Consider the following 121,921-nt stretch of genomic DNA (forward strand, 5'->3'; position numbering starts at 1 on the left):
AGGAGTGGGATGAGGGTACGGCTAAAGGCGATAAGAACTGGTCGTCTAGTGCTTTGGGAACAGAGAATAGCAGATTTCTGGGCGTGGTAGGATAGATTCAGGGCATAGTGTACAGACAAGGGTATGGTCGGGTGTGAGTACAGTGGGGGTAAACCTAGGCATTGAGTGACGATGAGAAAGATTGCATCTCTGGAGGCGCCAGTTGAGCTAGGTGAGGTCTTTGCATTTGTAGCGGGTGGGACAAGGGGGCTATCTGAGGCATGTTGAGCAGGACTAGCGGCTCTGCAGTAAAATAAAACAATGAGAGCTGCCCTAAACAACAGTATACAAGGCCTATTGACATTAGAGAGAGGCATAAAGCAATCAGGCGTTGATTGCGAGAGCTAAGACAACAATGGGTGAGACAACAACAGGTAAACAGCTAGGACAACAACAACAGGTAAATGGCTATAAATGGGCAGAGAGGGTCAGTTAGCTACACATAGGGCTTGAGTTCGAGGCTGGGGCCGACAGATAAACTAAATTTAGTATCGTGTTAATGAACAGTCCAGCAGGCATCAGCTGTGTAGCCGAGGGATCATAGGGTCCAATGAGCACCAACAGATGAAACGCAGCCGTTCGGTAGTCGATTACTACACTAGGTGAGCAGAAGACACATTGTTCAGGAAGCTAGCAGGCCGGGGCTAGCAAATGGATCTTCACCACATCCACGACGCAGAGGCCAGTTGAGAGCACATTGGCTGAATTACGTCAGTAGATCAGCAGACCAGTCGTGATGGATCTGCGGGGCTCCCTCTCGACAAAGGCTCCAGGCCAAATTGGCAAGAGAGGTAATGTAGTTGGTGTACTTCGTTTGCTAGCCGGGAGATGGGCCTAGCTTGAGGCTAGCTCGAGGCTAACTGGTGCATGCTTCTGGACAAGGGCATTAACCACAATAGCCACTCGCTAGCAGCTAGCTAACTGTGAAGAGCCAGTGTAATGGTCCAGAGCTTGCTGCAGGAATCCGGTGATGTAGTGGGGGGGGAAAGCAGTCCGATATGCTCAGGGCTGATATCGCGCTGTGCAGACTGGCAGGCATTATCTGGGCTAAAGCGGCTGGTGTCCGTGCTAAAGGTAAACACCGCTAACAATGACTAAATAGCTAGTAGCTATTTAGCTGCCAACATCTGATGACTAGCTTCTGATGGAGGTTCCAGTTATAAGGTCTAAAAAAAATTGCAGATCCGTACCAAATTAGGTGAGGCAGGTTGCAGGAAGGTATATTTAATTTGAAAATGGAAAAAAGAACTTGAAATATAATGAAATGTATACAAAAAAATAAGAGAAATACTGAATATTTACATGGAACAAAAACAAATATGTCTTACTGCTGCGCAATCTTGGAAAAAGAATTTCAACCTCTTGCTAGCTAGTTAACATAACAAATTACTAGTTAAACATTTTACGACTTCGAATTGAAGAACACACCCAATCTGGAGTGCCAGAGTGTACTCGTAGATTCTGTTGTCAGATTGTTTATAAATCACACACTGGACGCTCCGGCCATGGAGTAGGGTTGATTTGAGCATTCTGACCTTACAACAGCAGTCAAGTACTCAAGCTAACGTTGGCTAGCTTGCTATCTACTTCTCGGCACAAATGAGAGTGACCACTCTGACCATTTTTTCTCACCCTAGCAGAGCTGGTTTGGTGAATAAATGTGTTGCTGTCAACAATTGAATGACACTTTTCCCATTAACTGACGCCGTCCATATTCAACCATAAATTCATTATTCTGCGCTCTGGTACACTCAGACGAGAGTGCTTTGAAATCAGAGTAGATAGCCAGAGCGAATTTACGAAAGCACCCGAATGTCCATTGCACAACGACAATACCATTTAGCTAAGCTAAGAATGACGGGAATAATCAAGTCAAGAAACGTTGGGTAGTTAGTTAGTTAGTTAGTTAGCCTATAGTTAATATACTGGCAAGTTTGATGTATAAGTGGCCAGCTAACATTAGGTAGCTAGCTAACATACTGGTGCATACTGCTGTACTTATATGCTATGTGGTTTGTAAGGACAGTGTAGCTAACAAATTGTCAGCCAACGTGTAAGGTAACTTATTTGAAAAGTATTTACTTTATTACATTGCTCAACATTTTGTTAACATTTGTCATAATTAGTTAAAGCAATGAATTTGTATCCACTATCATTGCACTTCGGCTGCATATTTTCCAGCATTTTCTTTAAATCTGAAAATGATGTGAAGCCACGCACGTTTCCTGAAGAATTTCATTATGGGCCCTAAAGTACGGAAATAGTGTCCTCTGCGTGTATACTTAATATTTTGGAGAATTTAGTAAGACATCCGGGAACTTTTGGCATACTAACTATATCCATAATATGACCAAAAAGCATACTATATACTCAATTCACGTCACAAATAGTACGGTTAGTGTGGGTAGTATGATAAGAAGTTAAGAAGCTCTCACGCATAGAAAAAAAGTTCTCACAAACAGAAAAGAAGTGATATCTCTCCTATGTGCAAATCTTTATGGCAGTCATTTTACTTAAGGCCCTTGGAAATGACCTGCATATCTGCAGTTATTAAAAAAATTACAATGCAATATATCAATTTCCAAATACAAATCAAAAGATGTTTGTTTGTGGATAGTAAATTGCCTTTGTGGAATACCGATTTACATTTGTGGAAAGTGATTTACATTTGTGGGTTGGGGATTTACATTTGTGGAAAGTGATTTACATTTGTGGAAAGTGATTTACATTTGTGGGTTGGGGATTTACATTTGTGGAAAGTGATTTACATTTGTGGAAAGTGATTTACATTTGTGGGTTGGGGATTTACATTTGTGGAAAGTGATTTACATGTGTGGATTGGTGATTTACATTTGTGGAAAGTTATTTACATGTGTGTAGTCGTGATTTACATTTGTGGAAAGTGATTTACATTTGTGGATTGGTGATTTACATTTGCGAATACATTTGACATGATATTTATCCCGTACGTCAGGATGACTGACTGAAGTCAACCAAATCCATTCATCTCCACACTCGACTCTCAGCTGCGCCACATACATCATCAATTTAGGCACCAAGTGTGTCCATATACCTCTCCTGTCTCAGTAACCAGGTTTCCATCCAATCGTAATTCATGCGGCTGAATTACCTGATGCAGTGGCGGATTTAGGTATAGGCGATATAGGCAGCCGCCCATGGCTGCATCTGGTTGGGGGCGGCACGGGCCGCCTGCTCAAAAAAAAAAGTTTTTCTATCGCTCATTTGCACGTCACATCAATGATATTATGTTACCTTGTTGGACTGTGGGTCAATTAACCTTGTCGGAGTGGGCACCCTGATTCTAATCTGTGAGCTAGGCAGGCTACTGCCTGGGAAGGTCTCCCACTCAGAAGTACGAGATGGGGCGGGGGTAGGTTGACCTCAGGTCTCCCCACTGGAAGCCCGAGGTAGGGGGAGCAGGGGAATCTATCAAATAGCACACCTCTTACTATGTACAGTACTAATGCAATTAGTCAAATCAGTCACACTATGAAATGCTACCAAATAAACAATTCATTCATTCATAATACTGTGAATATATAGTTTCACAGCCATATTGTTGCATTTTTTCTGGTTTGTGCAAAATCCATCCATCAGTACTCAGACTGTCCGCAATAGCCTGAGAGAGGCTGGACTGAGGGCTTGTAGGCCTGTTGTAAGGCAGGGCCTCACCAGACATCACCGGCAACAACGTCGCCTATGGGCACAAACCCACCGTCGCTGGACCAGACAGGACTGGCAAAAAGTGCTCTTAACTGATGAATCGCGGTGTTGTCTCACCAGGGGTGATGGTCGGATTTGCGCTTGACGTCGAAGGAATGAGAGTTACACAAGGCCTGTACTCTAGAGCGGGATCGATTTGGAGGTGGAGGGTCCGTCATGGTCTGGGGCGGTGTGTCACAGCATCATCGGACTGAGCTTGTTGCCATTGCTGGCAATCTCAATGCTGCGCATTACAGGGAAGACATCCTCCTCCCTCATGTGGTACCCTTCCTGCAGGCTCATCCTGACATGACCCTCCAGCATGACAATGCCAGCAGCCATACTGCTCGTTCTGTGCGTGATTTCCTGCAAGACAGGAATGTCAGTGTTCTGCCATGGCCAGCGAAGAGCCCGGATCTCAATCCCATTGAGCACATCTGGGACCTGTTGGATCGGAGGGTGAGAGCTAGGGCCATTCCCCCCAGAAATGTCCGGGAACTTGCAGGTACCTTGGTGGAAGAGTGGGGTAACATCTCACAGCAAGAATGGGCAAATCTGGTGCAGTCCACGAGGAGGAGATGCACTGCAGTACTTAATGCAACTGGTGGCCACACCAGATACTGACTGTTATTTTTGATTTTGACCCCCTTTGTTTAGGAACACAATATTCCATTTATTATTCCATTTATGTTAGTCACATGTCTGTGAAACTTGTTCAGTTTGTTGAATCTTGTTATGTTCATACAAATATTTACACATGTTAAGTTTTCTGAAAATAAATGCAGTTGACAGTGAGAGGATGTTTCTTTTTTGGTGAGTTTAAAACCAGTCTGCACACCACCAAGGTGAATTGGTTTAGTCTTGACTCTTGGTTGACAGTGTTGGGGGATGGGTAATGTGCCAAATCAACACAAATTTGTTTCTATTTGTCTTTGTTATTCATTTTTGATATTTATTAGTCTTATTTTTGTATATATTTTTTTATATTTAGATAGTTTTAAATGTTATGATTATTTTTTTGTGTTGTTCCAAATGTCTGAATAAAAATTACAGTTAGGGCAGACTGGCGCTGAAGGGGGGGTTTGCCCAGGGAACCTTGCTAGAACCGCCACTGACCTGATGCATGAACAAAGTCACAGCCCGGGCTCATGGAAACAGGGAATGTCTGTACAATTTCCTACATTTCGACAAGCAATTTGTTCCTTTGACTTGGTGGGATCTTTTTGTGTCAGTAAAATTAATATTATGCGAGAAATGGCAGTGGAAATAGCTTTATGTGCAAATATTGATATAATAACCATCATATCAAAGTAAACTTGGAGCCACTCTGATACTGTATGTTGTGTTGTCCTCCCGGAGAGCATGCAGTTTATTAGGCTACAGATTAAATACATTCTGATGAACTTCACAGCGTCATTAAAGTGGACGTTGATGAGCTTGATGCTCCTTTACAATAAATATCAGGGGTCTTATTCTGGTGACATGGCGATCGATGCCTGGCTGCCCTTTGATAGATAGAAATAATCCTGCTCTTATCCATAATAATCTCATCATGTAGGCTAGCCTAGCTGCATTGTATTTGCAAGCTGTTGGCTAGAGTGCACGTGCCCAGACCAGAGTGGGCACATTTGCTATATAATGCAACAGTTTTTGTGACAAAACCGTCAGTAGAGTTGAAATGGCTTTTTATTCAGTATATGCCAATTTAACCTCAAATTCTTTCTATGTACTATGTCTTCAACCACAGCGTTTTATCCCCAACAAGTCAGTTTGATGGAAACGAAAATGCACATTGTTTTTATGCAGATTTTATAATAGTCACATAATAATCTGTCGCCAATTGGATGGAAATCTAGCTTCTGCAACCAACACATCTCGTCTTTGACGACTTTGTTTTACTTTGGCTGTGTAAGTGTCACTTTTCTTCCTTCTTAACGAGCATACTAAAATTGGGCACAAACAAACCAAATGCCCACTTTACACAACACCTCTGACTTTAAATTCAGCCGTAAATATTTGTTGTCGTCATTCTAGTGCTCGGCCAAACACCACTTCACAGCTCACACTCTGTGCTGCTGCATCCTCCACAGACAGGCCTTTTCTGCAATATTTAATAAAACTATAATTTATGATTTTTGGAAATAGCATAAGACACTGCTTTTAGTTTGTGCTATTTTAAGCAATAAGGCCCGAGGAGGTGTGGTACATGACCAATATACAACGGCTAAGGGCTGTTCTTAGGCACAACACAACGCCGTAGCCGCGGTTTATTGGCCATATATCACAAACCCCCGAAGAGCCTTATTGATATTAGAAACTGGTTACCAATGTAATTAGAGCAGTAAAATGAAATGTTTTGTCATGCCCGTGGTATACGTTCTGATATAGCATGTCTTTCAGCCAATCAGAATTCAGGGCTCAAACCACCCAGTTTATAATGGACAAAATGTACTTGACTGACATGTTTTTAAATTGCTGGATGTATTTATGATGGTTAAGTAACTTCTGGTAATAGATATAGTAAAAATGTTTACACAATTACAAAAATATAAAAAATATTTAAAATCATGACCATGTCCAGGCATTCTCATATGTGCCCTGTAATAAAAATGAACATGAAATAATTTCTCATATTGTTACCAGTTGAAACCACAGAGCCTAGATGGCATCAATCCAGAGCCAAGAGCAACCACTGACTGTTTGCAGTTATTCCATTGGTTTGGAGGAATGAGACTGTGGGAAGGCAAAGAAGCAGGGTGGAATCCACAAATCCAACCTTAACTGGTCCTTACCAAGATATTGTTGAGTTTTTGTACCATCTTGGGGTGTGTAGAGGTGAGCACTGGGCTTGGTGGGAAGCCAAGCGGGTGAGAGGTCTGTGTTGGGGGTTAAGAAGTCAAACATTAACTTTCCCTTGACCCCATAAGATGCGGATCTGGGCAGGCAGTGTGGAATGTAAGTTGAAGGTGAGATAACTTTCTTTTTGCGCCACTTTTTTTGGAAGCATACAAAGAGTCACTCATCCTCTGTCTGTGTGTGTGTATATAAGCTGAGATCATGGAAATTCTTTCACATGCGAAATGAGCTAAGAAAGCAGAGGACAGAGGAGTTAATCTAATTTCATATTGCTGTCATGTTGTATGATCTACCAATTTGTCACAAGTTGTCATTTCCTCCCTAGTAATCAATGAGATGCACAGCTCAGAAAAGTAATTAACGGAGTATCTCGAAGAATAGTCTGGACTGGATTATATAGTACCTGATGTGTACGACTTGGTATGCAACTCCAGTTCTATGAGTGGAGCGGAGCCCCATAGGGGGTTTCACTCCTATTGGTTTATCCAGCTGCCTAAGCAACACAGCCTGAAAATATAATTATGCACGCGCTTCAGCCAATGGGAACCCAGCTGGCCCTACACATCAGCCTCCCGAAAAGTCTTCAGCGAGACGCCAGGGGTCGGTCAGGGCCTGAAGCCCAATGGGGCTCCGCTCCACTCATCGAACTGGAGTTACTTACCCAGTAACCCAGTAGGGCTTCGCTCCTATTGGTTTAGGGCAGAGCAAGCACACTTCCCTGCCGGTCCCAACACTTCCCACATAATGAAAAGTTAGGCCCATGTTCAACAGAAATGTAACACAAAGTGCTACAGCTTACTGTGTCCTCATTCAGTCGGCCACACAAAAATGGTAATGAACTGGAACTGAACCTTGCAGACAGTAATCATGAACCCCCCCCACATGTCCCTCACAAAAAGGGGGGTGACCGGAAAAACACTTGACAGCCCACCACATAGCCCCAGCAGCAATGCCGAGTGCAGACTGTGTAAGAGAGCTCGAGGACATATCCAAAAGGGAAAGTGGCCGTCGAAGTGCCACAGCGCCATAGCACACAAACAGCCGAAGCGATGACCTAAACGTTGCCGTGCATTCCACATAACTGGCCTCTCTCTCCTCCCCATGTGAAGGAGGGGAGAAAGCCCATAGCTCAATGATCTGCGATCTGTACAAACTCTTGATAATGTTAGGCATATAGGCCGGATTAGGACACAACACCGCCCTGTTCAGATCGCCATTGAGACGAGACAGTCGGGTGGACAGAGTGCATAAGTCACTGACAAGCTTAACAGAGATCAGGGAAAGTAACAATGCCATCTTCAAAGACTGCATGTTTAGAGGAATCTCGGTACAGCCAACTGGTTTCTTTACGCATCGCGCGACAGAAACAAACATCTCTCTTGTAAGAAGAAGTGTGTATGCCTTATGATTAATGAGTCGTGGTGTGATCATAACAACATACAGGAACTCAAGTCCTTTTGTTCACCTGACCTAGAATTCCTTACAATCAAACCGCATTATCTACCAAGAGAATTATCTTCGATTATAATCACAGTCGTGTACATCCCCTCCCCCAAGCAGACACCTCGACGGCCCTGAAAGAACTTTACTAGACTCCAAGTAAACTGGAAACCACATATCCTGAGACTGCATTTATTGTAGCTGGGGATTTTAACAAGGATCCCTAAATTTTATCAGCATATCGAATGCGCGACCCGGACTGGAAAAATTCTGGATCATTGTTACCCTAACTTCTGCGACACATACAAAGCCCTCCCTCACCCTCCTTTCGGCAAATCTGACCACGACTCCATTTTGTTGTTCCCAGTGTAATGCGTCTGTGTGTAGCTGGTGTAGAAGAGTCAGGCGCACTACAGCAGATATGAGTAATGTCGCAATTTTACTCAATAATAAATACAATACACGTCAATAATACCAAGGCCACAAATACGGACCGCAATACAATAAACAATCACTCACAAACAAACATGAGGGTTAAATAATGAACAAGTAATTGGGGGATTGAAACCAGGTGTGTAAGACAAAGACAAAACAAATGAAAAGTGGATTGGCGATGGCTAGAAGGCGGGTGACGTTGACCGCCAAATGCCGCCCGAACAAGGAGAGGGACCGACTTCGGCGGAATTCGTGACACCCAGCCTATAGACAGGAACTAAAACGGGAAACGCCCGTGCTCAGGTCTGTTCAACGCTGGTCCGACCAATCTGATTCCATGCTTCAAGATTGCTTCGATCACGTGGACTGGGATATGTTCCGGATAGTGTCGAACAACAACATTGATGTTTACGCTGATTCAGTGAGCGAGTTTATTAGCAAGTGCATCGGTGATGTTGTACCCCCGGCAACAATAAAAACCTTCCCCAACCAGAAACCGAGGATTGATGGCAGCATTCGCGCAAAACTGAAAGTGCGAACCACTGCTTTTAATCAGGGCGAGGCGACCAGAAACATGACCGAATACAAACAGTGTAGCTATTCCCTCCGCAAGGCAATCAAACAAGCTAAGCATCAGTATAAAGACAAAGTAAAGTCGCAATTCAACGGCTCAACCACGAGAGGTATGTGGCAGGGTCTACAGTCAATCACGGACTACAAAAAGAATTACCATCCCCATCGCGGACGCTGATGTCTTGCTCCCAGACAAACTAAACAACTTCTTTGCTCGCTTTGAGGACAATACAGTGCCACCAACACGGCCCGCTACCAAAACCTGCGGACTCTCCTTCAACGCAGCCAACGTGAGTAAAACATTTAAATGTGTTAACCCTTGCAAGGCTGCTGGCCCAGATGGCATCCCTAGCCGCGTCCTCAGATCATGCTCAGACCAGCTGGCCGGTGTGTTTATGGACATATTCAATCAATCCCTATCCCAGTCTGCTGTTCCCACATGCTTCAAGAGGGCCACCATTGTTCCCATTCCCAAGAAAGTTAAGGTAACTGAGCTAAACGACTACTGCCCCTTAGTACTCACTTCCGTCATCATGAAGTGCTTTGAGAGACTAGTCAAGGATCATATAACCACCACCCTACCTCACTCAATGTTAGTGATGGCTGTTTAACAGTCTGATGGCCTTGAGATAGAAGCTGTTTTTCAGTCTCTCAGTCCCAGCTTTGATGCACCTGTACTGACCTCGCCGTCTGGATGATAGAGTGGTGAACAGGCAGTGGTGGTTGTTGTTCTTGATCATCTTTTTGGCCTTACTGTGACATAAGGTGGTATAAGTGTCCTGGAGGGCAGGTAGTTTGCGGTTGCGGGCGGTGCAGTTGCCATACAAGGCATGGATACAGCCCAACAGGATGCTCTCAATTGTGCATCTGTAAAAGTTTGTGAGGGTTTTTGGTGCCAAGACAAATGTCTGTTTTGCCTTCTTCTCCACACTGTCTGTGTGGGTGGACCATTTCAGTTTGTCAGTGATTTATACACCGAGGTACTTGAAGCTTTCCACCTTCGCCACTGCGGTCCTATCGATGTGGATAGGGGGTGCTTACTCTGCTGTTTCCTGAAATCCACGATCAGCTCCTTTGTTTTGTTGAGTGAGAGGTTGTTTTTCTGTCACCACACTCCCAGGGCCCTCACCTCCTCCCGGTAGGCTGTCTCGTCATTGTTGGTAATCGGGCCTACTACTGTTGTGTCGTATGCAAACTTGATGATTGAATTGGAGGTTATACTCCAGGTTGAGTTGTACTCCACTACCTGAAAGGCAAAGCGAAGAAACCTTGTGTGACGTGGCAGCACCTGCACATGGAAGTACGCATCCTTCAGGTCAGCCTCCAGTATCCAGAGGTGTGGACTCGAGTCACATGACTTGGACTCAAGTCAGACTCAAGTCACAAATATTATGACTTGCAACTCGACTTTGACTTTAGCACCAATGACTCGTGACTTAACTTGGACTTGAGCCTTTTGACTCGACCTGCCTTGATACCCTCCCCAAGCCCAAATATTAAAAATTATGCTATTAAAAAAGGTGTGCAAGAGCATCAACTCTTCATTTTATGGATTACAGTTTGAATCGGACAGCAACCAATTAAATTGTGCCAGGTGAGAAAAAGTTGTGCGTGGCAGTGCAGGGGAACGTCGGCGGGTGAATTCAGATGGAGCCCTTGGAAAGATGATACCCAAAATTATTATTTTAGGATATAAAGATGACGTTGTATCATCAAAAAATGGATTGCAACTTGCAAAACATGCGGGAAGAACTTTGTTCGACATTTTAAGCTACACAAAGAACAGTAAGTCGTGGCTAATATACTCGACAGCTATATCATTTATACCTTTGCTAGTGTAGCATGTAGGCTAACGTAACGTTAAATCAATGAGCCTCCACACAGTCAGTCAGTGCGGGAACGTGATCATTGCACCCATCTGTTTTTCCATTTATATTTTGAGGTTGCACATTAGCACGCGGGGCGCACCAATTGGTGTCACCTCGTTAGTCAGTATGTGTTACACCTGTGCAGACTTGTCATCTCGTTAGTCAGAAGGTGTTTCACCTGTGCTAGCCCAGGTGATATTTAAGAGCAGCTGGCCCAGTGCTCCAGTTGCCTTGAGAGATTTGGAGGGTTAACACCTTTAGTTGGTGATCCCTATTTGATTTTTAGAAAACAATCCATTATCTGATCTTCCCTGTTTTTGTTTTGCTCCACTTTTTGGTTTTCTTCCTGTCTTTAAGTTTGGTGTGGGTTTTTCTTTTGTTTGCCTGTTTTTGGGCAAATTTAGTGGGTACTCAAGGTGGGTGTCTTTTAGGTCCCAGTTGTTGTTGCTAGTTAGCTTTCAGTGGACACCACCTAAAACCCCACCTGTTTTATTTTGGTTGTTGCCAGTGAGTCTTTATTAGTCCCCCCCCCTTCTGCTTGAGTGACAATTTTTGGTTCTCTTGCTGGGGAATGTTACATTTGGCACAAAGAAACAAGCCGAGTAAAGACCCTTGTTTCTCTCCTCTGGGGGAACTACTGTGACCGACTCTTTCGCCAGGAGTTCTGCAATATCTGTGTTTAAAGCAGCGACCTTCTCTGGTGATGTCATCTCCACGACCCCCAAAAAAGTGGTCCAGTGAAATTGTGTAGTTTAACCCTTCCTAAGCGTCTGGTCTAGCCAGGCGGAAAGAGTACAGCTTCCCATGAAAGGGAGAGGCAAGTGTGTCAGGTTTTTACAGTTCTTCGGTAATTTGATAGTTGTCTTTCCATGTTTTTTTTTCTCCCGCCATGCGTCTTATATGAAATGTATTATCATGCTATCAGATGCTGTCTCTTTCAAGTCCTCAATAGGCGATTCTGCCTGTGTACTAATAATAATAACAATTTCATATTTGTGTTTTCCTAAAATGTGGGTGCAGTTTTCTGAGTCATTGATGCGTGTTATTTGCTTATATTTACCTTGTCTGTGACTTATGCCTTCATAGTTGATTGATTTACCTGACTGTGTTTATACTATATTTTAAGATGTATATTTTATTTACTTGAGCGTAAGTCTTGTCTTGTCTGAATGTTTTTTTTAGTCGATTTGAAATTATTTAAAGTGTAAACTGTTTGGAAGTTTGTCTTTCACTGGGTTACGTTAAGAGGTGAAAATAATGTCTTCACCTTAGGTTCCTACCTGTAGACGAGAGTCTAGACTGATCCATGTTGAAAATATTTTTTTTAAAGTGGTGTATAGTCAACCCTTTGTCTGTGAATAATGAATTACTAAACTTTGTTGTAGAGTGTGTAGTTATTGCTCCTTATTGTAAAAAAGTTATATTCCCTGTAGTTGTACTGAAGGGATGCAAGTCTTTCATTGGTGCAAGGCTGCATATCATTTTTAGAAAGGTACAGTTGACCAATTTAGCTTGCATGTCTTGTCCAATTGTAAACATTGTTAAGACAAGCTTACTAAGGCTGATTGCCCACAAGTCAGTGCTAAGCAACTGCTTTGGTTTAAGTGCACTCTGTTGGCTTCTTTTTCCCATGTATCCAACCTTGGTGATGCACCATGTGGAGCCCATCAGTCACTGTCCTATTTGGTGAACCCCCTTATCTTAGTCTAAGTGTTAATGTACTTTAACTGTCCAAGTGTGTGTACACCATGGCCAAGGAATTGGGTTGTGGGGCTGTCGTGTTTCCTAGAAAAGGGAGGAGCATCTCCAAAATGGGAACGTCCAAAGCCAGAGAGCTGGTGAGAGGAGGGGCACCTGAAACAAGAGTGTATATGAAGCCTTCACATGCACAGAATATGCCAACAGTAGAGCAGCTGCATTCCCTTTTCTGCTGGTGTCTCTCTCTTTTGGCTTTTTTATTCTGTTGTGTCTCCACCATGTTGGGATGGCTACTTCTACAGACTTTGCTGGTCCTTTGGCTGGCGCATAGTGCGCACCTGAAGAACAATGGTAAGTGGAAGAGTTGTGGAAAGAGAGAAAGGCTCTGTCACATATTTCTCAGAAGTATCAGTGGTTTTGATGGCTAAGTAGATTGGAGTATAGTGCTGGTAACACCAGGGTTGTGGGTTCAATTCCTGGAGGGGCCACATACAGTATGTGACACTCTTAATGTTGCCAGTTCTGTAAGTTGCTTTGGATAAAAGTATCTACATGATGCCAACCTACTGGCAGCAGGGTAGGTTAGAGCGTTGGACTAGTAACCAGAAGGTTGCAAGTTCAAACCCCCAAGCTGACAAGGTACAAATCTGTCATTCTGCCCCTGAACAGGCAGTTAACCCACTAGGCCATCATTGAAAATAAGAATTTGTTCTTAACTGACTTGCCTAGTTAAATAAAGGTAAAATAAATAAAAAACTGACAATCCTCAGAGAGATACTCACAGATGGCAATCTGACCTTAAGGAAATGCAATTGGTTACAAATCCTTCTACAACCTTTTTCATTCTTAGACATTCCTTTTTATTTATTTATTAAACACAGAGGCTTTTCTTTGAGTCTTGAATTGCACCTTCATTTGCAAATATTGTATTGGGCTTAATATTGATTTATTACCTTGGATGTCAGTATGCACGGAAAATGGTGTAGTTAGTTTACACTAGTCTTACATTTTTATGGTGGCATTTTGATCATTTAGATTAGTATACAATTGCTGATAGATTTTATTACAGTAAATGTGTACAATTTAACTTTCTTTGAAGAATTTCATGAAGTCAGTAGTTTGTCACGGGCATGTCTGTTATGAGAAGGTGCAACGCTCCATGACCCACAGCTTTTGAGTTATGAGCGTCGAGACGTGGCCAGCAGGTTATGATGCTGTGGCTCAGTAGCAGTTGGCGCTGAGGTGATTGTCTCTGTTTTATGTTTGTGTAAGTCAAACATAACTACCTTTTGGCTATTTGCAGTGTGGGTATACTTGTGTCACTCAATTACAATTCTTAAGATGTGGACATGTTGGTTTCTGTGGTTCAGTTCAAGTAAACAGCTGTAAAGTAAATGACCTGTTGCTACACATGGTTCATTCAAAAGGCATTATACTGTGCATGTTTATGCAACATTACACTTGGCATACAGTACCACTTGTATAAAACCTCACACATCAACTTTTAAAAAGCACATTTAAAAAAAAAAAACGTCTTTCTATGAGGCAGTTTTCCAGCAGACTCTAAATGGTTGATAAAACTCAGGATCATTAGAGGATCAAGATGATGATAACACAAGGAGTTTATAGATACTTGACAAGTCTTTTTATGTGTTGTGACCATATTATAAGGCATTACACGTGTTATCTAGGTCGAAATACGACCTTCAACCGAGCCTGTTGTAAAGGTCTTTTCCATTTGTTTGAAGGCAAACATGTCAGTTTCACTTGGAGCAGTTAATTACCATTTGTACCATTTACATTTTTAAAAAAAAACCTGGATTGGTTTTTAAGGAGCCAGACACCTACAGTACATGTATAAAACATTCTGGTTTTGTGCCCTCTAAGATCTGATGTGAGATGCACCGCTATTTAGATTATCATACAAAAGGGGTGTGGTAACATGGGTATTGAAACACTTGGAGATGGGTGGTAATGCTGCATGACGATTCAAATACGGCTTGAGTCTGCAAACAATATCAAATCAAATCACATGCGCCGAATACAACAGATGTAGACCTTACAGTGAAATGCTTACTTACGAGCCCCTAATCAAAAATGCAGTTTTAAAAAATACGGATAAGAATAAGAAATAAAAGTAACAAGTAATTAAAGAGCAGCCGTAAAATAACAATAGCGAGACTATATATAGGGGGGTACCAGTACAGAGTCAATGTACGTGGGCACCGGTTAGCTGAGATAATATGTACATGTAGGTAGAGTTATTAAAGTGACTATGCATAGATGATAACAGAGTAGCAGTGGTGTAAAAGAGGGGGGCATTGCAAATAGTCTGGGTAGCCATTTGATTAGGTGTTCAGGAGACTTATGGCTTGGGGTTAGAAGCTGTTTAGAAGCCTCTTGGACCTAGACTTGGTGCTCCGGTACCACTTGCCGTGCGGTAGCAGAGAGAATGACTAGGGTGGCTAGAGTCTTTGACAATTTTAAAGGCCTTCCTCTGACACCGCCTGGTATAGAGGTCCTGGATGGCAGGAAGCTTGGCCCAGTGATGTACTGGGCCGTTCGGACTACCCTCTGTAGTGTCTTGCGGTCGGAGGCCGAGCAGTTGCCATACCAGGCAGTGATGCAACAGTCAGCATGCTCTCGATGGTGCAGCTGGGGGAATAGGTTTTGTCGTGCCCTCTTCACGACTTGGTGTGCTTGGACCATGTTAGTTTGTTGGTGATGTGCACACCAAGGAACTTGAAGCTCTCAACCTGCTCCACTGCAGCCCCGTCGATGAGAATGGGGGTGTGCTCGGTCCTCTTTTTCCTGTAGTCCACAATCATCTCCTTTGTCTTGATCACGTTGAGGGAGAGGTTGTTGTCCTGGCACCACATGGCCAGGTCTCTAACCTCCTCCCTATAGGATGTCTCGTCATTGTCAGTGATCAGGCCAACCATTGTTGAGGCATTGGCAAACTTAATGATGGTGTTGGAGTCGTGCCTAGCCGTGCAGTCGTGAGTGAACAGGGAGTACAGGAGGGGACTGAGCACGTACCCCCGAGTGGCCCCTGTGTTGAGGATCAGCATGGCGGATGTGTTGTTACCTACCCTTACCATCTGGGGGCGGGTGTTTAGTAGACAATTGTCAATGAATAGCATTCTCACATAGGTGTTCCTTTTGGTGCTGGAGATTCATTTAAAAAATATTATGCTGGGCACATGCAGTGTATGTTTCTATGCAATATATTATTCTGAAAGTCAAGACAACATTCAATGTAAAAAAAAAAATTAAATGATGCCAGATACTGTAGATCTTTTCAAAAGTATGAATTAAGTTTAAGATGGTGGCATTTGCATAGGCCTTCTTACTTTTGTTCATTATTTCCTATGATTGCAAGAAGGGTGTTAAACGGGCAAAGTCCGTCTTCTTTTAAATCTATTTTCAAACTTTTAATCGATGGCTTTTAATTGATTGGCATGTACACAGTGAATATAGTATACAGTAGTGATTACTTGGTGTGGGTTTTATCTAACCTTTTATCTTTATATTTTACTTGTTGATAGTTTTACTGTATGTTGTCTTCACCTGTTTGTTTATATAATGGGTATATATATATATATATACACCCATTGATTCTTGAAGAATATAACTTATAATTGCCTCATGAGCTTAGGTCAACTGTCATTCCCCATCAGAACTCAAAATATGAGCTTGTTTTACTCCTTTGTTTGTGAACATTGTGAACGTAAACAAACACTGTAAAGCCTTAAAACATGGTTAAAACTATAATCTTGATATCATGGATGGTTAGACCCTATATCCAAAGCTCTGGCCATGAGTTTGAGAGTGGTTCAATTTCTCCAGCCCGATCCCTCAGCTATTTACCAAATCAGTGGCAGGGTGATGCTATTTAAATTGTATTTTACCTTTATTTAACTAAGCTAGTCAGTGAAGAACAAATTCTTATTTTCAATGACGGCCTAGGAACAGTGTTCAGGGGCAGAACAACAGATTTGTACCTTGTCAGCTCGGGGATTCGAATTTGCAACCTTTCGGTTACTAGTCCAACGCTCTAGCCACTAGGCTACCCTGCCGCCCCAATCTCTAGTTATTGTTTGACAGATTGCCCATTTAAGTGTTTATTGTACGTTTACAAATTGTAATATTTTCTTTTTTTTGTGTGTGTGCAAAGCACTTTGAACTGCTGTGTGTAAAGTGGTATCGAAATAGTAATTAGTATTACTAAAAATATTTTCTACACAATTACATGTCATTTTGTTGTAAGATGGAGCTAGTACTACTTCATGAAACGGTCCAGTCCACATGCCTGAATGAAGAAGACAGAGAAGGCAAAGAAGAGAGAAATCTCTAGCAAATGCTGGTGTTTACCTGTCACATTTCAAACGATCATGTCAAACTGTAGAAAGACAAACATCTGAGTGATGCTTGCTATGAAACTCTTAAGTGCATTGCTGTGTCCCTCAAGTTCTCTTGTGATCGTGCAAAAAAAAAACACATATTCCTTTTCCAGTGGTTCTCTTTCTTGAAATCAAAGGCAGCTAAGCTGTGGTGACAGCGACAGTCTAAATTTGACATCTCACTGTGAGAAAATAGATTTGACTACTTGTACACAGTCCCTGTATTGAGGGGTTTTCCCCTAGTGTCAATGGATCTCATTTCCCTTAAATGATCTGCAAAATCCAGACTCACACAGGAATGTCATAGTTTTTATATTTGACATTAGAAAGTAGCCAATCAGTTTCTCCAAATGTCATGTTGATTAGTTAATGTGAGATTACATCACTGTCAAAATGTGACACCTTTTACATTTTTGCTGATTGTAGGATATAGACTGGCACCGGCAGCTGTTGTGCCCGATGGACGTAGCCCTCGACCCAACTCAATTCAACTTTAGGCTATTTGAGATCGTTACGCTTTATCTTAAAACCTTTTATTTTCCCATTTCAGGAAATGGTGGGGGTGTTGGAAGAATGTTGATGCCATCCAATGGATATGGATACAAGGGAAATGGTAAGTTGTGTGAAGAGGTTGCTGTGGGCTGCTTGGTCTGTACATTATGTGCATTCGGGTAAATGTGTGATAACTGGTATGGTAGTCTGACCTAGGTCAAATCATTTCAAATACTTTTAACATTTTCTTGAGCCTGCCTGGAGTGCAGGGTGTGCAATTTTTTGACATTTCTATTGGTGCATTAAGCCAGACAAGCTCAAACTAGGTGTTTGAAACAATTTGTCAAGTATTTGAAACCTAGGTCTAATGGTAATAACAGTTGCCATACTAATTGTAGGATATTTAACTAGGCAAGTCAGTTTAGAACAAATTCTTATTTACAACGATGGCCTACCCCGGCCAATCCCTAACCCGGACGACGCTGGGCCAATTGTGTGCCATCCTATGAGACTTTCAATCATGGCCGGTTGTGATACAGCCTGGGATTGAACCTGTAGTGGCACTTCTAGCACTGAGATGCAGTGCCTTAGACCACTGCATCACTCGGGAGCCCAGTGGTGCAACAAATGATCAGGGGGCTAAACCTAATGGTATATGCTTTTTTTCTCCATTGTGAATCTGCTTTATTTTGTCGGAGAGGGTTGAGTTTGTGAAACGACGTTGTATAATCATGTTTGGTGTAACACTGTATGATCCCAATGGAAGTTTATGGTGCTTGAGGTGGACTGCCCAATGGACAGGGGGCTAAACCCAATGGTAAATCCACCCTATTTTGTGTGTGTTTTTTAAGGCACACATTTATGATATTTCTTTACTACTAATTGGTCTTTTGACCAATTAGATCAGCGTTTTGCCAATAATTGGGCAAAAGATCAGAATGGGCTGCTTGTGTAAACGCAGCCTAAGAGTTTATATCCTACTGTATATCAACAACTTGAATGCTTGACTATTGACCAGTAGGTGTCATGTCCTAATCATTGTCTTGTAAACGTGGTCAAATCAGCATAAGGGTCGTTCCAACAAACGAATACCTTTTGCGTCCCTTTGAAATTTTAAGTATTGAATATATTGAATATTAAAGGAAATGCCCATTAATATACTGTATACCACATGGAAACATGAAATACATCAGATTTTGCATATGAATAAAGACTTGCTAAAGGCCTAAAGGCCTTGTGGGTTCAAATCTCTGAAGATTTGAACCCACAACCCCAAAATGTCTCCCAATTCTCATCATTGTAAAGCCCTCGTTATTTTGTTGCTTTGACAGTGCTTTCTGAAGATTATTATTTATTTAATGTGATTAGTGATTCATCTAATCACATGAAATGTCTGTCCCTCATTTCAAGTGCCTAAGAACACCAACGTAACCTATCTGAATGACTACCGTCCCGCAGCACTCACATCTGTAGCCATGAAGTGCTTTGAAAGGCTGCCCATGGCTCACATTAACACCATCATCCTAGACACCCTGGACCCCCTCCAATTCGCATACCTCCCCAACAGATCCATAGATGACTCAATCGCTATTGCACTCCACACTGCTCTTTCCCACCTGGACAAAAGGAACACCTACGTGAGAATATTGTTCATTGACTACAGCTCCACGTTCAACACCATAGTGCCCATTCAAGGTCATCACTAAGCTAAGGACCCTGGGACCGAACACCTCCCTCTGCAACTGGATCCTGGACTTCCTGACGAGCCGCCCTCAGGTGGTGAGAGTAGGCAATAACACATCTGCCATGCTGATCCTCAACACGTGGGGCGTCTCAGGGGTGCGTGCTCAGTCCCTTCTTGTACCCATGAATGTGTGGCCGCACACGACTACAACACCATCATTAAGTTTGCCGACGACTCGCCGGTGGTAGGGCTGATCACCGACGACGACGAGACAGCCTATAGGGAGGAGGTCCGAGATCTGGCAGTGGTGCCAGGACAACAACCTCTCCCTCAATATGGGCGATACAAAGGAGCTTATCTTGGACTACAGGAAACGGAGTGCTGAACAACCCACATTTACATCTACGGGGCTGTAGTGTAGCGGGTCAAGAGCGTCAAGTTCCTCGGTGTCTACATCACTAAGGATCTATCATGGTCCAATCACACCAACACAGTTGTGAAGAGTGCACGACAATGCCTCTTCCCCCTCAGGATACGGTGACACGATTCCTTTTTAAATATATATATAAAAAATAAACATTGAATCATAGTGTAAAAGCAGATCAGCTGGTTCTACTCTTTTGGGCCATTGTCTGATGTTTTGTGGTGGAAAACTGAGCGGGTCGAGCATAAGATGTTAACCATATACAGTATTGGCTAGAAATGTTTTATAATTATTAATTTTTTGTGAAGCTTGCATTCAATTGCCCCTCCCTGTTGCACCCAACATGCTTCCATTCCCCCTGTCACAAGGGGATTTATGGCTGATTTTAAGATGAAATCGTCAACCCTGTTACGGTCAACCCTGTTACTTTATTTGGCACTTAATAGACACTTACAATAGTCATGTTTTCATTTAACCTCTTGAAATGGGACAACGTGTTTTTTATTAAGTTGTACATGTGCTCTTTATGATCATGTTAAAATTAGGTGAAATAAAACCTTTTTTTAGGGTATGCTACGCCAATAATACTAATTTGGTGGAACGAACCATAACGCCATGTATAACCTTTTATACCTGCAAAGCCAATGCCAACCTTTTATGTGTTCATAATTTTCATATGTTATACAGTATATGTTGGTAACACCTGGGTGTTTAGGTTACAGTGCTGGAGCCGGAGTGCCCAATGGAAACGGTGCCAAACCCAATGGTAATTACTCACTTTGCACTGTGTTTCTCTGTTTACATTATGTTTCTTGCACAATACTACAGTCGGAAAACATGTTTTGGTTGGTGTTGAATTGATGACACCTCATCAGTGTATGTACAGTAGGGTTGGTGGGGTGTGACACGTTGTTCCATGAGAGTTGAGTTTATTCAATAGCTAAATGACATATGGAGGGTTTACACCTGTGGAGTGCAGCGATTTAATCTACATGCAATGTTTGTTTGATTCCTATAGGTTATGGTGCTCCTGCAGCTATGTCCAATGGAAATGGTGCTAAACTCAATGGTTAATCTTCCTTTTTTCTTTCATGCCGATTTTTGTTGTTGTGCTTAAGCAAGTAGTCTGCATTAGTACTTTTTCAGAGATTCAGTAAGTGATACAACTTTGACTATTGGTTTTAACCTGTCTGATCTCTAGGTAATTATGGTGCTCCTGCAGCTGTGCCTAATGGAAATGGTGCTAAACCCAATGGTAAATTACCCACTTATCTGCACTGTCATATCGGATTTATTTGTTGAGGTCTGGTACAATCATGCATTTTCTGTAACACTTTGACATCCCTGTTGAAGGATATGGTGCTCCAGCTGCTGTACCCTATGGTCAAAGGTCAAAAGGTAAATCACGTCTTTTTTTCCTTTGAGTGTCAATTGTGTGTTTTAGTAATTATATAGGTATTAGGTTTTCAGAGGTTCAGTAAGTGACACAACTACCATGTGGTTCGAGTTAACAGCTGTTGTTAACTGCTGTTAACAGTTCGAGTTAACAGCTGTCTGATCTCTAGGTTATGCTAAACACAATGGTAAAAGGATCCCCTTATCTGTACTACTACCATATCAGATGTATTTGTTTATCTGGTATAATCATGCTTTCTCTGTAACACTGACATCCCTGTTGCAGGCTATAGAGCTCCAGCTGCTGTACCCAATGGAAATGGTCAAAAATCAAAAGGTAAATCATTTTTTCCCCTTGAGTATCACTTTAGTGTTTTAGTAATTATATTGGTATTCAGAGGTTCAGTAAGTGGCACAAGTACCATTTGGTTTATTTGAATTAACATTTGCCTTATCTCTAGGTTATGGTGCTCCTGCAGCTGTGCCTAATGGAAATGGTGCTAAGGCCAATGGTAAACCTCCTTGGCTTTGTTTCTGTCCATATCATTCATGGTGAATTTGCAGTATGTAATAATTGTTTTGTTGTGACAACTGTGTTATTTCCAGGTTATGGTGCCGGTGTGCCTAATGGCAATGGACAAGGAGCTAAACACAATGGTATAGTAAACTCTTATATTGGTGCCGCAATCAAAGCTCATAATGATGCCATTGCCAAGTATATTTTCATTGAGACTGAAAATGATTACTTGTTCCCAAACCGTCTATGAACGATTGTTCCGGGTTCCGTTACTTTTAATAATTTATTTATAGGTTACGGTGCTGCTCCAGCTGCTGTGCCCAACGGACAAGGAGCTAAGCACACTGGTACGCCTAAATTAATTTTCTAAAGTGTGTTTAAATATCAATAGAATTTTATAATATTGTTTAAATATCAATTTATAAGAATAAATTGTGTGGTGTCATTTACCTGAAACCTCTAGGTCAAGGAGCTGGAGCTGGTGCACCCAATGGACATGGTGTTCCGAATCCAAATGGTGTGTGTGTTGTACTTATGTGTTGTACTTCAGAGTCTGTACAACTAAAATTGGCATATGGATGGGTTGGTTGTTTAGCATCAAAAACCGATACTTGCGCAACTATGCGGTAAAACAGACTGGGTTGGCTTAGATTGTTGACAGCAGGTCAGCTATATTTTGTCCCCAATGTTTAATGGGAAGCATAAATACATTTGCACAATGTTTCTCAAATACATTGTTAGTTGTCGGTTAGCTAGCGAATTTAAGTAATATTAGCATGGACATGAAAAGAGTCAAAACACCTCAAAACAAGACATGGTATCAAGAACAAGGTTAAGCTACCTGAAACAAGCCACTTACGATTCCCCACATGGCAGTTTATTGTCATTGTTGCTAACTATCTGGCCATCAGAATCACAACAACACACAGCCTTTTGCCCCATTGAAGCGAGTGTAATCGTTTTCGTGACGTTGTCAACCCGCCTATATATTGCCAATATTCATTCAGCATGACTAAATTAATGAGTTTACACTAGCACTGGATGCTAGTCTTGTTAGCTTGTAGCTTGTAGCTTTCCTCATCTTTTCCGAGGTGACTTCTGCATGTCTGTGTGCGTTTAATGGTGGAGGAGTTTGAGTTGGGTCACATCATGTTGTTTTGTGTATTGTACGTGTTTCACAGCTGGCATGAAAGGACCCATGAAAGGATACGGCCGACCACCTTTTGGTGCAGGTAAAGTACTGTGTTCTCTAGCCACCCACCATTTCTTTATAGCATAATAATCTATAATTTATCACAATGACCACATATTTGCTCCTTTGTTCTTGTTTTGGTACCAGGTGCTTCTCTTGGAGTGGGGACTCGAAAGGGTCTGGGGGTACCTCAACTAGCTACAAACAGGAGGGGAGGTAAGTGGGAAACTGAAAATTGTGTATGGGTATATGAAATCACTTTTCATAGATGCTTGTTTTAACTAACTATTAATGTTGTCATTTGTGTTTCCAGTGTATGGCAGCAATGGGTATGGCGGTAATGGATATGGCTCACAGCCAATGAATGGTGAGTCAATACAAAACTATCTGAGCTATTTACATTTTTTTTTGTTGTAACTAATCATTTGGAATATTATAGTATATCCTTGTATACTTTTGACCCTTGTCCGTTGTCTAACCAGGCTACAGGCCAAATGGTGCCTATGCCAGGGCTGGTCTTGGCCTGGGTGGTGGCCTCTCGGCTGGATTCTCTAATGGAGGAGGCCAAAAAAGACCCACGCAGGGTAAGCTTAGCATTGTGTTTGAATAAGTCTTCCTCAGCTGTTGATATGAAAAGTGTTTTGTTTATTCACACCATTTGTGATTCTCTCTGTAGGTTACGGCGGTCCCAATGGACAAGGTGTTAAACCCAATGGTAAATCTCCCTTTTTCTTTGTGTACATTTTGTGTTTTACCAAGTTAGTATGTTTTAAGATATTCAGTAAGGCTATACACATAATTTTTGACTATTTGAAGGATCACATTTCTCACTTCGCCACAGTGTGGAAGTTTGGGTTTGGATCAATCGCGGTACATCGAATCATGGGAATCAAAATTACAATTTGTCAATCTGTCAATGATTAGCTGTTGCCTTTCATTTGAATTATGTCTCTGCAACACATGTATTGTACATTCTTAAACTTGATTTGGACATTACATTTATGGGACATTGCAACTCTATAGATGCTAGTCAGCCTGCAAAGTAAACACTTCTAAGGTGAGTTAAATACATTACCTGACCAAAAGTATATGGACACCTGCTCGTCGAACATCTTATTCCAAAATTGTGGGCATTAATATAAAGTTGGTCCCCCTTTGCTGCTATTACAGCCTCCACTCTTCTGTGAAGGGTTTCTACTAGATGTTGGAACATTACTCTGGGGACTTGCTTCCATTCAGCCAAAAGAGCATTAGTGAGGTCAGGCACTGATGTTGGGCTATAAGGCCTGGCTCGTAGTCGGTGGTCCAATTAATCCCAAAGGTGTTTGATGGGGTTGAGGTCAGGGCTCTGTGCAGGCCATTCACGTTATTCCATGTCGATCTCAACCAACCATTTCTGTATGGACCTCGCTTTGTGCACGGCGGCATTGTCTTGCTGAAACAGGAAAGTGTCTTTCCCAAACTGTTGCCACAAAAGTTGGAAGATCAGAATAGTCTAGAATGTCATTGTATGCTGTAGCGTTTATATTTCCCTTCACTGGAACTAAGGGGCCAAGCCCGAACCATGAAAAACAGCCCCAAACCATTGTTCCTCCTCCACCAAACTTTATAGTTCGCACTAGGTAGCATTCACCTGGAATCCACCAACCCCAGATTTGTCCGTTGGATCGAGTTTCGACTGCTCCAAAGTCCAATGGTGGCGAGCTTTACACCACTCCAGCCGACCCTTGGCATTGCACATGGTGATCTTAGGCTTGTTTGCGGCTGCTTGGCCATGGAAACCCATTTCACGAAGCTCCCGACAGGTTGAGAGAATGCCAGGTTGAGTGTGCAAAGCTGAAAAGGTTGGCTACTTTGAGGAATCTCAAATATATAAAATATATTTTGATTTGATTTTTTTGGTTACTACATTATTTCATAGTTTTGATGTCTTCACTATTAGAAAATAGTTTTAAAAAACAACAAAAACCCTTGAATGAGTAGGTGTGTCCAAACTTTTGACTGTTACTATATACACTGCTCAAAAAAATAAAGGGAACACTAAAATAACACATCCTAGATCTGAATGAATGAAATATTCTTATGAAATACTTTTTCCTTTACATAGTTGAATGTGCTGACAACAAAATCACACAAAAATGATCAATGGAAACCAAATTTATCAACCCATGGAGGTCTGGATTTGGAGTCACACTCAAAATTAAAGTGGAAAACCACACTACAGGCTGATCCAACTTTGATGTAATGTCCTTAAAACAAGTAAAAATGAGGCTCAGTAGTGTGTGTGGCCTCCACGTGCCTGTATGACCTCCCTACAACGCCTTGGCATGCTCCTGATGAGGTGGCAGATGGTCTCCTGAGGGATCTCCTCCCAGACCTGGACTAAAGCATCCGCCAACTCCTGGACAGTCTGTGGTGCAGCGTGGCATTGGTGGATGGAGCGAGACATGATGTCCCAGATGTGCTCAATTGGATTCAGGTCTGCGGGCCAGTCCATAGCATCAAATGCCTTCCTCTTGCAGGAACTGCTGACACACTCCAGCCTCATGAGGTCTAGCATTGTCTTGCATTAGGAGGAACCCAGGGCCAATCACACCAGCATATGGTCTCACAAGGGGCCTGAGGATCTCATCTCGGTACCTAATGGCAGTCAGGCTACCTCTGGCGAGCACATGGAGGGCTGTGCGGCCCCCAAAGAAATGCCACCCCACACCATGACTGACCCAACGCCAAACCGGTCATGCTGGAGGATGTTGCATGCAGCAGAACGTTCTCCACGGCGTCTCCAGACTCTGTCACGTGCTCAGTGTGAACCTGCTTTCATCTCTGAAGAGCACAGGGCGCCAGTGGCGAATTTGCCAATCTTGGTGTTCTCTGGCAAATGCCAAACGTCCTGCACAGTGTTGGGCTGTAAGCACAACCCCCACCGGTGGACGTTGGGCCCTCATACCACCCTCATGGAGTCTGTTTCTGACCGTTTGAGCAGACACATGCACATTTGTGGTCTGCTGGAGGTCATTTTTCAGAGCTCTGGCAGTGCTCCTCCTGCTCCTCCTTGCGCAAAGATGGAGGTAGCGGTCCTGCTGCTGGGTTGTTGCCCTCCTACGGCCTCCTCCACATCTCCTGATGTACTGGCCTGTACATGCTCCATGCTCTGGACACTACGCTGACAGACACAGCAAACCTTCTTGCCACAGCTCGCATTGATGTGCCATCCTGGATGAGCTGCACTACCTGAGCCACTTGTGTGGGTTGTAGACTCTGTCTCATGCTACCACTAGAGTGAAAGCACCGCCAGCATTCAAAAGTGACCAAAACATCAGCCAGGAAGCATAGGAACTGAGAAGTGGTCTGTGGTCACCACCTGCAGAACCACTCCGTTTTTGGGGTTGTCTTGCTAATTGCCTATAATTTCCACCTGTTGTCTATTCCATTTGCACAACAGCATGTGAAATTTATTGTCTATCAGTGTTGCTTCCTAAGTGGACAGTTTGATTTCACAGAAGTGTGATTGACTTGGAGTTACATTGTGTTGTTTAAGTGTTCCCTTTATTTTTTTGAGCAGTGTATATATAGTGCATTTGGAAAGTATTCAGACCGCATAACTTTTTCCACATTACAGCCTTATTCGAAAATGGTTTAAATAGTTTTTCCCCCTCATCAATCTACACACAATACCCCATATAGACAAAGCAAAAACATGTTTTCAGACTTTTCTTGTAAAATGTGCGTAAAAAAACATTTCACATTTACATAAGTATTCAGACTTATGTACTTTGTACTCAGTACTTTGTTGAAGCAACTTTGGCAGCGTTTACTGCCTCGAGTCTTCTTGGGTATGACGCTACAAGCTTGGCACACCTGTATTTGGGGAGTTTCTCCCATTCTTCTCTGCAGATCCTCTCAAGCTCTGTCAGGTTGGATGGGCTTCACCCCAGTCTGAGGTGCTGAGCGTTCTGGAGCAGGTTTTCATCAAGGATCTCTGTACTTTGCTACGTTCATCTTTCCCTTGATCCTGGCCTCCACCATGCTGCCACCACCATGCTTCACCATAGGGATGGTGCCATGTGAAATGTCACTGATTTCTTCAGTAAGGCCATTCTACTGCCAATGTTTGTCTATGGAGATTGCATGGTGGTGTGCTCGATTTTATACATCTGTTAGCATCGGGTATTGCTGAAGTAGCCGAATCCACTAATTTAAAGGGGTGTTCCCATACTTTTGTATATATGTGATGGGATGTGTAGACAATTAGGACAGAATGTGGATAGAATATGTACTATATATGTTGTATACGTGGATAGAATAGTATATGTGCAGCAATATTTTAATAGGATGGCCTTGACTAAAATACAGTAGATACATACAGTTCCAGTTAAGTTTGGACACACCTACTCATTCCAGGGTTTTTCTTTATTTTTACTATTTTCTACATTTTAGAATAATAGTGGAGACATCAAAACTATGCATCATACAGGGATAATTTCTGTAGAGAGAGAACTTTGCCTTTTTAAAGCTTAAATTACAGTGCATTTATGTATGTTTTTGGTGAGTACAAGAAGTGTTGAGTTAAAGTTACAATTGGTGGAGTACTGTGGATGCCAATATCCCTGTGAGCCTCCCAGACCCATGTTGCCCCAGGTTAAGAACATAAATAGTAGATTAATAATATTACATTGTATTACACCTTCTAAACGTATTCCAAGGACCCCTGTGCCAAAATTAGTTTAATATGTTCTGAGTAATATTCATTAAAAAATAAAATGTAAAAAATGTACAAAACATTAAGGACACCTGCTCTTTCCATGACATAGACTGACCAGGTGAATCCAGGTGAAAGCTATGATCCCTTATTGATGTCCCTTGTTAAATCCACTTCAATCAATGTAGATGAAGGGATGGAGATAGGTTTAAAGACATGTTTTTAAGCCTTGAGACAATTGAGGCATGGATTATATGTGTCTGCCATTCACAGGGTGGATGGGCAAAACCAAAGGCTTAAGTGCCTTTGAACGTGGTATGGTAGTAGGTGCCATGTGTCAAGAACTGCAACGCTGCTGGGTTTTCACGCTCAACAGTTTCCCGTGTGTATAAAAAAATGGTCCACCACCCAAAGGACATCCAGCCAACTTGACACAATTGTGGGACGCATTGGAGTCAACATGGGCCAGCATCCCTGTGGTCTGTTCTGAGGGCACTTTGAGAACCCCTGGCCTAAGTGGTACAACCATGAACATTGGTTTGAATCTGTCTGATCTCTAGGTTACGGTGCTCCTGCAACTGTGCCAAATGGAAATGGTGCTAAAAAAAACAAAGGTAAATCTCTTTTTTTCTTGGTATGCTAATTTTGTGTTAAACCAAGTATTTTAGGATTATCTTATGCTTGGAGGTTCAGTCAGGGAAACATGGTGCTGCTGTGCCCAATGGAAATGGTGCTAAGCCAATGGTAAACCGCCTTGGCTCTGTTTCTGTTCATTCTAGATGATTCATGTTGAATTAGCAGTATATTATAATTAGGTGTGCTTGCTGAAAGCAAGAACAGCTGAAATCTGACATTTATTATTCACCTTCCGCTGCTACCTGTAGCACCAAAACCATCAAAGCTACTAATACCAAAACAACTATAAAATGATACTAATTACTTTTCACACTACAACCATATTTGCACAAATCCCAATGCATTTCAATGGCCATAGACTTGAATGGTAAACAAAAAAAAATACAAAAATGGAGACGCATCTACTATTGAACTGTTTAAGCTATCAACATCAAACCAATGTTGAAATGTGCAGACTGACTAAACCTAGATTGCTTATACAGCTTTTTGTTACTATTTATAATTTGAACTATAACCATTTTACATTTGTATAAAAGGTCTATAGGCTTTAATGGGAAGTATTTGGATTCGCCACTTCTCAACCGTTTATTCTACAAACACCACACTAACGTTGAAATGTGTAGACTAACTCAACTAACATTGGTTTTAAAAAGCTTTTTGAATATATTTATACTTTTTGCACTAACATTCTACATTTACATAAAAGCTCCATTGGCACATTTTGCATTTCCGCACTGCTCTTGAACCGTTAAAGTTACAAACACCGAACGTTGACATGTACAGATTGACTGAACTTGACATGTACAATTGCTTGTAAAAAAAAAGATTGTTGATACTATTTGTACTTTTAACCCGAACCATTTTATATTTTCAATAAATGCTCCGTAGACTTCAATGGTCAAATTGGATCCGACACCTTTCTTGAACCATTTATGTTACAAACACCAAACCAATGCTGACGTGCTGACTGATTCAACTGCTTGTCTAAAGATTGTTGATACTATTTGTACTTTTTGTACTATAACTATTTTAAATTTGCACTATTTTAAATGTGCATCCATAGTCTACAGAAAGGCACATTTTGAATTCGCCACTGCTCTTGATCCGTTTAAGCTACAAACACCGAACCAACGTTGAGATATGCAGACTGACCCAACTTAGATTGCTCTAACACATCTTTATGCTACCATTCATAAATTCTAATCTATAAAGCTTGTTGTATTCCCACTTCAATGGCAGAATGCAGGCGTTCTAAACTGAGATCACTGCTACAGAACTTTCAAAATGTTGAAAAATCAACAATCCTACTCCTCGGCCAGTGTCCAGTGTGCGCTCTAAATGCTCTGAGAGCGGAACGCTCTGAATTTACAGACAATCTGACAACGCTCTGAATTTATGAATGCCCAGAGGCCACTCTGAGCACACTGACACTCCAGAGTGAATTTACAAACACACCCATAGTACTCCCTCTAGCCTACTATAGTAACTCCACACGACAGCTCACCACACAACTAACCCATAAGCCTATAACAGCCCTATTACTACCATTGCTAAATACTAACATTACTACTGGAGTCACTACCACTACTACTATTTCACAACAATGCAAGCACACACATTTTCTTTTTTTTTAGGAAATGTCCTTTTCTAGTTGTTTTTGTTGTGACAACTGTGTTATTTATAGGCTATGGTGCTGGAGCTGATGTGCCAAATGGACAAGGTGCCAAACCCAATGGTAAGTCCAACCAAAACAACTCTGTTTGTCAATTGATCGTTAGTGTTTTATCATATTATATCAGTATTGTGTTTTCAGAGGTCACGTCACACAACAACCGTTTGCTTTGAGTTAACATTTGTCTGGTTTCTAGGTTATAGTGCTGGAGCTGGTGTACCCAATGGACAAGGAGCTAAACCCAATGGTAATGTAAACCCCTACATTGGTGCTACAATCACAGCTATTAAGTGACATTTCTATTGAGGCTGTTCACTATGAGAACTGGTTTAATAACTGCATGTAGTCCAGGGATTAATGAAAGACGGGACAATCACAATAAATAAATCCAATCTTAATATTAACAACATTGTAAATATACTCCATCAGACACCATAAAAAGCATTTACAAAAAAAGACCTTGATTGTTTCATTCAACATTAGATTATTCAAATATGTAATACAAGTCTCCAAACCCAATAGTAAGTCCCCCCTAGAATTTTGTTTGCGGAGTTTCCTAAATCTTATGATTTGTTGTTGTTGAACCATGTCATTCAAGGACCCAATTTTGTTTGAAATCTGTCACAATCATCTTTAAGTAAAAAGTTTTGAATTGATTCTTCCTGTGGGGATAACTTCAGGTTATGGTGGTGTACCCAATGAATATGGTCCCAGACCCAGTGGTAAGACTGCAAAGTTACTCAGTTGTATTAATTCATTTTTTGTTCTATAGTTATGGTCATTTGATATCAAACCAGTTGTAATGACCGTCTAAAAACATAAGCATTTGTCTGTTTCTGATGCCTAGGGTATGGATATCCCAATGGTGGGGCAAAGGCACCCAAACCAGGTAAATATCAACAACGCGTCCCAACCAGTGTACGACCCAACTGATTTCAGATAGAAATGCGAGTTATAGACCTGTCATGCTCATTTAATGCAAGTCTGATAAGTGGTAGATCCTTTTTATGAGCGATACTTCTATGCTTCCCTTTCCGGTAAGTTTTTTAAATTTATTTTTACTTTCTGTTTTGTACATCAGCTTCAAACTGTTGAAAATAGGATATTTTTGGTTATTGAAAAGATATTTCACAGAGTTTTAGATGGAACAATCTTGAGCCAACCATAAGTAAATATATGCACACATTACTGTAAATCGCTTTGGATAAAAGTGTCTGCTTAGTGGCATATATTATAAAATTGTATTATATATTATTATATACACTACTGTTCAAAAGTTTTGGGTTACTTTGAAATGACCTTGTTTTTCAAAGAAAGAAAAGACAAATTGTCCATGAAAATGACATCAAATTGATCAGAAATACAGTGTACACGTTGTTAATGTTGAAAATGACTATTGTAGCTGGAAACAGCTGATTTTAAAAACAATTTTCTTTATGGAATATCTACATATGCTAACAGAGGCCATTATCAGCCACCAACACTCCTGTGTTCCAATGGCACGTTTTGTTAGCTAATCCAAGTTTATCATTTTAAAAGGCTAATTGATCATTAGAAAAGCCTTTTGTGATTATGTTAGCACAGCTGAGAACTGTTGTCCTGATTAAAGAAGCAATAAAACTGGCCACCTTCAGACTAGTTGAGTATCTGGAGCATCAGCATTTGTGGGTTTGATTATAGGCTTAAAATGAACAGAATCAAATAACTTTCTTCTTAAACTCGTCAGTTTATTCTTGTTCTGAGAAATGAAGGCTATTCCATGCGAGAAATTGCCAAGAAACTGAAGATCTTGTACAACGCTGTGTACTACTCCCTTCACAGAACAGCGCAAGCTGGCCTTAACCAGAATAGAAAGAGTGGGACAACTGAGCAAGAGGACACGTACATTAGAGTGTCTAGTTTGAGAAACAGACGCCTTACAAGTCCTCAACTGGCAGCTTCATTAAATAGTACCCACAAAACACCAGTCTCAACGTCAATAGTGAAGATGCGACTCCGGGATGCTGGCCTTGAGCCATATCTCAGACTGGCCAATAAAAGAAAAGATTAAGATGGACAAAATTAACAGACATTGGATAGAGGAACTCTGCCTAGAAAGCCAGCATCCCGGAGTCGCCTCTAAACTGTTGACATATTAATGCTATATTTGATCTCAAGGTTATGGTGCAGGAGCTGGTGTACCCAAGAGATATGGAGCTAAACCTAATGGTAAATTCCTGCTAAGTCCTGAAAAGTGTATCCAATATTAATTTTTTCTACACCTAAATACCCCATTTAAATAAAAATTAAATAAAAAGAAATACAGATATATCTAATTTACCTAAGTATTCACACCCCTGAATCAATACTTTGTAGAAGCACCTTTGGCAGCGATGACAGCTGTGAGTCTTTCTGGTTCAGTCTCAGAGCTTTCCACACCCAGATTGTGCAACAATTATTTTAAAAAAATTCTTCCAGCTCTGTGAAATTAGTTGTTGATCATTGCTAGATAACCATTTAAGTCTTGCCATAGATTTTCAAGCAGATTTAAGTCAGACTGTAACTCGGCCACTCAGGAACATTCACTGTCTTCTTGATTAGCAATTCCAGTGTCGATTTGGCTTTGTGTTTTAGGTTATTGTCCTGCTGAAAGGAGAATTCATCTCCCAGTGTCTGGTGAAAAGCAGACTTAACCTGGTTTTCCTCTAGAATTTTGCCTGTGCTTAGCTCCATTTTGCTTATTTTTTTTATCCTGACACTGCCCAGTCCTTAACGATTACAAGCATAGCCATAACATGATGCAGCCACCACCATGCTTGAAAATGTGGAGAGTGGTACTCCATAATGTGTTGTAATTAGATTTGCCCCAAATTACAACACATTAGGACAAAAAGTGCATTTTGTTTGTCTGTTTGAAATCCCTGAGCGGAACTTGTTGGGTTACACACTTTCAGCTTTTAATTTGAATTCATTTGTAAAGAATAAAAAAAATATAAAAAAAATACGCTTTAACATTATGGGGTGTTGTGTGTAGGCCAGTGACAAGAATCTAAATGTAATCTGTTTAAAATTCCGGTTGTGTAAAAATGTGTAATAAAGTAAATGGTTGTGAATACTTTCTGAAGGCACTATCTGATCTGTTGAATAGGAAGTGTCTACACTAAAATTATTATGGTGATTTTGCAGTAGGTCGATTAGGAATTTTCAGTAGGTCTAAATCGTAATTGTTTGTTGTTGTTATTTCCAGGTTATGGTGCTGGAGCTGGTGTGTCCAATGGACAAGGAGCTAATGGTGAGTCTACCCTGGAAGTAGATTCCATCCCAGGTAATACATGTCTCTTCTTGATTGTGCTGTGGCAAATTGATATGTTACTGGGATATGTTGTAGGTTATGGAAATGGATCACCTCAACCTCAAAATACTAAAGGTGTTGGAGCAGGTGCACCCATTGGAGGAACTGAAGCGTCAAATGGAGGAGCTAAAGCACCAAATGGTGGTAAGCATTCACTGTCAAAAGCTGAGATTGTGTACATCTGCGCCCCTATGCACTGTATGTTTGAACATTTGTATTATTTAAAATAAAACATTTGCTCACTCTATCCGATGTCTGTCATTTTCCAATGTCTATCAATTGCCACTTTGATCTTAACTTGTAAGCAATGAATATTGTAAATGCGCACTTGATTTGTGAGCCAGTATTTTGAACTCTTGTGGTTCCTAGGGTATGTGGTTCCTGCTGGTGTACCCAATGGACATTTGGCTAAAGTAGTCAATACTGGTAAATGCTCCATGTTGTCTGATTGTGGCCTCAGCTTTTCTGTCTTAACCAGTTTGATGAGTCCATTTTTGTTCTGTATGGTTGAGTTTATCTTGTATGTGGTTTGTCTCAGCATGTCCTACAATATGTGTCTTCTGATCTAATATGGGGGAAACTAGTAGTAAGGTGTTTAAAGCATGTTTTCATGTTCTTCTTGCATGTTGTAATTTGTGTCAATCGGTCTGTACTGTACAGTTTGTCTCAGAGTAACTGTACTAAGGTATTATGGTGCATGTGTTTTATTGTATAAGCAATAATTGAGCAGTATTGCATTTCAGACTTCAAGCATGTCTTCCTATTCTACTTATGCATGTGCTGTATGTCTGTCGTGGTTTGTGTTAATCGGTAAGGCGTCCCTTGTTTGTTTTTATCTCCTAAATGATCATGTCAAGATACTGTCATACTGCATGTTTCACTGTTGCACTTTTTCACTGATTAGTTATCTTTTAGTTGGTACAAAGTTACTGTGTTTTGGTTCCCAGGTTACGGCATGCCAAATGGATACAGCATGTCAAATGGTCAGGGTACTAAAGGTGTTGGTGCACCGAATGGAAAGGGCCCCAAAGGTGAAGTTCTTACTCCTGAAGCACTAAGCCTTGCACCAGCACCTGAGCCAGGACTTGTAGTACCTGAGCCAATAAAGAGTGTAGCTCTAATCTTTCCACAAGGGAAGACATACCCTAAGCCAGCACCAGTTCCACAAGGGAAGCTTTTCACTAAGCCAGTGCCTATAGTACCACAGGCAAAGAGTCCAAAGACAGCGCCAGAGCCAGCACCGGTTCCACAAGGAAAGACATACTCTAAGCCCGCACTAGAGCCAGCAATGGTTCCACAAGGGAAGACATACGCTAAGCCAGCAACAAAGTTAGCACCTGTCATTCCACAAGGAAAGCCATGCCCTAACAAAGCACCAGAGGCAGCACCAGTTCCACAAGGGAAGACATACCCGAAGCCAGCCCCAAAGCCAGCACCTGTAGTACCACAGGCAAAGAGTCCGAAGCCAGCGCCAGTTCCACAAGGGATGCCATACCCTGAGCCAGCACCTGTCGTTTCACAAGGGAAGCCGTACCCTGAGCCAGCACCTGTCGTTTCACAAGGGAAGCCGTACCCTGAGCCAGCACCTGTCGTTTCACAAGGGAAGCCGTACCCTGAGCCAGCACCTGTCGTTTCACAAGGGAAGCCGTACCCTGAGCCAGCACCTGTCGTTTCACAATGGAAGCCGTACCCTGAGCCAGCACCTGTCGTTTCACAATGGAAGCCGTACCCTGAGCCAGCACCTGTCGTTTCACAATGGAAGCCGTACCCTGAGCCAGCACCTGTCGTTTCACAATGGAAGCCGTACCCTGAGCCAGCACCTGTGGTTCCACAAGGAAAGACGTACCCTAAACTAGCACCAGAGCCAGCCTCACAGGCAAAAAGTCCAAAGCCAGTGGCACCAGCCGTGCCTCAAGGAAAGAGTCCCAAAGTACCAGACATCGGTAAAACTCTACTATTCTCTGCATGTCCATGAAGTGGTGTGCCATGTTAATGGCATGCTTCGTATCTAGTTAGAATCACACTGGGAAAGGGGTGTAAAAGCATCAGATTTTCTTATAGCATGTGAGTAGCTAGCTATGGAAATAACCTGTATTGAAATGGAATATCCTCACATAAACAGGATAATGGCTTGGGATGTTCAATCCATGGGGGAATATTTTTAAACCAACCTTTACTTGGCGATTCTTCCTTCTCGACTTGGAAGGAACCGTTGTCTTCTGAATTCCTATGGCTAGTTGCAGGTGAATTTTGGAATTTAGGAAATGCTCTGTTAAATAAAATAAATGTTTGTGCCATGAAGTAATTCAACAATGGACAGTGGGGTTCGCAATTATTGACACCCTTGATAAAGATTAGCAAAACTTACTCTAAAATAAATAATTCAAATACTGAGCGATATTTTATGCAAAAAAATAGGGAAACTATATTATTGTATACTCATACAATTGCTCATTGTGTACTCATACAAAATATAGGGGCACCCCCTGACACCCCTGTTTTCAATAACTTTCAATACCACACCTTGCAAGGATAACGACACTGAGACTTTCTAAAATGTTTTATGGTTTAGAGAACACATTGGGAGGGATCTTAGACCATTCCTCTATACAGAGTCCTTCCAGATCCTTGATATCCTTCGCCTGCGCTTATGAACTACACTCTTCAATTCAAACCACAGGATTTCAATGGATTTCAAGTCTGGAGACTGAGATGGCCATTGCAAAATGTAGATTTTGTGGCCAATTAACCATTTCTTTGTCGATTTTGATGTGTGCTTGGGGATGTTGTCTTGCTGGAAGATCCACTTGCAGCAACGTTTCAACCAGGTTTTTGGTTAAAATATCCTGGTACTGGGTAAAGTTCATGATGCCATTGACCTTAACAAGGGCCCCAGGATCAGTGGAAGCAAAATAGCCCCATAACATCAAAGATCCACCACCATATTTTACAGTAGGTACAGTGGTTCTTCCTTTAAAAGTTTTGAGCTTATGCCGTTACCGTTTGTGGTAGATGGTGACAGATTGTGGTAAATTCCGTCATTCTGGCACCAATGGCTGACACTTAAATAACATGCCATAGAATTCTGCGGCACCCCACAAGCTGTGCTGCAGTATGCCGCAACTTTTAAAAGGAAGAACCACTATGTGGTTATTTTCTGCTCATGCATTCTAATTGAAACGCCAAACCCACCATTGGTGTGCGTGGCCAAAGAGCTCTATTTTCATGTCATCTGACCAAAGCCCCTGTTCCAATCCATGTATGGTGGTGGATCTTTGATGTTGTGGGGCTATTTTGCTTCCAAGTGGCTCTTGCAGCAAGACAACCCCAAGCACACATCAAAATCCACAAATAAAATGGTTAATTGGCCATAAAAATCAACATTTTGCAATGGCCATCTCGGTCTCCGGACTTAAAACCCATTGAATTGAAGAGGGCAGTCCATAAGCGCAGATGAAATATATCAAGGATATGGAAGTATTCTGTATGGTGAAATGGCCTAAGAACCCCCCTAATGTGTTCCCCAAGTCATAAAACGTTCTAGAAAAAGGCTCCGTGCCATTATCCTCGCAGTTGAGCTATTGAGAACAGGGGTGTCAATCATTTTTACCTCTCCCTTTTCTCTGAGCAATTGTATTAGTATACAATATAGCTCAGTATTTTAATGTGTTATTTTATTCAGTCATTTTTTTCTAATCTTTAATCAAGAGTTTCAATCATTTCAGACCCCACTGTATAATGTATGCCACCATCTTTTCGAAAGCACAAATGTGCCTTCCAAGTCGAGAATTAAGGAAGTATCGCCAAGTTCAGGTTGGTTGAAAAATTATCTCCCTTGGATTGAACATCCCAAACCATAACGGCGGGTCATGGGAGGATAAGCCATTGCGTTACTGGTCATTTCCATAGCTAGTGAGTAGCTTCACCACTCAAATCTGGTATACTGTAAGTAGCATCATATATGGGTGAAAAAGCTGACACATTGTAGATTCCCAAATATAATCTTCTATCAGCAAAGGTCTAGCCAGTGATAATTCTCTGTACTAGGGACTAGATATCTATGGTCCTTCTCTTTTTAGAAAGCACTGACGGGTCAGCAATATCCTGTGGACAGGTACCCCGACAACAGTCAAGCCCTCTAGTCTGAAGTTTTTTTTTACACCCCTTTCCCCATGAACGGATAATAGTCTACTACTATGGTACTCAGGTTTTAATGCATTCTTAACATGTGCCGTGTTATACTACATGTATGGTCAATCTGCATCACTCGTTTCTAATTTGCTAGTCTAGAAATATGGCCCTGTTTGAACATGTCAGTCTATATTGAGTTATTTAAGTATCATTCAATGGATTGCCCCCCCGTTTACAGTGTCTTCGGGAAGTATTCTTAACCCTGGACTTATTCCACATTTTGTTGTGTTACAGCCTGAATTAACTACACCATCATGAAAACATGGTTTTAGAAATGTTTGCTCATTTATTGAAAATGAATACAGAATTATCTAATTTACTTAAGTTAACCCCTGAGTTAAAAGTTGCGGCATACTGCGGCACAGCTTGTGGGGTGCCGCATGTTAGAAACAACTTTGGCAGCGATTAGAACTGAGTTTTTATGGGTATGTCTTTATTAAGAGCTTTGCACAATATTTGCACCTTATTATTTTTATTCTTCAAGCTCTGTCAAGTTGGTTGTTGATCATTGCTACACAGCCATTTAACTTGCCATAGATTTTCAAGCAGATGTAAGTCAGACTGTAATTCGGCCATTCAGGAACATTCACTGTCTTCTTGATTAGCAATTCCAGTGTAGATTTGGCCTTGTGTTTTTACGTTATTGTCCTGCTGAAAGGTGAATTAATCTCCCAGCGTCTGGTGGAAAGCAGACTGAACCTGGTTTTCCTCTAGGATTTTGCCTGTGCTTAGCTTCATTCGGCTTCTTTTTTATCCTGAAACTGCCCAGTCCTGCCCAGAACTGCCCAGAACAGTTCAAACTGGAGCAGCAGCACGGCCAGGTGGACTGGGGACAACAAGGAGTCATCATGCCAGGTAGTCCTGAGGCATGGTCCTAGGGCTTAGGTCCTGAAAGAAAGTGATAGAGAATTAGAGGGAGCATACTTAAATTCACACAGGACACCGGATGTTCCTGTTCCCAAGAAAGCTAAGGTAACTGAGCTAAACGACTACCGCCCCGTAGCACTCACATCCGTCATCATGAAGTGCTTTGAGAGACTAGTCAAGGACCATATCACCTCCACCCTACCTGACACCCTTGACCCACTCCAATTTGCTTACCGCCCAAATAGGTCCACAGACGATGCAATCTCAACCACACTGCACACTGCCCTAACCCATCTGGACAAGAGGAATACCTATGTGAGAATGCTGTTCATCGACTACAGCTCGGCATTTAACACCATAGTGCCCTCGAAGCTCGTCATCAAGCTCGAGACCCTGATTCTCGACCCCGCCCTATGCAACTGGGTTCTGGACTTCCTGACGGGCCGCCCCCAGGTGGTGAGGGTAGGCAACAACATCTCCTCCCCGCTGATCCTCAACACTGGGGCCCCACAAGGGTGCGTTCTGAGCCCTCTCCTGTACTCCCTGTTCACCCACGACTGCGTGGCCATGCACGCCTCCAACTCAATCATCAAGTTTGCGGACGACACAACAGTGGTAGGCTTGATTACCAACAACGACGAGACGGCCTACAGGGAGGAGGTGAGGGCCCTCGGAGTGTGGTGTCAGGAAAATAACCTCACACTCAACGTCAACAAAACTAAGGAGATGATTGTGGACTTCAGGAAACAGCAGAGGGAACACCCCCCATCCACATCGATGGAACAGTAGTGGAGAGGGTAGCAAGTTAAGTTCCTCGGCATACACATCACAGACAAACTGAATTGGTCCACTCACACAGACAGCATCGTGAGGAAGGCGCAGCAGCGCCTCTTCAACCTCAGGAGGCTGAAGAAATTCGGCTTGTCACCAAAAGCACACAAACTTCTACAGATGCACAATCGAGAGCATCCTGGTGGGTTGTATCACCACCTGGTATGGCAACTGCACCGCCCTCAACCGTAAGGCTCTCCAGAGGGTAGTGAGGTCTGCACAACGCATCACCGGGGGCAAACTACCTGCCCTCCAGGACACCTACACCACCCGATGCTACAGGAAGGCCATAAAGATCATCAAGGACATCAACCACCCGAGCCACTGCCTGTTCACCCCGCTGTCATCCAGAAGGCGAGGTCAGTACAGGTGCATCAAAGCTGGGACCGAGAGACTGAAAAACAGCTTCTATCTCAAGGCCATCAGACTGTTAAACAGCCACCACTAACATTGAGTGGCTACTGCCAACACACTGTCAATGACACTGACTCTACTCCAGCCACTTTAATAATGGGAATTGATGGGAAATGTAAATATATCACTAGCCACTTTAAACAATGCTACCTTATATAATGTTACTTACCCTACATTATTCATCTCATATGCATACGTAGATACTGTACTCTATATCATCGACTGCATCCTTATGTAATACATGTATCACTAGCCACTAACTATGCCACTTTGTTTACATACTCATCTCATATGTATATACTGTACTCGATATCATCTACTGTATCTTGCCTATGCTGCTCTGTACCATCACTCATTCATATATCCTTATGTACATATTCTTTATCCCCTTACACTGTGTATAAGACAGTAGTTTTTTAGGAATTGTTAGTTAGATTACTTGTTCGTTATTACTGCATTGTCGGAACTAGAAGCACAAGCATTTCGCTACACTCGCATTAACATCTGCTAACCATGTGTATGTGAAATACAATTTGATTTGATTTGATTCGGATAAGACAGGAGAAATACTCCAGATATAACAGACTGACCCTAGCCCCCCGACACAAACTATTGCAGCATAAATACTGGAGGCTGAGACAGGAGAGGTCGGGAGACAGTGGCCCCGTCCAACAATACCCCCGGACAGGGCCAAACAGGCAGGATATAACCCCACCCACTTTGCCAAAGCACAGCCCCCACACCACTAGATACCTTCAACCACCAACTTACCATCCTGAGACAAGGCCGAGTATAGCCCACGAAGATCTCCCCCCACGGCACAAACCCAAGGGGGGGCGCCAACCCGGACAGGAAAATCATGTCAGTGACTCAACCCACTCAAGTGACGCACCGCTCCTAGGGACGGCATGGTAGAGCACCAGCAAGACAGTGACTCATCCCCTGTAATAGGGGTTGAGGCAGAGGATCCCAGTGGAGAGAGGGGAACTGGCCAGGCAGAGACATCAAGGGCGGTTCGTTGCTCCAGTGCCTTTCCGTTCACCTTCACACTCCTGGGCCAGACTACATTCAATCATAGGACCTACTGAAGAGATGAATCTTCAATAAAGATTTAAAGGTCGAGACCGAGTCTGCATCTCTCACATGGATAGGCAAACCATTCCATAAAAATTGAGCTCTATAGGAGAAAGCCCTGCCTCCAGCTGTTTGCTTAGAAATTCTAGGGACAGTAAGGAGGCCTGCGTCTTGTGACCGCAGTGTACAGTGTATGTACGGCAGGACCAAATCGGAAAGATAGGTAGGAGCAAGCCCATGTAATGCTTTGTAGGTTGGCAGTAAAAGCTTGAAATCAGCCCTAGCCTTGACATGATGCCAGTGTAGAGAGACTAGCACTGGATTAATGTGATCAAATGTTTCGGTTCCAGTCAAGATTCTAGCAGCCGTGTTTAGCACTAACTGAAGTGTATTTAGTGCTTTATCCGGGTAGCCGGAAAGTAGAGCATTGTAGTAGTAGTCTAATCTAGAAGTGACAAAAGCATGGATTAATTTGTCACATTTTTGGACAAAGTTCCTGATTTTTGCAATGTTACATAGATGGAAACAAGCTAATAATAATTATATGTATGGGGTACAGAGATTAGGTAGTCATTCAAAAATGTTAAACAGTATTATAGTGCACAGTGTGAATCCATGCAACTTATTATGGGACTTATTAAGCACATGTTTACTCCTGAATTCATTTAGGCTTGCCATAACAAAGGGGTTGAATACTTACTGACTCAAGATATTTCAGTTTCTCATTTTTTATTATTTAATATTTTTAAAAATGTCCCAGTTTGATATTATTGGGTATTGTTTGTGTGTAGGCCATTGACAAACAAATATCAATTTAATATATTTTAAATTCAGGCTGTAACAAAACAAAATGTATGTCTAAATCTGTTTACATGTTTTTTTTTAACCTTGTTTAACAGTCTGCTTTAGTTTGTGGTGTTTGCTGTAGTTTAGACAATGAAGGCTTTGACAGTGCCTGTATTTACACATTTTGGGCTGAATCCTAACTTGAGATCCATGCAACCAAGTCAAATCTTCGCATAGATCATGCATTGAAATGATGTCAATGAGAAATGTATGAAAAGTTTCAAGATAGGGGTACGGATTTCATGTTGGGTTTCCACCCTGTGTGTTTTCAGTGTTTACAATGCAAATTTTTTTTGCACACCATGGTTGTTGTTCACTAGGGGATTATCTGTCATAGTTTTTTGTGTCCACCAAAATGTTTCTGTCCATTGATGTTCTAAAAAGAAGAGCCGTATGTGGGAACTTCACTGGGAATGTTTAATTTTAGGCAAATAACTGAAACCAGATGACCGTTTTACATATTTGTTTACAATTTCAAACTAAAATGACCAGTGGCTGTAAATGGTGATGACCTTGTGGCCCTTAGGTTATGTCACTGGAAGTGAGGTCCCTGAGAAAAAAAATGGTGGGTCGGGCACACCTCCTGGGAAAGGTGATTGGGGCGTAGACCCTGAAACTCAGGTGTCTAAAAGTACTGGACCCATGGTTACAAAGGCTGTGCCTGCGTTGGTACCTGAAACGATGGCAGCTAAAAACACTGGTCCCATCGTCCCTGGAGAAACCCTGACTAAAAGTGCACCAGGGGTGGCACCGGAAGTAGTGAGCATTAAAAGTGAACCTGCAGTTGTACCTGAAATCAGCCGTGGAACATGGGGTGTTGGAATCTAAAGTTGGGAGTCCACCTGGTAAACTAACACTTGATATTGTTTGTGTCTTTGGATGTGTAAGTGCTGTCATATAAACACAGTGTGTTTGTCACACTGGCCCTTGCATATGTCTACACCTGTCCCGCACCTGTGTGATGTGTAGTGCATGTGTATGTACATGTCAAGTCCTCTGTTTTGTCTTGTCAACAAGTTCATCACATGTTGCTGGCATCCATATGGTATAATTTATGGCACTGTCAGGTCTGTTTGAGTGTGTCACATTATTTATTTTGAATTGTTTTAGTGTGTTGGTTGTCATATTAATTTTATGTTTTTGTTGCATGCTTTCTTGTGTTGTTGGCTTTTCGCAAAAATAATTTAAGAAAATGTAGGTATATTAATGTCATGATGTGTTTTTTCTTATTGCACTTCTCATGTGTTGGTCTGTTGGAACTTCCGCTGGCGCACTGCTGCACCAATGTTATTGGACATGAATAACCTATCTGATACCATATAGATTGTAGGTTCAAGTATTTGTTTGATGTTGAGTGTAAAGCCTGTGGTCTGTCTATGAAGTTATTGGTTGTTACAAGACATCTCTTTGTGTTTCCCTAGTTTGAGATCAGTTTCAATCAACGTTTTAAGTATGATGACTGGATTACTGGCGGTTATTTGTCTTGATAAGTCTGTGGTGTAGCCTGATATTTCTCTGCGAGTAAGTTGAGGGATGTATGTTGAGGTCGGCCTTGCCAGTCTTGTTTTATTGATAACGTTGTGACCCCTAGTAGATGGTGAAGGAGCTGGGAACCCCAATGGCAATGGGCAGGGAGCTAAACCAGCCAAACCTGGTAAACATCAGTTACTAGTGAAATATACAGTATAAATACACCCATAGATAAATACAAGTATAACTAATATAGAAATAGTTTGCTACCCCAGCACCGCATTTGTATTGTGCTATTAGTATAATTATTGTTAGGTTTTGTCATTTTATTCATTTGTTTACTTGAATACATGGCATTCTATTTATAACGCATTTTTCTGACATGGATATTCTAGACTGTGGACCATCAGGAGTGCCAAATGGACAATGGGTGAAAATACCCAGTAATGGTAAACCAAGAGTACTATGTGTTATTCACAGGTGATCTGAATGGCATTTATTGAACAATGTGCCATAATTACCTCAACCTAATTTGTTTAAAGTGCATGCTGTTTTTGCCTATTTGTGCAGTTAATGTTTTTGCATGGATATTGTTTGTCCTGGCATGGTAACAACTGCTGGAATGTCTTTGCTATTGTACGGTGAATGTTGAGTCTCACTCTCATGACCTTTGACTCATGCTGCTTGTGACCCCTCTTCCCTAGATTGTTCACGTTGAGCACCTGCGATGTGTCCCACTTGGTTGACCTGTGCTGCTGGAGGAATTGTTCATTTATAGTGCTGAACCTAACTTGAACACAATAATAACATACAACATGTATAGGAGTTACACAGTTGTAGAACAGTTAACTCGTACCTGATTTCACTTCACACCATGTTATTTAAGGTTATGGTCCAGGAGCTGGTGTCCCCATTGGCTTGGGTGGTAAATTTGCCCTAATATCATACATCAATGAGGTCTTCCACACACTCAGCTTTCTGTGTATGATGATTAGGTTACGGAGGAGGAACTGGTGTAAACGGAGGTGGTGCCCCCAATGGCTATGGTGCAAAACCCAATGGTAAATTGTTACTGGTTAATTGAAGCAGTCATAGTAGCTATTTATTATAGATTATTTAAAGATGAATGTTACCATGTAGGCCCACAACATAAGTCACTCTTATACAGTGCATTCGGAAAGTATTCAATTCCTTCCCTTTTTCCAAATGTTGTTACATTACAGCCTTATTCTAAAATGGATTAAATAGTTTTCCTCATCAAGCTACACACAATACCCCATAATGACAAAGTGAAAACAGGTTGTTAGAAGTATTCAGACCCGAAACTCTGGTGCATCCCGTTTCCATTGATCATCCATGATTTTTCTACAACTTGATTGGTGTTCACCTGTGGTATATTCAATTGATTGGACATGATTTGGAAAGGCACACACCTGTCTATATAAAGGTCCCACAGTTGGCCGTGCACGTCAGATCAAAAACCAAGACATGAGGTTGAAGGAATTGTCCGTAGAGCCCGAGACAGGATTGTGTCGAGGCACAGATCTGGAGAAGGGTAAGAAAAAATGTCTGCAGCATTGAAGGTCCCCAAGAACACCGTGTCCTCCATCATTCTTAAATGGAAGAAGTTTGAAACCACCAAGACTCTTCCTAGAACTGGCTGCCCGGCCAAACTGAGCAGTTCAGGGGGAAGGGACTTGGTCAGGGAGGTGACCAAGAACCCGATGGTCAGTCTGACAGAGATCCAGAGTTCCTCTGTGGAGATAGAACCTTCCAGAATGACAACCATCTCTGCGGCACTCCACCAATCAGGCCTTTATGGTAGAGTGGCCAGGGGGAAGCACTCCTCCGTAAAAGGCACATGACAGCCGGCTTGGAGTTGCCAAAAGGCACCTAAATGACTGACCATGAGAAACAAGATGCTCTGGTCTGACGAAACCAAGATTGAACTCTGGCCTGAATGCCAAGCATCACGTCTGGAAGAAACAGAGCCCGGACAACACTCCCCATCCAACCCAACAGAGCTTGAGAGGATCTGCAGAGAAGAACTCCCCAAATACAGGTGTTCCAAGCTTGTGCCAAGAAGACTCAAGGCTGTAATCACTGCCAAGGGTGCTTCAAACAAAGTACTGTGTGAAGGGTCTGAATACTTAAGTAAATGTGATTTTTCATAGTATAATTTTTGTACATTTGCAAAAATGTCTAAAAATCTGTTTTTTTGCTTTGTCGTTATGGGGTATTGTGTGTAGATTGATGAGGGGGGTAAATGTAATCCATTTTAGAATAAGGCTGTAACGTAACAAAATGTAGAAAAGGTCAAGGGGTCTGAATACTTTGAGTGCACTGCATGTGGTGCTGGCGATATAATACCCAATGCGGAATTCATTATAAAAGAGCTTTGGCAGAGATAATGGTGTGTGTGCAGGAGTTGTCTTTTATAATAAGTGTTTTTAGTAAGGGGTTTTTGTACACATTTTTACATGATTGTGCATGCTATCAATGAGATCTTCTACACACTTTGGTGAATAGGTTACGGTGTCGGAGCCGGTGCACCGAACGGACGTGGAGCCAACCCCAATGGTAAATCTACTCTGTTGTCTTGTGTGGTTTTAAGCCTAAACAAAATGTTTGCCATTTCATGGTGGCATCAGGTTTTCCAGTGCAATTAGGATGAAGGTTCATATTTTTTGTTGAGCTGTTGTCTTTGTCAATTTTAATGGTTTGTGGGAGTTTACTTTTATATTAAGTTTAGTTTTCATCATCATTCTTGTGCATGCCATTAATGTGGTCTTCCACTCTAAGATTTTGGTCAACGGTCATTAGGTTATGGTGCAGGAGCTGGTGTACCACATGGAGGTGGTGTCCCCAATGGCTATGGTGCTAAACCAAATGGTAAATTGCTAAATTGGAATAAAACCCCCAGGGTTGAATTCATTATAAAAATCATTTGTTGACGTTTCAGTCTTTGGTCACATACCTAAATGTTGACATGTGCAAAGGTAATAAAGTGTTGCTCAATTTCATGTAAATGCTTGTCCAGGGTTCAAGCACCATTTTCTATTGCACTCAGTAACTAAGTTCTGCTGATTTCAGATATTAAGTAAAAGATATTCAGACTTTGTGATATATTTGTTATAGGATATGGAGCTGGGGTACGTCCAAATGGAGGGGGAGCTAATGCACCCAAACCAGATAAACGCCTTGTTTTTAAATAAGTTATGAGCCTTGCAACCTTTCTAACACCTGGCAGTGTTTTCTCTCTATAGTGTGTCGTAAATGTTGTCTTGTGATCCATAGGTGATGGTGCTGTTGCAGGAGGCTATAATCCTGTTGCTGCTGGCTATGGATATGGACCTGGAGCAGGTAATGCCAATACTAACTGTACAATGATTGTGAGTGTGAACCATTTCCATTTTTGTACTGAAGAAAACATGTTCAATATAGGCTATTAAAATGTCCTAATATAAATTCCTTGATGGATTGTCGTTGTGCAGGTGAAAATCCTTTCGCAGGGAAACCCAAACATAGTGGTGAGTACCCAGCTAGCACACAACATTCTAAGAGAGCATGCCCAAGTGAAAAACAACTCATTGTATTATATTACAAGTATACTTAAATATACAAAACATTAAAATAATATACTTCAAATATGAGATCTACTTCTAGTATATCTTATGTATACTATACATATAATATAATTACACTTCAACACACTTTAAAGTTTACTTTAAATTCATTGTTTTTGTTTTTTTGTATACTATAAATATACAATTATCAACCTTCAATACACTTCTTGAAAGTGTACTTCAAATTCATTGTTTTTCAGTCTTAAAGTATACTATATGTTCCCTATCATTAAACGTACACTCATTAAAACTGTACTAAAATTTCAAATGCTTTAATTGTAATTTAGTATATTAATTCTAAATACACTTGGAGTTGAAGCATAGATTTATTTTTAAAGGAAACTCTGCTTGTGAGTGATCAAGTACACAGTGCCTTGCAAAAGTGTTCATACTCCTTGTATTTCTTCACACTTTTGTGTTACAAAGTGGGATTAAAATTGATTTGTCATTTGTTGTCAACAATGAACTCAAAATACTCATGTCAAAGTGGAAGGGGAAAAAAGTTTGATTAATAAAAATGTGATAAGTATAGTCATTGCATAAGTATTCAGACCCTTTGTTTAAGCAAGCCTAAATTATGCTGAACAAAAATATAACATGCAACAATTTCAAAGATTTTACTGAGCTACAGTTCATATAAAGAAATCAGTCAACTGAAATCAATTCATTAGGCCCTAATCTATGGATTTCACATGACTGGGAACAAAGATATGCATCTGTTGGTCACAGATAAATTGCAACAAAAAGGTAGGGGTGTGGATCAGAAAACCAGTCAGTATCTGGTGTGACCACCATTTGCTTCTTGCAGCGCAACACTTCCCCTTCACAGAGTTGATCAGGATGTTGATTGTGGCCTGTGGAATGTTGTCCCACTCCTCGCTGCCAAAGGTGTTTCTAGCATGTATTGTCTCAAGGAGCTGAATACTTTAATTTTACCAAATTGTTCAGAGAACTTTAAGAAACATAATTCTTTTATAGGAATTTCAGTACTTCAACGTAATGTTTCCTAGAGGTTCCCAAAGGTTCTATTTAAAAACCTCTGACTATATTCTGGGAACGCTCTCCAAAATGTTGTGACATTACAGATGTTCTCAGAAACAACTATATTTTTGGACAATGTCATTACTTCATCAGAACATTTCATACAAGTTCTCATGGTTCTATTTTTTTTTTTAAATGGTTTTACTATTGTAGGTTATGGTCAAGGTGTCTACCATGGAGCTGGTTATGGATATGGCGCAGCTGCAAATGGAAATGGCTACGGTGCACCTGCAATTGGTAAGTTTAGCATCACACATTGTGTGACCAAACAAAGATATACACACATGCAAGAGGCATATCTCATCGGATACAAATCATAGATTTAATATATTTCCGAATTTTCTATGATTCTTTGGAATGCCACCAAGCTACCTTTTTCACATAATCAAGAACTAAGAAAGTATTGCCAAGAAGAGGTTAGTTGAAAAATCTATAGTGACGGTTTATATGGGGCTTTCTTGTAATGGACACCAAAAATCTTTGCTTATATCACATTATCTGACCTACAATCTGTAGCTACATAAATGCTACCTCGTTAGAGGCATCCTACTGAGCACAAGATGTTGAACAGACGTCTTGTGCTCAGTCGGATTGTTCAAAATCACGCTATTTGGTCTATCTTGCATCTGTACCAATTCAAGTTAGTTGAGTAGTCTATGCTGATGGAGAGTTGCCTGTTTTAGACACACTGGCTAGGACTGCTACACCTACATGTGAGAAGCCTGGTTTCTAAAATTGACTTTCTATATGGACCATATGGACCTTTCAGGCAAACCAGGACACTGCTTTAGCCATGTCATTTTATAATAACAGTTTCAGACTCTGTAACTTGAGGGATACAACATTTACAGATCTGATTGAAAAAGGAAGAGGTGAAGGTATTACTTTCCACCTCTGTCCCTAGTCAGTTTGAATGCCCTAAACGTATGCTCAGGAAATAGCACCCGATTTACGGTGGAAGGGGTACGCCCTCATTTGCTTTATTACTCCAGTGCTTTTAAAGGGCTAGTTCACCCAAATTACAAATATGTTGGTTTCCTTACCCTGTAAGTAGTCTATGAACAAGGTATGGCAGCAGTTCTTGCCTTGATCTTGTGTATCTGGCCACTATTTCTAGAATTTGTGGCACAAATGCAAGTCAATGGTATCGATATTATAATTTTTCAATATTACAGTTGTCATAGCTTGACCTCCTGGGTGAGGTTCAAAGAGACCCCCCTTATATGATTAAATATTAAACTATTTGTAAAAACATATCAATGTGATTTTAACCTTCTAAATGAGAAATTGTATTTGATATAAAGTTTTATCAAGTCATGAACCATGCCCAGATGAGAACAGACATTATGCCAGCGTGATGGAACGCCCCCTTTGTTGTGAAGAAGTTTAACCTGCCTGGTGTGTTCCTTGTTCTTCTTGATGCTCTCTGCGCTTTTAACGGACCTCTGAGACTATCACAGTGCAGGTGCATTTATACGGAGACTTGATTACACACAGGTGGATTGTATTTATCATCATTAGTCATTTAGGTCAACATTGGATCATTCAGAGATCCTCACTGAACTTCTGGAGAGAGTTTGCTGCACTGAAAGTAAAGGGGCTGAATAATTTTGCCCGCCCAATTTTTCAGTTTTTGATTTGTTAAAAAAGTTTGAAATATCCAATAAATGTCGTTCCACTTCATGATTGTGTCCCACTTGTTGTTGATTCTTCACAAAAAAATAGTTTTATATCTTTGTTTGAAGCCTGAAATGTGGCAAAAGGTCGCAAAGTTCAAGGGGGCCGAATACTTTCGCAAGGCACTGTAAATAAAAAATCCTCAATCTACACAAAATACCCCATAATGACAAAGTGAAAACAGTTTTTTGGGGGGGCCAAATGTATTAAAAACAAAAAAACAGTTAACTTATTTACGTAAGTATTCAGACCCTGCTATGAGACTTGAAATTGAGCTCAGGTGCATCCGTTGGTCATCCTTGAGATGTTTCTTCAACTTGATTGTAGTCCACCTGTGGTAAATTAAATTGATTGGACATGCTTTTGAAAGGCACACACCTGTCTATGTAAGGTCCCACAGTTGACAGTGCATGTTAGAGCAAATACCAAGCCATGAGGTTGGCGGAATTGTCCGTAGAGCTCCGAGACAGGATTGTGTTGAAGCACAGATCTGAGGAAGGGTACCAAAAATGTCTGGAGCATTGAAGGTCCCCAAGAACACAGTGGTTTCATCATTCTTAAAATGGAAGAAGTTTGGAACTAGAGCTGTCCACCTGGCCAAACTGAGCAATTCGGGGAAAAGGGCCTTGGTCAGGGAGGTGTAGCCTGGGTAGCCATTTGATTAGATGTTTAGGAGTCTTATGGCTTAGGGGTGGAAGCTGTTTAGAAGCCTCTTCAACCTAGACTTGGCGCTCCGGTAGCAGAGAGAACAGTCTCTGACTAGGGTGGCTGGAGTCAATTTTTAGGGCCTTCCTCTGACACCGCCTGGTATAGAGGTCCTGGATGGCAGGAAGCTTGGCCCTGGTGATGTACTGGGCTGTACGCACTACCCCCTGTGGTGTCTTGCGGTCAGAGGCCGAGCAGTTGCCATACCAGGCGGTGATGCAACCCGTCAGGATGCTCTCGATGGTGCAGCTGTACAACCTTTTGAGGATCTGAGGACCCATGCCAAATCTCTTCAGTCTGAGCTTGTTGTCATTGCAGGCAATCTCAACGCTGTGCATTACAGGGAAGACATCCTCCTCATGTGGTGCCCTTCCTGCAGGCTCATCCTGGGAGAATAGGTTTTGTCGTGCCCTCTTCACGACTGTCTTGGTGTGCTTGGACCATGTTTGTTTGTTGGTGATATGGACGCCAAGGGACTTGAAGCTCTCAACCTGCTCCACTACAGCCCCGTCGAGGAGAATGGGGGTGTGCTCGGTCCTCCTTTACTTGTAGTCCACAATCATCTCCTTTGTCTTGATCACGTTGAGGGAGAGGTTGTTGTCCTTGCACCACACGGTCAGGTCTCTCTTCTGACCTCCTCCCTGTAGGTTGTCTCGTCGTTGTCGGTGATCAGGCCTACCACTGTTGTGTTATCGGAAAACTTAATGATGGTGTTGGAGTCTTGCCTGGCCGTGCAGTCATGAGTGAATTGGGAGTACAGTTGGGGACTGAGCACGCACCCGAGGGGCCCCTGTGTTGAGGATCAGCGTGGCGGATGTGTTGTTACCTACCATTATCACCTGGGGGCGGTCCTGGTAGGCTCGTGTCACTGGGCTGCTCTTGTCTGTGCTTCCCTCTGTAGTCTGTAATAGTTTGCAAGCCCTGCCACATCCGACGAGCATCGGAGCCAGTGTCGTACGATTCGATCTTAGTCCTGTATTGACACTTTGCCTGTTTGATGGTTCGTCGGAGTGCATAGCAGGATTTCTTAGAGTCCCACTCCTTGAAAGTGTAAGCAGTACCGTTTAGCCCACTCCTTGAAAGCATAAGCCGTACCGTTTAGCTCAGTGCAGATGTTGCCTGTAATCCATGGCTTCTGGTTGGGGTATGTACGTACAGTCACTGTGGGATGATGTCATCGACACAATTATTGATGAAGCCAGTGACTTATTTGGTGTACTCCTCAATGCCATCAGAAGAATCCTTGAACATATTCCAGTCTGTGCTAGCAAAACAGTCCTGTAGTTTAGCATCTGCTTCATCTGACCACTTTTTTATTGACCGAGTCGCTGGTGCTTCCTGTTAATTTTTTTGCTATATCCCATAATTTCAAAGCAAAAACGGGTGTTAACTTTTGTCCTTGGAAAGTATTCCTTATTCTAAAAAAAATTTTTTTAATACACCATCAATCTACACACAATAACCCATAATAACAGAGCAAAGGTTAAATCTGTTTTTGCTTTGTCATTATGGGGTATTGTGTGTAGATTGATGAGGTGTATTTATAACAGGCATGAGGTGTATTTAACATATTGATGAGGTATATTTATAACAGGTAAAAACCTGTTTTTGCTTTGTCATTATGGGGTAGTGTCTAGATTGATGAGGTGTATTTTAAAAAAAAAAGTTTTATCATAAGGCTGTAACATAACAAAATGTGTAGACAAGTCAAGGGGTCTGAATACTTTCTGAAGGCACTGTATGTGCTAGATTTAACTATAATGTGTAATGACTTGTGATCCTTTAGATATTCAGAGAAAAATTAGGATGGATTATAGTACTGGATTTGACAATTCATTCAATTTTTTTTTTTACAGTAGAACATTTTGATTTGACTGAAAACCAGTATATTGAGTCCAAGAGTGAGTGCCCTAGTTTTCACAATAACAGTGAATGTCAAACGTTTCATCTTTTTATCAAGGTGTGCCTGCTGGTATGGAGGGAAAATCAGGTATGTAGGCTACTATATGTCATAGACAAATACAACATCAGTCCTAGCCTCCCAACATGTCGAGCAATCAATCCATGCCAACGAATGAATCCATACATCCTAATGCAGGTGGGGTTGGTGCAGGACTTGGAGAGCCTGCAAATGGCGGCAAATATGGTGAGAATGGCCCCCTCAAATTTTAAGAACAAATTAGTGCATGACAACACTGAATGGTTCAGAATAATATTTTTTTTAAAAATCAGAACTGCCTGCATTCTCTTCATTTTCTTTAACAGGTGGTTCCGGACCTTATGGCGGAGCTCCAATCATTCCTGCTGGACTGGATGGTAAGATTACACCCATATCTACACACAGTGCTTATCTCATGTAGTGTGGGTGTACACTCGTATACACAGTAGCTGAAATGCGTCTCTCATCCTTGACAGGAACAAGTCAGTTTGAACCTCAACCCGCTGGCCTACGTCCTGATGGGAAATCAGGTGGAATATATGGTGGTGAGTTGGTTGTACACAAACACCTTTTCTAAATAATATGTCAACTCAGCAAAAAAAGAAACGTCCCTTTTTCAGGACCCTGTCTTTCATAGCTAATTCGTGTAAAAATCCAAATAACTTCACAGATCTTCATTGTAAAGGGTTTAAACACTGTTTCCCATGCTTGTTCATTGAACCATAAACAATTAATGAACATGCTCCTGTGGAACGGTCTTTAAGACCCGCAGCTAACAGACGGTAGGCAATTAAGGTCACAGAAAACTTAAGACACTAAAGAGTCCTTTCTACTGACTCTGAAAAACACCAAAAGGAAGATGTCCAGGTACCTGCTCATCTGCGTGAATGTCCCTTAGGCATGCTACAAGGAGGCATGAGGACTGCAGATGTGGCCAGGGCAATAAATTGCAATGTCCGTACTGTGAGACACCTAAGACAGCGCTACAGGGAGACCGGACAGACAGCTGATTGTCCTCTCAGTGGCAGACCACGTGTAACAACACCTGTACATGATCGGTACATCCGAAGATCACACCTGAGGGACAGGTACAGGTTGGCAACAACAACTGCCATCACCGGCCACAACGTCGCCTATGGGCACAAACCCACCGTCGGTGGACCAGACAGGACTGGCAAAAAGTGCTCTTCACTGACGAGTCGCAGTTTTATCTCACCAGGGGTGATGGTCGGATTTGTGTTTATCATCGAAGGAATGACCGTTACACCGAGGCCTGTACTCTGGAGCGGGATAGAGTTGGAGGGTCCGTCATGTTCTGGGGCGGTGTGTCACAGCATCACCGGACTGAGCTTGTTGTCATTGCAGGCAATCTCAATGCTGTGCATTACAGGGAAGACATCCTCCTCCCTCATCTGGTACCCTTCCTGCAGGCTCATCCTGACATGACCCTCCAGCATGACAATGCCACCAGCCCTACTGCTCGTTCTGTGCATGTTTTCCTGCAAGACAGGAATTTCAGTGTTCTGCCATGACCAGCGAAGTGTCCGGATCTCAATCCCATTGAGCACGCCTGGGACCTGTTGGATTGGAGGGTAAGGGCTAGGGCCATTGCCCCCAGAAATGTCCGGAAACTTGCAGGTGCCTTGGTGGAAGAGTGGGGTAATATCTCACATCAAGAACTGGAAAATATGGTGCAATCCATGAGGAGGAGATGCACTGCAGTACTTAATGCAGCTGGTGGTCAGATACTGTCTGTTACTTTTGATTTTGACCCCCCTTCGTTCAGGGACATGTTATTCCATTTCTGTTAGACACGTCTGTGGAATTTGTTCAGTTTATGTCTCAGTTGTTGAATCTTGTTCATAGAAATATTTACACATGTTAAGTTTGCTGAAAATAAACGCAGTTGACAGTGCGAGGACGTTTCTTTTTTTGTTGAGTTTGTGTAAAATTTAAATGGAGTTTACCCTTTTGCTCTGTCGGTCACAGGATTGGGTGGGCCATATGGTGGTCAGACCCTCGGAATGGGCCCAGAGGCAACATCTCAGACCAAATATGGTGAGTGAGTTGCTTGTGGTGGGGCTCAGGGTTGCATTTCTCCAACGATACATATTTACAGGAAAATAATGAGAAACAGGAAGAGAAGTGTATAACTGATGCTGCCTCGCTTTGTGGACCTTTTTCTCATCAAGCTTTAGAAATTCGCAATTGTCCACATAATGTGGAAATTTGTCTTTGGCTTTGCATTAACATCACAGCAGAGTGACTCACAATGAACAGTAGTCCACTCCCTCTCTTGCTTCTTGCCCTAATACGTTATCTTGCTCTGACTCAGGCATTGGGGGGTTGCCATTTGGTGGTCAACCCTTCGGGTTGGGGACTGATGGTGAAGGCAAGTATGGTATGTGTATGGTATATATACGCCTGCTGCATCTACGGGTAACAGCCAAAATAATGTAAACACTTGAGGATTTGTATTTATTAAGGATCCCCATTAGCTGCTTCCAAGGCAGCAGCTACTCTTCCTGGGCTCCATCACCTTTAAGGCAGTTATATAACATTTTAAATATTAAATTTCATAACTTTTCACAACACATTGTGTTCACTCAGACCACTACTCTATCACATACAGGTATCTACAATACAAAATCCGTGTGTATGAGTGAGTGTCTTGTGTGTGTCTCTTCACAGTCCCCACTGTTCCATAAGGTGTATTTTTATCTTTAAAAAAAAATCTGATTCTACTGCTTGCATAATTTACCTGATGTGGAATTCGTATTCAGTTCCAACTGACGTATTCAGTTCCATGTGGCCATGGCTCTATGTACTACTGGGCACCTCCCATAGTCTGTTCTTGACTTGGGTATTGTGAAGAGACCTTTGGTGACATGTCTCGTGGGGTACACATAGGTGTCTGAGCTGTGTGCTAGTAGTTTAAACAGACACCTCGGTGCATTCAGCTTGTCAACACTTCTTACAAAAACAAGTAGTGATCAAGTCAATCTATCCTCCACTTTGAGCCAGGAGAGATTGACATGCATATTTTTGTTAGCTCTCTGTGTACATCCAAGGGCCAGCCGTGCTGCCCTGTTCTGAGACAATTGCAATTTTCTGAGGTCCCTCTTTGGGGCACCTGACCACACGACTGTACAATAGTTCAGGTGCGACAAACCTAGGCCTGTAGGACCTGCCTTGTTGATAGTGTTGTTAAGAAGGTAGAGCAGCGCTTTATTATGGACTGACTTCTCCCCATCTTAGCTGCTGTTGTATCAACATGTTTTAACCATGACAGTTTACAATCCAGGGTTACTCCAAGCAGTTTAGTCACATCCACTCAATTTCTTACAAGATTTAGTTGAGGTTTAGGATTTAGTGAATGATTTGTCCCAAATAGAATGCTTTTAGTTTTTGAAATATTTAGGACTAACTTATTCCTTGCCACCAATTCTGAAACTGACTGCAGCTCTTTGTTAAGTGTTGCAGTAATTTCACTCGCTGTAGTCACTGACGTGTATAGTGTTGAGTCATTTGCATACATACACACTGGCTTTACTCAAAGCCAATGGCATGTCATTAGTAACGATTGAAAAAAATAAGGGGCCTAGACAGCTGCCCCGGGGAATTCCTGATTCTACCTGGATTATGTTGGAGGGGCTTCCATTTGAGTGATAATGCCTGAGAAGCCAGTGTTCGGAGGATATATTGGCATGAGTGTTAGCAGCAAACCATGCCAAGATATCCTCAAAACACCGGCTTCGAGGGTATTATCACTTTTATACAACGGGTTACCAACACATTCAAATAATGATTGACATTTTCATTAACGTTATTTCAATACATTTATTCATACTATTTCATCCTTTCACAAGATATAGTCCCAACACAAATCTAGGGTTGCTACCCAAACCGGCTGGTCGATTGTTCTATTGGTTTGGTTGCTAGAGACTCGACCCAGTCGTTGTCTTTTTGTTCTGTATCTATGGACGCAACCCAGTCATTCGTTCTAAATGTTCCATTGCCATACTGGCTGGCAATGTTCTTATCCCTTTCTTGCTAGCTAGCCAACTACGGCTAACTTACAGTCACGTCAAACAGTGTATTCAGAATCACACCAAAGTAGCTGCATTTGCTTAAGCTGTTTTCTAGAGACATTTATTTGGATACGTCCATAACAAGGAGCTAATAAGACATGATTTCACATGGCATAGAAAATGTGCACTCTCGTCAGGACACTGTTGCTCAGAAGAGCTAGCCAACAAACAGCTAGCACAATCACTTCAAACTCAAGCTGGAAAGACTACAAACTAGCTGCACTTAGTTTCATTTTTACTTTATTTCAATTGAGAAAAAATAAGAAACCCACACACTGCTCTTGATCGTATCACTGCTCTTTAATAAGCTTTATGTATCGGCTTCAAGGACTTCGTCAGAGCTTTTGTGCTCACTATTTGAGAGACCGGGATACTAACAAATACCCACCAACAAACTTTATTCTAGAGCTGGCTGAATATGTTTTGACGTACAACTATTTCAGGTTTGATGATGATGAATACAAACGAATGGAACATCGATGGGCTCCACATTCGAACCGAGCTATGCTAACCTTTATGTGGGTCTTTTTGAAGAACGTTTGGTTAACAATGAAAACGATAAATCCATTTTTGAATAAAGTCCTGAAGTGGTATCGATATATATCGACAACATTTTTTTCCATATGGGGAGGAATGGGAGAAGAGTTGTCAGACTTTACGGCATTACTCAATGACATTGACCCCAATCTAAAATTCACTATTGAATGTGATACTCATTACTTCTATGTGGATTGAGAAATCAAATGGAACCTTGTTTACAACTCTGTATAGAAAAGGGACAGACAGAAATAGTATATTACAGGGGGACAGCTTCCACCCTGAGAAATTAAAAAGAGGACTTCCAAGAAGCCAGTTTTTCAGATAGTCCTCTGTGGGAGTGGCATATATGGCACAATCTAGAAAAAGCAACGGAGATGCGCAATAGCTTTCTAAGAAGAAGCTACTCTCCACAATGTGTGGATGAAGCTCTTCATTTGGCATTGGGGAAAACATGAGATGAAATGCTACAAAAAAATAAGCACTAAAGCTAAAGAACACTAATATTCACCACCACATATGTTGATTTTGCTCAAAGTGGGAGATGCTGACAAGAGGCACTGGCATGTTTTACCATCAGACCCAGCTTTGCCAGCTGAATTTAAGAATCCACCACTTATTGTATATAGAACAGGTCACAATTTCCGCGATAAATTGGTCCATGCCAACTGCCAGCCACAAAATAAACATTTACACCCTCTTTGGAATGGTAGCTATAAATGCAGAGGTTGCGCACAGTGAAACAATATCATGAAGTGTGAATATTTCTGCCACCCACACAGGAAAAAGGTTCCAAATAAATTACATCATTATGTGCTCCACCACCCATTACATCTACATGATTAAATGTCCATGTGGGCTGTGTTATGTAGGTAAAACCTCTCATTCTCTCAAGCAGAGATTTAGTGAACATAAATTCAATCAGGAGAAACGACAGTCACAGTACAATTTAATGGCCAAAAGAGATTTCTACCTCTAGATTTTGTGACATAGAGAAAGTTAAGATATCAGACATGGGAGATGATATTAATAATACTCTGAGCAAAAGAGAATGTTTTGGTATTTTCACCCTCCAGACATTATTTCCTAAAGGTCTTAATGATGAAATGCTGATGTATGTTATAAATGTGAACATTAATTAATGGCCCATTTCAGATTACGCTGACTTTTTTCTTGCGCTGTACCCAGTGATTTATGAAAACCTGCATGGTGGGTCGATGCCCTCATCGTGGTTTTACAAACGTGTTTAATACCTTGTGTACACACTTTATTTGAATATTTCTGAAATGCACATTGTTATATTCGGTAACACTATTTTTCCTCGACTCCAACCCCATTCGATGCATGGAACGGATATGGGTGGAGCTATGTCTTCATGCGAGGGCGAACACATTTTTCTCAAATAGTGAGCACAAAAGCTCTGATGAAGGCCCTGAGGCCTATGCGTAAAGTTGATCAAAAGCAGTGTGCGAGTTTCTTATTTTTTCTCATCTTATTCAACTGTTACTATGCACCTGCAATAAAGATTGCTCAGATGCGCGAGTGCCTTTTGAAGACCTTTTTTTCAGTTGACATTCCTTTGTATGTATATCCATAAAAACATGGAACACAGAGGGTTTGAACCAATCAGCATTCAGGATTAGACCCACCCGTTGTATAATAAAGAAAACCATCTGTGTTCTGTTAGACAGGTAAATCTTTATCCACAATATAGCAGGGGGTGTAAAGCCATAACACATACGTTTTTCCATTAGCAGCTATGATCAGTGATGTCAAAAGCCGCACTGAAGTCTAACAAAACAGCTCCAACAATCTTTTTATCATCAATTTCTCTCAGCCAATTGCCGTGCTTGTTGAATGTCCTTCCCTACATAAGTGTGCTGAAAGTCTATCAATTTGTTTACAGTGAAATAGCATTGCATCTGGACAAACATACTTTTTTCCAAACGTTTACTAAGGGTTGGTAACAGGCTGATTGGTCTGCTATTTGAGCCAGTAAAGGAGGCTTTACTATTCTGTGGAATTACTTTCCAGGCCTGAGAGCACACTTTCTAATAGGCTTAGATTGAAGATATGGCCAATAGGAGTGGCACTGTCGTCCTCTATTATCCTCAGGAATTTTCCATCCAAGTTGTCAGACCCCGGTGGTTTGTCATTGTTGATAGACCAAAACAATAATTCAAATAATAAACTTAGGTTTTCCTAGATATGGCTACTATATTGTGATCACTACATCCTATGGATTTTGATACTGCTTTAAAGCAAATTTCTGCAGCATTAGTAAAGATGTCATCAATAAATGTTGACGATTTCATTCCTGTGCTGTTTGTAACTACCCTGGTAGGTTGACTGATAACCTGAACAAGGTTGCAGGCACTGGTTCAAGTTTGAAGCATTTTCTAAATGTATTTTTTAGTGGGTAGATCAGCTTTAATACTGAAGATAAATTGTAGCTTCCATCAATGTAACCGTCTGCATCATTTCCAATCCCCCATATATATTGTGTGTGTACGTATGCACACAGTACCAGTCAAAAGTTTGGACACCTTCTCATTCAAGGGTTTTTCTTTATTTTTACTATTTTATACATTCTAGAATAATAGTGAAGACATCAAAACTTTGAAAAAGCACATGAAATCATGTAGTAACCAAAAAAAGTGTTAAACAAATCAAAATATATTTTAGATTCTTCAAAGTAGTCACCCTTGCCTTGATAACAGCTTTACACACACTTGGCATTCTCTCAAACAGCTTCATGAGGTAGTCACCTGGAATGTTTTTTTCAACAGGCTTAAAGGAGTTCCCACATATGCTGAGCACTTGTTGGCTACTTTTCCTTCACTCTGCAGTCCAATTCATGCCAAACCATCTCAATTGGGTTGATGCCGGGTGATTGTGGAGACCAGGTCATCTGATGCAACACTATATCACTCTCCTTCTTGGTCAAATAGCCCTTACACAGCCTGGAGGTGTGTTTTGGGCCATTGTCCTGTTGGAAAAACAAATGATAGTCCCACTAAATGCAAACCAGATGGGATTGGTTATTGTTGCAGAATGCTGTGGTAGCCATGCTGGTTGTGTGCCTTGAATTCTAAATAAATCTGTGTCACCAGCAAAGCAGCATCACACCACCTCCTCCATGCTTAATGGTGGGAACTACACATGCAGAGATCATCCGTTCACCTACTCTGAGTCTCAAAGACAAGGCAGTTGGAACCAAATATCTCAAATTTGGACTCAGATTTCCACCAGTCTAATGTCCATTGCTTGTGTTTCTTGGTCCAAACAAGTCTCTTCTTATTATTGATGTTGTTTAGTAGTGGTTTCTTTGCAGCAATTTGACCATGAAGGCCTGATTCACACGGTCTCCTCTGAACAGTAGATGTTGAGATGTCTGTTATTTGAACTCTGTGAAACATTTATTTGGGCTGCAATCTGAGGTGCAGTTAATTGACCATTTCTGAGGCTGGTAACTCTAATGAACTGCAGCAGAGTTCATTAGAGTTACATGAGAGCCAGTTTTATCATAGCGCTTGATGGTTTTTGCGACTGCACTTGAAGAAACTTTCAAAGTTCTTAATGTTCCGTATTGACTGAACTTCATGTCTTAAAGTAATGATCGAATGCCGAACTTGTTAAGGATAGGGGGCAGTATTTTCACTTTGGATGAATTGCATGCCCATAGTGAACTGCATCCTACTCTGTCCTAGATTGCTAATATATGCATATTATTATTACTATTGGATAGAAAACACTCTGAAGTTTCTAAAACTGTTCAAATTATGTCTGTGAGTATAACAGAACTCATAGGGCAGGCAATCTTCCAAACAAGAAGTTACATTCTGAATGTGGGTCAACTTTGATGTCATCGCCCCCTCCTTTCCCAACAAGATATGGATCTGGTAGCATTTCCTACGCCTTCCACTAGATGTCCGCATTCAGTAGAACGTGGAATGGAGCATCTGGTGTGAACTTTGACCGAATGGGAGGGGAAATAGTCACTGTCCCGACAGAATGCAATTTCCCTGTGGCGCATTTCTCTGTGGGTGCCACCGTCGTTCCATTTGGCTGCAGCTGAAAACATATGATCCGGTTGGAACGTTATTGGATATATATGAAAATAACATCCGGAAGATTGATTCTCTACTGGACCAGCGTCAGCATTTGGGCACGTGAGCTGAAAGTGATAGCAAATGCAGCTAATTGGACACTAGTATTGGACATTATGGAACAAAACAACGATTTATTGTGGAACTAGGACTCCTTGCACTGCATTCTGATGAAAGAGCATCAAAGGTAAGGGAATATTTATGATGTAATTTCGTATTTGTTGACTCCAACATGGCGGAGAAATACTTTTACGTCTGAGCGCTGTCTCAGATTATTGCATGGTAGGCTTTTTCCATAACGTTTTTAAAAAATCTGACACAGCAGTTGCATTAAGAACCAGTGTATCTTTAATTATATGTAGAACATGTATCTTAGGTCAAAGTTTATGATGAATATTTCTGTTATCTGGCGTAGCTTTCTATAATTCCTCTGGATATTTTGGAGGCATTTCTGAACATGGCGTCAATGTAAACCGAGATTTGTGGATATAAATATGCATATTATCGAACAAAACATAAATGTATTGTGTAACATGTCATATGAGTGTCATCTGATGAAGATTTTCAAAAGGTTAGTGATTCATTTTATCTCTAATCTTGCTTTTGTGACTACCTTTGCCTGGAAAAAATGGCTGCGTTTTTCCTTTGATTTGGTGGTGGTCTAACATAAATATATGTTGTGTTTTCGCTGTAAAACATTTTAAAAATCGGACATGATGGGTAGATGAACAAGATGTTTATCTTTCATTTTAGGTGTTGGACTTGTTAATGTGTGAAAGTTAAATATTTCTAAAGAATATTTTTGAATTCCCTGCGCCACCTTTTCAGCTGAATGGGGGGGTGGAGTTCCCTTCAGGGATCGCCTTGCCATAACAGGATTTATCTTTGCTTATTTGAGCTTTTCCATAATATGGACTTGGTCTATCTTCTGTATACCACCCCTACCTTGTCACAACACAACTGATTGGCTCAAACGCATTAAGGAAAGAAAGAATTTCCACAAATACATTTAACAAGGCACACCTGTTAATTGAAATGCATTCCAGGTTACTACCTTATGAAGCTGGTTGAGAGAACGCCAGGAGTGTGCAAAGCTGTCATCAAGGCAAAGGGTGGCTACTTTGAAGAATCTGAAATATAAAATATATTTTGATTTGTTTAACACTTTCCTGCTTACTACATGATTCCGTATGTGTCATTTCATAGTTTGCTGTTTTCACTACTATTCTACAATGTAGAAAATAGTACAAATAAATAAAAACATTTGACTGGTACTGTATACATATATACATGCATAGACAGACAGACAGAGTGCAATCAGAAAGTATTCAGACCCCTTGACATTTTCCACATTTTATTACGTTACAGTCTTATTCTAACATTGATAACATTTATTTTTTTCTTCATCAATCTACATACATTACCGCATAATGATGAGCCAAAAACAGGTTTATAGAAATGTTTGCAAATGTATTAAAAACGGAAATATCACATTTACATACGTTTTCAGACCCTTTACTCAGTACTTTGTTGATGCACCTTTGGCCACAATTACAGCCTCGAGTCTTTTTAGGTATGACGCTACAATCTTGGTACACCTGTATTTGGTGAGTTTCTCACATTCTTCTCTGCAGATGCTCTGTCAGGTTGGATGGGGAGCGTCGCTGCACAGCTATTTTCAGGTCTCTCCAGAGATGTTTGATCGGGTTCAAGTCCGCCTCTGGCTGGGCCTCTCAAGGACATTCAGAGATATGTCCCGAAGCCACTCCTGGGTTGTCTTGGCTGTGTGCTTAGGGTTGTTGTCTTGTTAGAAGGTGAACCTTCGAACTCAGTCTGAAGTCATGAGCGCGCTGGAGCAGGTTTTCGTCAAGGATCTCTGTATTTTGCTCCGTTCATCTTTTCCTCGATCCTGACTAGTCTCCCAGTCCCTGATGCTCAAGTACAACCCCACAGCATGATGCTGCCACCACCATGCTTCACATTAGGGATAGTGCCAGGTTTCCTCCAGATGCCACTCGTGGCATTTATCAGACCAGAGAATTGTTTCTCATCGTCTGAGAGTCTTTAGGTTCCTTTTGGCAAACTCCAAGCGGGCTGCCGTGGCTTTTACTGACGAGTGGCTTCCATCTGGCCACTCTACCATAAAAGCCTGATTGGTGGAGTGCTGCAGAGATGGTTGTCCTTCTGGAAGGTTCTACCATCTCCACAGAGGAACTCTGAAGCTCTGTCAGAGTGACCATCGGGTTCTTGGTCACCTCCCTGACGAAGGACCTTCTCCCCCGATTGCTCAGTTTGGTGGCTCCAAACTTTGATGAGCATGGAAATTACGTAAACCATATCCCATGGCCGTCTCTGTCACCAGATCCCAACCAAATTGAACACTTATGGGAGATTCTTGAGCAGCGCCTAAGAGCGTTTTCCATCAACAAAACACAAAATTATGGAATTTCACTTGGAAGAATGGTGTCGAATTCTTCCCCCAAAAATATGTCATTCTGCACCCCGAACAAGGCAGTTAACCCACAGTTCCCCGGTAGGCCGTCATTGTAAATAAGAATTTGTTCTTCACTGTTAAATCAAGGTTAAATATTTGTTGAAAAATAGAATCTGTACCAAGGCGCATTGAAGTTGTTCTGGCTCGTGGTGGCCCAACGCCCTATTAAGACACTTTGTGTTGGTGTTTCCTTCGTTTTGGCAGTTACCTGTATGTCAGTGTACCTTTTTTAATGTTAACATTCTAAATGCATGTGTTTATATAATGTGTTGTATGCATGTCTGTTGATTACTGGTATGTACAGTGGGGGAAAAAGTATTTAGTCAGCCACCAATTGTGCAAGTTCTCTTAAAAAGATGAGAGGCCTGTAATTTTCATCATTCTTCAACTATGACAGACAAAATGAGGTTAAAAAAAATCCAGAAAATCACATTGTAGGATTTTTTATGAATTTATTTGCAAATTATGGTGGAAAATAAGTATTTGGTCACCTACAAACAAGCAAGATTTCTGGCTCTCACAGACCTGTAACTTCTTCTTTAAGAGGCTCCTCTGTCCTCCACTCGTTACCTGTATTAATGGCACCTGTTTGAACTTGTTATCAGTATAAAAGACACCTGTCCATAACCTCAAACAGTCACACTCCAAACTCCACTATGGCCAAGACCAAAGAGCTGTCAAAGGACACCAGAAACAAAATTGTAGACCTGCACCAGGCTGGGAAGACTGAATCTGCAATAGGTAAGCAGCTTGGTTTGAATAAATGTTTATTTATTTAACCAGGCAAGTCACTTAAGAACAAATTCTTATTTTCAATGACAGCCTAGGAACCGTGGGTTAACTGCCTGTTCAGGGGCAGAACGACAGATTTGTACCTTGTCAGCTCGGGGATTTGAACTTGCAACCTTTCGGTTACTAGTCCAACACTCTAACCACTAGGCTACCCTGCTACCCTATGGGAGCAATTATTAGGAAATGGAAGACATACAAGACCACTGATAATCTCCCTCGATCTGGGGCTCCACGCAAGATCACACCATGTGGGGTCAAAATGATCACAAGAACGGTGAGCAAAAATCTCAGAACCACACGGGGGGACCTAGTGAATGACCTGTAGAGAGCTGGGACCAAAGTAACAAAGCCTACCATCAGTAACACACTACGCCGCCAGGGACTCAAATCCTGCAGTGCCAGACGTGTCCCCCTGCTTAAGCCAGTACATGTCCAGGCCCGTCTGAAGTTTGCTAGAGAGCATTTGGATGATCCAGAAGAAGATTGGGAGAATGTCATATGGTCAGATGAAACCAAAATATTACTTTTTGGTAAAAACTCAACTCGTCGTGTTTGGAGGACAAAGAATCCTGAGTTGCATCCAAAGAACGCCATACCTACTGTGAAGCATTGGGGTGGAAACATCATGCTTTAGGGCTGTTTTTCTGCAAAGGGACCAGGATGACTGATCCGTGTAAAGGAAAGAATGAATGGGGCCATGTATCGTGAGATTGAGTGAAAACCTCCTTCCATCAGCAAGGGCATTGAAGATGAAACATGGTTGGGTATTTCAGCATGACAATGATCCCAAACACACCTCCCTGGCAACGAAGAAGTGGCTTCGTAAGAAGCATTTCAAGGTCCTGGAGTGGCCTAGCCAGTCTCCAGATCTCAACCCCATAGAAAATCTTTGGAGGGAGTTGAAAGTCCGTGTTGCCCAGCAACAGCCCCAAAACATCACTGCTCTAGAGGAGATCTGCATGGAGGAATGGGCCAAAATACCAGCAACAGTGTGTGAAAACCTTGTGAAGACTTACAGTAAAGGTTTGACCTCTGTCATTGCCAACAAATGGTATTTAACAAAGTATTGAGATAAGTATTTGGTCAATAACAAAAGTTTATTTTCCACCATAATTTGCAAATAAATTCATTAAAAATCCTACAATGTGATGTTCTGGATTTTTTTTCTCATTTTCTCTGTCATAGTTGAAGTGTATCTATGATAAATTACAGGCCTCTCATCTTTTTAAGTGGGAGAACTTGCACAATTGGTGGCTGACTAAATACTTTTTTGCCCCACTGTATTTATCTCAATGTATTTATGTAATCATGCACGTATGCATTTAGTGTATGTGCCAGTATGTACAGTTGAAGTCGGAAGTTTACATACACCTTAGCCAAATATATTTAAACTCATTTTTTCACAATTCCTGACATTTAATATCCTAACATAAAAATTCCCTGTCTTAGGTCAGTTAGAATCACCACTTTAAGAATGTGAAATGTCAGAATAATAGTAGAGTGATTTATTTCAGCTTTTATTTCTTTCGTCACATTTCCAGTGGGTCAGAAGTTCACATACACTCAATTAATATTTGGTAGCATTGCCTTTGAAATGTATCTTGGGTCAAATGCTTTGGGGAGCCTTCCACAAGCTTCCTACTAAGGTGGGTGAATTTTGGCCCATTCCTCCTGACAGAGCTGGTGTAACTGAATCAGGTTTATAGGCCTCCTTGCTCACACACGCTTTTTCAGTTTTGCCCACAAATGTTCTATAGGATTGAGGTCAGGGCTTTGTGATGGCCACTCCAATACCTTGACTTTGTTGTCCTTAAACCATTTTGCCACAACTTTGGAAGTATGCTTGGGGTCATTGTCGATTTGGAAGACCCATTTGCGACCAAACTTTAACTTCCTGACTGATGTCTTGAGATGTTTTCTTTAATATATCCACATTATTTTCCTGCCTCATGATGCCACCTATTTTGTGAAGTGCACCAGTCCCTCCTGCAGCAAAGCACCCCCACAACATGATGCTGCCACCCACGTGCTTCACGGTTGGGATGGTGATCTTTGGCTTGCAAGCCTCCCCCTTTTCCTCCAAACATAACGATGTTCATCATGGCCAAACAGTTCTATTTTTGTTTCATCAGACAGAGGACATTTCTACAAAAAGTACGATTTTTGTCCCCATGTCTGTTTTTTTTAATGGCGGTTTTGGAGCAGTGGCTTCTTCCTTGCTGATCGGCCTCTCAGGTTATGTCGATATAGGACTCGTTTTACTGTGGATATAGATACTTTGTACCTGTTTCCTCCAGCATCTTCACATGGTCTTTTGCTGTTGTTCTGGGATTGATTTGCACATTTTGTACCAAAATACGTTCATCTCTAGACGGAACGCGTCTCCTTCCTGAGCGGTATGGCGGCTCCGTGGTCCCATGGTGTTTGTACAGATGAATGTGGTACCTTCAGTCATTTGGAAATTGTTCCCAAGGATGAACCAGACTTGGAGGTCTACAATTGTTTTTTCTGAGGTCTTGGCTGATTTTCTTTTGATTTTCCCATGATGTCAAGCAAAGAGGCACTGAGTTTGAAGGTAGGCCTTGAAATACATCCACAGGTACACCTCCAATTGACTCAAATGATGTCAGTTAGCGTATCAGAAGCTTCTAAAGCCATGACATCATTTTCTGGAATTTTCCAAGCTGTTTAAAGGCACAGTCTTCTCGGTGTATGTAAACTTCTGACCCACTGGAATTGTTATACAGTGAATTATAAGTGAAATAATCTGTCTGTAAACAATTGTTGGAAAAATTACTTGTGTCTTGCACAAAGTAGATGTCCTAACCGACTTGCCAGAACTATAGTTTGTTCACATGAAATTTGTGGAGTGGTTGAAAAACAAGTTTTATTGACTCCAACCTAAGTATATGTAAAATTCCGACTTCAACTGTATGTTAATTATTAGATATTTCCTTTGTCTGTTTCTTTCAGATATTTTTTTCACGTACAAGAAAATGCATTGTGACTATGCTATATTCTGCATCTATACACTTAGAGTGCAAAACATTAAGAACACTTGCTCTTTCCATGACATATATTGACCAGGTGAAACCTATGAATCTTTTATTTATGTCACTTGTTAAATCCACTTCAGTCAGTGTAGATGAAGGGGACGAGACAGGTTAAAGAAGGATTTCTAAGCCTTGAGACAATTGCAACATGGATTGTGTACTTGTGCCATTCAGAGGGTGAATGGGCAAGACAAAATATTCAAGTGCCTTTGAACGGGATATGGCAGTAGGTGCCAGGCGCACCGGTTTGTGTCAAAACACTGCTGGGTTTTTCACACTCAAGTTTCCCATGTCTACCACCCAAAGGACATCCAGCCACCTTGATCATCCCCGTGGAGAGCTTTCAACACCTTGTGGAGTCCATGCCCCGATCAACTTGAGTCTGTTCTGCAACTTAATATTAGGAAAGTGTTCCTAATATCAACTTGAGTCTGTTCTGCAACTTAATATTAGGAAAGTGTTCCTAATGTTTGGTATACTCATTGTATGTACAGTGTTTTTTTCCCTCTATCTACTGTATGTATTTATGCATGTACTGTATGTCTGTATTCTATGGGTTTGCATTTTGTGCTCTCTGAACTTTGTCTCAATCGCGCTCAGGAAATGGTGGGATCGCCAACGCACCTGGACCTGATGTTGGCAAGTCAGTTGGTAAATACGGTGAGTGCCATACATTTCTCTAAATCACTGAGAATCTGTCAATCTGAATTATATCACTATTATTTTCTAATATATTCATTGCACTGCTTACACAAACAGGAAATGGTGGTCTACCCTATGGATCTCAGACTCTTGGATTGGGTGCCGAATCCAAATCCTCTGGAAAATACGGTAAATTTATAAAATGTATTTAATGAAGCCCTTTTTACATCAGGAGTTGTTACAAATTGCTTTAAAGATAACCAGCCCAAAACATCAAGCAATGCAGAGGTTCTAGCCTCCCTAGAAGGCTGGAACCTAGGTAGAAACCTAGAGAGGAACCAGGCTCCAAGAGGTGTCCAGTTCTCTTCTGTCTGTAAGGGCAGGGGGTCAATCTGTTGAACCAGTAGGGCTAGTTTTTCTTAAAGGTTTTTAATCCAGGACTAGGCTTAATCGGTGTTAAGGAAACAAATGATTTAATTCTGTTTCAGGCGGGCTAGGCACTGGAATGGGAGGGGATCCTGCACCTGGAAAATATGGTGAGCTACCTAATTTCTATCTGAAAAGGACCTCTATAATCCAGACAGACCTATGCAATATCTGAAATGTAATAATAATGGATGTTTTCATGCATGGTATAGGCCTAGTAAATAAAAAAGGTAATTTCTTAAAGTTCCAATGCAGCAGTTTCTCAATATCAAATAATTTGTGTAACAATTAAGCACCTTATTGTGATTGTTTTCTATTAAAGTGGTCAACAAGAAACAAAAATAGCTTCTTAGCAAAGAGTAATTTCTAGAAGAATTTTGCTAAGGGATGGATGATCGAAATTTACAGAATTGATACCTGATGGAAAATAGGGGAGGGTCATGCTTTTTTAATTTCAGTCAAGGGGAGGGTTTAGAGTTTTTTTTCCTAAAATCTAGTCCAGGTTAGGGTCCTGTCATCCATTACAAATAACATTTCAATATTTCTCTGTTTTAGAATGAGTTGCTTACTTGGATATATATCGAAGTATGCCCAATGCCGCCCTTCATCTCTGATTCTCTGCTGGGCGCGCAATATCAAGTGCGCCTATAGCCTATTTAATGTGGTCTCAATCAAATGGTCCATAGCCTATAGCCTATAAGTCCTGATGATGTCACCAGGCAGGCCAAAACTCCATTTCACCAAAAGAGGCTGAAATTTCAGCCGGTCTTTTCAAACAGCTCTTACACTAAAAGAGCTGTATTATTCCAACTTCATAGTGTTTTTGACTGCACTGGGCCTTTAATAACGTGAAATGGATGCAACAAATAATTCATTTCAGACAACTTGGATCTACAAAATGCTGTTGATTGATGCTAGTTACAAGTCCTTTCCTCCAATGGTGTAATGCAATAAAATCTGTCTCACCCTAGGATACGGTGCACCCTATGATGGGAAACGTCTTGGCCTAGGGGGTGATCCTGGGAAATCAGCTGGCAAGTATGGTAAATGCCTCTTTCACTTCTCCTTTGTCAGTCAGGTTGCGTCCCTAAATTGACAAAGCACAGGCCTGCCCTTCCGTGCTCCCCCCAAAACATTTGTTTTTACAGTTGAATAAAATTACCTTTACTCAAAATGCATTATATTATCATTAATATACTGCTACAAGAACACATCACCCACACCAGTATCTACAGCAGGTATTTTGTGAATGCTTCTCTGTCTGTTCTGTTTGTAATGCATCAGTGCAGCAATTTTTCACCACCATCCAACCACATCAAACCAGACCAGAGCTACACGCTCTCACCATTCAAACACTCTTCTTACCAGTTCATTGCCAACGCTGTGGCCTATTTTATGCTCAGCAAGAAAGAGCAAGCTGCTTATCACCTTGAATATTAGTTTTAGTTTTTTAAAGCTCAAAATAAGTGACCAAAACTACATTGCTATTCCTGGGCATTGAGCTAGGCTACTCGTAGGCCTACAAGAGCTATTATAAATAGAAAGAGGAGAGGTGAAGAGAGAGAGGCCAGTGGATCTGATGTCATCTGGAGATTCAGGAATTATTCAAGATGGGAACAGTGAAGACAGCGAGATTTAGAAATTAGGATCTGTCATTCGTAGGCCTACGCTGCCATACTCTTCTGTTTTTGTTGCCTACAGTGCATTCGGAAGGTATTCAGACCCCTTGACTTTTTCCACATTTTTCTACGCGGTTCCCTCATTTCAGTGCCTCTCCGCCTTCCCCCCCACCCTCTTTCTCTCCCTTCCTCCCTCCTATTCGTGCAGGCTATGGAGAGATGCCATACGAGCCTCAGCCTCTTGGACTTGGCCCCGATTCTGGTAAATCGAATGGAAAATATGGTATGGCTGTCTTTGGCTTTTACCTCATGTTCTTTCTCTGCTTTCTTTACAATATACATTTCTTTACGTATGTATGCATTGCACTGGTGTTTATGTACCATGCTGTCTGCTGTTACGGTCGAGCATCAGGTTTAAAGATCAAATATAGAAGTTTATGTTTTTCTAAGCATACTGCACGTATGTATTGTGCTGTTCTTTATTTTTGTGCTATTCTGAACGCCGCCATTGTCTAAGCAAGAGGTGTGCTAATAGTGTATGCCCAATCAAACATACTTTGCTGGGGGTTTTTACAGGACAGGGTGGGTTGCCATACGAGCCTCACCCTCTTGGGCTTGGTCCAGATGCTGGAAAATCTGCAGGCAAATATGGTGAGACTCAGCAAACCTGGGGTGTATTAATAGTTTTAAAAAACTTAGCAAAACATTTTGCACGTTTTGCAACGGAAAATGTTTTGCAACGAAAACAAGAGTTTCTACTTGACAAATTCATGTAGGTCCCTCTTCGTCTCGTTTGCCTCCATTTGATTCCATTTTGTTCCTAGTGAATGCACCCTCCATCTTTCTGCCGTCTGACATGTCTATTTTCTCTGTGGTTGCCCTGTTAGGGGGCGGTGCACCAGAATCCTATGCACCAGAACCTCTTGGCCTTGGTGGTGAAGGACAGAAATCTGCTGGGAAATATGGTGAGACTTTTGTCGTATTTCACGTTGCTATTGTTTTTTTCATTATTGTTCATTCTGTCATCTCTTCCTACCCATCTTAAAGCTACTCGCTGTAAAAGAGCTGCAATTTCTTTGTGAATCAAATACTTGACCAGTACTCTAGTCCTCACCTGTCCTGGCTTTTCTCCACAGGTAACCTTGGACCATACGAGCCACAGACCCTTGGATCAGTCACTGATGGCAAATCCACCGGACAATACGGTAGATTTACATCTCTTCTTTAAAGCCACACTTTCAAATTGTGTATAGGCTCAATGAAAGGGTGACCATTTGCCTCTTGCTCTATGAAATTAATCAATAAGTGCTACATTGTCTGAACCCCCTTTTAATCTCATCTGCTCTCTTTTCTCTGTCATTAGAAAATCCTATGCCTTATGAGCCTTTGCCCCTCGAATCAGAGACTGTCGGAAAGTCATACGGTAATGGTATGAGTGTAGTGGTGAATGGTAGACATTTGTTTTTGCTCAAAGTTACAGTAGTCTGTTCCCAGATCTGTTTGTGCTGTCTTGTCAACTCTGTCACTCATTGACATGTTTGGCAATGATAACAACCATAGGAGTTTGCTATAGACCTACAGCACAAAATAATGTTGGACCAGCCTAACACAACTAACACAACACCTCATGCATCTCCCAGTAGATCTGCCGCTTTCAAGGAGCGGGACACTAATCCTGCCGCTTTTAAGAAGTCGCGCTATGCCCTCGGATGAACCATCAAACAAGCAAAGCGTCAATACAGGATTAAGATTGAATCCCTACTACACCGGCTCTGACACTCGTCGGATGTGGCAGGGCTTGAAAACCATTACGGACTACAAAGGGAAACCCAGACACGAGCTGCCCAATGACACAAGCCTACCAGACGAGCGAAATGCCTTTTATGCTCGCTTCGAGGCAAGCAACACTGAAGCATGCACGAGAGCACCAGCTGTTCTGGATGACTGTGTGATGACGCTCTCGGTAGCCGATGTGAGCAAGACCTTTAAACAGGTCAACATTCACAAAGCCGCAGGGCCAGATGGATTACCAGGACGTGTACTCAAAGCATGCCTGGACCAACTGGCAAGTGTCTTCACTGACATTTTCAACCTCTCCCTGACTGAGTCTGTAATACCTACATGTTTTAAGCAGACCACCATAGTTCCTGTGCCCAAGGAAGCGAAGGTAACCTGCCTAAATGATTACCGCCCCGTAGCAATCACGTCGGTAGCCATGAAGTGCTTTGAGAGGGTGGTCATGGAACACAACAGCATCCTCCCGGATACCCTAGACCCAATCCAATTCACGTACCGGCCCAACAGATCCACAGATGACGCAATCCCACTCCACACTGCCCTTTCCCACCTAGACAAAACGAACACATATGAGAGAATTTTGTTCATTGACTACAGCTCAGCGCTCAACACCATAGTGCCCACGAAGCTCATCACTAAGCTAAGGACCCTGGAACAGTGGTAGGCCTGATCACCGACAACGATGAGACAGCCTTTAGGGAAGAGGTCAGAGAACTGGCAGTGTGGTGCCAGGACAACATCCTCTCCCTAAACGTGATCAAGACAAAGGAGTTGATTGTGGACTACAGGAAAAGACGGGCCGAACAGGCCCCCATTAACATCGGGTCGGGTCAAGAGTGGAGCGGGTCAAGAGTTAAGTTCCTTGGTGTTCACATCACCAACGAACTATCATGGTCCAAACACACCAAGACAGTCATTAAGAGGGCACGACAAAACCTTTTCCCCCTCAGAAGACTGAAAAGATTTGTCATGGGTCTCCAGATCCTCAAAGTTCTACAGCTGGACCAGTGAGAGCATCCTGACTGGTTGCATCACTGCCTGTTATGGCAACTGCTTGGCCTCCGACCGAAGGCACTACAGAGCCACCCTAGTCATAGGCTGTTCTCAATGCTACCACATGGCAAGCGGTACCGGAGCGCCAAATCTAGGACCAAAAGGCTCCTTATTAACAGCTTCTACCCCCAAGCCTGCTGAACAATTAACTATTACATTGACATCTCCCCACCCCCTCCATTTGTTTTGTACACTGCTGCTACTCACAGTTTATTATCTATACATAGTCACTTCACCCCTACCTACCTGTACAAATTACCTCAACTAACCTGTACCCCTCGACACTGACTCGGTACCTGTACCCCCTGTATATAGCCTCGTTATTGTGTTACGTTTAAAAAATATAATTTTCTTAACTCTTGTTAAACTGCGCTATTGGTTAAGGGCTTGTAAGTAAGCATTTCACGGTAAGGTCTACACTTGTTGAATTCGGCGCATGTGACAAAGTTTGATTTGATTTAATCTCCCCTTCTCAGAGAGATTAGGAGAAATAGCACCAGCACAACCTACTAGACTTGAAGAAGAGGGAAAATCTACTGACAAATATGGTATGAATTGTCTGGACATACAATGACTTAATTTCTATTGTTTTTTTTCTGTGTTTGTCTGGACATGCATCAAAGTGAATTTATATGATTTGTTTTCTGTCTCCCAATGTATTTATTTAATCCCAATGTACTCTTTACATTTCAGGCAATGGGGGATATATAAATGGACAAGTTCAGCCAGAAGGTAACGAAAGCACCCAGTTGTCTAGTTACTACACTTGCAAATCATGTAAAATAGTAATACAACTTCAATAATCTCAACTTTCATTTGTCTATGCTCATACATTACAGAAACATAATTATATTTACATCAGTAGTTCCAAACCCAGTATTAGGTGTCTGCTATAGCAACAACGTCCTTGTACACGACATGACCAAAAGTATGTGGACACCTGCTTGTCGAACATCTCATTCCAAAATCATGGGCATTAATATGGAGTTGGTCCCCCCTTTGCTGCTATAACAGCTTCCATTCTTCTGGGAAGGCTTTCCACTAGATCAGGTATTCCCAAACTGGGGTACACGCAATGCCATTGCCAAATAAAAATGTGATGCATTTTTAAAATGCATACAAACATAGTTTTTTCTTCACATTTTCAAACAGTCCATTTAGTAAGGCCCGTGTCCATAGAGACACATACCAGCTCTACTGGTAGTACTGCTACTACCAGCAGTACTACACCTGTCGACAACACAAGTTCTGCTTCCACGAGCACCATCAAAGAGGTGCAAGTGTGATGAGAACTACATTGATTTGGGGTTCACTTATATTGGGAGTAGTGCCTTTCCTCAGCCAATGTGTTATATGTGCAAAAGTATTATCTCACAACTCGATGAAACCTTCACTCGTACCAGAAATTTATAGAAACAAAAAATGCCAATTTGAAAGATATGCCACATTTAGTTTTTTTGAGCGAGAATTAAGGTGACTTTCAAGTAGTAAGGCATGTATAAAAGCAACAGATACATTAATAAGAAGGGCCTAGAAGCGTCTTATATGGTGAGCTACCGAGTGACGAGGTCAGGCAAGCCCCATACTATTGTGGTGGACTTAATTCTTCCTGCTGCCACGGATATGGATGGGACAATGCTGGGGGAAAAGGCCAAAAAAACTACACAGACAATGTCTCCATCAAACAACACTGTTTCACGACGCATCAGTGACATGGCAGGAGATGTTTTGAAACAATAACTGCTTCGTATACACGCCAGTGAATTCTATGCGTTACAGCTGGATGAGTCAACAGAAGTGGCGGGCCTGGCACAGCTCCTGGTATATGTCCGTTATGTTTATGGGGGGGTCAATTAAGGAAGACATCCTCTTCTGCAAACCACTGGAAACCAGAATAACAGGAGAGGATATTTGTAAAGTACTGAACAGCTTTGTGACATCAAATGGACATTGGTGGTCAAGATGTGTTGGTATCTGTACTGATGGCACAAAAGCAGTGAGACATAGTGGAGTGGTAACGAGCGTGCAAGCAGTTGCTTCCAACGCCACTTGGGTACACTGCAGCATGCACAAGAGGCTCTTACTGCCAAGGGAATGCCTGACAGCTTGCAAGACGTTTTGGACACTCTTGTGAAAATGGTTAACTTTGTTATGTTAAAAGCAAGGCCCTTTAACTCAATGTGTATTTTCTGTACTATGCAATGTGATGGGCTGCGACCATGTAACACTTTTACAACATACAGAAGTGCGCTGGTTTTCAAGGGGCAAAGTATTATTATTTATTTTTTAATTGAGAGACTAGCTTAAAGTTCTCTTTACTGACCAAAATGTTAACTTGTCCGACCGCTTGCATGATGACGAGTTTCTCACACATGTCCTACAGTGGCTTGCGAAAGTATTCACCCCCATTGGCATTTTTCCTATTTTGTTGCCTTACAACCTGGAATTAATATAGATTTTTTTTTTTGGGGGGTGGGGGGTTGTATCATTTAATTTGCACAACATGCCTACCACTTTGAAGATGACAAATAAAAACTTTGAGAGTGCATAACTATTCACCCCCCCAAAGTCAATACTTTGTAGAGCCACCTTTTGTAGCAATTACAGCTGCAAGTCTCTTGGGGTATGTCTCTATAAGCTTGGCACATCTAGTCACTGGGATTTTTGCCCATTATTCAAGGCAAAACTGCTCCTGCTCCTTCAAGTTGGATTGGTTCTGCTGGTGTACAGCAAACCTGAAGTCATACCACAGATTCTCAATTGGATTGAGGTCTGGGCTTTGACTAGGCCATTCCAAGACATTTAAATGTTTCCCCTTAAACCACTCGAGTGATGCTTTAGCACTATGCTTAGAGTCATTGTCCTGCTGGAAGGTGAACCTCTGTCCCAGTCTCAAATCTCTGGAAGACTGAAACAGGTTTCCCTCAAGAATTTCCCTGTATTTAGCGCCATCCATCATTCCTTCAATTCTGACCAGTTTCCCAGTCCCTGCTGAGGAAAAACATCCCCACCGCATGATGCTGCCACCACCATGCTTCACTGTGGGGATGGTGTTCTCGGAGTGATGAGAGGTGTTGGGTTTGCGCTAGGAATAGCGTTTTTCTTGATGGCCAAAAAGCAAAATGTTTGTCTCATCTGACCAGCATGCCTTCTTCGATATGTTTGGGGAGTATCACACATGCCTTTAGGCGAACACCAAACATGTTTGCTTATTTTTTTCTTTAAGCAATGCCTTTTTTCTGGCCACTCTTCCGTAAAGCCCAGCTCTGTGGAGTGTACGGCTTAAAGTGGTTCTATGGACAGATACTCCAATATCTGCTGTGGTGCTTTGCAGCTCCTTCAGGGTTATCTTTGGTCTCTGTGCTGCCTCTCTGATTAATGCCTTCCTGGCCTGATCTGTGAGTTTTGGTGGGCGGCCCTCTCTTGGCAGGTTTGTTGCCATATTCTTTCCATTTTTTAATAATGGATTTAACGGTGCTCTGTGGGATGTTCAAAGTTAAGGATATTTTTTATAACGCAACCCTGATCTGTAATTCTCCTCAACTTTGTCTCTGACCTGTTTGGAGAGCTCCTTGGTCTTCATTGTGCCGCTTGCTTGTTAGTACCTCTTGCTTAGTGGTGTTGCAGACTCTGGGGCCTTACAGAACAGGTGTATATATACTGAGATCATGTGACACTTAGATTGCACACAGGTGGACTTTATTGAACTAATTATGTGACTTCTGAAGGTGATTGGTTGCACCAGATCTTATTTAGGGGCTTCATAGCTAAGGGGGTGAATACATATGCAAGCACCACTTTAAAAAAAAAAAATTGATAAAATTAAAAAACGTAATTTTTTTCGCTTCACCAATTTGGACTATTTTGTGTATGTCCATGACATGAAATCCAAATAAAAATCTATTTAAATTACAGGATGTAATGAAACAAAATAGGAAAAACGCCAAGTGGGATGAATTATTTTGCAAGGCACTATCTCGGTGATGTATTTTCTCGCCTGAATGATCTGAATCTAGAATTACAGGGACTCTCCACAACTATCTTCAATGTGCAGGACAAAATTTAGGCTTTGATTAAGAAGTTGGAGCTCTTCTCTGTCTACATTAACAAGGACAACACGCAGGTCTTTCCATCATTGTATGATTTTTTGTGTGCAAATTAACTTACGCTTACGGACAATTTCAAATGTGATATAGCGAAGCACCTGAATGAGTTGGGTGCGCAATTATGCAGGTACTTTCCTGAAACGGATGACACAAACTGGATTCGTTATCCCTTTCATGCCCTGCCTCCAGTCCACTTACCGATATCTGAACAAGAGAGCCTCATCGAAATTGCAACAAGCGGTTCTGTGAAAATTGAATTTAATCAGAAGCCACTGCCAGATTTCTGGATTGGGCTGCGCTCAGAATATCCTGCCTTGGCAAATCGAGCTATTAAGACACTGATGCCCTTTGCAACCACGTACCTATGTGAGAGTGGATTCTCGGCCCTCACTAGCATGAAAACTAAATTCAGGCACAGACTGTGTGTGGAAAATGATTTGAGACTGAGACTATCCAATACAACCCACATTGCAGAGTTATGAGCATCCTTTCAAGCACACCTTTTTCATTAACCTGTGGTGAGTTATTCACAATTTTCTATTAACAAATAACGTTTCATATGTAAGATGGTTTAATAAAGAGCAAAATGATTGATTATTTGTGCCCTGGTCCTTTAAGCGCTCTTTGTCAGTTCCCACGAGCCGGGTTGTGACAAACTCACAACTCATTCTTATGTTTAATAAATGTATTGTATAGTTTGTGTGTGGCAGGCTTACAATGATGGCAAAAAACAACTTTTGAGAGTCTGCTGACCCTGGTGCTGGAGGGGGTACGCAGCTGGAGGTTTGAATGTTTGAAGGGGTGCAGGACTATAAAAAGTTTGGGAACCACTGCACTAGATGATGGAACATTGTTGCAGGGACTTGCTTCCATTCAGCCACAAGAGCATTAGTGAGGTCAGGCACTGATGTTGGGCGATTTGGCCTGGCTCACAGTCATTATTTAAATTCATCCCAAAGGTGTTCGATCGGGTTGAGGTCAGGGCTCTGTGCATGCCAGTCAAGTTCTTCCACACCTATCTCGACAAACCATTTCTGTATGGACCTCGCTTTGTGCATTGGGGCATTGTCTTGCTGAAACAGGAAAGGGCCTTCGCTAAACTCTTTCCACAAAGTTGGAAGTACAGAATCGTCTAGAATGACATTGTATGCTGTAGCGTTAAGATTTCCCTTTACTGGAACAAAGGGGCCTAGCGCAAGCTATGAAAAACAGCCCCAGACCATTATTGCTCCTCCACCAAACTTTACAGTTTGTGGGCTGACATTGCTTCCAGAGGCAGTTTGGAACTTGGTAGTGAGTGTTGAAATCGAGGACAGACTATTTGTATGCGCTACACACTTCAGCATCCGGCGGTCCCATTCTGTGAGCTTGTGTGGCCTACCACTTCGGGGCTGAGACATTGTTGCTCCTAAACGTTTCCACTTTACAATAACAGCACTTACAGTTGACCGGGGCAGCTCTAGCAGGTCAGAAATTTGACGAACTGACTTGTTGGAAAGGTGGCATCCTATGACGGTGCCATGTTGAAAGTCACTGAACTCTAAAGGTTGACCATTCTGCTGCCAATGTTTATCTATGGGGATTGAATGGCTGTGTGCTCGATTTTATACACCTGTCAGCAACGGGTGTGGCTGAAATAGCTGAATCCACTCATTTGAAGGGGTGTCCACATACTTTAGTGTATATATAGCATATCTCCTTGTGTTTCATATTTTGTTCAGTGTCAGTCTGGCTTTGGTTTGTTCTGTCTTGTTGTCTTTGTTCATCCTGATTGTGCATCTCCTTTTGCATCTCTGTGTGCTATACAAACCCTCCCCTTCTTTCTCTCCTTCTTTCATCCCTTTTTCATCCTGCCATGCCATCCACACCTCCTCTCTTCTATAAAATCCCTTAATTCTCTTTCCTCAGTTGTCTCCTTCCCCCCAGCTCCCACGCCTTGGCCCTCCATCTCCTATCCCCCCATCCCCTCATTTGTGCCCGTAGTGTCCTTCTTCCCCCCCGAGGCCCCTGCCGCAGCTGTTTCAGAGGCCCCACCCAAGCCTGTGGGCACTGCCAGACTCTCCCTTGCATCTGCGCCCAGCACCCAAATGAAAGCCCCACCACACGGGCCTGACACTGCGTTGCTTCAGCCACCGCACCAGATACACATTCAGCAGCACCTCAAGCTGCACATTCACCCGCAGGGCAAATCATGGCGAGGTAAAAAGTACAGTCCAAGCAGACCCAGCTTATGTTCATTAGGGCACGCAATGCAAAAACGCTTTAAAACGGTTGGCAATTGATAATGGAAATGAGAGTTTCTTATTGGACAAGTCCCGGTAGAGTCCCTCCCAGTTTCAGTTGTTTTTTCCCCGTTAAATGCCTATTGAACATGACCTAGTGCCAATGGAGTAAGAAGAGTGGAGCAAAGTTGAGTTCACATCACACAAGACACCACGAGCTTGATTGTATTTTGACTAAGGGATTATGGTAACCAGTCAGAAGTCAAATAGACAATAGACTGTATTGATAGGAGATTGGATCCTGGAAAGTAGAGTAGCAGTTAAGATAGAACAGCTTTGCACACCTGCTAGCTTCAAATAGCTGTTGCTATTGCTTTGTGCTTTGCTTTGCTACCCCTAAACTCACTTGTTTTTACCTTTTTTTTATACAACATATCCTGATTTAAGTAGCCAGCCAACCTTTAGAAATAACAAATACAACCTTATGGAACAATCCTTGGACAGCTTTTCAGAATTCATTGATAAATTGTCCCACATGGAAAACTAAAAGCATAGAAACCATAAATGACTTGGTAATAGGAAATACATTTATTTCCATGATAGCTTTAAAAAGCAATTTTGGGTCGATCAATGTAGATATTTTCAAATGCATATTTTATGTCACAAAATGTATATTTGAAATCTGGACATCAGAGCAATCTTGAGGGAATCTTATTTGAGTCAGAAAAGGATATTCATATTATAGGTAATCTATACAAAACCTTACAACTAACAATCTCTTACAAAAAAATATAAACTATTGGAACCAAGATGGATGGAATGTTGGAAGATAACTAACCGGGTAACAGTTAATGAAAATGTATGCTTAATCCAGTATAAATTAATGTATAGAATGTATTATACAAGAGACAATTCACAAATTCTACAGCACAATGGCATAGTCATGCCTGAAGTGTAAACTACTAATGATTCAATAATTTATGCCTTCTTGGAATGTTGCAAAATTCAAACATTATGGGCGGAGTTACAAAGATTGCTTTTTCAGAGGTATTGAAATGTAAATGTATTTTTTAAATTCATCTGTGTATATTTCAAGACATGACAAATGAGGGTGTAGTGAGATACCCAATGCGTTGGACAATAACCTTCTCATCAATTATATTTTTTAAAATTCTACTCAAACTGGAAATCAGCCCATCCTCCGGTGTTCACGCAATGGAAAGGTCAAATGTTTAATAATCTCAGAATTGAAAGAACGTGGGCGACGGAGAGAAAAAAAAAAATTGTGCAGTTTGAGGCCATGTGGCAGAAAGTGATAAGGGCACTGGAGATAGGGGTGGGGGCTAGTGGGTCTGGGCAGGTGTGATGTTTGTATGATGATAGTCATTTGTATGTTGTCTATTGTCTATTGTTTATAAAATATCAAATCACATCTTTAAAAAATATATATACTACCGTTCAAAAGTTTTAGAACACCTACTCATTCAAGGGTTTTTCTTTATTTTTACTATTTTCTACATTGTAGAATAATAGTGAAGACATCAAAACTATGAAATAACACATAGGGAATCATGAAGTAACCAAAAAAGTGTTAAACATATCAAAATATATTTTATATTTGAGATTCTTCAAATAGCCACCCTTTGCTTTGATGACGGCTTTGCACTCTTGGCATTCTCTCAACCAGCTTCATCTGGAATGCTTTTCTAACAGTCTTGAAGGAGTTCCCACATGCTGAGCACTTGTTGGCTGCTTTTCCTTCACTCTGTGGTCCGACTCATACCAAACCATCTCAATTTCAAATCAAATCGTATTAGTCACATGTGCCAAATACAACAGGTGTAGACCTTACAGTGAAATGCTTACTTACAAGCCTCTAACCGACAGTGCAGTTAAAAAAAATATGGATAAGAATAAGAGAAAAGTAACAAGTAATTAAAGAGCAGCAGTAAAAAAAATAACGATAGGTGGGTGCCGGTACGGAGTCAATGTGCAGGGGCACCGGTTGGTTGAGGTAGTATGTACATGTAGGTAGAGTTCATTAAAGTGACAATGCATAGATGACAACAGAGAGTGGCAGGGGGGGCAATGCGAATAGTCTGGGTATTCATTTGACCAGATGTTTAGGAGTCTTATGGTTTGGGGGTAGAAGCTGTTTAGAAGCCTCTTCAACCTAGACTTGGTGCTCCAGTAGCAGAGAGAACAGTCTATGATGAGGGTGGCTGGAGTCTTTGACAATTTTTAGGTCCTTCCTCTGACACCACCTGAAATAGAGGACCTGGGTGGCAGGAAGCTTGGCCCTGGTGATGTACTGGGCTGTACACACTACCACCTGGAGTGTCTTGCGGTCAGAGGCCGAGCAATTGCCATACCAGGCAGTGATGCAACCAGTCGGAATGCTCTCAATGGTGCAGCTGTAGAACCCTTTGAGGATCTGTGGACCCATGCCAAATGGGAATAGGTTTTGTCGTGCCGCTTCACGACTGTCTTGGTGTGCTTGGACCATGTTAGTGTGTTGCTGATGTGGACACCAAGGAACTTGAAGCTCTCAACCTGCTCCACTGCAGCTCCTTCGATGAGAATGGGGGCGTCTTGATCACGTTGTTCTCGGTGATCACACCCCTGAGGGGTCCCTGTGTTGAGGATCAGCGTGGCGGATGTGTTGTTACCTACCATTACCATCTGGGGGGCAGCCCGTCAGGAAGTTCAGGATCCAGTTGCAGAGGGAGGTGTTTAGTCCCAGGGTCCTTAGCGTATTAATGAGCTTTGAGGGCACTATGGTGTTGAACGCTAAGCTGTAGTCAATGAATAGCATTCTCACATAGGTCCAGGTGGGTCCATAGGTCCTTTTGTCTAGGTGGGAAAGGGCAGTGTGGAGTGCAATAGAGACTGCATCATCAGTGGATCTGTTGGGGTGGTATGCAAATTGGAGTGGGTCTAGGGTTTCTGGGATGATGGTGTTGATGTGAGCCATGACCAGCCTTTCAAAGCCCTTCATGGCTACAGACGTGAGTGCTACGGGTCGGTAGTCATTTAGGCAGGTTACCTTAGTGTTCTTGGGCACAGGCACTATGGTGGTCTGCTTAAAACATGTTGGTATTACCGACTTGGACAGGGAGAGGTTGCAAATGTCGGTGAAGACACTTGCTAGTTGGTCAACGCATGCTCGCAGTACACGTCCTGGTAATCTGTCTGGCCCTGCGACCTTGTGAATGTTGACCTGTCTGAAGGTCTTACTCACATCGGCTGCGGAGAGTGTGATCACAGTCTTCCAGTACAGCTGGTGCTCTCACGTCTGTTTCAGTGTTATTTGCCTCAAAGAGAGCATAGAAGCAGTTTAGCTCGTCTGGTAGACTTGTGTCACTGGGCAGCTCTCGGCTGTGCTTCTCTTTGTAATCTGTAATGGTTTGCTGGCCCTGCCATATCCGACAAGCGTCAGAGCCGGTGTAGTACAACTCGATCTTAGTCCTGTTTTGATGCTTTGCTTGTTTGATGGTTCGTCGGCGGGCATAGCAAGATTTCTTATAAGCTTCCGGGTTAGGCTCCTTGAAAGCAGCAGCTCTAGCCTTTAGCTCAGTGCGGATGCTGCCTGTAATCCATGGCTTCTGGTTGGGATTTGTACGTACGGTCACTGTGGGGACGACGTCATCGATGCACTTATTGATGAGGCCAATGACAGATGTGGTGTACTCCTCAATGCCATTGGAGGAATCCCGGAACATATTCCAGCCTGTGCTAGCAAAACAGTCCTGTAGTTTAGCATCTGCTTCATCTGACCACTTTTTTAATTGATCTAGTCACTGGTGCTTCCTGCTTTAATTTTTCCTTGTAAGCAGGAATCAGGAGGATGGAATTATGGTCAGATTTGCCAAATGGAGGGTGAGGGAGAGCTTTGTATGCACCTCTGTGTGTGGAGTATAAGTGGTCCAAAGTTATTTTCCGTCTGGTTGCACATTTAACATGCTGATAGAAATGTGGTAAAATTGATTAAAGTCCCCGGCTACTAGGAGTGCCGCCTCTGGGTGAGTTTCCTTGTTTGCTTATGGCGGAATACAGCTCATTCAATTCTTAGTACCAGCCTCTGACTGTCGTGGTATGTAAACAGCTACAAAGAATATAGATGAAAACTCTCTCGGTAGGTAATGTGGTCTGCAGCTTATCATGAGAAACTCTACCGCAGAAGAGCAATAGCTCAAGACTTCCTTAGATATCGTGCACCAGCTGTTGTTTACAAACATACATAGACCGCCTCCCCTTGTCTTACCAGATGCCACTTCTATCCTGCCGGTACATCATATAACCAGTATGTTGATATTGTCGTCGTTCAGCCACGACTCCGTGAAGCGTAAGATGTTACAGTTTTTAATGTCCCATTGGTAGTTTAATCTTCCCAATAACACGTCCATTTTATTGTCCAATGATTGCATGTTTGCTAGCAGAATTGAGGGAAGTGGGGGTTTATTCGATCACCTCTGACTCCTCAGAAGGCAGCCCGCCCTCCGGCCTCTCTTTCTCCGCCTCCTCTTTAAGCAGATCACTGGGGTCGGGGCCTGTTCCCGAGGGAGCCGTATATCCTCGGGCTCGTCAGAGTCGTGAAATAAGAAAAAGGTTTCTGCTAGTCCGTGGTAAGTAATCGCAGTCCTGATGGTTGAGGTCGGGGGATTGTGGAGGCCAGGTCATCTGATGCAGCACTCCATCACACTCCTTCTTAGACCACTGCGCCACTCAGGAGCCCTACTAAGGCACTGCATCTCAGTGCAAACAATAGTCCCACTATGCCCAAACCAGATGGGATGGCGTATCACTACAGAATGCCTTGAATTCTAAATAAATCACAGACAATGTCACCAGCAAAGCAACCCCACACCATAACACCTCCTCCTCCATACTTTACGTTGGGAAATACACATGCGGAGATAATCTGTTCCCCCACACCGCGTCTCGCAAAGACATGGCCTCTGGAACCAAAAATCTAAAATTTGGACTTATCAGACCAAAGGACAAATTCCCACCGGTCTAATGTTCATTGCTCGTGTTTCTTGGCCCAACCAAGTCTTCCTCTTATTGATGTCCTTTTAGTAGTGGTTTCTTTGCAGCAATTTGACCATGAAAGCCTGCTTCACGCAGTCTCCTCTGAACAGTTGATGTTGAGATGTGTCTGTTACTTGAACTCTGTGAAGCATTTATTTGGGCTGTAATTTCTGACGCTGCTAAATCTAATGAACTTATCCTCTGCAGCAGAGGTAACTCTGGGTCTTCCATTCCTGTGGCGGTCCTCATGAGAGCCAGTTTCATCATAGCGCTTGATTGTTTTTGCGACTGCAAGAAACTTTCAAAGTTCTTAATGTTCCGTATTGACTGACCTTCATGTCTTAAAGTAATGATGGACTGTCATTTCTCTTTGCTTATTTGAGCTGTTCTTGCCATAATATGGACTTAGCCCTATTTGGTAAAAGACCATCTTCTGTATACCACCCCCATCTTGTCACAACACAACTGATTGGCTGAAAAGTACATATTAACTTTTAACAAGGCACACCTGTTAATTGAAATGCATTCCAAGTGACTACCTCATGAAGCTAGTTGAGCGAATGCCAAGAGTGTGCAAAGCTGTCATCAAGGAAAAGGGTGGCTATTTGAAGAATCTCAAATAACACATATGAAATATATTTTATATTTCATAGTTTTGATGTCTTGACTATTGTTCTACAATGTAGATAATAGTAAAAATAAAGAAAACCCCTTGAATGAGTAGGCGTTGTAAAACTTTTGACAGGTAGTGTACGTGAAATGACAAATATAAAGCAAACTTATGCCACTTTCAATGGACAAGTTATAGAGGGCCCTAATATTGTAACCAGTGAGTGGATTCTGTCAAATTGTGCAGGATAAACTCATAGAGTGCCTGCCTTTTATAGGACATAAGCTTGCCTCCTACAGTATAATGAAATGCATAGTATCATACAGGATTCCAATATATAACTGTTGTCATCATTGTAAGTAAACTCAGCAAAAAAAAAGAAACATCCCTTTTTCAGGACCCTGTCTATCAAAGATCATTTGTAAAAATCCAAAGAACTTCACAGATCGTCATTGTAAAGGGTTTGAACACTGTTTCCTATGCTTGTTCAATGAACCATAAACAATTAATGAACATGCACCTGTGGAACGGTCGTTAAGACACTAACTGCTTACAGACGGTAGGCAATTAAAGTCACAGTTAGGAACACTTAGGACACTAAAGAGGCGTTTCTACTGACTCTGAAAAACACCAAAAGAAAGATGCCCAGGGTCCCTGCTCATCTGCGTGAATGTGCCTTAGGCATGCTGCAAGGAGGCATGAGGATTGTAGATGTGGCCAGGGCAATAAATTGCAATGTCCGTACTGTGAGATGCCTAAGACAGCGTGACAGGGTGACAGGACAAACAGCTGATCGTCTTTGCAGTGGCAGACCACGTGCAACAACACCTGCACAGGATCGATACATCCCAACATCTCACCTGCGGGACAGGTACAGGTACAGGATGGCAACAACAACTGCCCGAGTTACACCAGGAACGCACAATCCCTCCGTCAGTGCTCAGACTATCCACAATAGGCTGAGAGAGGCTGGAATGAGGGCTTGTAGGCCTGTTTTAAGGCATGTTCTCACCAGACATCACCTGCAACAACATTGCCTATGGTCACAAACCCACCGTTGCTGGACCAGACAGGACTGGCGAAAAGTGCTCTTCTTTGATGATGGTCGGATTCACGTTTATCGTTGAAGGAATGACCGTTACACCAAGGCCTGTACTCTGGAGTGGGATCGATTTGGAGGTGGAGGGTCCGTTATGGTCTGGGGCGGTGTATCACAGCATCATCGGACTGAGCTTGTTGTCATTGTAGGCAATCTCAATACTGTGTGTTTACAGGGAAGACATCCTCCTCCCTCATGTGGTACCCTTCCTGCAGACTCATCCTGACATGACCATCCAGCATGACAATGCCACCAGCCACACTGCTCGATCTGTGAGTGATTTCATGCAAGACAGGAATGTCAGTGTTCTGCATTGGCCAGCGAAAAGCCCGGATCTCAATCCTGTTGAGCACGTCTGGGACCTGTTGATCGGAGGGTGAGGGCTAGGGCCATTCCCCCCCCCTAGAAATGTCTGGGAACCTGCAAGTGCCTTGGTGGAAGAGTGGGGTAACATCTCATAGCAAGAACGGGCAAATCTGGTGCAGTCCATGAGAAGGAGATGCACTGCAGTACTTAATGCAGCTGGTAGCCACACCAGATACTGACTGTTACTTTTGATTTTGATTCCCCCCTTTGTTCAGGGACACAATATTCCATTTCTGTTAGTCACATGTCTGTGGAACTTGTTCAGTTTGTCTCAGTTGTTGAATCTTGTTATGTTCATACAAATATTTACACATGTTAAGTTTGCTGAAAATAGACACAGTTGACAGTGATAGGATGTTTATTTTTTTGCTGAGGTCATAAGTAATTTTACCCTGTTTGTCTGACATGCATGTCTCAGTTCCTATTGGTATTTTTAGTAGAAGAACTTAAAATGCATGATCACGCATGCATAGCCGCGGGAAGTAGGCGTGCTGACTGCAGCATCCCCCGATAAATACATATATTTTTCATTATTATTAAAAATAAGTGTCCACAAAATTTGTGAACTGGCCTTCATTACTCCTTACTTTAATTACTCCTTACATGATTTTATTACCCCATCGACAGCACCCCTAACCCAAAACATCTTCCCGCAGCCATGCACACGTTCAAACAAGGAATTTAAGTTATTGGAAGATTATGTTGAAGTGTTGGCATTGCCGTGCCAGCTTTTGTGAGGGACACTGTCTGCATTTCCCCTCTGGATATATTTAAAGAGCCGTGTTATTATGTAATCAAGCATACAAACGTCTGTGTCTTTGAGTGGTTATCTTGGGCAGATAAGAGAGAAATTGATACAAAATTGTCGTCTTTTTTCTATACTTTTTCCTTTTATTTTCAGGAGGTGCAAAGGAGAAGAAATATGAATTAACAGGATTCTTTGGGAATAGTGGATACTAAGGTAAAACATTAAAGGTAGACTAAACGTGTCCTATAGATGATCCTATAGATTTTAAATATTAGGCAGTATGAATTGTGTTGACCACTTTCTCTCCCTCTTGTCTTTCTCCTCGTAGGTTGACCAGGGTGACGGTGGCCATTTACAGCATTTAACTTCACTAGATTTTTTTACATTGCTGCTGTTGTTTATATTTGTTTTAATTCCCTTTTTAATTGATCTCTAGTTTTTGTATAATTATTCATATCTCCCTGTCCATGCCAAACCGGTCCTGCCTGACATTTTTTTAATAGTTTTCATGCCATGTCAGTAATATCACTAGAACTAAGAAAACACACATTTAAGTCTTGCTAGGGCATACCTTCTTTGTAGTTTATATTTTCTACAAATGTATCTTGATTATGTGTCTGTCTTATTTCATTTCGTAACCACCTGTCTTACTCCACTTACTGGATAAGGTGAATCATGTTTTGAGAGTTTGTGTGCTACAAATATTTAATGTGTTGATTGAATCAGTCCAGTTTTTGTCTGCATAGTTTTATAAACTCAAACAAATGTATTTTGTATGGGAAAGTTAAAAAAAAAAAAAAAAAGATTTTACTACCTGTGGCAAACACCTGTACATTTTTGGACAGTTTTGATGGAATAAAAACAGGCTGGAAATACCATCAGTGTGGCAAAAGTTTATTTTATGCATGTATTTATTTTTTATCTTTCAAGATGTGATGTCATTGCTTTCAAACAATATCTTGTTGGTGTAATAGGTGGTCGTGTGTTTGAGCAGTGCTGCAGGTTGCCCATCTTGAAATGGCCTGTGCCACATTTACCATAGCTTCTTTTATTAAAGCATCTTTATCCCAACTATTCCTCATACTCATTAAGGTGGTGCAATCCCTAGATTAGCCACTGAAATGACAGTACTGTAGAGCAAGAGCATTAGAATATACTGTGCATGCAGCCTACAAACTCCACAACAAACAGACAAATCGAGGAGAATGTTGAGTAGAGGCTTGGTGGCAACAGATATATGACATTGAAATAGTGAGCAAAGCACACCGCACACAGCTTTCCAGTGAGGATTACACCAGATTTAACCCTATGAATAACAGTGATTGCTGATTGGTCACACAGAAAGCATGCCACTCTGTGAGCTCAACAGGTCGCTTGCTAAGAAGTTCAGTACCTGTTCCAAGGATGAGACTCGTGCTGACATTATCCTGCTAACTATCCTGCTTGACTTGACAATGTATGTGCCTAAAGTTCTTACTGGAGACTCTTTCAGGATATATGTATATTGCACGATCAACTGATGTCCTGTAAACTCAGGGGGACATTGGTTGGAGAAAGCCACCATGGCTTGCTTACATGGACCACGACTACTGAATTTGGAGAAAACCCCTCCTCATCTTCAGTTCAATGACTTGATCCTGACGGGCTACCGGCCAATTTCAACCTTTCAGGGGTGCATCAGAAGCTTGTTCTACTTGCACAATGAATTTGGTAACATTTATACCCATGGTAAGTATACGGCCCCTACCGTTGATATATGAAGTTTATTGATAATTTACACTTCAGAATAACTCATGAATGTCTCATTATAAATGCGTTTATATATATCTAAATTATTATACATATATAACTGATAATTGTAACGCTTATACATTTTCATGTTTACAAAAAATGTATGAAATACTAATTGATTTATTGTTGATACTATTTACAAAGTGTATTCACGATTAATAATTCAATATAAAGTGTTATCTATGGTTCTCCTGTTTTTTAAACTAAATTGTCTCATCTCATGTGTATTATGTATTTAATGTATAGTCTAAGTGAGTATGTAGTCTTTGTAGGCTAGTAGATGTCTTACTACACCAGTAATGAAATTGTTAACAGCTGCAAGTTTGAAAAATAGGCCACTTTGGGCTACTCTCACTTATGGGCCATTTACAAGCATACCGGTACTTTACAAGTATGTGTAAAGAGACAAGGATATGGGGGATTACTGGTAATCTGTCATTGTCCTGGATATATTGCATTAGTAATTGGCCTTGGAGTTGTATGATTGAACCATTAAAGTGGTAAAAATAGTCAAAACACTTTTCTATCTTTGGCAACAACTCTCAATAGGCTATGCATGAAACTTGAAAGATGCACCAAAAAAAATAGGAATTATTATCATACATTTTAGGATACATTTTGTTTGTATGATTATTTTCCACTCTCTCAGAAACCCTACAACTGAGATGTGCATAATGCTATGCAATGCATAACATTGCAGAACATTTGTAGTTTAAGCACGTGCAGCTATGCACCCTTGAACTAAGTGTGGCAGCCTCTATGATGTGACTCCTCCTTGGATATCCTCTGTAGTTAAGCACATTAACACTAACTCTAACTCAGGAGGGGATTAGCATAGGAGAGTTGCTCAGCAGGCTGCAATACACCTGTGAGAGAGACTTCAGAGAAATACAATGGTGTTGGACAAAACAGACTGCAGGGCTATTATACTATGAGGGCCATTTCAAGGACACAGAGTAAGCCTTTATCTGGTGTACTCCCCTGCATGTACTGGTACCAATATACCTAACCTAGACTGTGTTGAATCCACCGTGCCTCCATCTTGGTACTCCTCCTAAAAAGTATTTTGGAAGGTATATAAATGCATTTATTAATGTCAACATTCGTTTTTGCCACATTGACTCTATTACAGACACCTTAATGTATACTTTTAAATTATATTATGTGAGGTAAACATAAAAATAAAATGAAAACAAAATCACACTTTTTTTAGATTAATGTCCCCACTACAACAACATTATTAAATACATGTCATCTTTACCTTGAAAGATTGAATTGAAATACCATAGAATTCAGATACTGTAGAATGTGCCAGACCATGCCCATGTGGATGTTCAATGGTTAGTAGTGGCCATGTTGTTTGAGTTGCTCGCCTGGAAAACATTGCATTGAGAGAACTCCATAGAGGCCATGTTTTAGGTTTTGTGCAAATCGGTCATTAGCGTTTTAAGTGTTTTTCACAAATTCAAAATGGCTGGAAAATCCATCACCTTATGGGTCCTAGAGGCAAATTGTTTCTTGTGAGGAGAGGGACATATGTACAACATTTTATGACTCTAGGGGAGAATCCCAGTTGCATACTCCTCACGTCCTCTCTCCTCACCTCCTCAAAACAGGACTTCTGGCTTTCTCATTCAGTGGGTTTTGAGAAGGAGAGAGGACACAATGAGTTTTGAGATTCTCCCTAGGTCTCATGGGGTGAAGGGCGTGACCTTTCAAAGTTTTCATCTTCAATTGCTTGTTATAGCACCACCATGTGGCCAATGTACATGGCACTGCTTGACAATATGTTGCCCTTTACCTTTTTTGCAAAGTCTCAACCTTGTAGGCCTTACCATCTCACAGGAATTTGAATTTGTGTGAATTTGCCGTTATGGAATAATAATAATAAAAATGAACCCCAACAAATACAATAAGGTTTCTTGCAGATTTGCTGCTTGAACCTCTAATTAGCAAAGCATGGCAAAATAAGAGTCTAGACTTCAAAAGTCGATCAATACTGAGATCTCCCTCCATCCATCCAGGAATCCCATTCTTCTGTTTCCTTGTGCTGCTGCCACTTAACATCCCCTGGTCCGAGGTGGAGCAAACGTGGATGTGTGTGTTCCACTACCTTGCCTGCCTGTCCCCCACCGTGGGCTCAGTGCTTTACCACACCTTCATGAACCATGAGGGCGGGGAGCCCATCTACGACACACTCCTTTCCCTTGACATGGTCGGAGTCTGCCTGGTCAACACCTTGGGTAGGTAAAGTCAGATTCCAGATCAGTTGTTTGAAATATGTTTGAAAACGTATCCTTCCTTCCTATTCTCATCACACAGTCACTCACACATCCATCTTCATTGACTCTCCTGTTTCTGTGTCAACCAGGATGCCTGCCCATCATCTATATCACCCTGATGTGCTACCCTGTCACTTGCATCCTGGCCCTCCTGACCTACAGCCTAATCTCAGCCTGGGGCATCCTCTGTGCCACCACAGCGCGTAGCAACTATGGGCGCCTTCGCGCTTTCATCTGGCAGGCCCTCTTCCGTGTGCTCCTCTTCCTATTCCGTTGGCTGGGCGACGGTGTAGGCAGCCCAGCTTCGCTCCGCCTCTTCTTCACCATGGACATGCTGGCTATCATGGGTGGCCTGGTGAACCTTAGCCGGGTGCCCGAGCGTTTTAGCCCAGGCCTCTTCGACTACTGGTGCAACAGCCACCAGATAATGCACGTGCTGGTGATCTGCTCCATTATCTACATGCACTGGGGGATGCTGGAGGATTTAGCCTGGATTAAGACGTTCCAGTGTCCGGTGTTGGAGTGAGGGACAGAGAACAAATAGGGCTGGGGCGTAGGATTTGAGGGGTGGGTAGGAGTGACCATAAAAATAGAATGACCAGAATGGACAGCCCCATTCAAGTCTATGTTCGGTGATGGGTGGACTGGCAGTCATATTGAATGTACTTACTGATAAGTACACGTTAACATTTCTGTGGTCTGAGGGGCTTTAAACCTTCTCGTAAATTATATTTCTATGGGTGACGAGAGAGTGAAATTAATGTTTTAACATGCACTTTAGGACTAGCTGCTGAAATTACTGTAAGGATTACGATTGATTCACTGTCCATTTTGAAATATTCACCCCCGTACAGCAGAAGAATGTAGGGATAAGAATCGATTGGTGCTATTAATGATGGACGTCAGGGAATTGTTGTTTTGCTTTTGAACCCAAATTTCAGTGTTATTACTTTGCAATGAGATGGACACACTTCTACACGATTCTGTATCAGTTAAAATGCAGTAGGCTTTTGCCTCCAGTGACCAACTTACATTTTTTCAATGAAAAGGATTGCAATAAATTAAATAAATATATATTTCTATCTCCTGTTTCCAGTAATACTCCCTTTCAGTGTTTGACCATTATAATTTTCTTGTCAGAAACAACTGTTACTGTGGCATCAAAAAGTACAAAATTTACTACGAAAAGAACATGGCAGGACAAGAAAACGTAAGCTTTGGCGGTTTAATTGCAAGATATATATATATATATATATATATATATATATATATATATATATATATATACACACACTCGAAAGGAAAAATGTAGATGCAAAACTCTCATTAGAAATTAATTATACATGTTTTATCAATATTAATACACTGTACTAGCATTTTATATCCAGATCAATCAGGTGTGCATTTTCTGTGTACTTATTATTATTTGTGTTTTATTCAGACTTGGCACCAAACAAATTACAGGCTTAACCATAGCATTAATGTAAACCAGAATTTATCTTTCAGGCTTAACATTGGTACTGCACCTTAAACCCAAAAGCACAAGCATGTCAAATTCTGTGAGTATGATGATAAAGCAATAATGGTCAGGTTTTGCACTTTATGCACTCTATTTCTTCTTGCAACTTTGCGCTGTGTTCCTCACAGTTCTGCAGACTAAGAGTACCCTCAGGTCTAATTTCTCTGTTGCAGTGTGTCATTTAATCTTCATCAGAGGTACTGTCATCCTCAGGCTCCGATAGATCAGCGATGGGGAAACGCAAGATGGCCGCCACTCCACTGAGCTGGGTCAACTCTGTACAAGGGAGAGACAGATGAGGCTGCTCAATTGTTTAAGCAAATGATACAATATTTGGTTGATAAATAATAAATATCACACACTCAATGATGCAATGCTACTCAGTAACCCTATCAGTGAAATCCACTATGGTGAGAAGAAACATTGGGTGTTTCTCAATATGCATACAACCGTATCTCCACACTCATGCGGCGAGTGCATTCTCCGACCACATTCTTGTGAGTACGTTCTTGTGAGGAATGCATAAAAACACATTTGAGAAGTTCTCGCACTCCCCCTACTGTGTTACCTTACGCTTCACCTCCCCATTCACCGAACCTTCTTCTAGCCAAGTCAATGGCAACAATAGACAAAACAAGATAAATACAAAGCAAACTTCCTAATTTTCAGTTAGATATGTAAATTGTAATAATCTAGCTAGCCAGCTAGTTAAACAAGAAAAAAATGACCTAAAACTAAAGTTATGCAAGGTAGATGTATATTTTTCATAGGTAGCTACCAATTCTTTGTGGCTAGCTAGCTAGCCCTATTGACTTACAATAAACTTATCCATTCACTGAACCGTCTTCCAGCCAGGACAACAATCGCAATAGAGACGAAACAAGATATACACAAAGCAACCGTTTTACTTCATAACTATCAGCTAGCTAATATGTGAATCGTAATAATGTAGCTAATCAGATAGTTTAACAGGCAAAAATGACCTAAAACTAATATTATGCAAGATAGATGTCAATTGTTTGTGGGTAGCTAGCAAACAATTATTCGTGGCTACCTGGCTAGTTAACAGTACTAGTAGCTAGCCCTATTGACCCTATTATTAGCCCTATTATTATGGGCTTGCGATCTACGGTACGTAGGCAGGTAAACATGCCAAAACTAACACAGCATGTATTTATTAACATATCAAGATAAAATATCGTAGTCAGGCAACATATGAAAAGTGAATAGGCAACATGTCATTCTGAAGTCGGAGTGTTTTTTCTTACGCTTAAGCTCAAATAATGGCTGCCATTTGTTTCAATAAATGTTGCATCCTTTTGTACGTAGTTGCGTATAAAATACTTTCCGTTGACGTTTACGTCGATGCATGTACAAACGGAGTACGCATTTGAGAAGTGCCCTATGTGCTCCATTTCACATACTTTGATTTGCACTCGCACTCCGACCCTACCGTGCTCCAATTTGCATGCTCGGAGCACGGCAGTATGCATTGAGAAACACCCATGGTATACTACCAATAACACATCTGTGAAATTGGCATTGACATGTCACTGAATATGGAAGGAACAAAACTTACGTTCTCCAGATACATGAAGGCTTGAAAATATTCTGTTGAAGAAAATAAAGAGGATCAGAATGAGAGTCGAGGACATGATCACTATAAGAAACAATCATCATAATTACAGTATAACTTGTCTACAGTAGCCTATCATATTTTTTTTTACTCATCATATTTTCACCATTATCATCGTTTCTCTTTCCTGCCTATCCCTACCTCACGGTTCCACCATTGTCTCTCACGTTGTCCACCAGCCGTACGTATCTACTCCGTGTGGCCACATCCTGGTGCCTGGGGTCAGAGACATCCAAATGAAATGAAGAACATGCACAGATAAGCGACGACACCCCCTCACAGCTCATCTTCTCGCTGCCTGCTCTTTCCATGACATAGACTGACCAGGTGAAAGCTATGATCCCTTATTGATGTCACTTGTTAAATCCACTTCAATTTGTGTAGATGAAGGGGAGGAGACAGGTTAAAATAAGCATTTTATTAAAGCTTTGAGACAATTGAGATGTGTTGTGTATGTGTGCCATTCAGAGGGTGAATGGACAAGACATAAGATTTAAGTGCCTTTGAAAGGTGTATGGCAGTAGGTGCAGGCCCCCTGGATTGAGTGTGTCAAGAACTGAAATGCTGCTGGGTTTTTCACGCTCAACAGTTTCCCGTGTCTATCAAGAATGGTCCACCACCCAAAGGACATCCAGTCAACTTGATACAACCGTTGGTAGCATTGGAGTCAACTTGAAGAAGTCATTCCCCAACAAATTGAGGCTGTTCTGGGGACAATGCAATATTAAGAAGATGTTCCTAATGTTTTGTACACTCTGTGTAAGTCTACATATCTTGAGAATAGAATAACTTTTTTTTTTTCTGGAGGGAACTTTGGTTGTGGCATTCGAGTTAGGTTATAAACACATATGAGCACAATTCACACATGACAGATACGCATGCATTGTATGTGTAGGTCTCTATCCTCACTTTCTCAAATATTTATATAAAACACACACAAAATACAACGTTTTCCCCCACAGAAATCCAGATATAATTCCATAAAACTACATACCTGAAGAGCTTATCGCTAATCAACAAGATGTCAATAGCCAGTGCTTCGGAAGCTTTCTCCACGTGAGCCAACCTGCAACATCAAGTGAATAGAAAGAAAGGTGTTTAGTAGTGGTGGAACACGAGGACTCTCAATGTCATAGTCAGTCATTGGCATCGTGTTCAGTAGGGCACACCGTAGCAAAACGTTTTGCAACGGAAAACTTGTTCTTATTAGCCTAATTCAGATTTTATCTCAAAGAAAGAAAACAAACCAAAACAGGGAGGGACCATCTAGACGTGTCCAACAACGTACATTTTAGTTTTCTGTCGCCAAACGGTAAAAAAGTGTAAAAACTGTTTTTGCTGTATGCCCTAATGAACACGACCACGGTCTCTCTCTCTCACCCATAGAAGGCTCTGTCGGGCTCATGTTGTAGCATCTTGTAGAAGTCCTCCAAAGCTTTCACCTCCCCTGCTGCCTGTGAGTCACAAAGAAGACAAAGCATGAATAAACTGCAGTGTTCCTATTGAAAGGACCACGCAGCTGGATTAATAGACATTTAGTAGGATTAATAGACTAAATGGGACACTCGCCTTGGTATCAGACAATCTAGCCGTGACAGCTGGATCGCATAGAATCTCTGCAGGAAAAAAACCCAACCCAGTAAGTATTGCCCCACAGAAAAGGTAGAAATATCAAAACAACATTCTGAAATAAAATAAACATAAATAACACATTACTTAAAGTTGACAAGTATATGTATTATTACATCTTATAAGCATGATAATAAGATATAAGGGGTTACAGATGCTTATAGCAATTCTTACAATGCATTACAACCACATTAATAATGCATTGTAATAATACATTGTAACGTTATCAAAACATGTTCCCTACCTTTTAGGGAGTATTTGTGTCCCGAGGAGGAATGGACTAACATGAACTTGGGCCTATTCTCCAGCAGAATCTTGGAGTCTTGTCGGACTGCTTCTCTGAAGAGGTAGGCCATGAACTGGTCCTTCACAAACCCTGGACTGGCCACCAGTATACACTTCACCACTGACACAAAAAAAAAGACAGAGGACCAGAGTGAGAAAGAGGTGATATTAGGTAAAAGGTGAGTAGGTGTGTAGGTCGGAGAGACTGTCACATGATCTAAATCTGCCCCATTTCACAGGCCAGATGCCTGCTTAATCAGCCCTGAGTTGTGTTCAGTAGGGAGTTTCACCATGAAGGGGGATATACTAGAGGACCCACCGTCAAAGTTGATATGTCTGAGGATCCCCTGCATCACTGCCTCATAGAACCTATCCAGGGCCTGAGAGAGGGAAAGAACCCATTAGGAAACCAAACCCTTACACATACCGATTGTTAAGACGCTTACAAACAGGAAAATAAAATACAGCCGCCTCCATTGGTTTCTATGTAAAGCTGGCAGCAGGTTTGCCTCCCACCCTGGCGAGAGCGGAACAGGGAGGGACGGCAGCTGCCGCCAAGGGCACGCGAGGTACATGCTTCTCTTCCACTCCAGTTAAACACTTTCATCTTCTCGTGCTGGGTGCAGCTGCCTCTCCTCTTGCGAGGGATGGTTGCCCCCACCTCGGGCCCTTAGTAGGGTCATAGCAGGGGTCACCAGCACCAGGTTGGCCAGACTCTCATGCATCACCAAGGCTAATTACTTTTGTATTACCATAGAATAGTCAATATGGCAATATACCATATCACACGGATTTCAAATACTTCCAGGAACACACAAATGGCAACTACTCACTGATGGTAGAACTGTAGTATGGCGTATGATCATTGTTCTGTGTTTGTTCCAAATATGACAACAACCATAGTTGGCTACACAGCACAAATAGATCTGGGACCAGACTAGGATTATGTAGCATAGTTATAGTGTAACAGAGTTAGATTTGCAGCATGCCGCTAGTGCCGACTTTGGCAGCTCCCTGTCTGTAAGCACCTTTAATGATGGGGTCATGAAGCCAATACTGACCTTCTCGTGCTGGGTGCAGCTGCCTCTCCTCTTGCGAGGAATGGTCACCTCCACCTTGGCCCTTAGTAGGGTCATAGCAGGGGTCACCAGCACCAGGTTGGCCAGACCCTCCTGCATCACCACGGCCGCTACGTCTGCCTTCTGGGTGGGGTCACACGCCTGCTCTGAGAGGGCCACAGGAAATAGAATAAGAGTTCAGGTTGCATACAGGCCTAGGTACTCAAAACAGGGTTCGCACTCTGTCGTAAATCTATTTACTTTTCCACGACTTTCCATGTTTACAGATAAGAATTTCCATGTGACAACTTTCACACACATTAGGCAATGCAATGTACATGTTTCTGATCATTTAATGTATAAACTGTGATCCATATGAAACATTCCCTGATTTTCCAGAATTGCATCAATGTATTTACTAAATTCCCTGACTTTTCCTGTCTGGAATGGGTATTTGAAAATTCCATGATATTCCTGACATTTCTCGACCAGTGGGAACCATGTCAAAACAGGTCTCAATACAGAGAACCATATGAAAGACTTAGTGAGTCGAATACCTTTAAATTCAATGATTTTGATTGACAGATTACGTACAAAACAACAAAACAGGGATATAAGCCTTTGAGGAGCACCATCACCTCACAGGTTACAAGTACACACTAGAGGTCGACCGATTAATCAGAATGGCCGATTAATTAGGGCCGATTTCAAGTTTTCATAACAACCGGAAATCGGTATTTTTGGGCGCCGATTTCCGATTTTATTTTTTATACCTTTATTTAACTAGGCAAGTCAGTTAAGAACACATTCTTATTTTCAATGACGGCCTAGGAACGGTGGGTTAACTGCCTTGTTCGGGGGCAGAACGACAGATTTTCACCTTGTCAGCTCAGGGGATCCAATCTTGCAAGGCGTACAGTTAACTAGTCCAATGCTCTAACCATTGCACTCCACGAGGAACCTGCCTGTTACGCGAATGCAGTGGAAGCCAAGGTAAATTGCTAACTAGCATTAAACTTATCTTATAAAAAACAATCAATCATAATCACTAGTTATGACTACTAATCCAGTTTAGCAGGCAATATTAACCAGGTGAAATTGTGTAATTTCTCTTGCGTTTATTGTATGCAGAGTCAAGGTATATGCAACAGTTTGGGCTGCCTGGCTCATTGCGAACTAATTTGCCATAATTCTACTTTATTATGACATAACATTGAAGGTTGTGCAATGTAACAAGAATATTTACATTTAGGGATGCCACCCGTTAGATAAAATACAGAACGGTTCCGTATTTCACTGAAATAAACGTTTTGTTTTCGAAATGATAGTTTCCGGATTCGATCATAATAATCACCAAAGGCTTGTAATTTCTGTGTGTTATTATGTTAATTAATTCTGATTTGATAGAGCAGTCTGACTGAGCAGCAGCAGGCCCGTAATCATTCATTCAAACAGCACTTTCATGCTTTTTGCCAGCAGCTCTTCGCAAGCACAGCGCTGTTTATGACTTCAAGCCTATCAGCCTAATGGCTGGTGTAACCGATGTGAAATAGCTAGCTAGTTAGCTGGGTGTGCGCTAATACCGTTTCAAACGTCACTCGCTTTTAGATTTGGAGTAGTTATTCCCCTTGCGCTGCAAGGGCCGCGGCTTTTGTGGAGCGATGGGTAACGGTGCTTCAAGTGTGGCTGTTGTCGATGTGTTCCTGGTTCGAGCCCAGGTAGGGGCGAGGAGAGGGACGGAAGCTATACTGTTACACTGGCAATACTATAGTGCCTATAAGAACATCCAATAGTCAAAGGTATATGAAATACAAATGGTATAGAGAGAAATAGTCGTATAAATACTATATTAACTACAACCTAAAACCTCTTACCTTGGAATATTGAAGTCTCATGTTAAAAGGAACCACCAACTTTCATATGCTCATGTTCTGAGCAAGGAACATAAACTTTAGCTTTTTTACATGGCACATATTTTAAATGGCACATACATGTCACATTGCATATTGGCACATATTACTTTCTTCTCCAACACTTTGTTTTTGCATTATTTAAACCAAATGGAACGTTTCATTATTTATTTGAGGCTAAATTGATTTTATTGATGTATTATATTAAGTTAAAATAAGTGTTCATTCAGTATTGTTGTAATTGTCATTATTACAAAAAATAAAAAAAATGGGCCGATTAATCGGTATCTGCTTTTTTGGTCCTCCAATAATCAGTATCGGCGTTGACAAATCATAATCGGTTGACCTCTAGTACACACTCACCGATCCTATCGAGGACGACACTATCCCAGATCTTTTTGGCAAGTGTGAACTTCCTGTTTAGCTCCAACTCAATGGTGTGGTAAGCCCCCATCTAGGGACAGAGGAAAAAGCACTTCCTTCACTTGCTACTACAAAACAACAACAAAAATAAAATTGGAAACTCCACGTAACTTAGACCATTAGCATTAGCTTTCCTAGCATCATGATTTGTCTACTGGTAATGTGACAACGCCAAACTAACATAACAGTTACAGGCTAAAGTGGAAGTGCGTTGTTTTTGTCCTCAACGTTGTTAATCTCGGACCTTCACATATTGATTCTCTTGGATGTTGGTTCCCTTCACCCTCAGCTGGCAGGCCTGTGAGTCAAAGTCAATAGTATCCACACACAAACACAGGGTGGTGCGCACTCTCGAGCTCCCCACGCTGCCCGTGGATGACTCAGTCTGCACCTTTCTGAGGAATCAGGGAGAAAGGTATCATGGGTCACTAAGGCTGCGCTTTGTAGTAAAGGTGTGTGTGTGTGTGAGAGAGTGAGTGAATGAGTGAGTGACAAAGTGAGGTAGATAGCTTTTCTCACTTGAGCTGTAATGTTCTAATTATTTTTGAATTACCATAAAATAGTCAATATGGCAATATACACTGCTCAAAACAATAAAGGGAACACTTAAACAACACAATGTAACTCCAAGTCAATCACACATCTGTGAAATCAAACTGTCCACTTAGGAAGCAACACTGATTGACAATAAATTTCACATGCTGTTGTGCAAATGGAATAGACAACAGGTGGAAATTATAGGCAATTAGTAAGACACCCCCAATAAAGGAGTGGTTCTGCAGGTGGTGACCACAGACCACTTCTCAGTTCCTATGCTTCCTGGCTGATGTTTTGGTCACTTTTGAATGCTGACGGTGCTTTCACCCTAGTGGTAGCATGAGACGGAGTCTACAACCCACACAAGTGGCTCAGGTAGTGCAGCTCATCCAGGATGGCACATCAATGCGAGATGTGGCAAGAAGGTTTGCTGTGTCTGTCAGCGTAGTGTCCAGAGCATGGAGGCGCTACCAGGAGACAGGCCAGTACATCAGGAGACGTGGAGGAGGCCGTAGGAGGGCAACAACCCAGCAGCAGGACCGCTACCTCCGCCTTTGTGCAAGGAGGAGCAGGAGGACCACTGCCAGAGACCTGCAAAATGACCTCCAGCAGGCCACAAATGTGCATGTGTCTGCTCAAACGGTCAGAAACAGACTCCATGAGGGTGGTATGAGGGCCCGACGTCCACAGGTGGGGGTTGTGCTTACAGCCCAACACCGTGCAGGACGTTTGGCATTTCCCAGTGAAAACCAAGATTGGCAAATTCGCCACTTGCGCACTGTGCTCTTCACAGATGAAAGCAGGTTCACACTGAGCACATGTGACAGACGTGAGAGTCTGGAGACGCCGTGGAGAACGTTCTGCTGCCTGCAACATCCTCCAGCATGACCGGTTTGGCGGTGGGTCAGTCATGGTGTGGGGTGGCATTTCTTTGGGGGGCCGCACAGTCCTCCATGTGCTCGCCAGAGGTAGCCTGACTACCATTAGGTGCCGAGATGAGATCCTCAGACCCCTTGTGAGACCATATGCTGGTGCGGTTGGCCCTGGGGTTCTCCTAATGCAAGACAATACTAGACCTCATGTGGCTGGAGTGTGTCAGCAGTTCCTGCAAGAGGAAGGTATTGATGCTATGGACTGGCCCGCCCGTTCCCCAGACCTGAATCCAATTGAGCACATCTGGGACATCATGTCTCGCTCCATCCACCAACGCCACGTTGCACCACAGACTGTCCAGGAGTTGGCGGATGCTTTAGTCCAGGTCTGGGAGGAGATCCCTCAAGAGACCATCCGCCACCTCATCAGGAGCATGCCCAGGCGTTGTAGGGAGGTCATTCAGGCACGTGGAGACCACACACACTACTGAGCCTCATTTTGACTTGTTTTAAGGACATTACATCAAAGTTGGATCAGCCTGTAGTGTGGTTTTCCACTTTAATTTTGAGTGTGACTCCAAATCCAGACCTCCATTGGTTGATAAATTATCAATGGAAATCAAATGTTTGTGTGATTTTGTTGTCAGCACATTCAACTATGTAAAGAAAAAAGTTTTTCATAAGAATATTTCATTCATTCAGATCTAGGATGTGTTATTTTAGTGTTCCCTTTATTTTTTTGAGCAGTGTACTATGTCACACAGATTTCAAAGACTTCCTGAAACACTCAAATGGTAACCATCCACTGATGGCAGAACTGTAGTATGATCATGGTTCGGAGCAGGGTTATATTAACCTGGTACCAGATCTGTTTGTGCCAAACATGACAACAAACATATTTAGCTACAAAGAACAAATAGATCTGGGACCAGACTAGGATTATGTACCATAGTGAAAGTGTAACCTCACTCGATAACTTGAAATGTTTCCACCCACACGATCAAATCGCTAACTTTTCTATAGCGCAGTTGGCTAAGATGTTGTCAAGTGGGCAGTCCAGTGAGTTTGCAAGACAGAGAATCCGAGATTGAGTACCAGTGCAGGCTTGAGTGGAAGGAAGTTATGCTGTTAAGCAAGCACAATGAAATCCGTCACAATAGCAAGTTACCTAATAGTGGAGGCCATAAGACTGTCACCGATCTGCAGTAAGTTGTAAGTGTGCCACATGTCCTCTGCCTCTTCCGGCATCAGTGTCACCTGACTGGGACACACACACACACACACACACACACACACACACACACACACACACACACACAACCTTGATAATAGAGCTCAGTTCAGGTTGTGTGAGATTGAAAGTAATCAAAATCAGCAGTAATGAGAATTGCTATTAGTGGTTCAAGTCAATGTTGGAAGGTTAGTCATTCAATTTGATCAAGACAATAATAACTGTTTCTGTGTAGCAATGAGGATGGAAATGTATTGAGCAGGGGTTTTCAAACTGGGTTCCACTTCCCCCAAGGTACTGCAGGGGGGTCTACCAGTCAAAAGTTTGGACACACCAACTCATTCAGGGGTTTTTCTTTATTTTTTCAAATTATTTTCTACATTGTAGAATAATAGTGAAGACATCAAAACTACGAAATAACACATACGGAATCATGTAGTAACCCCAAAAAGTGTTAAACAAACCAAAATATATGTTATACTTCAGATTCTTCAAAGTAGCCACCCTTTTTGCCTTGACAGCTTTCACAGCTTTGTACACTCTTGGCATTCTCTCAACCAGTTTCATAAGGTAGTCACCTGGAATGCAATTTTAATTAACAGGTATGCCTTGTTAAAAGTTTATTTCTGGAATTTCTTTCCTTCTTAATGCGTTTGAGCCAATATGTTATGTTGTGAGAAGGTAGGAGTGGTATACAGAAAATAGCCCTATTTGGTAGAAAACCAAGTCCCTATTATAGCAAGAACAGCTCAAATAAGCAAAGAGAAATGACAGTCCATCATTATTTCAAGACATGAAGGTCAGTCAAACCAGAAAATGTCAAGAACAAAAACCATCAAGCGCTATGATGAAACTGGGTCTCATAAGGACCGCCACAAGAAAGGAAGACCCAGAGTTACCTCTGCTGCAGAGGATAAGTTCATTAGAGTTAGATGCAACTCAGATTGGACACCATTAAGAAGAAGATACTTAATTGTGCCAAGAAACATGAGCAATGAACATTAGACCGGTGGAAATCTGTCCTTTAGTCTGATAAAGCCAAATTTGAGATTTTTGGTTCCAACCGCCGTGTCTTTGTGAGACGCTGAGTAGGTGAACGGATGATCTCTGTGTGTGTGGTTCCCACCGTGAAGCATGGAGGAGGTGTGATGGTGCTTTGCTGGTGACACGATCTGTGATTTATTTAGAATTGAAGGCACACCTAACCAGCATGGCTACCATTGCATTCTGCAGCTATACGCTATCCCATCTGGTTTGCGCTCAGTGGGCCTATCATTTCTTTTTTAACAGGACAATGACCCAAAACACACCTCAGGGCTGTGCAAGGGCAACTTGACCAAGGAGTGATGGAGTGCTGCATCAGATGATCTGGCCTCTACAATTACCCAACCTCAACCCAATTGAGATGGTTTGGGATGAGTTGGACCGCAGAGTGAAGGAAAAGCAGCCAGATCTGTGCTTAGCATATGTCGGAACTCCTTGAAGACTGTTGGAAAAACATTCCTCATGAAGCTGGTTGAGAGAATGCCAAGTGTGTGCAAAGCTTTCATCAAGGCAACGGGTGGCTAATTTGATGAATTTGTTTCACACTTTTTTGGTTACTACATGATTCCATATGTGTTATTTCATAGTTTAATGCTTAATAAAGATCTTGTACCATTGGAATAGTATTTTATTCCAATGGTAACTACCTCTAATTTCCTTCATACTGGACGCAGAGACATAAAAATGGTATCCACGGTGGTATTCTGTTGCAGCTAGTGATATTCAGTAAATAATTAATTTTCACATAAAAAAACTGTATATATATTTATACAGTGCCAGTCAAGATTTGGACAAACCTACTCATTCCAGGGTTTTTATTTATTTTTTACTATTTTCTACATTGTAGAATAATAGTGAAGACATCAAGTTTTTAAAGAAATAATTATGTGAAAAATAATGATTTAATGAATATCACTAGCTGCAACAGAATACCACCATGGATACCATTTTTATGTCTCTGCGTCCAGTATGAAGGAAATTAGAGGTAGTTACTGGTGACGCTTAGAATTCCATTTCGCCTAAATGGCACCAAAAAAATGTATCCTTTTTTTTATTTTAACACTACAATATGTTCTTAGGACGAAACGTAAAAAATAACAACTCGTGTAGAAAGTAAACATCCGCACATCGATGGTGCCAAGTGTGCTTATGTCTGAATAAAATGAAGTAGGGGAAAATTGGCAACTTTTGACTATTTCTGGTCTAGCGACCGATGACAGGAGAGTACCCTGCCCAACCGTGTGTAATTAGAAAGAGGAGATTATCTTGATTAAAATGGTGTCCGCCTTGAAAAAAAAATCTAAATATACACATTGCGAGATATTTGGCGAAATATACCAGCATGCCTCTCCATAGGAAAACAATGGGGGTGAACTCAGCGTTCCAAGGGCAAAAGGTATTTCAGGGATAGCGTTTGATGACAAGGAGTACGCTGTCCAGCCTTACACAATTAGAAAGAGGAGATTATATACTGTTTAAAAATAGTGTCAACTTTGGAGAGAAAAAAATCTAAATATAAACATTGCGAGATATTTGGCAAAATAGACAGACATACCTATATTTCCCCATAGTAAACAATGGGACGACCTCAGAGTTCCATGAGTATTTTTTTGTTGTTGTTTACATTCTAACTAACCAGCAACGTGGGCAGGTCTCGTTGCCATCAATTGCAAAGCAGGCATTGTGACGTAGAACAATAAACTGGGAATAGAATGTTCACAAGGCGAGTTGGTGCCACGTTGCTCAATGGAACTAATAAACCTGTTTTTCGTGATTACTTCAAAACTACGGCAAGCAGCTGGGACATACGGTCATATTATGAAACTTGGCTCCACGACGGATGCAATGAACTAGTTATCAGAAAAAAAAGCATTGTTAAAAATGTAATGTGTCCGGTTTACCTGCGCGGGGCTCCCTGGACAACAAAAGTTTGAAAACCCCTGGTATAAAGCACTCAGCACAACAATATTATAATGCAATGTTATTCCTATGATGATATTTTAGCTAAACTAGCTAGCATGTATGACTATGGACAACTGCCCATAGTTTGTGCTCAGCAGCTGATAAACCAGGACGGCCATTTCCATGTCAAATTAAACAACACATGGATACAACATTGTTCTTGTTTAATGATGTATAGAAATGCATACAATACACTGGTGGTGACTGAATAGTTGCACTGTACCAGAAGTATATACTGCTACGTCGGACACATGTGCTAACTAGCGACAGACCTGCGCTAGCGTTAACGTTCGTTAGCTTACCAGCTAGCTAACGTTAGCTTGTTGACGCTTACTTACCCGGCATTGTCTTTTTCGATATCTTTATGAAGCAACTTCATGGTGTAATAGCTTTGTAATAAACAACAGTATTATTTGCTAGCATATGAAGGAGTTATTATTACATTTAGCTAGTGTCATATTTACTTCCTCTCAAGAGTCTAGTTATCTATTTCTTTAGAATGAACCGCTCAAGAGATTTGGGTTGGCGGCCTGGCCTCCGTTCCGCCAGCAAGAATAAGTAATACCAAGCAGGAACAAGGTGGCAATTTCCGTTCAAAATAAAAGTCTCACAGTGAAGATGGTAGATTTTTTTGGTTCTTTCGAAATCCGTGCAGTAATACATAACAATACAAAACGATACACGTAATTTTAAAAACAAAGAAATGTCAGAAAGAGCAGAGTCCGGAATATAAATATATATATGTATGTATAATGGTGTGTATAGACAGTATGGACAGTATATTAATAGAAAATGTGCATACAGAAGTAGTTATATAGCACTAGCCTTGACTAGAATACAGTCTATACATATGAAGTGGGTAAAACAGTATGTAAACATTGTGACCAGTGTTCAATCACAATTTACCGTGCCTTCAGAAAGAATTCACACCCCTTGACTTTTTCCAAATTTTGTTACATTACAGTCTGAATTTAAAATGGATTAAATTGAGGTTTTGTGTCACTGATCTAAACACAATACCCCATAATGTCAAAGTGGAATTATGATTTTTGACATTTTTGCAAATTAATTAAAAATGAAAAGCTGAAATGTCTTGAGGCCTGATTACCAACAACGGCGATACAGCGTACAGGTAAGGGCCCTGGCATAGTTGTGCCAGGAAAATAACCTCTCCTTCAACGTGAACAAACCGAAGGAGCTGATTGTGGACTTCATGAGACAGCAGAGGGAGCACGCCCACATCTAAGTTCCTTGGAGTACAGCAACTGCTGTTGAGAGTGAAAAACCCAGCATCATTGCAGTTCTGCCTAAAAAAATAAATGTACTTTGTCTTGCCAAAACGTTTGACATGATGCATGTTTTGGCACGTAAGTTTGGCCTCGGTCCAGTGGCGTGTATTCATGGATGCCAAATGAAGTTGCCAGGCTTCATGGATGCCAAAGGAAGTTGCTAGGCTACCCCAAAACATTTACCAAAAAAAAAAAATTAGATATATATATATATATATACATACAGTATATCACAAAAGTGAGTACACCCCTCACATTTTTGTAAATATTTGAGTATATCTTTTCATGTATGAGTGCTGCCAGCATTGCTGCAGAGTTTGAAGGGGTGGGGGGTCAGCCTGTCAGTGCTCAGACCATACGCCGTACACTGCATCAAATTGGTCTGCATGGCTGTCGTCCCGGAAGGAAGCCTCTTCTAAAGATGATGCACAAGAAAGCCCGCAAACAGTTTGCTGAAGACAAGCAGACTAAGGACATGGATTACTGGAACCATGTACTGTGGTCTGATGAGACCAAGATAAACTTATTTGGTTCAGATGGTGTCAAGCATGTGTGGCGGCAACCAGGTGAGGAGTACAAAGACAAGTGTGTCTTGCCTACAGTCAAGCATGGTGGTGGGAGTGTCATGGTCTGGGGCTGCATGAGTGCTGCTGGCACTGGGGAGCTACAGTTAATTGAGGGAACCATGAATGCCAACATGTACTGTGACATACTGAAGCAGAGCATGATCCCCTCCCTTCTGAGACTGGGCCGCAGGGCAGTATTCCAACATGATAACGACCCCAAACACACCTCCAAGACGACCACTGCCTTGCTAAAGAAGCTGAGGGTAAAGGTGATGGACTGGCCAAGTATGTCTCCAGACCTAAACCCTATTGAGCATCTGTGGGGCATCCTCAAACGGAAGGTGGAGGAGTGCAAGGTCTCTAACATCCACCAGCTCCGTGATGTTGTCATGGAGGAGTGGAAGAGGACTCTGGTGAACTCCATGCCCAAGAGGGTTAAGGCAGTGCTGGAAAATGATGGTGGCCACACAAAATATTGACACTTTGGGCCCAATTTGGACATTTTCACTTAGGGGTGTACTCACTTTTGTTGCCAGCGGTTTAGACATTAATGGCTGTGTGTTGAGTTATTTTGAGGGGACAGCAAATTTACACTGTAATACAAGCTTTACACTCACTACTTTACATTGTAGCAAAGTGTAATTTCTTCAGTGTTGTCACATGAAAATATATACTCAAATATTTACAAAAATGTGAGGGGTGTACTCACTTTTGTGATATACTGTATATAACAAAAAATATTTTGTCTCTTTGTGTTTCATAATTTTCCTTCAAATCACAAGAGGCTGAATGTATGTAACAGGAGAAAGCATCCGAGCAAGCAAAACAGTGCCCCACTGTCTCTCTGTGTGTTGGCCATCTACCTGATGCTGTCTGGTCCAAAGGAGTATGACATTGTTGGCGCCCGTAGCATTGAAGGCAAGGGAAGCCAGCGAGCATTTGGCCTACCTTTACAAAATAAATCTTACAAATGTGCCAGTTTTGAGCTAAACTGAGCGAGCTCAACTGTGAATGGTCCTGACGCACCAAAACAAGGTGTCAAGGGGAGCCAGAAAAACTGGAATTGTTGCATCTCATTATGTTGTTGTCCTCAAGTGGCTTGGCTTCCCCAGTGATTTTACCGACACACTGCTACTGCCTTGGGCTGATTTACATGTGTAAGGTCTGCAGCCTGCTCATCATCATTAGGATAATGTAGGTCATTTATAGGTATGCAAATCAGTTAACACTCCATTTACTGATCAGATTGTCTCCATTGTTTCGCTTTAGCAGTTAGCTTCTCACCTAATCACCCACAAATAGTCGGATTTTGGCACCTCCATTTTAAGGGCAAGCCAAGAGTCTGGTGTGGAATGGCATTTTTAATTCACACTGGAAGCAAACAGAGAGTAAGTTAAAATAATTAATGTATTCCTTTATAATTAAGATATATCCCTGCATTAGTCAGTCAGCAGAGTTAAAGTGTCAGTACAAAGTCCAGAATGGACCTTGGTTTTACGAACATAATCTATAGTTTTTCCTGCACAGCGCTGGACAGTATTTGTACCATATAGTGTTTAGGGGGCCCACGCAAACTTTTTGTTCAAACTAATCTGTTTGGTTTGCTCTGGACATTACATCATAAAGGGGCGATGGTTCCGGTATAGAAACATGGTTTCAACTGTTCGGTTTCAACTGCTCTTCCAGTTTTGCTTCGGTACTGCAGTTTAACCAGAGCTTTTATGTACCCAAAGACAGTACAGTATAAAGCTTGGCAAAATGCTTCTCCAATATAAATCCCGGCAATGTCATGTTGACGCCTAGATGAAGCCAGTTTCAGGTTGGATATTCGCGCTTTCAAACCTCAATAGCTTTCAAACCACTTGAGCCACAGACTCCAAATAAGTGTCATGATGTTGGAAATATTGCGCACAACATTGCATAGGTCTTTTTCATGATTTGGACAATAATACACGTTGCAAAGCTAATAAACATGTGGAAATGTAAGCAGTATTTTGTATTCCTAGTTGAATTAGTTAGTACAAAGTACAAACTTTTTTAAACATTTGAATTTCAATAGCTCTTTGGTCATGTGACCTACTAACTTCAAACAAGGTTCAGAATGTACACTTAGTGGGCACACCCTCAGTGGGCACACCCTCAGTGGGCACACCCTTTAGTTTGTCAATTTTCATCTCACACGTTTTTACATACATTTTCAAACATTCTAATTTCAAAAGCTCCTTGGTTATGTGACCTGCTGACTTCAAACAAGATTCAGAATGTACATTCATTGGGCATACATATTGCACACCCTTTAGTTTGTCAATTTTCATCTCACACGATTTTACATGAATTTCTCCAACTTTAGAATTTCAATAGCTCCTTGGTCATGTTACCTACGGACCTCAAACAAGGTTCAGAATGTACGTTCAGTGGGCCTACACATTGCACACCCTTTTTTGGTCCATTTCCATCTCACACGATTTTACATGAATATGCCTGCTCTGCCCCTTGAAGGACAGTGACCCCATTGACCTGGTGACCTCTGACTCCTGGCCTCTAGGCCTACAATCCCTGCCCACCTGCCTGCCCTCACTGGGCCTGAGAGTGTATAGCTTACTCCCTGGAACTGCAGACCTCCAGTCCTTATTATAATTATAATACTGAATATAATGTGTGTAGTTTTAGTCAATAATTAGAACAAGGACTTCCTGTTCCTTGTTAGAAACTAATGGAGCTATTGTCAGACCGGCTGGAATACTGTATTCCTTACAGGACATTCTGTCCCTACCCAGGGAGGGGAGAGACCTTGGGCTTGTAGTAATTGTTTAACAGGTGGCAGACAATGTGAGAATGCTTGTGAACTATATTTCCATTGTATCTGAGAGGAGGTGGGACATTTATGACAAAATGTGAGGTATATAAACCAATGTACATGGTATTATGACCAGAGCTCTCGGGAATAAACGCTATTGATCAATTTTGAGACTGATCTTTGTCTATTTTATGCAAATAAGAACCTTACAAATTCTTAGAAATGGACAAAGTGTTTTGCTTTGTTATAATTTAATTGGTTAACCCCACATAGGAATTAAATTCCTCTAACATAGAGACAGTGGGAATCTCGTTCATCAATTCATGCGCGTCACTAATTAGATGACGAGGCATTTGGCAACCTCAAGGGACTCTTACTTATGTCCCGCCGTTTACCCCCGCTTCATAGAATTTCCTCACTTTGACATGAGGGGGTCACAGCCACCCGTGGTATCATCAGAGGCTTTTCTGTCTTACAAACTGGACATCAGTTGCCGCTATTCTGAACCTCGCTTGAGTCCAGTAGGTCACATGACCAAATAGCTATTGAAATTAGAATGATTACAAAATTCATGTAAACTCGTGTGAGATGAAAATGGACAAACTAAAGCGTGAGCAATATTGAAGGGTAGTCATTGGACATTCTGAACCTTGTTTGAGTGCGGGCAATTCTACTGCCATTGTTTTTCTTTGTAGATTGCATGGCTGTGTGCTCGATTTTATACACCTGTCAGCAACGGGTGTGGCTGAAATAGCCGAATCCACTCATTTGAAGGGGTGTCCACATACTTTTGTAGACACAGTCCATTCAGGAAAGTATTCACACCCCTTGACTCTTTTCCACATTTCTTTCAAAACTTGATTATTTAGTTTAGTTATTTTTTTATCAGTCTACACACAATGACAAAGCAAAAACAGATTTTTCAATTTTTTTGCAAATGTATTAAAAACCAAAAACTTAAATATGACATTTACATAAGTATTCAGAATCTTTACTCTGTACTTTGTTGAAGTAACTTTGGCAGTGATTACAGCCTCAAGTCTTCTTCAGTATGATGCTACAAGCTTGGCATATGTGTATTTGGGGAGTTTCTCCCATTCTTATCTACAGATCCTCTCAAGTACGGTTGGACGGAGCATTGCTGCACAGCTATTTTCAGGTCTTTCCAGAGATGTTCGATCAGGTTCAAATCCGGGATCTGGCTCGGCCACTCAAAGACACCCAGAGCCTTGTCCCGAAGCCACTCCTGCGTTGTCTTGACTATGATCTTAGGGTTGTTGTCTGGAGCAGGTTTTTATCAAGGATCTCTCTGTACTTTGCTCTGTTCATCATTCCCTCAATCCTGACTTCGTCTTTCCTAATTCATCCTTTTCCACCCTCAATACTTCAAACGGATCTCCCAAAAAAGAATACAGTGGGGCAAAAAAGTATTTAGACAGCCACCAATTGTGCAAGTTCTCCCACTTAAAAAGATGAGAGAGGCCTGTAATTTTCATCATAGGTACACTTCAACTATGACAGATAAAATTAGAAAAAAAATCCAGAAAATCACATTGTAGGATTTTTAATGAATTTATTTGCAAATTATGGTGGAAAATAAGTATTTGGTCTGTGTCAGTTTGGAGTGTGACTGTTTGAGGTTGTGGACATGTGTCTTTTATACTGATAAAGAGTTCAAACAGGTGCCATTAATACAGGTAACGAGTGGAGGACAGAGGAGCATCTTAAAGAAGAAGTTTCAGGTCTGTGAGAGCCAGAAATCTTGCTTGTTTGTAGGTGACCAAATACTTATTTTCCACCATAATTTGCAAATAAATTCATTAAAAATCCTGCAATGTGATTTTCTGGATTTTTTTTCTCATTTTGTCTGTCATAGTTGAAGTGTACCTATGATGAAAATTACAGGCCTCTCTCATCTTTTTAAGTGGGAGAACTTGCACAATTGGTGGCTGACTAAATACTTTTTTGCTCCACTGTAAATACTAGTGAATAGTACCAAAAACCTATGCTAATTTTATCCCTTTTTGTTTCATTTCCCTTTATCCCTGTCTCCTACTCTTTTTCACAATTTTTGCTCAATCAGATTCAAGATTGTCTATCCGCCTTCCATATTCCTCCACTCCGGAAACCATCATCCTTCTCGTCCTCTCGCTGTACCTTGATAGCATCTCCATTCCGTCCGACTATGCTGGATCCATCTTCCTCGTTCTCATCTGACTGAACCTGTCACGAATCCGTTTCCTGAGTCTGTTTTTTTGCCTGTGTTCTGTCCTGGAGTGTTTTTTCCGGCGTCCTGGAACGCACCCTGTCTGGTTGCCGGGCAATGTAGCCAGTTGGGAGTTCTGATTACCCACACCTGTATCCCATCAGCTATCTGCACACCTGGTCCTGATCATGATCTCTCCTCTTCATAAGCCCGGACCTGACATCCATTCCCTGCCGGATCGTTAGCCATGAACAGTATGTTGTGCCAGAGTATCAGCCTCAAGTTGGATAGAATTTGTTTTGTTGTTTTTAACGTATTGCTTGCCTTAAACTTACCTCCGTTTGTTCTGTCTTCAGTTACTCACCCGGATCATTTACCCCATTCCCGCCTGGTCGTCGGAGGATTCCGCTACCCCATTAGATCCACCTATTTACTCCCATCAACTCACCACCGTTGCCCGTTACGCCACCTGGATATATCTACCCATTCACATTCACTTGTAAATAAATACTCACCTTCTTCCTACTCTCCTTGTCCTGGTCTGCTTCTGGGTTCGATTTTGAAAGAACGTGACAGAACCCTCCCACCGAAATCCCTCCTCCTCTTGCCCCCTAGTCGGTGACCATCGTTGATCACCACCTTTCAAAGTGTTATGTTGTGACTTTAACATTCATTTGAAGACTGTTTTTCTAATTAACTAACTATGTTTAATTGTTAGCCCATCAAATTAATCATGTAACAATTAACTAATTAGGATCTGAAGCACCACGAGAGCTGTTTTTTAAAGAGTTACCATCTCCCGAAATAAACTCTAAAATGTCTTTAACTATCACATGTATAAACAGCCAACTTATTAATCATAACCTGGTATCATATCACCATTCTGAACAGTCGTAACCTCCTTGCATCTGCACAAACCCAAACCTTACTTATGATACAGTACTATACAAATTGACTTAATTTTGTATTTACTAGCTAATTAAATGGGAATACAGGATACACATTTGCACTGGCTATTGACTGGGGACTTCATACGCTGAAAACAGGTCCCTAGTTAAATGACAACAACATGGCTGCTTGTTAAAGAAGAGATGGAGAGGGAGTGAAAGAGGGACAGAGACACTTAACATTGGTACATTCAGAAACTACTCTCACCTACAGTAACCATATATTTGCAAACAAACCTGCCGCCCGCTTTGAGTAAGAAATCATGAATGTATTTACGTGAAATCATGAATGTATTTACGTGAAATGCCTGAGTTCGCCGGGGATCTTCTCGATGAAGAAGGTAGCCTTGGAAAGGGAGTTGGGCCTTTTTCGCGGAACACTTGTAAGGCTCTGATTGTCCGAAATGGTTCCGACAAGTCTTCTACTGTTGTCCTTCTCTGTAGTTGTCCGGTATCCGGTGACATGTCGTGTGGTCCTGAAAAGAACTACATAGTTGACTTACCTTCCATCCACTTTTGAAGAGGCTTCTTTAAAGATAGGCTAGCCAGCCGTATTGATGGTTTGAGCAGAGTAACAGGAAGATAATTTACTTAGGACAATTAATCAGATGTACCAGTGATTGTCCGGGGGGAGGGGGGGTGGGGGTTATCGTCTTGACCTCGTGTTGAGATTCAAAGTTCAAACCACTTTAAACGTGCAGCTGCAGCTTCACGTCTTTCTGGTCTGGTATGTTAATTTCTCAGCACATAATTTATACAGTTTGCAGGAAAGGGGCATTTCTGGCCGGGTGACACGCTTTCTGACCTCACTCAGGGGCGGTGACAACTCGCTGTGCAAAGTTATAAAAAACTATTACCTCTTATGGCTTCTTAAATCACATTCCTCTCTCAACAAAAACACTTTCATCATTTTTCATATTACATGCACCATGCATAGTATGGAAACATCATACATGTACTGGGTTTACTTCAAAGTTACAGTATGTCCTTTATAACATTTTAATGACATCACAAAATAACAAACAAAATTACATTTGTGTTCTATAGATCGCCTCTGACCATTCCCCACATTCTATGTTAGAAATATTGTTCCAGTATTCGCTTTTGAACGTGTTAGAGTTTCAGCAGGAAAAAGTCTGTTGAAACAAAGAACATTCCTTTGATGAATCTTGAGAGCGCAGACCTGAATCTTCTCCCTTGATTTACATCAGGGCTTGAGTTGTTAACCCCCCTAGTTCTTTCCTTCCCCCCTCTAAGGGGAAAGCGGGTCTGATTGAAGTTATTCATTGCATACCTGATCTGACCTGTTTGGATTCTTGTGTACAGTCATGACAGTTGCATTATGGGGGAGGGGGGGCAGACGGACGTTGGCCTGGTAGGTTTATGACAGTCATAAATACCTCTTTGCCCCTTTTTCCTCTCTCTATCCTACTGAGGTTACATTTGCAAAACCCTTGGTTAACATAGAGATTCTGGGAACATCAGTAGGTGGGGGAAATGAACTATATTCTGGTAATCCGAACAATTGAACATATGCGACATCTGAGACATTCTCATCAATGATCAGATGACATTAACTCTACAGTGGAATGTCTACACATCAGAGTTATCGGATTCACATGGAATTGTTGTTCAATTTAAACGTTTGAATATGAAATTATTTGTGATGGGATGAAATGTGATTTTAGCTTCTAAAATGTGAGATGTGGGTTTTCATAAGATAGGGCTGCTCACTCAGTGGCCCGCTCACGTGAAGAGACAGAGGTTGTAAACTATGAAACACACCCCTTTTCTCCCTTCCTATATAAAGCCTTGACGACAATAGAACTTTCTTTTTTATTTTATTTATGTTATTTAACCTTTATTTAACCAGGTAGGCAAGTTGAGAACAAGTTCTCATTTACAATTGCGACCTGGCCAAAATAAAGCAAAGAAGTTCGACACATACAACGACACAGAGTTACACATGGAGTAAAACAAACATACAGTCAATAATACAGTAGAAATAAGTCTATATACGATGTGAGCAATTGAGGTGAGATAAGGGAGGTAAAGGCAAAAAAAAGGCCATGGTGGCAAAGTAAATACAATATAGCAAGTAAAACACTGGAATGGTAGATTTGCAGTGGAAGAATGTGCAAAGTAGAAATAAAAATAACGGGGTACAAAGGAGCTATACTTGCTGGAGCGAGTGCTACAGGTGGGTGATGCTATGGTGACCAGCGAGCTGTTCTGTTCCGAGGACGTGAGGATGACGGTCCTATGTCAGAATGGTTCAGATAATAACTACAGAACGAAGCCAACATCAGCGTGAGCTTTGGTTGCAAATGGTATGAACTTTGAACTCTTATTCACTACAGAAGTCAAATCAAATCAAATCAAATTTTATTTGTCACATACACATGGTTAGCAGATGTTAATGCGAGTGTAGCGAAATGCTTGTGCTTCTAGTTCCGACAATGCAGTAATAACGAGCAAGTAATCTAACTAACAATTCCAGAAAAAACTACTGTCATACACAGTGTAAGGGGATAAAGAATATGTACATAAGGATATATGAATGAGTGATGGTACAGAGCAGCATAGGCAAGATACAGTAGATGATATCGAGTACAGTATATACATATGAGATAAGTATGTAAACAAAGTGGCATAGTTAAAGTGGCTAGTGATACATGTATTACATAAGGATGCAGTCGATGATATAGAGTACAGTATCAACGTATGCATATGAGATGAACAATGTAGGGTAAGTAACATTATATAAGGTAGCATTGTTTAAAGTGGCTAGTGATATATTTACATCATTTCCCATCAATTCCCATGATTAAAGTGGCTGGAGTAGAGTCAGTGTCATTGACAGTGTGTTTGCAGTAGCCACTCAATGTTAGTGGTGGCTGTTTAACAGTCTGATGGCCTTGAGATAGAAGCTGTTTTTCAGTCTCTCGGTCCCAGCTTTGATGCACCTGTACTGACCTCGCCTTCTGGATGGCAGCGGGGTGAACAGGCAGTGGCTCGGGTGGTTGATGTCCTTGATGATCTTTATGGCCTTCCTGTAGCATCGGGTGGTGTAGGTGTCCTGGAGGGCAGGTAGTTTGCCCCCGGTGATGCGTTGTGCAGACCTCACTACCCTCTGGAGAGCCTTACAGTTGAGGGCGGTGCAGTTGCCATACCAGGCGGTGATACAGCCCGCCAGGATGCTCTCGATTGTGCATCTGTAGAAGTTTGTGAGTGCTTTTGGTGACAAGCCAAATTTCTTCAGCCTCCTGAGGTTGAAGAGGCGCTGCTGCGCCTTCCTCACGATGCTGTCTGTGTGAGTGGACCAATTCAGTTTGTCTGTGATGTGTATGCCGAGGAACTTAAAACTTGCTACCCTCTCCACTACTGTTCCATCGATGTGGATGGGGGTGTTCCCTCTGCTGTTTCCTGAAGTCCACAATCATCTCCTTAGTTTTGTTGACGTTGAGTGTGAGGTTATTTTCCTGACACCACACTCCGAGGGCCCTCACCTCCTCCCCGTAGGCCGTCTCGTCGTTGTTGGTAATCAAGCCTACCACTGTTGTGTCGTCCGCAAACTTGATGATTGAGTTGGAGGCATGCATGGCCACGCAGTCGTGGGTGAACAGGGAGTACAGGAGAGGGCTCAGAACGCACCCTTGTGGGGCCCCAGTGTTGAGGATCAGCGGGGAGGAGATGTTGTTGCCTACCCTCACCACCTGGGGGCGGCCCGTCAGGAAGTCGGTACCCAGTTGCACAGGGCGGGGTCGAGACCCAGGGTCTCGAGCTTGATGACGAGCTTGGAGGGTACTATGGTGTTGAATGCCGAGCTGTAGTCGATGAACAGCATTCTCACATAGGTATTCCTCTTGTCCAGATGGGTTAGGGCAGTGTGCAGTGTGGTTGAGATTGCATCGTCTGTGGACCTATTTGGGCGGTAAGCAAATTGGAGTGGGTCAAGGGTGTCAGGTAGGGTGGAGGTGATATGGTCCTTGACTAGTCTCTCAAAGCACTTCATGATGACGGATGTGAGTGCTACGGGCGGTAGTCGTTTAGCTCAGTTACCTTAGCTTTCTTGGGAACAGGAACAATGGTGGCCCTCTTGAAGCATGTGGGAACAGCAGACTGGTATAGGGATTGATTGAATATGTCCGTAAACACACCGGCCAGCTGGTCTGCGCATGCTCTGAGGGCGCGGCTGGGGATGCCGTCTGGGCCTGCAGCCTTGCGAGGGTTAACACGTTTAAATGTCTTACTCACTTTGGCTGCAGTGAAGGAGAGACCGCATGTTTCCGTTGCAGGCCGTGTCAGTGGCACTGTATTGTCCTCAAAGCGGGCAAAAAGTTATTTAGTCTGCCTGGGAGCAAGACATCCTGGTCCGTGACTGGGCTGGGTTTCTTCCTGTAGTCCGTGATTGACTGTAGACCCTGCCACATACCTCTTGTGTCTGAGCCGTTGAATTGAGATTCTACTTTGTCTCTGTACTGGCGCTTAGCTTGTTTGATAGCCTTGCGGAGGGAATAGCTGCACTGTTTGTATTCAGTCATGTTATCAGACACCTTGCCCAGATTAAAAGCAGTGGTTCGTGCCTTCAGTTTCACACGAATGCTGCCATCAATCCACGGTTTCTGGTTAGGGAATGTTTTAATCGTTGCTATGGGAACGACATCTTCAACGCACGTTCTAATGAACTCGCACACCGTATCAGCGTATTCGTCAATGTTGTTGTCTGACGCAATACGAAACATCTCCCAGTCCACGTGATGGAAGCAGTCTTGGAGTGTGGAGTCAGCTTGGTCGGACCAGCGTTGGACAGACCTCAGCGTGGGAGCTTCTTGTTTTAGTTTCTGTCTGTAGGCAGGGATCAACAAAATGGAGTCGTGGTCAGCTTTTCCGAAAGGGGGGCGGGGCAGGGCCTTATATGCGTCACGGAAGTTAGAGTAACAATGATCCAGGGTTTTTCCACCCCTGAAGTGATACCTCCTAGCCGTTGAGTTAGCAACCGCAGCTGCAAATGCAGGTTAGGAAGGAACAGACAGAGTACCACACAACAACGTCTACCACACAACAACGTTACTACAACGTATCCATTTGACCACCAGAGACATTCTTCAAAGGACAAAGGACTCGGTTTGGCAACACGGCCTTCCATCTACCACCAACCTACTGAAGCGCAGCTCAGAGTAAATATTTATTGCATTTTCCTTTTCCAAATGGGCGGTAATTTAGAATGCATAAGATACTGTATTTACGATAGCCCAGCTTCTTCCTTTGTTACTCAGTCTTCCCACTCCTTCACTCAACCCAGCCACTTTTCTTTTGTGTAACAAGCTGTCATATCTGTTCCGCCCGCTAGGGACGTTTTCCTTTATGACGTCATTTGTATCAAGTTATGATTAATTGTGTATATGTGTAATTCTGTGTGATTAGTTAGGTATAATACCCAATTTTGTATTGCTGATTCAACTTGTTAGCCAGGGTTCTTGCGGATAAAAGAATTTACAACTTTCAGATGAGACTGAATTAGGACGACTATTGATATTGACTGCTATTGATGTAAAATATTACTAGGTCTTTAAGAGTTTATTCGGAAGATAACAGCTCTATAAATATTATTTTGTGGTGCCCGACTCTCTAGTTAATTACATTTACATGATTAGCTCAATCAGGTGATATTAATTACGGAGAAATTATTTTATAGAATAGCATGTCATATCAATTAATCCGACATAGCCAACAGCGGGTAAGGCCTGTTTTTCGTCAATAACTAGGGTACAGGCAGGACTCAGGTATCACTAAATTGAACACGCCATTTGCTCATGCTCTCCTGCGCAGTACAGTCATATCTGACTAAGATCATACAATTGTGTCAGAAGTGCTTCAACCTTGTCAAACATACAAAATGAGAGATTATTTCACAGAAAATAGTAATGTTCCTTGAGTTGTCACAGTTTAGAGTGATGAAAAGTAGCTAACTACTTTCTCATGTCTCTTCATTGAGCAGAGCAGCCCAAGTGGAGCTGTTGCTATGGATACTCATAGACTCATGAGCAGAATGCATGCAGAGCGAGCTAAATGTGCAGTGAGCGAGTGACAGACAGAGAGGAGCGGCTAATGGATTTACTAATGGAGGAAGTCATTTCTGATTTTGGGTTTTGGGCAGGGACGGGACGGGACGGGCCATACATTTGGCAGAAGAAATCAGGCCTGGGTAGGGTAGGGCCTGAATGTTGTGGACACGGGTAGGGCTCGGCCTTACAATTAACGCCCGTGCAGGGCTCTACAGACTTGCGCCTACATGTCGACTCCATGAACTTTACAAAAACCATGTGATCAAAGGTCATGCAGTTTTTTATGAAGTCACCTTCAAGTCTTAGTTGCTTCTCACCAACTGCACCACACAGCCATTGCCTAGCTATTTAATGGGAGGCACTGGCCGTGTTCAAGAGGACCAGAACCATAATGTATGGGTAAATTGTGACTGACTGACTAATCTACAAATAATAATGAGTAGTTACAGCGCCTTGCAAAAGTATTCATCCCCCTTCGAGTTTTTCACATTTTGTTGCATTTACAACCTGTAATTTAAATAGATATTTATTTGGATTTCATGTAATGGACATACACAAAATAGTCTACATTGGTGAAGTGAAATTAATAAAATAACTTTAAAAAATATATATTGTATTCACCCCCTTTGCTATGAAGCCCCTAAATAAGATCTGTGGTGCAACCAATTACCTTCAGAAGTCACATAATTAGTTCAATAAAGTCCACCTGTGTGCAATCTAAGTGTCACATGATCTGTCACATGAGATCAGTATATATACACCTGTCCTGAAAGGCCCCAGAGTCTGCAACACCACTAAGCAAGGGGCACCACCAAGCAAGCAGCACTATGAAGTCCAAGGAGCTCTCCAAACAGGTCAGAGACAAAGTTGTGGAGAAGTACAGATCAGGGTTGGGTTATAAAAAATATCAGAAACTTTGAACATCCCACAGAGCACCATTAAATCCATTAGGAAACAAATGGAAAGAATATGGCACCACAACAAACCTGCCAAGAGAGGGCCGCCCTCCAAAACCTCATGGACCAGGCTAGTAGAGAATTAATCAGAGAGGCAACAAAGTGACCAAAGATAACCCTGAAGCCCCACAGCAGAGATTGGAGTATCTCTCCATTTGACCACTTTAAGCCTTACACTCCACAGAGCTGGGCTTTACGGAAGAGTGGCCAGAAAAAAAGCCATTTGCTTAAATAAAAAAATAAGCAACACGTTTGCCAAAAGGCAAGTGGGAGACTCAAACATATGGACAAAGGTGCTCTGGTCAGATGAGACTAAAATTGAGCTTTTTGGCCATCAAGGAAAACGCTACATCTGGCGCAAACCCAACACCTCTCATCACCCCAAGAGCACCATCCCACAGTGAAGCATGGTGGTGTCAGCATCATGATGTTGGAATGTTTTTCATTGGCAGGGACTTCCAGAGATTTGAGACTGGGACAATGACCCTAAGACCCTCAGTTATCATGGTTAAATATTCGAAAATAAGTTTGTATTTTCTAGAAATATGCATGGAATAATTGATGAGACAACCCATATTTAAGAATAACTTAGGAAAGTAACCCAAACTAAAAACAATTTTTTTAATTACCTTGCTTAAATCGAGTTATGTTTTCTGACACATCCCCCTTCCAGCAGGACAATGACCCTAAGCATACTGCTAAGGCAACATTTGAGTGGTTTAAGGGGAAACATTAAAATGTCTTGGAATGTCCTAGTCAAATCCCAGACCTCCATCCAATTGAGCATCTGTGGTATGACTTAAAGTTTGCTGTAGACCAGCGGAACCCATCCAACTTGAAGGAGCTGGAGCCGTTTTGCCTTGAAGAATGGGCAAAAATCCCAGTGGCTAGATGTGCCAAGCTTATAGAGACATACCCCAAGAGACTTGCAGCTGTAATTTCTGCAAAAGGTGGCTCTATAAAGTATTGACTTTTGTGGGGCTGAATAGTTATGCACACTCAAGTTTTCTGTTTTGTTGTCCTTTTTCTTGTTTGTTTCACAAGAAAAAATATTTAGCATCTTCAAAGTGTTAGGCATGTGTAAATCAAATTATACAACCCCCCCAAAAAAATCTATTTTAATTCCAGGTTGTAAGGCAACAAAATATAAAAAATTCCAGGGTGGGTGAATACTTTCGCAAGCCACTGTATTTATGATGCAAGATTCTTTGTAGATCAGTCAGTCGGCAGTTCCCTGCACTGTTGGCTGCAATGTTGATCAAGCTCACTAAAACTCACTTGTTATGTCTTTACATCACCTGCCATCAGATTGTTGGGAAGTTACTTATCCAATTGAACTCTGGGAGTTTTTATCAATGGAAGCCTCTGTAACATCTGATATGTACAGTGCGATATCCCTCCGAATATTTTCCTTGGGCCGTTACTCTTCTCAATTTTTACAAATGATTTGCCACTTGTCTTACAAGAAGCTAAAATGACTATATATGTTGATGATTGCACACTATACATCAGCACCTACAGCCAGTGATCTCACTGAGACTCTTAGCAAGGAGTTACAGTCAATGTCAGAATGGGTAGGTAACAATAAACGGGTCTTAAATACATCTAAGCATTGTATTTGGTTCAAAGCACTCTCTTAGACTTCAACCTAAACATGAGTTGTGCATAAAGGGTGTGCCCATTGATCAAGTTGAAGGACCTGAACACCTATGAGTAACATTGGATGGTCAGTTATCATGGTTAAGTCATATTGACAAAGTTGTTGTCAAGATGGGGGGAGGTATGTCTGTTATAAAAAGATGTTCTGTATTTTTGACACAAAGATTAACTGTACTAGTTGTTCAGGCTTTGTTCTTGTCCCATCTTCATTACTGTCCGGTAGTATGGCCAGGTGCAGCAAAGAAAGACCTAGCAAAGCTGCAGCTGGCTCAAAACAAAGCAGCACGCCTTACCCTAAAGTGCACACACAAAGTGAACATTAATTAACAACATGCATGATAGTCTTCCATGGTTGAGGGTTGAGGAGAAATAGACTACTTCTCTTCTAGTCTTTTTAAGAAACATTTCTGTGTTGAAAATGCCAAACCACTAATCTATTTGCATACACCTCAAACGGACATACATACCCCACCAGACACGACACTGTGGATTTGTTCACGGTACCCAAACCAAAAACAGATTTAATGCGTCGCTCAGTTATGTATAGAGCCATGTCATCGTGAAATGACGTCTGTCCTCAGTCGCAACACTAACTACCGAGTTCCAAACTGCCTCTGGAAGCAACGTCAGCACAAGGACTGTTCGTCTGGAGCTTCATGAAATGGGTTTCCATGGCCGAGCAGACGCACACAAGCCTA

At 41.8% G+C, this 121,921-nt stretch overlaps 3 protein-coding genes across 12 annotated transcripts; 2 read left to right on the forward strand and 1 right to left on the reverse strand.

Moving 5' to 3' along the window:
• The first annotated feature begins 12,833 nt into the window (after positions 1 to 12,833).
• Positions 12,834 to 87,432, forward strand: cmn (calymmin). Of its 9 annotated transcripts, none has more exons than XM_042305171.1 (51): positions 12,834 to 12,983; positions 17,586 to 17,648; positions 20,351 to 20,401; positions 20,654 to 20,704; positions 20,837 to 20,890; positions 20,989 to 21,033; positions 21,317 to 21,367; positions 21,492 to 21,542; positions 21,637 to 21,687; positions 21,841 to 21,894; positions 22,011 to 22,064; positions 22,729 to 22,779; positions 22,887 to 22,955; positions 23,053 to 23,106; positions 23,222 to 23,323; positions 23,416 to 23,454; positions 28,002 to 28,055; positions 29,762 to 29,812; positions 29,946 to 29,996; positions 30,430 to 30,471; positions 30,597 to 30,638; positions 32,976 to 33,020; positions 33,117 to 33,224; positions 33,450 to 33,506; positions 34,028 to 35,023; positions 43,769 to 43,834; positions 45,303 to 45,353; positions 45,597 to 45,665; positions 46,071 to 46,136; positions 46,268 to 46,303; positions 47,594 to 47,677; positions 51,783 to 51,812; positions 51,921 to 51,968; positions 52,088 to 52,138; positions 52,238 to 52,306; positions 53,751 to 53,819; positions 54,097 to 54,162; positions 67,438 to 67,497; positions 67,597 to 67,668; positions 67,968 to 68,015; positions 68,877 to 68,948; positions 69,733 to 69,807; positions 70,101 to 70,175; positions 70,412 to 70,489; positions 70,661 to 70,729; positions 70,888 to 70,953; positions 72,851 to 72,922; positions 73,068 to 73,106; positions 78,389 to 78,679; positions 86,710 to 86,783; positions 86,885 to 87,432. In XM_042305171.1, exons 1-50 carry the CDS (start codon positions 12,911 to 12,913, stop codon positions 86,766 to 86,768), a joined length of 4,140 nt encoding a protein of 1,379 aa, XP_042161105.1. In that variant the 5' UTR covers positions 12,834 to 12,910; the 3' UTR covers positions 86,769 to 86,783; positions 86,885 to 87,432. The 9 variants fall into 9 exon arrangements, with proteins under 9 accessions (XP_042161105.1, XP_042161104.1, XP_042161106.1 ...); XM_042305170.1 differs by having other exon boundaries at positions 86,710 to 86,769; XM_042305172.1 differs by having other exon boundaries at positions 70,888 to 70,947; positions 86,710 to 86,769.
• A 514-nt stretch (positions 87,433 to 87,946) lies between these two features.
• LOC112223323 (progestin and adipoQ receptor family member 4-like) lies at positions 87,947 to 91,720 on the forward strand. The gene is made up of 3 exons (XM_024386325.1): positions 87,947 to 88,284; positions 90,372 to 90,590; positions 90,719 to 91,720. The coding sequence occupies exons 1-3, from the start codon at positions 88,119 to 88,121 to the stop codon at positions 91,153 to 91,155; spliced, it is 822 nt and encodes a 273-aa protein (XP_024242093.1). The 5' UTR covers positions 87,947 to 88,118; the 3' UTR covers positions 91,156 to 91,720.
• A 120-nt stretch (positions 91,721 to 91,840) lies between these two features.
• On the reverse strand, positions 91,841 to 105,301 carry pelo (pelota mRNA surveillance and ribosome rescue factor). Of its 2 annotated transcripts, none has more exons than XM_024387145.2 (13): positions 105,074 to 105,301; positions 101,667 to 101,759; positions 99,334 to 99,484; positions 99,030 to 99,120; positions 96,760 to 96,923; positions 96,018 to 96,078; positions 95,658 to 95,819; positions 95,354 to 95,400; positions 95,165 to 95,238; positions 94,779 to 94,850; positions 93,926 to 94,000; positions 93,728 to 93,759; positions 91,841 to 92,424 (listed from the first exon to the last, which is right to left on the reverse strand). In XM_024387145.2, exons 1-13 carry the CDS (start codon positions 105,112 to 105,114, stop codon positions 92,330 to 92,332), a joined length of 1,158 nt encoding a protein of 385 aa, XP_024242913.1. In that variant the 5' UTR covers positions 105,115 to 105,301; the 3' UTR covers positions 91,841 to 92,329. The 2 variants fall into 2 exon arrangements, with proteins under 2 accessions (XP_024242913.1, XP_024242914.1); XM_024387146.2 differs by lacking the exon at positions 105,074 to 105,301 and adding an exon at positions 104,329 to 104,619.
• Positions 105,302 to 121,921: the final 16,620 nt, after the last annotated feature.

This window comes from Oncorhynchus tshawytscha, linkage group LG24 (assembly GCF_018296145.1).
Source record: "Oncorhynchus tshawytscha isolate Ot180627B linkage group LG24, Otsh_v2.0, whole genome shotgun sequence".
Taxonomy (NCBI): domain Eukaryota; kingdom Metazoa; phylum Chordata; class Actinopteri; order Salmoniformes; family Salmonidae; genus Oncorhynchus; species Oncorhynchus tshawytscha.

Coding starts and splice junctions, on each gene's coding strand:
- pelo (XM_024387145.2), bottom strand. CDS start 105,114: ATGAAGTTGCTTCATAAAGATATCGAAAAAGACAATGCCGG. Junction 99,485..101,666: donor CTTATGGCCTCCACTATTAG/GTAACTTGCTAT, acceptor CTGATTCCTCAG/AAAGGTGCAGACTGAGTCAT. Junction 99,121..99,333: donor AAGAGAATCAATATGTGAAG/GTCCGAGATTAA, acceptor CTCTGTCCCTAG/ATGGGGGCTTACCACACCAT.
- cmn (XM_042305171.1), top strand. CDS start 12,911: ATGTTGGGATGGCTACTTCTACAGACTTTGCTGGTCCTTTGGCTGGCG. Junction 20,891..20,988: donor AAATGGTGCTAAACCCAATG/GTAAATTACCCA, acceptor TCCCTGTTGAAG/GATATGGTGCTCCAGCTGCT. Junction 70,730..70,887: donor CAAATCCACCGGACAATACG/GTAGATTTACAT, acceptor CTCTGTCATTAG/AAAATCCTATGCCTTATGAG.
- LOC112223323 (XM_024386325.1), top strand. CDS start 88,119: ATGGCTTGCTTACATGGACCACGACTACTGAATTTGGAGAAAACCCCT. Junction 88,285..90,371: donor TGGTAACATTTATACCCATG/GTAAGTATACGG, acceptor CCATCCATCCAG/GAATCCCATTCTTCTGTTTC. Junction 90,591..90,718: donor CTGCCTGGTCAACACCTTGG/GTAGGTAAAGTC, acceptor TGTGTCAACCAG/GATGCCTGCCCATCATCTAT.